The sequence below is a fragment of the Candoia aspera genome, chromosome 2, assembly GCF_035149785.1.
Source record: "Candoia aspera isolate rCanAsp1 chromosome 2, rCanAsp1.hap2, whole genome shotgun sequence".
NCBI lineage: Eukaryota > Metazoa > Chordata > Lepidosauria > Squamata > Boidae > Candoia > Candoia aspera.
The window spans coordinates 49,160,230-49,304,408 of NC_086154.1; the positions used below are offsets into that span (position 1 = coordinate 49,160,230).

At 37.9% G+C, this 144,179-nt stretch overlaps 1 protein-coding gene and 1 long non-coding RNA gene across 2 annotated transcripts; both read right to left on the reverse strand.

Moving 5' to 3' along the window:
- Positions 1-41,726: 41,726 nt before the first annotated feature.
- On the reverse strand, positions 41,727-60,696 carry LOC134489220 (uncharacterized). Its single transcript, XR_010067089.1, has 3 exons — positions 60,628-60,696; positions 44,593-44,682; positions 41,727-41,833 (listed from the first exon to the last, which is right to left on the reverse strand). It is a non-coding gene; the product is annotated as an uncharacterized LOC134489220 (long non-coding RNA).
- Positions 60,697-64,549: 3,853 nt separating this feature from the next.
- Positions 64,550-99,542, reverse strand: LOC134489974 (voltage-dependent calcium channel subunit alpha-2/delta-3-like). The gene is made up of 6 exons (XM_063292851.1): positions 99,510-99,542; positions 98,495-98,657; positions 71,299-71,430; positions 68,999-69,059; positions 68,391-68,541; positions 64,550-64,594 (listed from the first exon to the last, which is right to left on the reverse strand). The coding sequence occupies exons 1-6, from the start codon at positions 99,540-99,542 to the stop codon at positions 64,550-64,552; spliced, it is 585 nt and encodes a 194-aa protein (XP_063148921.1).
- Between the last annotated feature and the right edge of the window lie 44,637 nt (positions 99,543-144,179).

The window sequence follows — 144,179 nt, forward strand, 5'->3', positions numbered from 1 at the left end:
CCATACTCACCCCAACCCTAACAAATACATTTGTACTACACTGAACCATCTTCAATGTTCTGTGAAGTGAAACTCCTTTGGGCCATCTAGCTGCAAAAAAAAGAAGAAGAAGAAGTGTGCTCCAGTTAGTAATCCACCCCACCCCATCCTTGTTCTTTCCTTATATTTATTTTCAAAATGATGGAAAAGATTAACCGTGGGGGAGCAATGGGATGGAGGAGGGTGGCAAGACAGCGGAGCTTTCTGCAAGCCCCAGATCATTGTGGGGATACAGAGGTGCTCCACCAATCTCAGCTGAGCACAGCTCTTGCATGTGGAAGGAGTTCAAGGGATGAAGACACTCATAGATATTTCAAAGTTTGGAGGATATTAGAGGATGTTAGAGGGAGTCAGAAAATGTATCCAAGTGATTAAGCAACAATCTTGTCTTTGACTTTTGCCTGAAAATATGAAACAAAGCAAGAAATTTAAAACAAAATCTTGGCTTTACGAAAAATTGGAAAAAAGCATTCGCAGGCTTATGACTAATTCTGAGTTAATCATCTGGAATAAACTGTAGACATACTGTACATTATAAAGTGTACAGACATATACATAAAAACATGTTGAAAAATAAGCTCAGTTCCAGTTAGCAACCACAAAATGAGTCCTTGCTTATGAACATAAACAAGCTAATTCCCCAAATATTAACTGTTTGTCCTAAATCGGTCTTCCAAAGCTTGGCACCCACCAGATGTGTTGGACCTCATCTCTCATTATTCCCAGGCAACTTTTCTAGGAGTTATGGGAGTTGAAGTTCAACACATCTGGAGGGTATACTGTTTTCTCCAAGGAAGAATACCGTTTGTTTTGCTGTTGTTGTTGTTTAATCAACACCACCTTATTTATTACTTGATAATATCATGGTTATAATGTAATAGGTCCTAATAGATGACACTGTTTATTCAAAGATCTGGAGCATACCCACTCTGCCCAATGTTACTGGATAGGCAGAAACTATGGATGATAGGTAGTCCCTCAGATTCCACTGTTTGGTTCCTATACATGCCAGACTGTCATCACCTGTAACACACTGCTGCCCATTATAATAAGAAAAAATATGACTCAGAGTTTTATTAACTATAAAATTAGCTCTCTAACTCTAGCAATGAATTTCAGAAATGGAAATAAACATCACACATATATAATAAAGGTAGGATGACATGACATGTGAAAATAAAGTTTGTTCTAAAGAAGAAAACAATAGCCTAGAAATGTAGATGATTTTATCTTCAAAGTATCACATCACCAGCCCCCAGCTATTTCTCTTCATATTCTACCATCTCTCTCCCTCTCTTAGGGACAATTTGCTGTCAGTCAGAAATATAATAATGGTCTCAACTGTTACTTAGTAAATCACTGATTTTCTTGCTGCTACCAAATAACAGCTGCTAAATTCAACTGAATGGAAAGTCATTTTCTGATCCTTTTTGGAGTCTTAATTAAATCTGTTACCAGCTTCTCAGCCGTTTGGCTAAGATAAAGCAAAGTATCATTTACAAAGGAACAAAAAGTTTTGCTATCAAAAATTATACACCCACAACTGTTATTTCACTCAGCCACTCTCCCTTAGGTGTATAAACCAAAAATTAATCTTTCCTGCCAACTGGGGATGGAGAAGTTAAGTCTAGCACTTCTGGAGGGCACCAGGTCGGAGAACACTGTTTTAGAGAGCTTACTGAGAAAAAATACCCACAGATGAACACACGTGCACAAACACACAAAGAAATAATTTTCTGATCAGCAATTCTAACACCAAATCCCCAAGGCTGGTCTTTCAAAGTCTTCAGAGTAATTCAACATATACTTTAGTGGGTCAGAGCTGTTGATTGAGATACCCACTGACAGACATGTGTATATATTGTGGTATAGGCATGCCTCTTTTCATATAATGTTCAAGCTTGGTGAAAATATTCTATATTATTCCAGGAAATCTTACTGGCAGCAGATCCATCAACGTATTATAAAAAGTTGAGGCAGGGCAAGAGTTTCTAGAAACTTGAAGGTTCTATTTAAAACAACCACCACCTCCTGTCACAGTGTGTTCCTGAGTATATTTACTGAAAGGTAAACTCCTTTGTGATTAACAAAATTTACTACCATCCTTCTCTATGTGTAATTATTAACCAGATTCTGTAATCAAAGTATGTAGGTATGGTAAAAATTCCAGACGAATGGAAAATATGCCAATATTTCAAACAACAGACTCCAAATATACCACCAAGAACAAATCAAGGTTGAATTGTGGCCAGGTTGGTGATGTGCCAGGGAGAAGCATCCTGCCAATCACACCCCATCAAGGTGCCACTGGATTCAGATCCAGTGTTTTAATTCTCTCCCGTTGAATTAGCGGGAGAGAGAAAAATCAAAAACAAACTGCATCCATAATTATGGTTAAGACAGTGCCCATTTTGGCATGAAAGGATATAAGACTTGGCCACCATCACACAGAGACCTCACAGTTCAGTTAATGGGCCAAACAGCTTAGGGCTGTGTCTGTAACCTCAGAAAATGTCCATGTAGACCTCACAAAGATGCAATTTCAGCCCGTGCATGTCCTCTTGTCTTCCCCATCCAGCCCCTGTCCCCCCCAGGGCTTTCCACTTGCAATAGAACAGGGAGAGAAAAAGAAAACACAGCAAACAGGCAATAATGGAATGCTGTTATCAGGATGGAAAAGGCTCCATCCTTGGTTTATGGCAATTTCTTTCTTACTCATTTCTTGCTTTTTCGGTCTACTGTATCATGTCTGACAGGAAATCTCTAAATAAGAAATTGATCCTGGGATTCTCCAGGTTGGGAAAGCAGCTAGAAGAGATATCATTCTTCCTGTTGGATTGAAGGGGTCTGTACCAAAGCCACATGCTTGCTGTTGTGGGTGTTATGCGTTTATGCCCAAAGCAGTTATTAAGGAATTGGTGTCTCTGCCACATCAGTTGTAGGAAGGGATGGATGATGCCATGAAGTGAAGGGAGTAGATCCTTATGTTTCTTCTGCTAAAGAGCAGACTACTGCTGGTTCTCAGCATGCATACCCAGGGCATAATTTTTCACCTGGGAGGACAGGGGCCTTCTGAACCCTCAAGAATATGCAGTAATTTATATGCCAAGAATTTGAGAAAACTGAAGGGCAAATGGGTCACTGGAACACTGCTTTTAGGGTTGGAGCCTGAATTGCAGTCCCTTTCCTGGTGCCTAATAAAATATCACCTCTGAGGAAACTGCATTTCTTGCTCAAATTTCATTTCCAGAAAATGTGCAGTACTGTATTCCCTGGAAATTAATAACCGTTGTGGTAATGCTGAACCTCATAATGCTTATTTCTTCTCTGCCTACGAAAGCTAAAAAAGAGAAATTCTTCCAACCGTATCTTAGAAATCAGTGTAAATATCATCAAGGGATAAATAGATGAGTATATAGATTTTTAATTTCTCACTCACCCTCCATCTCAGATATAATTTATCCCAAAGGATAATTACCATGTAATGGTTTCTTTTTTTCTGTGTATATATTTAGTTCAAATACAACATAAACCATCACAAAAACAAAGTGATTATGTGCTAGTAAAAATAAGCTAAAAGAAACTCTTGTCTGATTTCACCATAGCAGGCTGGAGAAGGAAGATAAAATTCACTCGTTCCCAAGGAACTTATTCCCTAAGCATGGAACCTAGCTGGATAGTATTTGGAGAAGCAGCAGACAACTTGTGGATGAGGGCAGTGGGGAAAAAAAGTACATTTTTCCCAGACTTTTGGGGCAGCAAAGAGAATATATGATGATATGATGGCATCACCAGGGGGTGGGATTAAACATTTTCAGTCTTCTTTTGGGCGGTTGGGGGATTTAAAGGGTAGATATAATGACGGGGAGGGGGATCTCTTTTGCTTAACAAGTTATTTACTAGTTTATTCTTTCTAAAACGTATCAAGAAAAAACTGATTGGTTTGTCACCAATTTTTTATGATGCATTTTGGGGGCCATCATGGGCTGGAGGATGCCCACCTCTGATTTTGAGAGTCATGTTTCCTGAAGATGCAAAGTAACCGTAACAAATTCAAGTGGGGAGGACAAGTTGCAACACATTTTCTGTAGCTATTCCTTAAATCTAGCCCTCTAATCCCTGAGCAGTGAAACTAAGATCGGGCATGAACATCTTTCTGAGATGAAGCAATATGTTTTTGTTGGACAGACTTTTGAAGACCTGGTGTCATTTTTAGCTGACATCTTGAATTTAAGCTTAATTTGTTATTACTGCTATCATCTATTTTTCCTTTTTATTTTTAAATGCATTTTTCTACTAGGCTTTGATATCAGAGTACATCTCACAATCTGTCTCTCTTCATAATAGAATGTGAAAATATCAAAACATGTGCACAGCAGCAACAGAGTAAACAGTGAGGATGCGCCAAGTGAAGCATATGTTGGTCCTGAAAATAATAGCAACATTATGCACTAACAAAGAAGAAAAAAATGTATTGTGGCATTCTTTCATAAAAAGTTGAGTCCCAGCTATCTTATGAAAAGGGGAAGGCATTTCTTTCAAACCAATCTCCACACCAGTGGTTCACATTATGTTTGTAGCCTGCCCACCTTAAACATACTGTATCACAATTTCAAATTACTCTCATCATATACCCAGCCTGTTTCTTCAGAGAGATCAACACTAATTCATATGATGGACAAATTAATTATTGTTTAATATCAGTACCTACTAACAATATTCCACTATAAAGGTGCAAAAGTACTAAAAATTGGTATCACGTGTCAGAGAACTATAAAAACTCTAAAAGTGCCTGAGAAATGTATATACACACTGGCTAGAGTCATACATTTTGCTATGCCCTGTCTTGCTTAATAAATCACAATTGGATGAGTTATATGTACTAAAGTTATTTATTTATTAAATGTATACATCACCTATCTCACTAAAAAAGTATACTATAAATTGTAACCCTTGACTTTCAAATCAGTGATTGGGTTTACATATCATGCTACATGGTTTGCTTAATCTTGGTTTGTTTCATTAGCCACAACTGATTACATTCACATACTGTGATAAACCACAAAGCAAAGTTAACAAAATACAGTGACTGTGTTTCACAACACTGTAAACCAAAATAATTTAAAAAAACCTCATTAGGGCTGATTATGAGGTTTCAGAGAGCCAGTTTGGTCTAGTGGTTAAGGCACCAGGCTAGAAACTGGGTGACCGTGAGTTCTAGTCCCACCTTAGGCACAAAGCCAGCTGGATGACCTGGCTTTCACTCTCTCTCTCAACCCTAGGAAGCAGGCAAGGGCAAACCACTTCTGAAAATCTTCCCAAGAAAACAGCAGGGGTTAGTCCACGCAGTCCCCAGGAATCAAATCTGACTGATAGGCACAAAAAACAAGCACACAAATAAAAGATGTGTGAACCCTGTCACTGTCAGTCCTCCTCTCTATCTTTGTTTACAGCTAGATGTTTTATGCCCTCTTAAATAGACTCCTGGTAACAAAGTTTCAGGTAATTCTGAAGGATGTTCTATTGGCATTTCTGAATTTCTTATATAGCTATTGCTACTTTTCACATGGAAAGTGAAGGACACCAAAGAAGAAGAATAAAAACACACACCAGGGTTTGGTTAGTCCAGGGGAAGCAGCCTCCAGGCCATCTATGGTCTACTGCATTATCCTTCAGATCATTTATGGGAATGAGTATACCTGCAGAGGTCTCTCTAAGGTCCAGGTTGCATGATAACCGAACCATATCATCCTATACAAAGTTTTATAATGCTAACTCAGTTCATTAAACCAGTGTTTCTCAACCTCAGCAACTTTAGGGTGTGGGGACTTCAACTCCCAGAATTCCCCAGCCAACCATGCTGGTTGAGGAATTCTGGGAGTTGAAGTCCCCATACCCTAAAGTTGCTGAGGTTGAGAAACACTACATTAAACCATTCAGTTCAGTTTTGATAACAGCTAACCTCAAGGACACAGTCACAGGTTTTCTCAGTTCTGCTACCTGTGATTCTTTTAACTAGGAATCCTAGGGATTATTATTTATTCATATATAACAGTAGCCGTATACACTGTGCTTTAAAAAGCATGAAGTAAAAGATTGAGAAGTTCTCATTCTGGTCTTCTTGTTTTATAGCTCTGAGATTTGGTGTGCATAGTTTTGACCCCAGGTCCTATTCCAGACATTATAATTAGACTACTTTATTGCAGATGTTGGCTGCTTTATTTCTTTGGAATTCTAGGTAAAGTATTTTCAGAAAGCTCCTTCGAGACATTCGTAAAATGCAATGATGTTTTGTCCAAATACAATGTAACACTTCAAAAATGTTTCAGGCAAACAATTGTGGAAGGGCTTGGGGAGGGGGAACAATATAATTTAAGCTCCAACTTGATGATGCCTATGCGTTGGAAGGATGTGGTGGTGGTGGTGGGGTGGGGTGGGAAGGAGAGATTAAACTTTAATAGCATCCACTTCAAAACCTTATATGCATTTAACCAAATACCTTCGTTTCTCCTCTGCCCCCTGCAATACTTTTTTGTGTCACTCACTTGGGAGGTCTGCATTCACTGAAAGCAGTTTGAGAGAAAGAACTGGTCACATACCCCCCTCCATTCTTCGGAATGCATAGAAAATAAGTAAAATCTGTGTTGCTCATGCTGGTGATGAGCGAGGCAAAGGGAAAAAGGTTAGTTCTGAAAAGGAAAGCATGAAGGGTCCTCCTGAAAAATGAACAATTTATATTAGCAGTAGTGTTCAGGGCAATAACCCAAAAGCAATTCCTGTACTGACAAAATGAATCTTTAAGTTGCAATGTTGTATGATTGCTATAAATCTAACAAAATGGTCTTGGCAAAACTTCACAGTTACTTGTTACTCCCTTCTCTGTTTTGCTTTTCCTTAATCCATTTAAACTGCCACTTTTAGAAATGATTCGAAGTATTTATTTGTATCCTTTATTTTTGCATTTTTGCATTAACCGTTCTCTTTCCTCCTCTGCTTTCATTTTCTTTCACTCCTCTGTAGAGTACAGCATGTTCCTTGGCACCTGCCAAGCTTCTAACTTTACTTGTCCTGTGAATGCGGTGATATCTGATCAATCAATCACTAAATCAATCACTACAATTTTAAATTACAAGAATGAATGGGAAACCAATATGCCGCAAGCAAAGCACTACTCTGAAACATAATCAATCTGACTTGCATAAATCTCAGAAGTAGTCTTAGGAAATAAGGTGGCAAATGGCTACAGGTCACTGCTTTCCTTGGTTTCCATTATGTCGATGTTTCCCAACCTCAGCAACTTTAAGATGTGTAGACTTCAATTCCCAGAATTCCTCCCAGCCAGCATGCTAGCTGGGGAATTTCGGGAGTTGAAGTCCCCACACCGTAAAGTTGCTGAGGTTGAGAACCACTGCATTAGGTGGATGTTTGTAACTGTCAGTACCCACCTCAACATTCCAGATGGGCCAAAGGAAACCATATTCTTTGGTTTATGTCAAAGCATATCTCAAACCAAGCCAGTAAAGCAGCATAATTATCTATTATGCTCACACTGGCAAGAAAGGCAAACAAAAAAAATCAGGAATTTTATATAATTGCTTATAACAATTCTGTTAACCTTCCAGAATGGATAAAAACGTAAAGCTACTTCATTTTCCTTTGCTGAATGAACAGCTGACCCTAATTATATATCAACCTTGCCTCTTTCCTTTGACCTTTAGAGCCTTAATGTTTTCCCAGAGACTGAACTTAGTAGAGTTGGAGCCAAAGATGTTCCTTCAGGAATACAAATATTATCTGTTAAAGAAAATACATTAATTATTTGCTTTCTTCTCATTATTGAAATCTGAAGATTGCTTCCCTTCATTTTTTTTATCTGCATTTGTTTTTCTGAGAAGTGAAGAAAAGCAGTGGGATCCTCACACCACAGGCTTATCAATCATTTGGAATGGATGAGAAATATATTTATCATAATTTTAGAGCAACAGGCTGACCTTAAATCTGCCTATTATAGAAAACACAAAACAGATCTGAACACTTTGTAGAATTCTGTGGTATGATTTGCAAATCCAAAAATATAAAGATACCTCTCTCTCTCTCTCTCTCTCTCTCTCTCTCTATATATATATATATATATATATATATATATATATATTCATTCATTCATTCATTCATTCATTCTTTCTCAGCTTCGGTGTTAACAAACTGTCCACTGTCCACTTACCCACAATGAAGCAAAGCAAATCCATCAAAACACTTCTGAATATAAGCTGTATCAGCTAATCATTCCTCGGTAGGTCCAAATGCTCATAAAATAATGATAGCTAATTAGCAGTTGTCTAGCTCTTTTCCTGTTACTACTTCCCTTCAGACAAATGTAACATATGTGAATGTTATGTTGGGTTGTGCTATATATATTTTGTGAGGACAAGCCTTAAATGCTATGTTGATAAATAATATATTTGTCTGTCTACCAAATAACGGTGTAATAAAAGATTCTGTAAATAGCCAATATTGGGAGGAAAGGTATAATTAACACTTTTCATTCTGTACTTTTCATTTCATTTATAATGAACACTTTTCATTTCATACATCTTTCTGTATGAAAAGTCTGAAGCAAGGCAGTGAACGGCAGCCATATAAAATTTTCATAGTCAGCATTATGACCAATTAAAAGAATCACAATAATTTAGAGGAATGAAATAATTCCACAATGACTTTTATGCATTTTATTTATGGACTTTACTGCACTATTAAAAGGTATGATGTGATCACAGATAAACATCTTCCTCTGATATGAAGATTTGGCTCCAAATCCCAGATTATCAACATGAAAAACAAAAAAAAACTAAGTCTCTCTATGTTGAAGGCAGGCATTAATTGTGACATTGTTGCTTACCTTAAAACTGGCCAGAATTCTGATATTTGTTCTATTATTTTGTCAAATCACTGTTCTATTTTATTTGAATGTATTTTTCTCATTATTTTAAGTAGTAATAGTTACACGGTGTCTTTATACTTTATTTGAGGTGGCTTGTTTTGTAAAGTGAAAAGAATCATTTTAAAATCAGCAATAGTAAGCAAAGACCCAAGGAGAGGCTGATTAAACTTTCTGAAACTTAGCCAACCACCAAAGGAGATACTAGATGCTTAAGGAAAATGTACATACAATCTGTAGATTTATTAGCGTTTAAATGCTCCACAGCAGCATGTGATCATGGGAAAAGAATTTTAAACTTTTTTCCCTTGACTTTAGATTAGTTTTTATAATTACATTTCCTAGGGAAGCAAACTTCAGATTTCAATAATGAGAAGGAAGCAAATATAATTAATGTATTCTCTTTAACAGATAATATTTGTATTCCTGAAGGAACATCTTTGGCTCTAACTCTACTAAGGGTTCAATCTCTGGGGAAACATTAAGTCTCTAAAGGCCAAAGGAAAGAGGCAAGGTTAATGTATAATTCAACATATTAATTTGCTGTATATGTCAGCTGGGTTATATAGAGTGCTATTTGTTCTTATACCATGCAAAATTCAGCTATTAGGATCCAGATGTATTAAATACACACAGACACACACTACTTCATTTCTCACTCAGTGAAAATAAATATAAACGAACTATACAGTACTGAAAATATACAGAAATAAATATAAAACATCCAGATTGTTTTAATCGTCAAAGATTTAGCTTCTATTACATGAAAATCAGAGGACATACATTTCCAGACCCACAGCAAGTAATAAACAGGTTAAAAAGCAAAAAAAAAAGTACAATACCAGAGACGTCTCAATTTAAACTCTATTTGTCATATATGAAAAGCACACAATTGACTTGCATTGCTCTTGTAAGCACATTTTTAGAAATCAAAAGAGAAATAACTTTTCTGAGACTAATGAAAGCTAAATTGCTTCAGTAGCATGCAGTTTAAGTGCAATTCACATGGTATATTAATTCATAAGTAGTTCCCAAAGTAGAAAGCCTGTCCTTCTGTTCCAATGAAGTGAGCACAGCAATATCATGCTTAGGCACATGTTCACACCCTACGATTCTCTCTGATTCAAACTATTCTTTGACTTAGGCTGTTTTCACACAATGCATTTAATCAGGTTATTGAATTAAGTCATTCTCTGGGTTTGCACAACCCTATGAAAAAATAACAAGGAGTCTAGATTTGAATAATACACTAAACCATAAAAGCAAAAGAAGGTTAAAGTTAACCATACTTAAGGCTTTTTTTTTCAGAGACATATTAGCATGCCTGCCTCCAATCCTTGAGTGGGCAGGAAAATATGCCAGTTTAAATTGCACTGGTCTGACTCCCAAGCCCTATTCTACCTCAGAACTGAGACTGGTGTTTCATGCTATTCATAAGATTTAATGTGAGAAAGATTAAGGAAAGTAATGGGTGGATTCCCCTGGCTTTTCCCCCTCCCGTCAAACATCACCAAAAAACATCCACCAATCACTCTGATTAACATGGAGTTGGGCTGGAGCTGGGGAGAAGGTGAGCTCTGAAAAGCCTGTGGGCTTCTATTGGGAAGCTGGACTGCAAAGAGAAAGAGATATTAATGGATGAAAAAGCCTCTGATTAGTAAACTTACTGTAGAGAAACTAACGAAGCCTTTATGAAAATTCCACTAACTGCTATGTATCAAATACAAGCCATATTTATATTGAAATCAAGCTTCAAATTCTTGCACCCCTTTCTTTAATTTAATAGATTAGAAGCCACTCTCTTTTGAGCAGGATGAACAGTTTCCATCTTTCTCTTGTTTTGGTAACGAACTGGTCTGATAAAAAGTTTGCCTGTGACTCTGAGACTTGCTCTCCTGCCACTTCTCCCTTCAAGAACGGCCTTCCCCTGCCTCATTCCTAGAAAAGCCTGGTGCTTTTTCTTCACACTGCTAGGTAGCCGGGCCAGGAAAGATATACAGTTCTTTCACTGAATAATTCTTCTACTCCATCATCCTTTCTCATCCATTCCAAAGAGTTTGGAAAGGAGGAATCTCTATCACCTTCAGAGAGGAGGGTTCAAGGGGGCAAATGAGGAGTTCAAGGAGGGCAAGACAACACTGTAATCTCCTGGTCAGATACTTTCCCCAGATCAGAATTCATCCCCCAAATTATGGCAGGGGTGAGTGACAGGTGGAAGATATCCATGTTAACCTGAGGACCAATGAAGGGACCAATTCTGCACAGCAATCAGAGGGCCTTCCCAGTCATGATGGTCAACAGCAAATTTGCTAATGCAGCCACAGTCAGCAGGTCAGGCCAGCTGTCTTGCTGGTAATTCACATAAGATATTCCTCCAGGGTAGTATTTGTCTCCTCTGTCTCACTATCAGACTGCAGATTATGTGCCAAGAAAAAAAATAGAGATTAACATATCTCAGAGTTAGGGTTAGGGTTAGGGGCTGATATGTATATATCAGACAGGCTCAAATTATCCTACTTCAGACACATTATGCAGATTAGCTCTCCAGAAAAGGCTCTAATGCTGGGAAAGGTGAAAGGAAAGAGAAGAAGAGGATGATCAGCAGCAAGGGGGATGGACAAATGAAAAAATGAGCAGTCTCTGGTGTGGAGGGAATGACTCCATAAGGGATAAAATGAGACATCTTTGACAAAATGTTAATGCAAACTAGTACAGTATCCAGATCCTTTACAGGTAGTAGACCAGGAATAAAATAAAACCATGTCCTAAGGCCATTATGGGGAGGAAAGGACATCCAACTGTCTGGTTTGGTTGCTAAAGGCTTGGTGGCAGGGCTTAGGGGCAAAAGGCACTTAGGCCTTGACATCTGCTCAGAAATAAGACTACCAAAAGTCCTTAAGAAAAAGACAGGCAGTCTTAAATACACCAAAATGTCCAACTGACCATGGCAAATCTTCAGTAACTCTTCCCTCAGGGAATGAGGACTGTATAGCTTGCCATTGTAGCACAATTCTTCCCAGTCCCCAGCTTCTAAAGATGGAGTTGTTCTGTAGAGCCTTCTCCTGATTTTATCAAGCCATCATTTTCTATTTTTATCATTTGCAGTTTTCTGTTTGGATGGTATTGTTTTACTGTTTTTATAGTTGTTATACATAGATGTTTTCCTTGGCTTTTATACTCTGTGTAAGCCATCAGAGAGAGAGAGAGAGAGAGAGAAATTCTCAGGAAAGGGGAGACAATTAATGATCTTTTGTCAAAGCCCACATATAAGGGTGGGTCGATTTGTTCAGCGAAGTTAGGACTGTGCTTCCCAGCTCCTAGAATCTCACCAGTTGAGACTGAGGGTGGTGGCAATTGGAGGCAAAGTTTTCCAGTTACAAGATAGAAGTGTCATATTCAGACATGGATATTTAGACACACATGAAAGAGTACCATCATTGTTTTTACTGTCTTTTATTTTAAAATGTAAGCCATCCAGAGCCAGTCACTAAATTTAATTAATTAATTAATTAATTAAAATGTGTTTGTTCTGCAGACTCGGGATGCAGGTGATTTGTAAGTTAAAATGCGAGAAAAAAATGTGCTGAGCCTGATTTTGAATTGCATGAGTTTCTGAGAAGTAAATAGATGTTCCAAGTTTGTGTGGTTTGTTTGGACTTTAATGGAGTGTGATGCTTTTTGCAAGAGGCACTAACAACGTGGAAAATGAACATTGATTACCAAAAGTTCCTTTCTTAAAACACCCTTCAGCAGATAGAACTTAGCTAGACTAGTTAAGGTGCAAGGCAAAAATTCCTGTCCAAAATCCTCTTCTCTAAAAGCAAAATCAAGATGCTGGTGGTTACCTTTGAAGCCCTTCATGGCTTGGGACTGGGTTACTTGCAGGACCATCTTTTCCAAATTGTTTCTACCCATCCTATCCAATCCAGCAGGAGGGGCCTCGTCCAGATCCCATCGGCTAAGGAATGTCAGTTGGCGGGCCCTGAAGGAGAGCCTTTTCTGCCATGGTGCCTACCCTGTGGAAGATCATTCCACCTGAAATTAGACTGGCCCCAATCCTGTAAGGCCCTGAAAACTTGGTTTTATACTTGGTTCTAAGGCCCCAGGTGTGTCATGGAGACCACTTCTTGGCTTTATAGTGTGTATTTTATTTATTTTATTTTAAGCCACCTATAGTCACATATGTGAGATGGATGGCTATATAAATCAACTAAATAAACAAACAAACAAACAAACATCAACAATGAAAGGATAAATAGGATCTGGATGCTGGAGGGGGAGCTGGACTGGACTGGAATGGATGGAAAGAACAGGCAGGTGCAGCAATATTGTCTAGAACGTAGTAGCATTTGGAAAATCGAATTAATACAGTTTGTTTTGTTTTGTTTTGTTGGTATCCTTACTGGGATGAAGAACTGTTGATCTTCTTCATCCCAGCTGCAAGACTGACCTGGGGTAAGCCTACTGATTTAAGGATCAAAATATTAGCTTGCAATTTGTATGTTTGATTGAAGTCTTAGTAGTTCCCATAATAAAAAGTATACTAAAACAAACAAACAAACAATAAATAAAGTAACTAGATCAAGAGTCTGCTTTTTGTTCTTTTTTGCAAGAACAAAATAAAAATAAAAAAAAAACAAACTTGTTACTGTTTATGTTGATCCTTAAATATATTAGCAAGTGCAATGTTTCTTTTCCTCCAGCAATGCATCTTGTGGAATGTTGATGACTTGATGAGGACCAAGCTTCCTATATACTTTCCTTAACACAGTGATTATCTGATTAAATAAGAAAAAGGCTGCATAATTTGAGACCCACCAAGCCAAAAGCAGCAACAGCTATATTTTCAGGACATCAGGTATTTGATGCTTTAGGCAGGCAGCACAAACAGGAACTTCATCAACTCCCAGTAGGGCTGCCAAACATGAGCGAATTTTGTTTGACTTTCAGCTGGTTATCTCCAAACATATAATCCCAGAATAAAGCTAAAAAAAGAAAGGAGAAGAGTAATTTAACTATACTTCTGTTGAAATACGTTTTTTTTTAAATAATGAGAATAGAAATAACTCCATGCAGTGCTTAGGTTAGGCAACTTAAAACACCTCCAGATTTAGCATTGCACATTGAAATAAATCTTTTTCTACGTGTCAATGTGTGTTTGGAAAAGATAAATGTTGTAAAAAAGTAATGTATGCATAAGATAACAATACTGCTTGCATCTACAAGAAAAAGAGTGTCCTTTGCTATTTTCTTCAGACTGACTTTTCTAGCTGTGCTTCATTGCATTTTCCTCATTAGTGATTATTTTGAGAACTTGCTGCTATCACTGAAAGCCTGTAAGGAGCAAACAACACATTTCAGTTTCCATTTTAGAACTTGAAATGTGCAAGTTGAATAGTAGACTTAAAATTACTACACTATGCCTTTTTAGGGAAATATATTTACCATCATTCACCCAGTCATCTAAGAAAGACATAAAAACTGTTAATTTCTCTCCACAAGTCAAATAGTTCCAGGCAATTAATGGTGCTTGGAAAATGTGAAAAGACTTTTTACATTTTTACATTACTTTTTATGGGTTGACAAACAGCTGATTTTTTACTAAATATCAGCCTATATTGGATGCATTTTAGGCTAAGTCAGGATGTGGATTTTTGGGCTGGCAGATCTTTAAAAAAATCTGTAAGTATTAGGAGGGCTGCTAAAAGTGCTGAGTGAAAGGACTTAACTGCTTTATGTGAAGTCATATTTCTAAATGGATGCATGTTAGCATTAGCACCAGACAATGAGTAAATGTGGTCTGTGTTTCAGCACAAACTATTTAAACTTTAATTGCAGTTGATTTGTATCCCAGACATAAGCTGTCTTGCCACAAATTAGGCACCTGCAGGAGTGGAATCCTGCTTAACCACTTTTCATGAAATAAAAAACAGTGAGCACTGATTTCACAAATCCACTTATAATATTTCTGGTAAGGAAGGACAGAAGTTTGTTCATCTTATTTGACTCAATAATGCAATCAATTGTATAATGGCAATTTTTATTAAAAGGTTTAATTAACATGCAGTTGGAATATTCAAATTCAGCTACATTTTTGGAGGCCAAATTTTCTGGAGTGGAATATAATTATCTATGGTTATTCAAACCTATGTTAGAATAATTCATATTAGACTTTTTTATTGGTGGTGGTAGTACGGCTACCAGGCTCATCCTTTCATTTTTCAATAGAGCATTCTGAAGAAAAAGAAAAGACAGATCTTTGAAGAGTTCTATTGAATTTTTTGCCGCTCAAGAAATTCAATCACAGCATGGACCACATTTTGCATAATGCCTAATTTGAACTGCTTTAATTTGTGTAGCTAGATTCAGTCTTCTCTATCATGTAGTATTCTTTGTGAATGATTAGTGAGTTGGGAAGAATGATAGTGGGTGGTTTTCTCTCAGGTAAGCAGCTATTCATAATTAATTGAAGTTTTCACCTCATTTTGTTATGGGACCATTCAAGTGAATGGCAATTGTGACAGACTTCTCTCTTTTTCCTCTCTCAGAAAAGACTTGGAGGTACTGCTTTTGAAGCAAATTTAATTTTTAATGAAATCCTTCCCCCCAATATTATTGGTGGGGGGAGAGAAAGAATGGTCAACAGCTTCAAGTGAATAATGAAAAAATTATTTATTATTTATTTATTTTCTATCCCACCTTTATTATTTTTAAAGACACATATTTAACTATTTGCTTCAAGTGAATGAAATTAAATATTATTAGAGAGTTATCACTTGGGATGCTGAGGTTGGATGGCATTTATCACAAATTACATATTCACCCATTTTCACTTATATACCTCATAACACTGCCCTCTGTACGGTCAGTATTGTGCTTCCATTTGTGCGGAGTGCAGGTCAGCAATGGTGAATGTTTACAATGAGATGCAATGAGCGGCGCAAATGCAGAGAGGTGTATTCTCCTTGTCAAAGGCCAAGCTCTGACATAACAATTTTCTCTTAGACAGAATTAATTATGAATTCTCTCCTGATGTGTAATCCGTCTGCCCCCTTATCAAAAGGAAAGATGTTGGGTAGAGTTTTTATTAACAGGCTACCAAGGAATTGCATATTTGTTGATAAGTCGGTTATTTTTATGCAACCTGTACTCTGTCATATCCACTGCCACAACTACAGAGAAAATGTGCTTGGATGTGAACTTCCCATGTTTCACTAACAAACACACCCATCACTTAAGCTATATATGCTATTCTTAACCAATGAAAGAATCATATTCATGATGAAGATGGAAGAGTTCAGATTCTCCTCAGTACAGATTGTCATATTCTGACATGTGGCAAGCCCAGGCCAGCCTAAATTTGCCCATCACCACTACATAGTCCCTCTACCCTTAGCATGGGCACCCTTGGGAGGAGGGCAAGAGAGGCAAATGACATTACATAGGTCATTACATTACTGGTACGCTGAAGTGACAATGCACTTGACATCCCTATGGCTTCTACCAGATGCTTATTTTCTCTACTCCTTTTCCCAAATTGACTTGACAGCTGAATGGATGCAACAGAAACTCTTTTCTCTTCCTGTCTCTCCTCCCACTAGAGACTCACCTCCCCCATTCTGTATCATTGGGTGCAGAAACAGGGAGCTAGAGAAGGAAGTTGCCAGAGTAAGAGAGGAAGGGCAGGTGAGAGAGAAGAAGGAGCAGGAGGAGCTAGCCAGGGTGAGTACAAGGAACTGAAGATGGTTTAATTCATTTATTTTTCAAGGTCCCATATGAGTGCTCAGAATCACTCCTCGATTTTCAGATTCTGTGGCAGGCCAAAAGTAGAGGATTTAGTCACTATTTTAGGACCAGGACAGAAAGCCAGTATAAATAACACAAGGCGTTGTTTGTCAGGCAGTGGTGGAACAGAATGAGACAAATTGCACCACTTGAACTGGAAACTGTCCCAAACACTGTGGAGAAGCCATCAGAAGCTGAGAAAACACTTGATCTTGCCTGCTCTGAGTGAATTGCTCCCAGCCGAGGGCTTTTCGTTGGGAGCAGATGAGGACACAGGCCCGGTCCAGGAAACAGGCTATTACTACTGCTCTGCTGAGCCTATGGATCAAAGAGAATGTCCTTCCCCTCCCCACACACTTAGATGATGGAGTAGAACACGCAAGGCGGGCCAACTGTATCCTCATTTTGCCATAAGAAAACATTATGCACATTCAGTACATATTAGAAATACTTATTTACGAAACATACGTGTTGCTTTCCTACCCAGTAACAACATCCTCCTGGAGGTAATCACAATAAAACAACAAATGCATAGCAATGATTTCAGTGGGGTAGAGTATAACAAAATGAATGAGAAAAGCGTGTTCCTTTTTCAGGTGGCAAATTAAGCTGTTTTGCCACTGAGCCTCTGGGAGATTTTACTCTCACTTGTTTCTAAAGCCTGCACTGATTATATTATTTGTTCTTCTTAGCTTCTCTGAAATGTTTGCACTGTTGTGTGTTGTGTATTGTATTGTTCTACCTCGTGAACACAGAGATGAAGGAAATTATTTTCTTCTTTCAGGAAAATGTTTCAGAAGGTAGAAATTAGAACTCTGATGGTTCTTGCCATTGCAAAATCTGGGATGAAGGAATTATTCACAGCACATTGTTTGGTGTAGATCTTAAAGCATGAGGCTGAGCTAATGGAATGAGATGGAATTGCCTCTTCTCTCCTGATAGCTAAGGCAATGTTTGTCAAATTTCCGAGCCTTCTCCAAAATGAATATTTTACAGTTTCTTTTCAGTATGGTTATGATGGTGAGCTGCTCTTAGAACTGGAAAGAAAGCATTAATATGGATCTAAATGTTACCTGTACTTCATTAAAAATCAATAGACAAATTTAGGTTTTGTCTTAAAATATAAGACACTGTACTGAATGTCCAGACCACGGAACAACAGAGAGTGGAAGGCAAAAGGAAGAGGGGCCGACCAAGGGCAAGGTGGATGGATGATATTCTAGAGGTGATGGACTCGTCCCTGGGGGAGCTGGGGGTGTTGACGACCGACAGGAAGCTCTGGCGTGGGCTGGTCCATGAAGTCACGAAGAGTCAGAAGCAACTAAATGAATAAACAACAACTGAATGTCCACATCGACCTTAATTTCAGTGTTTTAATATTCAAGGGAGATACAGTAAGTTTTGAAATAAATGGAGTAAGATACTCATTGCTAACTTAAATCCTATTATCTTGGTGAGGATGGATATACATCTGTATTATATTTTATACGTTCCTCTTTTTTTTTACTTTACTTTTTACTCTTCTCTACTTTCCTCTCCTTTATTTCCTCTTCTACTTTTATATTTTCCTCTGGTACTTTTCTCTACTTTCCTGTACTGGGCTTGTTTTGTTTATTTGATTGTGAATCATAAAATTACATCTATCATTTGATAAGGTGCCTTTCAATGAACGAAGATACAATACTATGAATGATATCCAAATAAGTTAAAACAAAAACTTGCTGACAATAAAGTTATATTTAATTCTATGCTTTAGATAAAGCTAGCAGTTAATAGCAGTACGTAGCAGCATGGCTTTAATTAATTTTAATCTTTTGCATATATTTGTTAAAAGATAAGAATATTAGGTTAAGTTTGAGAACAGCAGCACCTTAAAGTAATTGGGAAGAAAGGAAGTGTTAATGCTGAAATTATCTTCTCTCTTTTTGCACCCACAATTGTTCTGCACCATCACACTTCCTTTTCCTTTCCCTAATAATAAGCATTATCTTTGACCATCATTTTTAAATTAAAAGCAAGAGAATGCTGCGATTTCAGAATTCACAAGTAGCGTCTTCATAAGTAGAAACAACAAATAGCTTGTCAAGGGTAAAAATGATATCCACCCAGACATCCACGTGGCTCCCACCCTGATGATGCTCTGGAAGTCTTTAAAAACTTGGCTGTTCTCCCAGGACCATGTGTAACCCCTGTTGGTTGCATTTGGAGTCTAGTTTGTCCAGACATGGGTGATCATTTTTCTTATTGTTTTCTGTCCTTAATTGTAAGCCACCCAGAGTCAATCTAGAGTCAGACAGCCTCTAAATATAATACAGAAATAAATAAATAGGTCACAATTTTGCTATATGTTCTGACTATATGGGCCCTTTAGAGCAAAGTGAAGGTGAATAACCAGCAGCATTAGAACCATGTGACCACCCTGCCTAAATTTTGAATGAATCCCCAAAGATTCTCCACAAGTGAAAAATTTAATGGGAAAAAGGGGGGGAAAATAAAGAGGCTGGGAGTTGTTATATTCATGGTTATATATTCGTTTTAATGCAATCAAATTTGTCTTTTGTTCTGCTTTTCATCCACTTTTTGAAGTGCAGGTCATGGCATGAAACTGGAAGGCCAAAAGCAGATCCAAAATGAAGAGCCCTAAGAACTTACTATTTATTCCCAGGCTGTGTGATCATTTATAAGTGCCATTTACAGAAGAATCACATGTGTGCAATTCATCTAAATTCCTCCCAAATGAGCCTCTATGGTAAGTAACCTCAAGAAAAAAGACAGCAATCCCAGGAGTAATCTGATAACAATCCCTGAACTCAGTGTTTCTCAACCTTGGCAACTTTAAACATGTGGACTTCAACTCCCAGAATTCCCCAGCCAGCATGGGCTGGCTGGGGAATTCTGGGAGTTGAAGTCCACATGTCTTAAAGTTGCCAAGGTTGAGAAACACTGCCCTAACTTTAGTATGTCACTTTGTCATTCATTTATATATTTATCTGTTGCACTGAGCCATTTAGGCACTGCCATCCCTTCCCAGCAATACGTTACAAGGTAGGTTTTTGTTTTGCATTTCAGCACTGGAGCTAGTTTTATCTGTTTCTAGGTGCTTACACCAGAAACCCCCGGACTCCATCCAGCTAAGCAAGCCGCTGACACCATTAGCACAAAGCCAATATGAGTGGGAGGCAGGAAACCAGGCAGCACAGCTAATAAATGTAATTATGATAAAAGCCCCCTAAATGGCTTCATTCTGCACTGTCACTCACAACACAGCCTCCAATTGCTCACCGCTTCTGCTCTGGAAAATGACCTTTGTCTTGCCGGAGAAAATAGCTCCCCGCTATTGGACTCTTACTGAGTGACCAGATGGGGCAGTTTTGCTTCATTATTTGTGTCTGTGAAGTGGAAACGCCAACAGAAAGATTCATTACTGTCAAGACCATCCACACAAAACTCCTCTGATTTATTAGGGCACAACTGCAGTACTGGATGTAATGAGACATAACTGTTCTGCAAGGCCTACGAACCCAAAAAGGAAACGCACTGCCCTCAAGAGGCTAGTTTGCCTAATTTATTAAAAACTTACATTATGTAGTACAAGAAGGCAGGAATAGCCTAGCTTCTTCAATATTTTTATTTTTAAGGGTAAATTTTATCCAAGATCAGGATCTTAATGGGACAGTGGTGCACTGTAGTATTTAAAACAAAATTGCTGTGGAGTACGGAGGCTTTGGTTCAGATTTTAGCAATTCAGGGTGAATTCAGAGGTCCAGTTTGATGTTTGAAAATGAAAGTGGGATGGATACATGCAGAAATCAGCACATATTAAACAATACAGTTATTGGTTATAGGATAGGGCCAGTGGCCAGCTCCCACTTTATCTCACATTTAATGCTCCACTGCAAAGACAATTGAATAGTGGTAAGAACTAGTTAACTCGATCCTGAATTGTACCTGTCAGATTTAATCACTTACAAAATAATCTGTCAGAGAAAGAGAAAGCAGGGCTGAAGACCAACAGTTTTTGACTTCTCTCCATGAACAAGACCAAGCTGCATTTCAGCCAGTCATTATCAGAATCTTAAGAGTTGTGTCTCATTTTTTTTAAACTTTCTCTTCCTCTTCCTTTCATGCTATGACTTAATACCTACAGATTTAAAATCTAATATAAATCTATAGATTAAAAACTATCTTGTTTACTGGAGCTTTGTTTATATGTGGTTCCAAACCCTCAGAAATTGTGTCATCAAATATAAGAAAGCATGATTTCATGCAACTTTTTCAGGATAAAATTGAAGTAAGTATGAAGTATGTCTGCTTTTATTTAGGCATAATATTGATTGTTTGTTTGTTTATTAAATTTCTAGATTAAATTCTGGGGGGGAGAAACAAAGCCTAACACAAAGAACCAGATATCCTTTGACTATTTCTATGACATTATTTTATCTTTGGGTATTTCTGTGACATTATTTTATCTTTACTACTACAACTGTCCACTATTAGCTGCCAATTCATGGAGAAAAACTATATATGTTTTTCACTAAAAGTTGGCATCAGTCACTAAGAACTGATGCCAACTTTTTGGCACATAATCAATCAATCAATTGCCACAAGTAGTTTGCCCGTCCTTACATCTCATGACAAGATTAATTCTTTCCCCAATAAACAAGTTATCTACAAAACTGTCCTACTCCAAAGCTAACAATATTCTAGAAATTAAGGAAGCCCTCCCAACTGAGCCTTAAAATTAAAATGTATTTGTTTATTTATTAATCATATTTATATGGCTTCCCATCTCACACAACTCTGGGTAGCATACAAGAATTAGATAAATCAGTGAATAATTTTATATATTTAAATATATAATATATTATATATTTTAAACATATAACTTAAACGATATTATTAAAATAAAATATTATTAAAAAATTAAAATATACAAACCCCACAGAGAGAACAAGAATCTCAATCACAGCAGAGCCATCTAAGAATGCCTCTAGTTTCCAAAGACCCCCAGGCCAGACAACATAACCGGGTCTTGAGGGACTTCCTAAACAATAGCAGGGAAGGAGCAAGCCTAATTTCAGAGAGGAGAATGTTCCACAGGGTGGGAGCCACGGCAGAGAAGGCCCATCTCCTGGGACCCACTAAATGCAAGTCCCTGGCTGAAGGAACTTGTAAGCATGCCTTCCCTGCCAGATCTAATGGGATGGGCTGGTGTAATCAGGGAAAGGCAATTAAAAGTTAAATTATATTAAATTATATTAAATTATATTAAATTATATTAAATTAAATTAAATTAAAACAACCCGTGGAAGGTCTATTCATACTTTCAAATGTCCCATTCAAGGCACTTCTCATTCTTCCTTTATCTTCAGAACAATGTGAAAGTTGTTAGCAGATTGCTAGGAAAGCCTTTGGCCCAGGAGAGATCAGAAAAGTCACACACCAGGCATTTCTATAAAAATAATTTTATTTACAGAAAGCAAATATATTTACAGGCTCTCAGTGAGAGCTGCTTAACTCTCTACATGCCTACACAGAAGGGAAACTGAAACTAAAACAAGTTCAGGCAAGTTCCTCCCTTGGGCAATGCAACCATTAACATGTGAAAAGGGGACAATTAAATTCAACCTCTTCACCCAGCCAAAATGATTAGTTACCATAGTAACCTTAATCTGTAGTATTAACAAAAGTCATGAATTAAACACAGATATCTGTTACCAATCAAGCTATCATTTAGGAAGCTTTACATTTATTTACAAAATTATAAGCTCTCTTTTCTATTATAATCGTATTAGATGGAATGAACTTTATAGGTCATCTACCACCCTTCATCAATACAAAACCATACTCACAGAATATATGAAATGGAAGGGACCTTACAAGTAATCTACTAAAATGCATTCTAATTGTACTAACCCTATTCTCATATTTAGTAATGTGAGCTGGGGGTTAAAAGTAAAATAAAAAGTGTCTCGATTTCATGAGGAACAAGGATGAAAAATTTGACCTTTAAAACATTTTGCATATGCATCAAAAGGGAACAGGGAAGTGACAGCTTATCTATTGTAAAATTGGTGATGGGGCAAGGTAAGATGCCTAAAACAGAGGGGCAAGGTAAAGAAAAACCCCTGAATGTGCCTAAAACAAAAGGGGAAGTATGCCATCGGACCCTGAACTCGTGGGGTGGAGGATATGGGTGTTAGATAAAGTTATTTAGGTTAGAAATTTGTAGTTAATTGCGTATAAACTGCTGGCTGGCACCAGCAAAGATATGCTTGAGTAGGATGAGACCCTGAAACAAGTAGGTGATAAGAGTTGCAGGAACATCCTGCTGACATGTAAAATCCAGCAATCAAGGATACTTGTGAAGTAAGATTGTGAGCTGAGCCCCCGGAGAGGGGGAGGATAGATAGGGTATAAAAGTTTTGTGTTAACTTCGTTCAGGGTTCCTTCTTGCACGGAGGGACCCACCTTTGCAAACACGTAAATAAATCCTTTTCTCTGAATCATCTAACCTTGTGAATTGGAATTCTTTTGGGAGGTTTTTCCCGCTGACAGTAACATGCTAGAAATATTCTATTTCTTACCCTTAAAGAAAATTCAGTGGCAGCAATTAATGGATATCACAATCATTAGACTGCAGCAAAGAGATAAAGAAAGCATGACACTGTTTTCTATCATCTGTCCCAATTTTGGAAGCCTTGATTTTATACTCCTACTTTGGTGCCTAAATGATAACAGTGTTGGCACCAGTTTTATATGCTTTTTAGTTTTATCCAAAACATTAAGATGAAGGAGCTAATAAATGATCCATGCAGGTGCAAAAAAGTGCCCGGTATATTCATTCCAAGAAAATATCCTTCAAAGCAAGTCGTCAGTTTCATACTTGAATTCTCCCTAATCTAGAAAGAACAAAGAGTATTTGGAAGCTTCAGCTGGTGCAAAATGCAGGAGGCAAGTTACTTGTGTCAGTTACTCAGCACATGTGACACCACTGCTCTGCAAGCTGCACTAGCTTCCGGTGTGCTTCTGGGCACAATTCAAGGTGCTGGTTGTCACCTTTAAAGCCCTTCATGGCTTAGGACCAGCTTACTTATGGGACCATCTCTTCCCAATTGTTTCTACCCACCCTATCTGATCTGGCAGGAAAGCCATGGTCCAGATCAGTTAGGGAGTGTCAGCTGGCGGGGCCCAGAAGGAGAGCCTTTTCTGCCATGGCACCCACCATTTGGAACTTCAAAAGGCTTATTCTGAGCAGCATGATGAAAGCTGTTGAATGGGAATGAAGACAGGAGAATATTAATGACTATGTTATTCCTGAGTTATTAATATAAATACTTACATGAAATACTAATCCTGTGAACATCTTCTGGTATACAATCAGACAATCGACATTTATTTATGGTCCAAGACCAAACATAAGAAAAAGGCCAGGAATACAATAGAACAACTGTAAAAAGGAATTTAAAAAATTGCAAGAAAATAACTATTGACATACTATGCAAAATGACATTTGATCTTTCCAAAGTGGGAAACCTTGGACTGGCGAAGAAAGATTGACTGAAAAGTCTAAAAGAAGCCTGTGAGGGCTGAAGAAAAAAAGGCAGTGCCCTTTACTGGATTTATTTTGTTAAATCAAGGCTACCCTTGAAGAGTATCCGGAAGCTTCAGCTGGTCCAGAATGCAGCTGCATGGGTCATTTTTGGTGCCCCTAGATCGGCACATATAACACCTTTACTGTGCGAGCTGCACTGGGTGCCAGTTTGCTTCTGGGTCCAATTCAAGGTGTTGGTTATCACCTTTAAAGCCCTACATGGCATGGGTCCAGGCTACCTGAGGGACCTTCTCATCCCCACAACATTGACCCGCCCCATCCAGTCAGGCAGAGGGGGCATGTTACGGACCCCGTCTGTAAGAGAACTTCATCTGGCGGGGTCCAGGAAGCGGGCCTTCGCTGCAGTTGCCCCCGCCCTTTGGAACATCTTGCCCCCAGAGGTGAGGCAGGCGCCTTTACTTCTGACCTTCAGGAGGGCCCTGAAAACTTGATTCTGCCGTCTCGCGTGGGGCGGGAAGGTGGGCAACCATTCATGGGGTTGGCTCGCGCCTTAAAGCCCCTCCCAACTGATTAGAATTATTATAGTTTTAATTTTATTGTGAACCGCCCAGAGTCCTTCTTTTGGGGGAGATGGGTGGTAGCAACATTTGAATAATAATTTATTTATTTATTTATTTATTTATTAAAAACTTATTTAAAACATTTGTAACCCCATGTTCAACCAAACTCTGGGCACTTACAACCAAGAATAAAACAATATATACACAAGAAAAGCAAGAAACAATAAAAAACAAAAGAAGACAAAACAGAAAATCCTGGCACCACATCCACACTTCCCTGATGCATCCCATACATTCTCCTCCTATTCTGATCTCTCCCTAACCCAATGCCTGGGGGCAGACCCAGATCTTAAGTGCTCTCCTGAAGGTTAAAAGGGTGGGGACCTGTTGGATCTTGGGGGAAGGGTGTTCCATAGGGCAGGGAACAGAAAAGTCTGCTTCTAAGGACCCACAAGATGGCAAGGTTTAAGGAAAGGGACCAGGAGCATGCCCACCTTATCTGCTCTTGTGGAATGGGCAGATACCTCAGGGAAAGGCAGTCTGACGGATAACCTGGTCCCGTGCCATGTAGGGCTTTAAAGGTGATAACCAGCACCTTGAATTGCACCTGGAAGGAAACTGGGAGCCAGTGCAGCTCGTGCAACAGGGATGTAATATGGGTGAACCTAAGGGGCCCAACACTGCACAGGCTAGTTGTAGCTTCCAGATGGTCTTCAAGGGCAGCCCCATGTAGAGCACACTGCAATAATCCAAACAAGGAGTGACCATGGTGTGAGTGACCATGGTGAGCAAGCCTTCTGGTGCAGGAAAAAATGGACACTGGATGGAAACTGTTGTTGGGATACTACTAATAGTAAACCCTAAGGTAAGTACCTGTTGATACCTCAGCTGTGCCAAATAGGATTTCATTCTGTGAGGTCAAGGGCAGCAACATAGGCTGAATAAAAAAATGCCCAGTGTTTTTCAGATGCAACTATAATTTCCAGGCAGGCTAGAAAAGGCACCAGGCTGGGGGAGGTTGAATCTCAGATACAGAGTTTCCTTTAGTGATCAGTCTTTCTGATGCTATATAGCTTTCAGCTGACATACTTTTTTGTCCTTTAAAAGTTTTGAAATCTCATTCAGTATTGCTCTAGAAAACATCCAAAAGAAATATGCTCCAAGGCCTTCTTTACAAATAGAAGAATGCAAATACTGAAGCGCTATGTCTGTGTACACAAGGCCTATTGAGCATAATATGGAACTTATACCTGAGTAAATATGCAAAGACCTGATCAGCATGACATTTAGCTTCAAGCAACTTTATGTTGCTGTGGCTGAAGTCCAACCTTCTAAAAAATAGGTAAGAATAATGAAGGAAAGAGTGAGGCCATATACTCTTACAGTTCAGCAATCCCAGTTATGACTTTAATTATCCACTGTTCCTCGGAGATCTGTAGTAGTTTATACCAGCATAACTTCTATTAGAACTTTTTGGTCTTGTTGAGACAAAAGTGCTGTTAGCACTTGATTAACTAGTAAGATGGGAATAAGGGACAGCTTCTTTTGTCACTCAACAATCCATTAATAAATCACTCTGGAGCACAAAACAAAGTAGTTCAAAAACATGTGTGTTTTGTTGTATCACTTTATTGGGGTAAATGTAGCCTGATATCTTGGTGGAAAAGGTTAGTTCATTCGCTCTATTTTATACAGTACTCACTTTAACTTAAGATTCCCTCATGGCTCATAAAGTACTTTCTCCTTTACAACGCTCTGAACCAAACTCTAGAAAAGCCAGGTGCTTTCTCATTAACTTATGGATAAAAAAGTCCATTTTATGTTTCACTGTAATTTTACATTACAGTTGAAAATACATTCATGGCAAAAAGTCATTTAATGTATGGAACATTAAATGAAGAGAGTAAAATACACCAGTCTAAGCTGGCACAGGTTTATGTTTTAGCCTCACAGACTAACACAAAGCTCTGAAGGTCCAGCAGAAGGGCCATGTATGTATACTTTGTAGAGGATCATGACATTTGGCTGGTCTTGGTGGCCAGCATTTCCTTCTACCAAGATTTACACTCAGAAAATGGCAAAGGGAATACTTGCCACTGAATGGAAAGTTCCATAATCACTTGGGAGACTGTGAGATTAGTAGCTCCTTCCAAATTCTCACTTTGTACTTTCTGTCAGATATCAGTGGGCCCTTCGCAAACCCTGAATTGTATGTCATTATTCCTTATTATTTCTTGTGAGCACTCTGTTCACTTTGAAAGCAAAGAATGTTACTTTTAAAACTTGAGATATTATGGTGATACAATGGTCTAGATATGCAGCTCTTATACACATATGCACAATCCAGGAAAGGTTATCTGTTCAAGATATAATTTGCAAATTCCAGTAACACATATGGCATTTTGGAGGTATACTTTACAACATGTGATTTTAGCAAGGTGCTCAAAGATGGGTTCTGTAGATTATAAATTCTGTTTGACAAGCCAGTTAATCAACTACTGAATGCCTTTTAGTGCTACATCCAACAGCAACCTGGAAAAATGCAAGACAGTTAATTTCATCTCATTTCACCACCCATCCTGGCTACTGACAGCCTCATTTGATTTGCTTCATTTGTTAAAGCTGTATTAATTTTGTTTCTTCCATTAGCTTTTGTTTTGTTCTGGAGCTTACTTTATCACCCATTTTAATGACAGCCTTAGTTGCAATCTGCTGCCTGTAATGTTTGTGTTTCCCACTCGAATTGGCACAAGTTTTTAGGCATTTCACTAACAGCCTCCTACAAAGGGATAAGGCATGCCAAATTTCAGACAGATAAAGAAAGAGTTTTCATATTCTTTGGAATTTAATAAGAGACATTTGACACACTGTTTTCAATTGGAAATTCAGGTGCTTTTCTGTTGCCTGAAATACCAGTATATTCTTTTCACTGGCATGAAAACTTCAGGAATTTTGCTAACTCATTGAAGGATTCATGAATGTCAAATTTCAGAGAAAAGAGAAAGCATCTCCATTTTACAGGCAATTAAAGAAGGTCTAGTGACCATCTTAACAATGTAAACTGAACTAAAAAGTACAAAATGATTAACACGCATGACAAAAAAGAGAATTGCAAAATTTTAGGGAAATGAAAAGTGATAAAAAACTGATTGGGAAATTGAAACTATTTGCAGGAACAGCAGAAACTAGCATTTCATCTCCAAAAAGAGAAGAACAAACCTCTGTAACTCTCATCTATATGTGAATATGCCATGGCAACTGGAAAACTTTATCTGCAAAGAAAAGTCACCAGAGCACTGGACTCCTCAAGTACAAAAAGCTGATGGCTGGACAGTTTAAACTGCCAATTTCCCTCTCTGTTTCTACCCCTTCCTTTAACTTCAGACTGACAGTTCTTGTGGCTCCTATAAGAAATGGAAACAAATGAAACTAATGCATAGCTGCCCATGCATAATGCATTAATTTATATCGCATTTGTTCTTGGTGTTTTGTTCATGATGAATCATAACTGATCCCCATTTGCAAGCCTGTTTCTAGAATGGAACAAAAGAAGACATTATTCCAAGCATGACTGCAAGGATGAGGATGTGGCACAGTATTTTTTGAGGCTGACAGGATGGAAAAAATATAGACAAGAACAAAAGGGGCCATGAAACTTGGCCGACAAAGGAAACTGTTCCATTAGCTAAGGAGTACTAGTCCCAATCCACCGTGGAAGGTTGAGCTAGAGGATAAAAAATAAAAGAAGGCTTATATTTACAATATTCAAATAGTTGAAGCAGTGTTTCTCAACTTCAGCAACTTTAAGATGTGTGGACTTCAACTCACAGAATTCCCCAGCCAGCATGGCTGGCTGGGGAATTCTGTGAGTTGAAGTCCACACATCTTAAAGTTGCTGAAGTTGAGAAACAGAGTTAAAGAATGTCTGAAAGAAAAGGTACACTTTTTCATCCTGAGTTTTTGGGGTATGCTAAAAACCAATAATTTTAAAGACTAGGTTGGTTAAAACAATGCAAACAATAAAGAAAGCAAGCAAAACAATACATTGTTCAGGAACTTGAAGAATTCATTTTCTTAGAGATTTTTAAAAGACTAGACAAAAGGGATCTTTTATGTGAGGTAAAGGCAGACTTCAGGCTTTTTAAATTATTTTACGTACCTTATTAGAACTCCAAGTTCTGCCAGCCCTACAAATAAGATACATTTCAGCTTAAAAATACAGTTTCCCTGGACATATTCATAGTATAGGAATTTATTTCCAGAACCAAAACCTTTGAGCTCATAGTCCCTTTTACAGAAAAAAAATCATTTATAGTTACCTCAAGCTGGTTCCAATTTACATGGGAAGAAAAAAAATCATACTGTTATTGTTACCCACCACCCCTGGAGGCAGAACCACCTAGCACCCCACTCCACCCATTTTAACTTTCCTTTATCTCTTTTATTTTTATCTCGGGTTGGGTTTGTGGGATCCAGGCATTATTTTATATGTTGACATTGTTAGCCACCTAGAACCTTTAGGAATAGGTGGCATACAAGCTAAGCAAGTAAGCAAACAATAAACTGGAAACAGCAATCACAAATCAATCAAAGAAACTGCTTGGGTTTTTAAAAAAGAAATGTCCAAATATAAGTAGAGTGGATATACCAAATCTTTTGTTGTTATAGTTCTCCTCCATTCAAAACCTCAGAGTAAACGACAACTATCACAAAGCTGTTTTGCAATGTTCCGTGTTGGCTGAAATGTGTGATACATCATGATGTTGTTTGTTTAAACATTTTACATGCAATATTTAATTAAATGAAATTTATACAATGGATTAAGGTTTTTAAAAAAATCATAAGAAGCCTATTAAACCAAGGTGGGCAACACTTTGCCTCCAAATCTCCTCTTTCTGTCCTGGAACATCTTCTGATCACACTTACAAAACTATTGCTCAGCTTGCTAAGGAGGAAAGAACCCAAGACTAAAAACAGATTTTTTAAAAAAGAAACCCTTCCAAACAAGGAAAACAACAATTTCATCCATTCAGTAGCAGTCTTCCCACTTTTCTAATATTTGGACCACTGGAAAAAACAAAATTAAGTTTGTTTTTTGCAACCACACTGCAGACTTTGTATATGAATAATTTTGGTATCCAACTAAATTCCGGCCCATAATCACATCCTTTTTCCTTCCATGGACACAGATACAAATATTCATTGGGGTATGAATTTGATGAAATCAAATGTATTCAAATCTTTGGAGAAAGTTTATAGCATTCCACTTGTTTCTGTCACAGATGTTTCAGCTGGTATAATTTAGCTAGCATGATCATTTACTTAAAGAAATGATTGACTGCTTTTTGCAGATATTCTCACAGCAGAATAAAAGCAAATAGATTTTAATTTATTCTTCTTGTTCCTTGGGACTCTTCTCTTCTGAAATAAAATTAACAGTGAAATCTCAGTTTATCAGACTTTGATGCAATGGATTTCACGTACAAAAGACCAAAGTTCTGCTATGATTTACAACACTGGTGTTATGCCATCATGTCACAAATGATGCAAATTATATTCTGCACAATAGTCAGTTTAATTAGCAATATCTTTTCTTTCTCTTTTGAAAAGAAGGCTAAAGTGGACATAAAAGATAGCATACAGCCCAATGCCCAGGCATGCACAATTAGCATGTGATCTATCATGTTTTACTGCATGAACTTGAGTTGTCTCAACCTAACATGACTTAAAATGATTTAGATGATTGCAGTTAGAAGATGTCATTAAATGCTCTTGACAATCCCCTGGATGCAGTTCTACCTACCCTGGGCAAATGACAGAGATTCCCTTCTTTAATTCTTTTGATGGCCCCAACAGTCCATGCTGCTAACCCACCATCCAACCTCTCAGATGAAGTAGCTTCCTAGTATGCAGAAGGATAAGTTTGCTTTCTCATTTTGCCAAGTTACTTCTCAAAACTGTAAAGAAGACTATGATGATTGAAATTATTTTGATAGAACATGAGGTTTCCATTGCTCAATACAGGGTTCATCTTTCAATCATCTTTTGGACTGGACATCTGCATGTCTTTACTATGATTCTCAAACTTTTTTTCTCCTCTTGAGCCACACTGAACTGTACATCTGGTTCAAGCAATAATTATCTTGTTTTCGTTAACAAAGAACTAGTTGTACCTCTGGAGATCTTCCCCACTACTGCTGTACCTGAATTGCACCAAGGAAGCCAAAAAACTCAGCCAGATTAAATTTGTACTATTCAAGATTCAAATCTTCAATTATAAAACAGACTTCCCTTCAGTTTATATTTTGTGGAGAGGAGCAGGTACTTCATCTCTCAAAGAAAAATAATGAATCAATCATGAGGATTCATCAGACCATCTAAGACATTTCAGCTTGCATTCCATATACAGAAGTCGGTTGGACAATTAAATCTTCAGATGATTATTTCTTTTCATGACAGTAATGGGATAACAATTTTTTTTTTTTGCTCTCCAGATCTTCTGGACTTTGGTGTTTGCTATGCCAAGAGCAAAGGATTATGTACTTGAAGTCAAAAACATTAGGGGAATACCAGGTTGTCTATTTCTGCCTTAAGAAGTCCAAGGATTATCCTTCAGCACCTTGCTATCTGCCTTCAACATACATTACCTGAGTTGGCTGTCTTACTGAATTCTATCCTTAGGCATAGTGTTTTAAAAGAAACAAGAAGTATAAAATCCCTGAAATCTAGGGAAGAAGCATAAAAGCATCTTCATGAGAAGGTGATGCATGTCTGCAGAGCTGAAACCAAAGGCCTATTTAAAATCCAGCATTTTGTTTTGATAATAACCAACCAGATGCTTTTGGAAATCCCACAAGAAGGATAAAATATTTCACTTTTTGCCATTTATAGAGCAGAATTAGGCCTTGTAGAACAAGGACTTCTGGAACAAGTTATCATGAAAGATGGGGATAGATAAAGATTGGGAATAGGAACCCCATATGATGACTGAATGCAATCTTCCAATGTTAAGCAAGAAAGGATAAGGACAAATATCTCAGGTGACAACATCAACAAGTAGAGGAATAAAACAAGAAATAGAAAATAAAGGTACATTGAAGAAGTTCAGAGAAATGAATTTATAGCTAAGGTAGGAATACTACAAGGAAGCATGGAAGTGATCTAATAGAGGCTAATCAAATTAAAGGAAGATAGAAGAACTACAGTAGACTATGCTGAAATATTTTATAAATGGGATAATAAAATAACTCTTGTGAGATGATGCTGTAAAGGTAATACATGCTATATGCCAGCAAATTTGGAAAACACAAGAATGGCCATCAGACTGGAAAAAATCAACTTATATCCCCATACCAAAAAAGGGAAACACTAAAGAATGTTTAAACGATCGAACAGTGGCACTCATTTCACATGCCAGTAAGGTAATGCTCAAGTTCCTGCAAGGTAGACTTCAGCAATTCATGGAGCGAGAATTGCCAGATGTGCAAGCTGGGTTTAGAAAAGGCAGAGGAACTAGGGACCAAATTGCCAGTATCCGCTGGATAATGGAAAACGCCAGGGAGTTTCAGAAAAACATCTATTTCTGTTTTATTGACTATTCTAAAGCCTTTGACTGTGTGGACCATAACAAATTGTGGCAAGTTCTTAGTGGTATGGGGATACCAAGTCATCTTGTCTGCCTCCTGAAGAATCTGTATAACAACCAAGTAGCAACAGTAAGAACAGACCACGGAACAATGGATTGGTTTAAGATTGGGAAAGGAGTGTGGCAGGGCTGTATACTCTCACCCTACCTATTCAACTTGTACGCAGAACACATCATGCGACATGCTGGGCTTGAGGAATCCAAGGCTGGAGTTAAAATCGCTGGAAGAAACATTAACAATCTCAGATATGCAGATGATACCACTTTGATGGCTGAAAGCGAAGAAGAACTGAGGAGCCTTATGATGAAGGTGAAAGAAGGAAGTGCAAAAGCTGGCTTGCAGCTAAACCTCAAAAAAAACATGATTATGGCAACCAGCTTGATTGATAACTGGCAAATAGAGGGAGAAAACATAGAGGCAGTGAAAGACTTTGTATTTCTAGGTGCAAAGATTACTGCAGATGCTGACTGCAGTCAGGAAATCAGAAGACATTTAATCCTTGGGAGAAGAGCAATGACAAATCTCGATAAAATAGTCAAAAGCAGAGACATCACGCTGACAACAAAGGTCCGCATAGTTAACGCAATGGTGTTCCCCGTAGTAACATATGGCTGCGAGAGCTGGACCATAAGGAAGGCTGAGCGAAGGAAGATCGATGCTTTTGAACTGTGGTGTTGGAGGAAAATTCTGAGAGTGCCTTGGACTGCAAGAAGATCAAACCAGTCCATACTCCAGGAAATAAAGCCAGGCTGCTCACTTGAGGGAATGATATTAAAGGCAAAACTGAAATACTTTGGCCACATAATGAGAAGACAGGACACCCTGGAGAAGATGCTGATGCTAGGGAGAGTGGAGGGCAAAAGGAAGAGGGGCCGACCAAGGGCAAGGTGGATGGATGATATTCTAGAGGTGGCGGACTCGTCCCTGGGGGAGCTGGGGATGTTGACCACCGACAGGAAGCTCTGGCATGGGCTGGTCCATGAAGTCACGAAGAGTTGGAAGCAAGTGAACGAATAAACAACAAAGAATAAAATAACAGAAATAGATGATTCCTCCAGAAAGTGACACAGTACAAATAATACATAAATAAATAAAGGAGAAGTAGACTCAGATGAAATACTCACTGAACTGTTTAAAACTGCAAAAGAGGCAGTCAGGTGCTTGCAACTCTGTCGATAAATAGAGAACTAGATTGTAAAAGTTATCCAAGGAAGGGAGTTGCACAGAATGCGCAATTACTGAAGCACCGTAGTTAATTCCTCACATAAGAGAGAGAATGATCAAATGGTCAAGCAGGTTTCAGAAAAAGTAGAAAGACATAAGATCGGATAGCTAAAATAAGATGGGTAACAGACACAGCAAGAGAATTTAAGAAAGAGAGTTATCTTTGCTTCATTGATTACACCAAGGCCTTTGACTGTATAAATCATGCCAGTATATAGAATATATTAAGAAATAATAGATGTGCCAGAACACCTGATTATTCTTCTGAGGAAACTTTACAATAAATAATAACTGAATTTGGACAAGCAGATTGGTTCAGAATAGGAAAAGAAGTGAATCAAGGATGCCTATTATCCCAATATCCACTTAACTAACACAGCTAGTACATTATCGGAATGGCAGGATTGAAAGGGATGACAATGATAATGAAAATTGGAAGACAAAATATGAATAATTTGAGACACACAGAGAATGACACTTTATTTTACAAAAGCAACTACAAAAGTAAAAAGGGAAATTGGAAAAAAAGACAAGTGAATATTTAATATTAAGAGCCTAATATCAACCAGCACACCTGGTGAACTTATAGTTGAAAGTGAACTTTAAAAGTGAAAGTGATACACAATTTTGTTTTCCTGGATTCAAGGAAAAAAAAGATGGACGATGTGGTAAAGCAAAGAGGAGATTAATCTTACAGAGGAAGACAATGACAAATTTAAACAAACTCATAAAGGATAAAAAATATTTCAATGATAACAAAAATTAAGCTAGTTAAAAAAAATATCTTTCCAATGATCATGTATGGCTGTGAAGGCTGGACACTGAAAAAGAAGAAAAAGAAAACAGATGCCTTGGACTTATGGATCTGGATACAGTTATTAAGAGTACCTTGGAAGAATCAAGTATCAAATAAAGACTGACTGCTCCCTTGCAGCCATAACAGAAATCTGCATATTTTGGGCATGTGATGCAAGCAGATGCTACATCTGGAAAAAATGTTTATGCTTGACAAGGTTCAGGGAGCTGAAAACAGGAAAGTTAAGATGGATAGATTTGTTTGTTTATTGTAAATGGCTTATAGGTCATTCCAATCAAAACCAGCTCTGAGTGGCATACAATTCCCCCTCTGTAAGTCAGGATAAAAACAAAACAAAAGACAATATGCAATCATACAGCATATTTAATAAAATCACATATGTAAGATCCATAAATGAAACACAATCAACTAAACATAATATAACAGATAAAGTGGTTGGTTTTAAGTTGGATACTGTTGGTTTTTAGTTGGTTTTTAGCTGCAAGCCACCCAGAGTTGTTTGGGAGTTGGGCAGCCTATAAATTAAAATATATATTTTAAAAAAGTTAAAAATGAATGGACAGTATCAAAGACATTACTGGAATATCCTCGGAAGAGATATATGTTGGCAAGCATTTGTCCATGTGATCACCAAGAGTTGAACCTGATAAGTAACTAACTAACTAGCTAACTAATAGGATTTTTAAAAAATTAACAGAAATGTTCTCTACAAAAAGAGTCTGTATATTTAAGAATTGTTTTTTGTTAGTTCTGTTGTAGACTTGGCCTATTTTATATAATCACATCTTTACTTTTTACCATTATATCTAGGCTGTCATAAGTGTGGCTGTTTTTCTAAGAAACATGTTGAACAGCAGATGGCGGTTCTTCAATTAAAAAAAAAATCACAGTGCAGTGTAATCTGCGATTCAGCACAGAGACCCTAGTGAGTCTTGATTCTCTGAGGTCTATTTTTCAAGAATTAAATCCCCAGACAACAAGGTGAAAAAACAAAAACTATACTGTAGAGTATCCTAGCAATGGATTCAATTAATATTACAGTATATGTTAAAATCAAGAAAGATATTGTAATAAACTTTTTAATAATTTAACAGAAATGGTACTTTACAGTTATTCCATAAAAACAAGATGTGTTTACCCTGAAGTATAAATTCTTTCATAACAGATTTTTAGGGCCAGTTAAGGAAAAGCAGCAGGGCAAGTTACAGTACATTATAAAAGGGGCAGTCAGGTATTCAGGGCTACTATTTTGATAGGATCAAAAAGCCAGTCTACTACTCGGTGAAACTCCAGCAAAGTGTAGAAGACACAAAGTCAAACATATAAATATTTGATCAATGTTGAAATGATGAATATTTAGGAAAGGTTCAGCCATTGTTCTAAGCCCAAACCACTGTCTCTATGCTATCAAACCACATTCAAGGCGTGTGTGATGACGCAGAATGCAGTATGACTTAGGACATGGATATTTAATTAATTAATTAATTTAAAAGACGTATATGGCTGTCCATCTTAAGAAACACAACTCTAGGCTGCTCACAGCAATGGTACAAAACGAAAACACCATATCTATTCTCTGTTGGATTGCTCTATTTCTTCTCTACCTGGCCAACAATTCAGGTTGAAAGGGGATGTCCTCTTAAAGTACTGGACTTCTGAGACACTCACTATGCAGAAAGCCAAGATAAGGCATTTTCTGTAAAGGCATTCCTCCCTGTTCAATTAGGATTGATACCCTGCCCAGTCCCCTCAGCACAAAAGAATACCACCTATCCTCGGCCATCAACCGGTCCAGTGAAGATCTGGGCACAGAAGGCTGAGGAGGAGAGGGTGCATTCTCTTTAAAGTGTCACTCCAAGTACAGTTTCATTCATATCTTTTCTTAAGACTAGACCATGCAGTTAATTAATCCCACAATATATTAGGTTTTGTTGTTGTTTATTCGTTTAGTCGCTTCCGACTCTTCGTGACTTCATGGACCAGCCCACGCCAGAGCTTCCTGTCGGTCGTCAACACCCCCAGCTCCCCCAGGGATGAGTCCGTCACCTCTAGAATATCATCCATCCATCTTGCCCTTGGTCGGCCCCTCTTCCTTTTGCCTTCCACTCTCCCTAGCATCAGCATCTTCTCCAGGGTGTCCTGTCTTCTCATTATGTGGCCAAAGTATTTCAGTTTTGCCTTTAATATCATTCCCTCAAGTGAGCAGTCTGGCTTTATTTCCTGGAGGATGGACTGGTTTGATCTTCTTGCAGTCCAAGGCACTCTCAGAATTTTCCTCCAACACCACAGTTCAAAAGCATCAATCTTCCTTCTCTCAGCCTTCCTTATGGTCCAGCTCTCGCAGCCATATGTTACTACGGGGAACACCATTGCGTTAACTATGCGGACCTTTGTTGTCAGCGTGATGTCTCTGCTTTTGACTATTTTATCGAGATTTGTCATTGCTCTTCTCCCAAGGATTAAGCGTCTTCTGATTTCCTGACTGCAGTCAGCATCTGCAGTAATCTTTGCACCTAGGAATACAAAGTCTTTCACTGCTTCTACATTTTCTCCCTCTATTTGCCAGTTATCAATCAAGCTGGTTGCCATAATCTTGGTTTTTTTGAGGTTTAGCTGCAAGCCAGCTTTTGCACTTTCTTCTTTCGCCTTCATCATAAGGCTCCTCAGTTCCTCTTCACTTTCAGCCATCAAAGTGTATCATCTGCATATCTGAGATTGTTAATGTTTCTTCCAGAGATTTTAACTCCAGCCTTGGATTCCTCAAGCCCAGCTTGTCGCATGATGTGTTCTGCATACAAGTTGAATAGGTAGGGTGAGAGTATACAGTCCTGCCGTACTCCTTTCCCAATCTTAAACCAATCCATTGTTCCGTGGTCTGTTCTTACTGTTGCTACTTGGTTGTTATACAGATTCTTCAGGAGGCAGACAAGATGACTTGGTATCCCCATACCACTAAGAACTTGCCACAATTTGTTATGGTCCACACAGTCAAAGGCTTTAGAATAGTCAATAAAACAGAAATAGATGTTTTTCTGAAACTCCCTGGCTTTTTCCATTATCTAGCGGATATTGGCAATTTGGTCTCTAGTTCCTCTGCCTTTTCTAAACCCAGCTTGTACATCTGGCAATTCTCGCTCCATGAATTGCTGAAGTCTACCTTGCAGGATCTTGAGCATTAGCTTACTGGCATGTGAAATGAGTGCCACTGTTCGATAGTTTGAACATTCTTTAGTGTTTCCCTTTTTTGGTATGGGGATATAAGTTGATTTTTTCCAATCTGATGGCCATTCTTGTGTTTTCCAAATTTGCTGGCATATAGCATGCATTACCTTGACAGCATCATCTTGCAAGATTTTGAACAGTTCAACTGGGATGCCGTCGTCTCCTGCTGCCTTGTTATTAGCAATGCTTCTTAAGGCCCACTCAACCTCACTCTTCAGGATGTCTGGCTCTAGCTCACTGACCACACCGTCAAAGCTATCCCCGATATTGTTATCCTTCCTATACAGGTCTTCTGTATATTCTTGCCACCTTTTCTTGATCTCTTCTTCTTCTGTTAGGTCCTTGCCATCTTTGTTTTTGTTTTTGATCATACCCATTTTTGCCTGGAATATTAGGTTTAGCTAGGGGAATAGCTACCTATTACAACCTCACCAATTGAAGGAATAATCCTGTGACAGAAGGGAGAAGATAAACACAGTGTGCCACTCAGTCACATGATCTTCCAGACATACAGACTGCATTTCTATGTCTGGAGTGCTGAGATTGCAAAAGAGCTGGGAGAAAACAGGTAAGATTTTTCCACACAGAGAGTGTCTCTCATGAGGGGAAGGAAAGAAGTTGAAATGGGCCAAGCAGATGGAGTTTTGGTTGGATTCAACAAAGGAAATGAGAAGATGGATAGATGCTGAACATATGCAAGTTCCTGGGTGATGGAAGATCAGCACAGGGGTTGCTATGCACAAAGGAGGAAACAATACTTCAAGGAAATAGCCTAGCTGGCACAGCATTTCTGAGGGAGAAGATCCAAAGACAAGATGGTTAATGTTCTGCTAATCACAAGAGACTGCCAAATGCATCTAACAAAATGCCCATAATTAATTTAGTAATGGCTATACAAATACCAATTGACACACAGGAGCAGAAATGTAACTTTTGCAGGAAGAGAGGTAATCTGGGAGATAGTAACTGAGCCATGAGTTTTCATGGTTGAGTGTAGGCTTGAACCTGGGTCTCTCTGGTCCTGGTACTCATTTTAAATCTTTTTTAAAATATGTTGTTAATCATACTGGTCAATTCAGATGGAATAGCAAAATATAATCTGAGTAAATATTAGTGCAATAGATCTTGTTTGCACGTGATGCATACATACACATGGACTGCTTGCAACAGACCAACCCATTCATGACATGTATGAAGCATCAATCATACATGGCATTCCACTTATGGTGAAGGAATTCATAAACCTGGGACTTTTTTCAATAGAATTTTAGACATAACTGTGTTAACCAAACCCTTACTTTTAAATAGTGCTGTATTACCAACAACAATGGCAAGTGTAAATATAAATTGTATAGTCTGAGTCATAAAAGGATTGTGACATATTCATGGAATACCCCAGCAGAAAATAGTCAGGAAGTCTCTCTTCACAGCTTTCATTGAACTTCTAATGACAAAACCAGTAACTGTCGAGAGCATCAGTGTCAGGTGAAGAAATGTGCCAGTATTAATTATCCAGATTGTGTGTGAAGTTCTACAGCTGCCATAGTATGTTTATGCCATTGGTGATGTGGAGAAATCCCTAACCTTTAAGGAAGATAAAATTTCTCCATGTCTTATTTTCTTATTCACACCTCCAAATTATATTATTATTGCATAGTCTGAGATCAAGGTTTAAAATATGGGGCAGGTGGGTGTTGCTCTTTTTATGTGCATAAGTCTGTTTCTATAAATATCCATGGTACTGTGGGAGAAACATTGTGTGCTAGACTTTTCCAGGGCAAGAATGCCAATTATGTCAATAACCAATTATGTCACACCTTGTACTAAGTGTAAAAGATACTAAGTGAAGTTATCTGTTAAACTTGGGAAAAGGCAGGGAGAAGTGACAATTTAAATTCTAAAGGGTATATTCATCCTCATGTTTACAGAGAGCAATCAAAGGATTTAAAGGTCTTTATCTAGTATGCATTAAATATATTAATCTAGTCATGCTATATTGAAGCACACAAGAAGCTTCTGGAAAGTTCAAGCCAGCTAAAGGAGGGATCCTGACAAGTACTATCTGCTTAGGTTGAGTAATGCTTCAGATCCAGTTTGGAACACATGGGGTCAGGAATGCACAGCCCTCCATTGCAGTGTGAAAACCAATGTAAAACAGATGCAACAGCTTTAATGAGATGCAGAGCCGTGTTGCATTTGCACTTCCATACATTCAGAGGTACCTTTTCGAATCAAATCTGAAGCACTGCATAGTAGAAATGAAGCCCAGAATATATGTACAGATTTAACTTTGCACTCAATCATATATAACAGAGGGGCAAACTAGATGATGCATTAAATATATAGCACATGGGCATCTTTCTGACTTCTTTTAGAGCAAGTGGTCAGTAGTCCAATTCAAATCATTCACATGTATGTGTAATCTTATTGTTTTGCTCTGGTTCTTTTAAACATTAATAATCTATATTATTCAATAGTAATATAATAATTATGAGACAGAAATGATATGTATGCATAGTAGCCAGACTACTGTCCTAATATATGTTGGTCCCACTTTTCTCAGGTCTAAATATGTTGCAGTTCCTCAATTATACTCATAGACACTAATAATTCAGCTTTGTCAAATTTCATCCTGCAATGCTCAAATCCCAGTATGTCATAAGAAGTTATCTTTCAACTACATAGTTTCTCTAAGGAAAGTTCTGTGAAACTTAAAATATTTGTTTCCACTGGCAGCATAAAGGGGAATATTTAAGATTTTGTTTTACTGACTCATCCATAAGCAGATTTGAACGATAGTCATTCTATCAAACCATTTAACTACATAAGTAGATTTCTTTTCTCAGAGTCTGAGCATATGACTGTTACAAAAATAAACAGATAGGTATTAACTGGCAAAGTCTATCCTGCCTAGTCACACAGCACACGTGCAGTGAAAGTGATACCTTTTTCATACTACCCCTGTTATATTTTCTATTCATGCATTGCAAAAATGCTTCAGTAGTAAACCATCCAAAGGAGTTGATACAGAAATCAATCCCAGAAAAGCAGTACATACACACTTATTCATTTCAGATTAACCAGACATAGCTGTCTTTTTCAGAGATCACAGAGCATACATGAAGGAAATTAAATTCCATTCCATAATTGATACAGCCCTAGACACTATATAGAGAAATGCTTCAACATTAGGATGCCTGTGTGTTTAATTTGACGTACAACTTCCATTTGAAGAGCTGCCTATTTCAGTTCAGAGATTAAGAAAGAAGAGCAGAGCCATAAAGTTCCCAGCAGTTATTTCTCTAAGCCTCATATTGATCAAACACACAGATTACTGGGTCATAATTTTCCACATTATCCTGATATTTACATGCATTTGTATATGCAAGTTGATATGTATGGTATCTCACTGCAAAGAGTTTTGAGACTGTCATAGCATATAAATGCAATAAATAAATAAATGCATTATTTGACCACTGAAATTATACCAACTATTTTTAAATGGACTCATATAAATTTTCATGGCCATATTTAAACAAATCTGTTTTATTTCTTACCCTATTTTGTGGTGCTCATTTCTCTACCTGTTTGGGAAGGATAATAATTGCTCTATTTTTCAGCTGAAAATCAGAAGGTGTCATGTCTAACCATTCAATAACCCCCTGTCAGAATGCTTCAAATGCGTCTTCTAGAACAAGAGATACATATCCTTTTATCAACATATATCCATTACAGAAATGAATGTTCCATTTTTAATCAGTTTGGCAAAGCATCATTTAACAGAAGCATCTTTAGAAGGCTTTTTTTTAAAGACTTCATCTACCTAGAGAGCATTTCTGACACTTTAGGTCCAACCATAAGAAAATATCTGTAAGGAATGCAAATCTTGATCAATATTTGACACAGTTGTTTCATTGATATGCACAGTAGGATTACCTTCCTATCCGGCCAATTATATTTTTCAAATATTGCATCATATGTATCCACAGCACCATCGGTAATCAGCATTATGGCTTGACTGCAAATACTTCCTTGTCCTGTATGATTGAACTAGGAAACAAACAAACAAACTGACATTACTTGAGTGTTGACAAACCTAGTCAGGCAAACAAGCTTTTGCTACAAGAAACTTGTGTTCCACTGAATATTTCCATCTCAAAATAGTATATGTTGAGATCTCATTTCTGATTTCGAATGAGCATAGTAGTCATACATACTCCACATTTAAAGAATGATATACTTTAATCAATACAATGCCATATGGAATATTTTTATAGAGAAGCATCCATACCATCAAAAAATCAAGTCTGGCCCCAAGGCAAGAAATATTTAAGTGCCTCAACTTTGCTTGAAATATGTCAGAATATTAGCAATCATCTTTAATGATCAAGTGAGTGGGAGAGAGAACCAAAAATGAAGAGGGAATATAAAACCAATTTTACTAATCATCTTGTTGTCATCAAGGTAAATTTGCTTACTTTATGGACTTATTCCCATTTCTTCCCAACAAATTATAGATATATATACAGTATATACACACACATACTATGTTCCTTTTTTCCCTTTACTAGATCTATCAGTTTTTCAAGGAGACATGGCTCTCTTTCCTACCTTTATATTTTCAGTCTGCTACTTCACTGTCCCTACTGTTAGGCTTCACAATTGTCCTAACAGCCAGGAACCATGCTGAGACGAGGAATAGGTCTCTAGTGTTTTATTACTGCTACATAAGACAGAAAATCCTAACAAACTGAAGAAGCGTGGGAAAACCCAGACAGATAAACCCCAAAAGTCAAGGCGGGTCTGTTCTGTGTCTCTTTGAATGGCTGCTCAACTCCTCACTACTACGCATGCGTTTTCCCCCCTGGATAGGGGCCCCCTCCTGCTCGCCATCAGTGCTCATGACATCAATACTTTAAATGCTCCTAGGCTTCCTGTGCTGTTTTTTCCTTATACACAGGAATCAGGTTTTCTGTGGTCTCCATCCAACAGTGCATGAATGGACTTCTACTTGAACTACAGAACATTCCCTTTCCCTGCAATCTTCTGGGATGGATAGCATGGAGCAGGGGACTGCAAGGGGAGATCTGTTAGATTTCCCACTAACAGCAACCATCTGGTGGTGGAGCAGTACTAACTGGATCTCATCCTCTAATCAGGTCTGATGCTAGGAACTGGTACACCTATCAACCAGGCAATTTGAATAAATATACACAGAAATTGAGCTGAGATCTGAAGTCCATCTTGAAATCTTTTCCTTTTTAACCAATGTTATTTCTTAAGGATGGTAGTCTTTCACTGTTGTTGGTAGCAACCAAATCCTATAGCCAATATAAACATATGGAGATTGGATAATGAACACTTGCTAGAAAGAAAATGATGTTTGTCTGTTCAAAAACCAAGTAGCAGTGCATGTGTTCTACCTGCCACAGGTAAGATGAGAAAATAATAAGAAATAAGGGGGGCAAACAGAATGATGAGAGAAATGGGTTAAGGGAAGCTGCATTCTCTTTCACTCTGGAGTGCAATCCTTTTGGAATGGGTGGCACATTTACAGTAGGATTTTGAGAACATGTCACTTACAGTTTCACAAAAAGGCTGCTGTATGGGCATGCCCAATCTGAAAATTTCCATTTACTAGAAGGCCATCTATAAAATTGCTCCCAACACCTTTATTCTTGTCACATGTGTACATATATGCATCTTTGGGCAGGTGAGCAGGCAAGCATACTTTCAGAGAACATACTGAGCAGCAGCCCTCTGCTGTTGATAATTTGTGGTTGGTAGCTTACGGAAGGAAGGATATGCAGACTGTACCAGACACAAAGAACAGTATCTGTGAATACATGGGGCACATATAAACTTTATTCTCACTTTGCCAAGATAAAACCAGCCAACTCAGGGATCATTATATGATGAATAAATCTAGAAAATCTATTTGCATCAATGGCCCTTCTTCATTTTAAAACTAAACTAAGAACTGTCATTTAAAAAAGAAACGGTATATTAAAATCCTTTGGAAGTGGGTTTCTTCATCTATTTATTTTACTGTAAATCATATTGACCATATTAACTTGGGCAAGTAATATCTTCTCATGTGTATCTAAAATTTTATTTTTATTGAATAACAGAAATGATGAACATCTTTTCCAGAATAATAGTAATAACAAGGGGCCTTATGATGAACTACAATTAACTCAGTAATTCATCAGTTAGCAGTGAAAATTTCAGCACATCTTGACATTTGGAGCACTTGTTTATGATAGTTTAACTCTCTTCAAAATACCACAAAATTTTAGCTATTGGTTAAGACATATATGTATATGTATATATATATAAAATCATAACAAAAATTACCTTTATTGGCAAAAGAGATAATTGCAATTGTCACATGATATAACTCACACAGTAATCTTGCAGGAACAACTCATGGTACTAGCATAAATAAAGGTTGGGAAGGATTTGGACTTAGCTATGAACACAATTCAGAGAATCGTATGCATAGAGAATAGCTAACTCTTTGGCAAATACTAGTAACTGTGGAATTCAATTATTCTAACCTACAAACCAGTCTAAAAGTAGGCCCAACAGATGTTAACATAACAAAGGATACTGACCTATAATTCATAAGAACAGATTTCTAAAATTTGCATGTTGTGTACTGCTATATACAGTAAAAATTGCTACATTGTCTGTACAAAGAGATAGCATAATCAATACTAATTCTAAAATGGGAAAGAAGTATCAGTTAAAATTTTTCAAGCAGATGAAATCAGAAACAAAAGATGAGACAAAACTGATGAACTTACATCACTGAGCATATTGAAAGCTTCAACTAAGGCAATGTCCAGCATTCCAATCCCTTTGGCAAAAAGTTTGTCAAGGTGTTCCCTGAAGTGCTGCAGAAGAAACAGAAAGAGGATTTCAAACACCTTATTTTGGGAGAGTTAAAATTAAAACAATCATCTTATTTAAAGTCAAGGAGTCTTTTACATTTGTAAAGAAGCAAACTCAATTTTTAAAATTGTTCTAAAACAGTCTTGCTTCTCAGGGTTGAACTGTGCACCAAGGACTCCGCAGTCTTGCTTCTCTAGTTTTTGGAAGAAAGTGTTACATTTTTGAAGTATATACTGTATGTTTGCTATAGATTCAGCTACTCTGATCTTCTTTTCAGACAATTACATAGGGTAAGAACTTGAGTGAACAAATCCAAGAAAATTAGCAGGTGACTTCTTGATCACCAGGTAAAAAAAAAAGTCCAAAATATGCTAAATTTTGTATGGAAACAGAAAGCTATTAAGTATTAAAAAGCTGGGTGATTTGATTTTATAGTCTTACTAAGGATAACTCTCCTCATACTGAACTAAAATCCCACAAATTCTGGAAAAAATAAATATTTAGGAAAGCTTATTTGTGTTCTGACAATTCCTTATCCATTCTGTACCATCCAGCATCACAAGACAAACTGATTTGAAGCAAACAAAATGATCATCTAGTCATCCTGTGCTACGATACTCCTCTCCATCATTGGAAAATATGGCAGCCACCACTCAAACACTGTTGAGTTTGCCCAGTTTCTGAAATTCTTTCCATTCCTTTATATTGCCCTCAAATGCAAAAAAAGAAAGCAGTTCTACAATTTCATCTATCCCAGAAAAATTTTTGAACTTTCAATTCCAGCCTAATATTGTCTATCTTTCCATAGCCAGCCACTATGACAATCTTTTTATTGGCCACAGTTTTATTTTTCATGTTATCACAGATTAATATGATCTCATTCTGGAATTTGCTATCAACAAAGAAACATCTCAGGATGAAATCCATCCCACACCCATTTTGCCCACCATGTCATTTTTTAAATGAAACCAAACAAATTGGTCTTTCCTCACCAAATACAAAAATCCATGTATGAGAAAGTGTATCATTTAGATTTAACAAGGGGAAAAGTGACACACTGTTAAATATAAAAGGGAATTATATGCTGCATTGCCTAATATTAATTATTTTCATAAATTTCCTATAAAGCACATTTTTCCTGTACTAAAATAATGGACTTATACAGTTCAGTGAATGATAAATTTTTCATAAGTTAGGAGGGGAGAAAAATCAGCTTAAGGCCATTTTGTAGCATATGTTGCTACCACAAACTAGGGCTAGTTTTCCAAAGCAATTAGTGTAACTTAATGTTCATGTTGACCCAGTAAATTTGGTTCATGCATCTCAGTTTTCAAATATTCAAAGTCTTGTTCAGCTAAATAAGCATTTAAGCTATAATGAATTCAGATGTTGTGGAATGTATTTCATGTTTGCTCAAATTAATAAAATAAAAATATTTATATTTCAGCATTTGAAAAATGTTAATGATATTCTCTCCTTCAGGCTGAGGCATATAGAATACGAAATCTAAGAAGGGACACATACTCAGTTTTATAGGAATGTCCTTAATAATAGACTTCTGGTACTCATCATGATATAGCATCTATTTCTGAGCTGCTCTTACAGAACTGAAAGAAAGCCAAGGGAATCCCACTATCTCATCCTAACTCTTAACTCATCAATTTCAAAGGTTGGTTTTTTGTTTTTTGTTCTGGTATCATTATATAGTTAAGTGAGCTGGAGTAGTAGAATTATAAGTGGTTAAACTAAAACCAAAGGAAACCCACATTCAAATCCACATTCAGCCACAGAAGCTCACTGTGTGACTTTGGGCTGATCACCATCTGTCATCCCAGCCTACCTCACAGTTTTGCTGCGGGGAAAATTTGGAGAAGGCTGCCTTGAACTTCAAAAAAATGGGGACACAAATCTAGGAAACAAACAAATGAACTAGATGTCTCTGATCATAGCTGTATCACAATGGAAACAAGATTCCTGTTCTTGTTGGGGACAAGTCTCTACCTATTCTCTTTAATTAATATGTTGTCTAAGCTTTTTAGCAACCCACCCCAGTATTCTTGCCATGAAAACTAAATGGATCAGTACAACCAGGAACAGAGGATGAGTTCAACTAGCCCCAGACATGATGACGCAGCTAGCTCAAAGCCGAAAGGACAGCTAGCGGCCGACGGTGCTGGTGGTGAACGGCGAATCCGATGTTCTAAGGATCAACAGACCACTGGAACCTGGAATGTAAGATCTATGAGCCAGGGCAAATTGGATGTGGTTATTGGTGAGGTGTCAAGATTAAAGATAGACATTCTGGGCATCAGTGAACTGAAATGGACTGGAATGGGCCACTTAACATCAGATGACCACCAGATCTACTACTGTGGACAAGAGGACCACAGAAGAAATGGAGTAGCCTTCATAATTAATAGTAAAGTGGCTAAAGCAGTGCTTGGATACAATCCAAAAAATGATAGAATGATCTCAATTCGAATTCAGGGCAAGCCATCTAACATCACAGTGATCCAAATATACGCCCCAACCACAGATGCTGAAGAAGCTGAAGTAGAGTAGTTCTATGAGGATCTGCAGCACCTACTGGACAACACGCCTAAAAGAGATGTTATTTTCATCATGGGAGACTGGAATGCTAAGGTGGGCAGTCAAATGACACCTGGAATTACAGGTAAGCATGGCCTGGGAGAACAAAACGAAGCAGGACATAGGCTGATAGAATTTTGCCAAGACAACTCAATGTGCATAACAAACACTCTCTTCCAGCAACCTAAGAGATGGCTTTATACATGGACTTCCCCAGATGGACAACACCGAAATCAGATTGACTACATCCTTTGCAGCCAAAGGTGGCGGACATCTATACAGTCGGTAAAAACAAGACCTGGAGCTGACTGTAGTTCAGATCACGAACTTCTTCTTGCACAATTTAGGATCAGACTAAAGAGATTAGGGAAGACCCACAGATCAGCTAGATATGAGCTCACTAATATCCCTAAGGAATATGCAGTGGAGGTGAAGAATAGATTTAAGGGACTGGACTTAGTAGATAGGGTCCCGGAAGAACTATGGACAGAAGTTCGCAACATTGTTCAGGAGGCGGCAACAAAATACATCCCAAAGAAAGAGAAAACCAAGAAGGCAAAATGTCTGTCTGCTGAGACACTAGAAGTAGCCCAAGAAAGAAGGAAAGCAAAAGGCAACAGTGATAGCGGGAGATATGCCTAATTAAATGCAAAATTCCAGAGGTTAGCCAGAAGAGATAAGGACTTATTTTTAAACAAGCAATGCGCGGAAGTGGAAGAAGACAATAGAATAGGAAGGACAAGAGACCTCTTCCAGAAAATTAGAAACACTGGAGGTAAATTCCAGGCAAAAATGGGTATGATCAAAAACAAAGATGGCAAGGACCTAACAGAAGAAGAAGAGATCAAGAAAAGGTGGCAAGAATTTACAGAAGACCTGTATAGGAAGGATAACAATATTGGGGATAGCTTTGATGGTGTGGTCAGTGAGCTAGAGCCAGACATCCTGAAGAGTGAGGTTGAATGGGCCTTAAGAAGCATTGCTAATAACAAGGCAGCAGGAGACGACGGCATCCCAGCTGAACTGTTCAAAATCTTGCAAGATGATGCTGTCAAGGTAATGCATCCTATATGCCAGCAAATTTGGAAAACACAAGAATGGCCATCAGATTGGAAAAAATCAACTTAATCCCCATACCAAAAAAGGGAAACACTAAAGAATGTTTAAACGATCGAACAGTGGCATTCATTTCACATGCCAGTAAGCTAATGCTCAAGATCCTGCAAGGGAGACTTCAGCAATTCATGGAGCGAGAATTGCCAGATGTACAAGCTGGGTTTAGAAAAGGCAGAGGAACTAGGGACCAAATTGCCAATATCCGTCGGATAATGGAAAAAGCTAGGGAGTTTCAGAAAAACATCTATTTCTGTTTTATTGACTATTCTAAAGCCTTTGACTGTGTGGACCATAACAAATTGTGGCAAGTTCTTAGTGGTATGGGGATACCAAGTCATCTTGTCTGCCTCCTGAAGAATCTGTATAACAACCAAGTAGCAACAGTAAGAACAGACCACGGAACAACGGACTGGTTTAAGATTGGTAAAGGAGTATCGCCGGGCTGTATACTCTCACCCTACCTATTCAACTTGTACGCAGAACACATCATGCGACATGCTGGGCTTGAGGAATCCAAGGCTGGAGTTAAAATTGCTGGAAGAAACATTAACAATCTCAGATATGCAGATGATACCACTTTGATGGCTGAAAGTGAAGAGGAACTGAGGAGCCTTATGATGAAGGTGAAATAAGGAAGTGCAAAAGCTGGCTTGCAGCTAAACCTCAAAAAAAACATGATTATGGCAACCAGCTTGATTGATAACTGGCAAATAGAGGGAGAAAATGTAGAAGCAGTGAAAGACTTTGTATTTCTAGGTGCAAAGATTACTGCAGATGCTGACTGCAGTCAGGAAATCAGAAGACGCTTAATCCTTGGGAGAAGAGCAATGACAAATCTCGATAAAATAGTTAAGAGCAGAGACATCACACTGACAACAAAGGCCTGCATAGTTAAAGCAATGGTGTTCCCCGTAGTAACATATGGCTGTGAAAGCTGGACCATAAGGAAGGCTGAGAGAAGGAAGATCGATGCTTTTGAACTGTGGTGTTGGAGGAAAATTCTGAGAGTGCCTTGGACTGCGAGAAGATCAAACCAGTCCATCCTCCAGGAAATAAAGCCAGACTGCTCACTTGAGGGAATGATATTAAAGGCAAAACTGAAATACTTTGGCCATATAATGAGAAGACAGGATACCCTGGAGAAGATGCTGATGCTAGGGAGAGTGGAGGGCAAAAGGAAGAGGGGCCAACCAAGGGCAAGGTAGATGGATGATATTCTAGAGGTGACGGACTCATCCTTAGGGGAGCTGGGGGTGTTGACTACCGACAGGAAGCTCTGGCGTGGGCTGGTCCATGAAGTCACGAAGAGTTGGAAGCGACTAAACGAATAAACAACAACAAAGCTTTTTATGACCATTTTTTTTTTCAGAATGAAAGCCCCCACATTAATGTACGATTGCAAGTCCATAAGGTTTTGATGAAAATTGAAAGGACCGGGAAAGCATTTCTAAATGGAGCATAAGGCCACACAAAAGACTTACGTTAGCATGGGAGCTATACAAAGCATGCAAAAACAGAGCTTCCCCACAACTCAAAGGACCTCTTTTCAAACAGTTCAAGCATCTGTGTCATTGGCAAGACTCAGGCAGCTGCTTGGGAAGCTGTTCCCAGCTGTCTCTGCATATGGCCACAGGCACAGCCATTTCACTTGGCCGGAAAGAAAGCAAACAACGCAACTGCTTTCCTACATTACTGACCCTTGGGGCTTATACAAACATGTTTGGGGAGGAAAAATGCCTCTGAAAAGTGTATAAATGCAACACTGATACTCATGACAAATGTTAATATACTGTAAATAGTTCATATGCAAAAAAATTGGGGTTATTGTCTTCAAGTCATCTATTAAGCAGATGCTACCAGGTGATTCTGTGTAAGAATTGTGTTGAGGAAAGCAACTGTCCTGACTTATACTCTTTACTATTTTTAACTGCATCCAGTTCTTTGTCTTTTTAAATTTATGTCTCGTGAGAAGTTTATAAGGGAAAGGTAGAAAGAAAGAGAAGAGGAGGATGGCCAGCAACAAGGTGGATGGACTTAATTATAGCAGCCATGGATGCACCATTGGAAGATCTGAAGAACCAGTTTGTGAACAGATCATCCTGAGAAAATCTATCTATGTGGTCTCTAAGAATTGATAGCTGCTTGATGGCACATACTCATAATCAAGTATGTCAATGACTTATTGGACTATCAAAAACATACTATGGAATGACCGTTATTGTCAACCATTTGGCCCACTCCAGGTCTCCGCTGTAAAGCATTGTCATCTTAGGAGACTAAACAGATACACCTTTTCTGTAGCTATAATAAAATAAAGCAGTAAGGACTGGGCACCGTAAATATGAAAAGATATCTTTCTTGTTCCACAAATGGAAGTAACTTCTAAATCATGGACTCTGTACTTCATTGCTCTCTCACATGTATTACATATTTGGACAACAGCCCACTTGTATTTGTGATTCTGTGAAAGATAATCCTGTGAGGCTTGAAACTTTCTCTTTTATCCCCACCTTGGACATAACTCAATACAAACTCCCCCTCTTTGGGGTGAAAAACAATTCCCACAAAGTGTTCGTTGTTTTGAAAGAATCCTAGATTTGTAAAAGAAAGTTAGATTTGTAAAAGAAAGTACCTGCAGAATGGTGCACTCCCCCACCCCCATGTTGTCTCTCGTAGCCCTTACCTTGAGTGGCAAGTAACATAACCAGGAACTGAAAAACTACTGCATCATCCAAACCAGAGCTTGCTGCAAACATGACAAGAAACATAAACCAGGACAAACCAACCAGCATACATACTTTGAATTTCTCAGTGTGCTTTCAATTCCTGGTTAGTTTAACTGCTTTTGTTAATAGGACGAGTAAAACAGGAGTGAAAAGGATGTATACAACAGTCTGCAGCAAATGAGCTGCAGGCATCAGCAAACAGCTCTTCACAGTAAATCAAGATAATCCAGAATAATTAGTTGAGTTTATTGTTATGGCCACAAGACCAGCATACAGATACAGATATAAGAATGATCTTTCTGACACTGCAGTACATGCAAGAAGTATGCCTGGGGAGAAGGATGTATCAACACATCAAAGCTCTATGGAATCTTAAAGATTTCTTTTCTTTTCCAGATGTCTTTGTTGAACATCTGACAGATAATGGCAATGACAATTTCAAAGTTGTCCTAATACATGCTGAAACACTGTCAGAGTGTTAAATGAAGGCTATCTGAAAATGTGATTGCCATTCCAGCAGCAACAACATGTTTTGTACTCAAATACAAGCAAATATAACAAAGAACAAAAGGAACCAGAACTTGACTGGATTCCATGAATCTGAATCCTAGGAAGACAATACAACTTCTGGAACTAATTTTGATATGCATGTTTCATTTTCATTTATAATCACAAAACCTTCAAATGTGTCTTATTTTTCTGCATATGCAAATACCTTGTTTACATATAGCATAATGGTAATTTTATGCAAATTAAATAGACAATTAAGGGAATTATATCCTGATAGGTCTGATAGTAAAATGACAGGTTCATAATAATATGATACAGGTGACAATTATTTTGTTGGACCCAGAGATTAAGAAACACAACACTGGAAAATCTTTCCTTGGGACCAGTTTTGATGGCATAGGTCTCTAAAGACTCTCAGGTTTCACAATTCACACTTTCCATTTTCACCAAATACTTCATCAAGCAATGAATGCTAGAAGAAAGGAAGGAATATGTTAGCCATCCATCATCCTGATTTCAGTGATTGGACAGGGGCTGGGGAAAGCTAGCTTCAAATCCTCAAATAACCATATTGATCAAGGAACGACTTGGAGCTAGATACTAACTCCAGCTCAGCTTATAACCCAGGATTGTTACTGTGAGAGTAAAATGAGTAAAAACAATCCTGAGTGCCTAGAGAAAATAATGCCATATATATTTATGTAGGCGTGTAGGTGTCAGCCCAGGAAACAAACTCCTATCTGCTTCAAGGCCATCTCCCTAGTCCTTTACACCAGGTATATGTGTATGTATGTAGGTATTAATGCAAAGGTCTATACATACCCAATAATAAGGATAAGGAGGAAACATTTTTCTTCATCACAGTGGCATAGACATTATTATTCTTATTCTCTATTTTTATTTATCATTCACTATATTTTGGGTGCAATTAGATGGATATAACTGCAGATGTGGATACCATACCATGTGGCCTGAGAGACCACAGGCTTCCCTGCCATGATGTTCTCAAGGCTAGATAACACAGGAATGGCATCCACATATAAAAAAATGTGAAAGAGGTTTTAGAAATGTGCCCCTAACTGTAGAAAGTAAAGCCTCCTTTGAGCCAAGCTCAAGTTCTACTGACTTCATGGACATGCCATGTAATTTTCTTAAGGTAATTTGTCATTGCTTTCTTCTAGGATGTTCTTTTGACTTCCCTTAGTTGCAGGGATATAAATGCCAACCAGGTCTGGCCCTGGTTAGCTCACCTAAATCAGCTAGGGTCACAAGCTTACCTAGCCTAGGCAACTGTGCCCAATTTGGATTTCATTTATTTTTGTCCTTTAAGTTATAACCAGTGTGGTTAATATACATACCAGTCAATTTTCTCTTCAACGTTCCACTAAAAAAGGATTTGTATATGAATCCAGAAAGACAGTTATGAATCTAGCTGCTAGAATTTATATTTCCAAAACGGTAGAATTTGCTTGTTCTTTCTTCACAGGAAGCTTTGAGAGAATAGTAGCAAAAGCTAACAGGCTTCTGTATCCGGTAAGTTTGATGCACGTTTCCTTTACTCCCCCAAACAATGTAACATAGCACTGACTCCAAAGGCAGTCACACCTTTTTCTCTCATTCATCCATTTTTCCTACCCTCCCCACCTTCACTGATAAAGAGATCTTGGACACTCAACCATTTGCAGTGTTGATCTAATGAAGATATTGCCTCTATGCATTTTTTTCCTGAAAAGTATGACTTTTGAAGGCTGAATGATATGTAACTATGAAACTACAGTAAAAAAACTAGGTCAGTTATTTTTGTTACTCGAAAGTATGGAGGCCCAAGCCAGTCCCTTTGTTGCTGTTTGGCTAGGAAATAGTCCTACTGAATCTATTCAATCAACAGGTGTAGAATTCCTGATCCAAGTTGAGGCAATAAAGGAAAACACTTGGAAATCCAAGATGGGTATGTTCCTGTCTAAGCATGATCTCTGGGAACTACTCTGGACAGAGGAGTAATCAATCCAGAACACTGTACAAAAGAGAACAGACAAGAAAGGCAGTTATTTTTTTAAAAAGCTCCACCATAAAAGATTGCTAGTGATGTCTTCCTAGTGATGTCACTGAAGTATGGGAAGCCAGGGAGGCTGCAGATCACTGGAGAAAGAGTGATGCAAAGAAAGGTAGGCTACTTTGTAACTAAGGTATGTATAAGGATCCTGAATCACATCCATGAGAATATCATTTACACTTAAATATGAAAGCAGTTTCTTTCCCATCCAATGGAGTGAGAATGTTTTAAAAGGGAGAAGTAATTTCTGGCATAGGCCTAGCATCATGATCTTGTTGAAACTGAGCAGCTCATCCATCTCAAAAAGAAGACACAATCCAGATGTGTGAACTGCATGGCAGGCTTCACTGAGAATTGTAACTGCATTTACCCAAACACAATCTATTAGAAGTTTCATTGTCACAAGGATTAAAAATATAGACACAGGTAAGCTTCTGATTCCATTATACACCCATCATTTAGACGCACTGTCCACTTAATTTCATCTGGAAATATTTAGAAGTATGTGTCTGTATGTGTTTTAATGTATAAAGAAAAAAATGTAAATTGTGGTACTGTTGCCTTAAATGTAGAGTTGCATTAAATCAGATAGTCATATAATTCCTAAGAGGTAGGAAACATGTAAATATGGAGTTTCTCAAACATGAAAACTTCTTGGCCCAAGTAAACTTGCATTAACCGAGGCAGTTGCACATGTTTGTAATTTTGCTGAAAAAGTACAGACAATGATAAAATACTGTCTGCTCTATTTCCCACTTTAAAAAGGAAAAAAATGAATGTTTTACAAATTGACATACTGAAAGGCAAGACCAGCTTAATAACAAAACCATAAACCAGACTAGTATTCTATAAGAATAATGAGAAGAGGACATTTGTTTCTAAAGCTAGTTTGAGAAATAATTTAATGCATTAGAAGTAGACTGAATGCAAATGTAGATTCTCATCTCTTACGCAAGATGCTTAGAAATGTCTCTACGAACTGAACTTCAGTTGGGAGTGAACATGGCTTTAGGGCAACCCACACAAAAAGAGGTTAACTGCAATAGCTCCCTTCTAAATTATTATATTGCGAAGTGGCCTTATGAATATGCCCCTGCATTGGCAGATTCACAAGTTATTAATAAGCATGCAAGGCAGGAGTCAAAAATAGGCTATTGAAGTTTCACTGCACTGCTTTCTGAGCTCTCCCATCCCAATTCTTCCCAGATTCATTCCTGAAACTTAGATGATTTTTGAAAGTTGCTTCCCGTACAAGACAGAGAGCTATAGTCTAGTTGTGGAATGGATGTGGAAGCCATTCCAAACAACTCAGAACCCCAGCACTGTTTCTCTGAAATACCCAGGGGTTGGAAATTTGTTACCATATCAAAGAGTGGGTTTTTACATCATGTTCATATTGACACATGAAATTTATGGAAGTACTCAATATGTACTTTTTTTTGCACTAGAAATATGAAGCAGGTGTCAATATTCAGGACAATTCATAGAACTGTCCAAAATATACCCTTAGTTTTATGTGAGCCTCTGCCTCATGCTTCATACAGAATGTCACTTTCAAGCATTCACACAAATGCCTTATTAGGGTCTTGAACTATGGGGAGAGCACTATTTGCAGGATGGATCAGGGGTAAGGTTGCTGCAGCCCATTCATATTCTTTGAACAGTCAGAAGCCCTTCAGTATATAGATGGATGCCTAAAAAGGCTATAGCGATACATAAAAGCAGCAAGGAACTGCTACAGCTGCTTATTACTGCTGGTGCTATCTGGGCTGGAGGTCACTCCTCCACCTCAGAAGGCACTGAGCTCAATGAATTGCCTTATAAGAAGAGTCATAGGTCTTCATCATGATGGTGTCGCATGGACCTCTGTCAGCAGCCCATTTCTTTTACATCTGGTAATTACAACAGTATGAATTGGTGACTGCATCCTCATGGTTTTTTCCCCGCTCTTTCCCTGCCCCTTTTTCTAGGTCTGAGGAGCTTTTCAGGATGAAGAACAGGTATAAATGAATTAAATAAATACACAAATAAAATGGCCCCAACTCATTGGTCAACTTTAAAAAAAATGCTTATTTTATTTTATTTTATTTTATTTTTCTTGTCTTGTAATTGCTCAGTTACAATTACATAGGCTGAAAGATGTGAGCATCCCACTCTACTTTCTCCATTAGTGCAGTGCACCTTGAATGGGACTGAGATGCTGGCCCAGTGAGTGAAAAGAAAAGTACTGCATATGAAATTATAGTGCTTAACCTCAGCTGGAAATTCCTTTGATATGACATAAGCTGCATATATATATATATATATATATTAAAAAGCAGTATTTTAAAACTAACAAACAGAACATATTAATAAAACATTATGAGGCTAGGTGGCCTGCTTATTTTCTAAATTTGTACAAGTATCAGCTGTTCATGTAAACATATCAAATACTTTAACTTTTCCCTGTCATATCTGACACTAAACTTGCCACTTAACTCATTTCATTACAAGAGTTCATTTGATTCAGATGTTACTCAAAGGCTTTCTTTGCAGAACTGCCTACTGCCAATAAACTGACAAGCAGACAGTACTCTCTGCTAAAATGAATATAATTTAAACTTGTATTACATGGGACTCAAAGTCACAACAAGGATGCACAAAAACTTTGCATCTCATGAGCAAAGTAATTTGATATGGAGATCTATGATCTGATATCCTACATATTCTTAATATACTTCTATACTGTTGGATCACTGCTGTGAAATTAAGGAAAGGGAGATACAGTACCTAACTTTTCTCTTCTGATTTAAATTTCAGTGATTTCCTGTATGTGACCAACCTCAGTAAAAAAACAATTTAAGATTAGGAAATTGGGCAGAATAAGAGAGTAAACCTTGGTTGCCTGGGCCATAGCCCCAATTCAAATCATGGTTGCCATTCATTTAAAAAAAGGTGGGCAGGGGGAAGGGACATTTTAGGGCTATTATATCTGGGCTGCAAAAATATGGGTGATTACTAGATGGCAACAAAAAGAAGCAGAACATTCTAGTTGCTTGCTGCCATCTAGTGATTATCTGGATTTTTACTGCCCATGTGTAGTAGCATTAAAAGGTATAATGATGGTGCTCCCAAGTCTTCTAATAAGTATAGCTTAGAAGTGGTAGGTGCATTTTGGCCCCACTGAATGTAGTCTTCAAATACATTTTATTCTGGCAGATGTACAGAAAGACGTGAATAGCAGGAATAAATGGATATCCAGTGAGACAATAATAAAAACAGAATCACTATTTTAATTTTGGATATTAAAGGTCAACTCAAATAAAACGGTCTTGGAGACTTAATTTGACACTGGGGCTGTCAAACAGCTTCAAAAGAAATGCTCTGCAATGTATACAGCCCACAGCACATACAACACACCTGCTTTAAAACAATGAAAGCAACTGCACTTTTCGTGCAGCTGTTTTAGAAACTGCTCCCAATTGTCTCCATATGTGAATGCATGCATGGCTGTCTTGCTTTCCTCCGTGTTTCAAAGCACTTATTTCAGTGGCTTTGCACTAGCCATTAGATGCCTTTCACATGGAATATAATGTGAAGCCAGCCACATAGGCCTCTATTTACCTTTAGATTGCAGTCTTTGTTACAGCAAAGAAAAACATCACAGATGCTTCTTCGCTGCCTGTTTCCACCCAACTCCAGAATGAGAGAACAAGTTTCCCCTTAACTGATATAAATATTTTCATGACAAATCTACTTCTTATTCATTCATTTATTTATTTAACAGCATTTGCAAACTGCCAAATTATAAAAACTCTAAGCAGGTTGTATCGATTCAATAATAAAAGCTTTGTTAAAAAACATAATGCCAGTAAGATGACATCAAATTAAAACAGAACAAAAAACAGAACAATTACAGTGGAATACACATAAGTGCAAGATGTTAATTTCCACAGACTTGTCAGAGGGCCCAAGTCCTAAAGTTGACCACAGTGGGGGCCAATAGGATTTCACTACAAGTGATGCAGATTGCATTAAAAAAAGTAAACTTACATTATCCATTAACAGAAATTAGTTTTGTTACTCCTGTATTCTATATGGCATGCTGAATGGTTATTGTCATGGCTATTTTTTAGCATGGCAACTAAGACATCTGTATGGTTCCACAAAACAATGCACGTTACATAACTCCTCTGAAAAGAGAGAAACCTGATCACAGCTTCTACTGTTATCACATATATTTTATACAAGAGGATGATTTTGCAATTAATTTTCAGTCCCTTCTATAGTATATTTTCTGTGTAACTAAGTGTTAATTAATGAGTACATAATGGAATAAAATAATATTAAGCAAACTGACAAGTGACTGTCTGGACAAGTCCATGCAGTTTTCTTGGCAATAGCTTTGGAAGTGGTTTGCCATTGCCTCCTTCCTAGGGCTGACAGGGAGCAACTGGCTGTTGATATTGCAAGCAATGACTGATTTCTCCATAAGGTGAAAGAGGGGGGGAAATGTAGCTCAGTGTTTACATGCAGAAGGCCACAGGTTCCAGCTGCTTCCCCAGTTAAAAGATCATGGAGAGATAAACAAGAAAAGCCTCTGCTTAAGAATTTGGAAAGCCACAGCCAGAATAGACAACACTAGACCAGATGGGCAATAATCTGTCTTTGGATAAAACTGTTTCCATGCTCCACAGAATTGGTAAGGGTTCCCCTGACTATTTAACAGTTAATTCACCTAAAGTGACTGGTTGATATTCTTAGCCCACACTAGAGATCAGTGTAAGATGACAAATATCTGTAGAAAGAGTTATCATTTCACCGGGGGATCAATCCATAGCCCAAGTCTGCCACATGGGTGGTCATTTCTAAAAGAAAGGTATGGTGGAAAGCCCTTTGCATAACATTGTTTGGAAGATTTCAACCACTGCACTTTAAATCTCCACAATGCCTCCAAAAGATCATCTAAGGAAAAGAAGTTAATGACTCTTCTGGACTACAGAAAAGTAATGGATTAAACAGAGATCATCGTTTCAGGAGCCAAGGAAAGAGTTGGCACCCCACTTCTGTTTAACCCTTTTGTAGCACAACAGTCTTGTCAAGAAACAGTCTTCAGGCAGGAATACCTACTTATACTAACAAGATCTTGCTCACCTTTAGGCAACCTTATATTTGGACATCCTAAATCTTTATGCTTTTTTATACCCCTCCATGTATAAAGAAAGGGATTTGTGTGCTTGAACATTTGTATAAATCACAACACGTTCCACCTCACTTTAATACACAGTTACTTAGTTCAGTAAAGGCCTTAAACCCATTCCTTACTCTTATTAGCTGCAGCTGCAAAGGCATTGGCTAAAATGTTCTGTTTCTGCCAAATATTCCAGACCACTTCATGTGTATCTGATTGCTTGCACCACCCTTTACTTTGCTTACATTCTGATACTGAAAGCAATTATCTTCTGGCAGACAGCAAGGAGCATAGTGCAAAGCTATTTCTGGAAATACACAGCAAATAGATGAACAAGAATGTTTGAAACTTGGTAAATTTTATAAAGAATATTCTTATAAAATAATTCATAGGTAGAAATGGTATGAATCAACCAACAACATATATAGACTATATTACAGCTTCCTCATACAGATTACATTTTAAGCAAGCAGCATTTTTCTATCACAGTTCCTTTTTACATGCTTCTTCTGTGGTTCCAAGAGACAGACATGTTATACTGTATTCAATTGCACTATCTATATATCTGTATCTGTATCTATCTATATCTGAACTCCAGAACCTTTTCATAAGAATGTTCAGGCTTATTGAAACAGGCAGGCAACCAACCCATCAAAACACAGAGCAAAACTTTGATCAGATACTAAGCTATTTTGTAATACTTCAAGGATAGCTGAAAACACTGGTTTATATCTCAGAATCAGCATTATCCCTACATCCAGAAAATGCTAGATCTTTAAAAGCTGTAACAATTCTAGCAGCTGCAGAAAAGGCAATCAAGGTAAGGACAGGCTGAAAATTCTCACCCGTGTAAACTATTACTGATGGCAGCAGGCATCAGACACTGATCTTTGGATGCATGGGGGATCAGAGATAATCCAATTCTTTTACTTTATGTTTAGCCAAAAAATCCACTATCTGTCCATGGAAGAATTCAAACAGCCATTGATGCTAGGCAAAGATAATGGCATTCTCTTGGTTTCCGTCAAGCTAGTCCATAAATAAACTGAGCTATTTATGCCCAAGTTGGTAAATGGTGTCATTAATTGCCAAAATAAAGGGAACGGCAATCAATTATTCAAGAGCAAAGTTAAGGAGATGCTCTTCTCTGGCTTTGCTAGGTAGATTATGGGAAGAGCTACTCCTGAAAAAATTATTATTATTTTACAGGCAGTTCATTACCAAGAAGAGATAGAATTCCAAAAGTCCCCCATGGAAGATCAGGATGGAGGCAAAGTCCTACCCCACAGCTTATCTTAGAATAAAGGCAAATAATTAGCAAAACAATTTTAGAATATTTATGTTGCTTTGTTAGGGATTGGAGCAAAAGACATATTTCCCAAAGAAAGTGGAAAGAAGTCAGAAGTTCAGTGTCAAAGAGAACCACTGGCAGATGAATGGTGGCAGCATTTTTCCTACTTTAACATTTCCTGGGGGTGGTTTTCAGTAAAGCTGGGAACTTTTGTATAGTTTGGATTTTAATCAGAACTGGAGAATTTTAGAGCTTCTCATACTTGCCTTTCCTTTGAGATGATAATTACCAGAATGAGCATTACAAAGCCTTTAAATCCCATTTCCAGACCTGAGTCAAGCAAACCGGTGACAACTCATCAGACAACCATTTTTTAAATGGGCAGATGGAACAATTGAGTTAAATTTGTATGCTTTCATTAATTCAAATAAAATTCAGCAATATGCCTCACGTGCAAAATATTTGCTCCTTTAAATAATTATTTTCTTTTACCTCTTTGTTGGCTCTATCTGCTTGTACTAAAGTTCCATTCAAGCATGGTTCTACATAGTGGAGTTCTTCATTATACTGAAGAGAAGAGAAGAGAAGAGAATATTTAATATAAACTTCTGAAAACTATAATTTAAGTTATTGATAGGAAACATGGGGAAAAAATCTAGTAAGAATCCATCACTGAATTCATTGCTTTTATTCAGATGCATTAAAATTACTATTGTCAGTACAGTTTTATACAAACATTTTGAAGAGAAAGCACACACTGAAAAAAGTTGTAACCATGAAGTGCAGAAGGGACAGTTGAAAATCAGTACTGTAGTGGGTAAAATCCTAGGATGAAATCTGCCAACATCAAGACTTACATGAATCCCCCTGCAGCTTCTCATATGCTCATAAAACCTACTCCATGATGAGGAGGTCATAAACATCCATGGCTTGGGGTCAAGGGGGATCAAATTATGAAGGCAATCATGCCCAATCATTATGACACCACAATCATGTACAAAATAGTGTCCTGGAGACAATATTTCCTTTTGTGCCAAAGGAAACAGATCTCTTTGTGGAAACACAGGACTGAATTTCACCTATATACCTTGAATATTGACTGGCAACAACTTTCCAGGCTGAAAGGCCAATGTTTTACAACCCAGCTTAACTTCTTTTTTAATTTGAGCTCTCTTATCAAGTATTTAGTTTAATGTATATTAAATTAGATAATAGTTTCATCCTAAATGGAACAAAATTTATAGGGACAGAACAGGGCTTTTTGAGCCTCCTTTCCTCTTTGTGCTTCCTGAAAATCTGCTCTTGAGAGGTGTGGTAATGAACTTGATGAGTAAATCCAGTGTTTCTCAACCTTGGCAACTTTAAGATGTGTGGACTTCAGCTCCCAGAATTCCCCAGCCAGCTATGGTGGCTGGGGAATTCTGGGAGCTGAAGTCCACACATCTTAAAGTTGCCAAGGTTGAGAAACACTGAGTTAATCAGTGGACACCATCTCTTCACTCTCACCTGATCCAACCCATTGCCTGAGCCTACTGGGGCTTTGTTAATAAAGAAGTAGCAGAACCAAACATTGGTACACATGGATCTCTCACCATATACATGCACAGCTTAATTTTCCTACAAAAACTTTTGGGCTCCCCCATCCTAGCCACTACTCATTTCAGCAAATGAAAATTAAGCTTAATGGTTTAAGGCAGGTTAAGTTGGTAGGGTGTAGATAGGGAAAGAAATGAATTTTGAAAAAACATGCTTTATTAATGTAAACACAACCAACTTCTGCTTTGGCCACACCTAGCTCCCCACAAAGGAGCCTAACCTTCTGTTTAAGACCCTCACCACCCATGTCTTAGAGTTAAATCTGAATATGGCATGCAATGGAAAACTTACACAATTTCTGTTAACGTTTTGTAACAAGAAAAGAATTTCCAATTAAACTTGGAACATCAATTTGGTTTCTTCTCCATTCAATATGTTTATTCATTTAAAGAGAAATTAACAGAGAAATCTTTCAGGCATCATTTTGTTTGCTTACATTCTTCTCAGACATGGAGTGAAAGCAATAGAATTAAAACTCATAATTAGTAAGTGAAAACACCAAACTATTTAGCCCAAATTCCACTTGCCATCTCCCATGGGAACAAAAGAAACCTTAAACAATTCATTAATCAGTAGCAGGGAGAGAGACTCCGCAAGGGCACAAGACTGCACTCTTACTACAAGCCATATAACCTGCAAGGATTCGTGACTCATATTTCCTTGTGCTCTGTCTTCTAATAAGCAGTGTTCCTGTCTGCTCCTGTTGTCTAATCTCCCAGCGTGGTTGATCTCTGAAAATCTTTAATTACATAGGCAAGAGTAATTAATTTGCTTTATGTTAAATATGTGTTTGTGTATGTACATGCACCTTCAAGTCAGTCTTAACTCCTGATGACTGTATGAAAAAGTCCATGCAGTTTTCTTGGCAATGTTTTTTTTTCAAAAGAGGTTTATTGATGCCTTCTTTCTAGGACTGAAAAAGAATGATTGACTCAAAGAAAGGATTAGAATTTACAATCTCCTGCTTTCTAGGCCAGTCCCTTTAACCACCACACCAAGCGAACTCTCTGAATTAATAATGCCATGCAAATTCAGATATTCATCTCTGATGTTGTTCCATTTGTGTGTGTGTGTTATTTCTTCATAGATCCATTTACTTCAACCAAATTTATTTAAAAAACAAAGACCTAGTTCCATAATGATCTCTTATAAAGGACTAGTGTATGGACATATTTTACTTCTGATAGGTCCTGCGCCCATTCAGCTCCCATATAATATAATTATTCTCTGTGCCTTCTCTATGAAGATGACATTTGTTCCCAGAAGGTTGACAAATGCTCCTCAGTCCTGAAATAACTCTAGAAAACAATGTTCTATATTTATACCATTTAAAATATTTCATAGCTGCAATTAAGAGATCACAGCCACAATCCCCAAAAGAGTATGCTCAAGTGAATGTTCAGAGGCACAAAATTCTCAAACTACTTTTCAGCCAAGGCTGATGGCATTTGAGAGGAAATGGAACATTTGTTCTTCTTGCACCAAATGCTCAAATTAATTTTTCTTTTAGGGTTTTTTGAAGAGCAGTCTGTGGGTTCTGCTGAGCCAATTGTGAATACGTATCATTAAAAATGAAAAATCTAGGTCTGAGTACAGTCTAAGTCAATTTCATATCTTATCCTTAATATAAATGAAAATTTCACTTTGAACACTATCATTTTTCTTGGTACTGTTTACCATTCATGCTTTATTTTTTAAAAACTGAAATTACTTAAGACTAAATCTGCCTCTTCCTGGTGCGGCATGAGCTATACCTATCTACCTACCTGTCTACCTTTTACTACAAGGATGTTTTTTCTAATGCACTTTATTTTTTAAAATCTGCATCTCATTATCCAGGATAAAAGTTTCTTAGGAAGCAGTAGAAAAAGCAGTCAAATTGACTGTGAAACGTCATTCCATCTCTTTGGCCTCCTGTGCCCTGCCTGTGGCAGAGTGGCAAGGCTCAAGTGAGGTTGGAGAAAGGTTTGCATCTCATTTTTACTTTCCATTGGTTTTCCTCACTTTCACTTCTTTCTTTCCTACTGCAAATAGTTGGAGAGAATGCATTTAGAGCAGCACAGGAGCTAGTTTAAATATTCCCTTGTTGCGGGGCTCCAATGAAGAGCTATGAAGCTTCTGGATGATGTAAGCAGCATTGCAACATTGCGATACAAGCCTTGCTCTTTTTTTACATGCACCATGATGTTGTACACATGTCCCCAATGCTGCTTTTGTCTTTCTGATACAAGCAATGAAAGCCTGTGGACACCAATGCTGGGTCCTTTGGATACAAAGACCTTGTAGCTGCTCCATGTTCAACTCATAACATGTCCTCTTCCCTGTGGTTTCTAATGTCAGAAACAATTTCAAAGGCTGGTGTAAGCTGAGAGGAGAGAGTTCCAATGTCAGTTTTCTTCTTCCAGTAAAGGCCTCTTTCTTTGTCTCAACTGCATTTCATGTCCCTCAAACCATCAGTTTCACTGATGGTTTGTTTTACCCTCCCTGCTGGCTGGTTTCTATGTTTCAGGGAGGACTTTTCTTTCTCAATACTACTTGAAGGTACCAGGGACTGAACCAGAGACCTTCTCTCTGACAAGAATGTACTATTAATAAATTACAACCCTTCTCCAGTAATTCATTTCCTATACAGTAAATCTTCTTGTGTCCTGAAATAAGATGACAATTCATAGCCACCTTCTTTAGCTTGGCACCCTTTACCTAGAAAGCTTAGATGAATCCTACACATCATCCTGAGCTAAGCAAAGACTGTGCCTCTCAAGAGCTCTTCCATATTGCTTATCATTTTCCAAACTATTTCACACAAACACTATAATAATCAATAGGCTTTTTCTTTTGCAGTCATTTTCTTCTCCAATCTTTTCTATGAAAAAAATTAAATTTAGAAGAATCCTCAGATTATTGTTCGTTTAATAGATAGCCTACTTTTCTATAAAAAAACATTTTCCCCAGGCAGAATTAGCACTCTGTTTTATGATAACATTGTTAATTTAATGCTTCACTTAGAATTTTACTTCAAAGCAAACATTTTTTTCCCCATCACTGCAGATATTTCAGTTCATGCACTGGCAATCTGACCTTATATTTAACTTAGACTACAGAAAAGCAAATGTATAGTTTAGTAGTTCCTTTGGTAATGCAATCATCTACACCAGTCCATCAATTTTATATTGCTTTTGCAATAAGTAATCCCTGAAAGACACACCTCTTTTTTGTTGCATTATCTTTTTATGTTTATTTTCTGCACTGGACTCTTTTGTGACTTTATTCATGGACCTACTTAGAAACAAAATTATTGGAGGATGCATTGAATCCAGTATACATCAACTAAATCGTCTAACTGTAAGACCAAAACATTGTTCAGTACCACCTCCGTACTTAATTGAATTTGTAAGTATGTTCATGTATGCTCATCTCCCCTTATTGTTGAGAATTATGGAAATTCTTATCTGTTTCAGTTATCAAAAATATAAGAAATGACAACCAACAGAGCTGTGAACAAATGTATTATATACAGGTAGTCTGTAATGGAGATCGCAGGAGAGGAAGGCAGGGGCCACTTCCTTCCTTGCCTGAGATCTCCATTACATAGTCGTTCAGCAACCATTCAAAGTTACAGTGGTGCTGAACAAGGGGTACCTATGATGGGTCCTCATAGTTGTGGCCACTGCAGTGTCCCCACGGTCACATGATCACAATTTGGGTGCTCGGCAACCAGCTTGCGATTATAATGTTGCAATGTCCCGAGGTCTCATGATTACCATTTGCGACCTTCTTTGCCAGCTTCCTACAAGCAAAATCAATGGGGAAGCCAGCAGGAGGTCTCAAAAGGTGATCACATGACAACAGGATGCTCTGACCATGTGAGATTTGCCTAACAATGGCAACTGGGACTGCTGCAACTGCTGTTGTAAGTCAGTGTGGTCACATGATGTCTCACTTTACAACAGCATTGTTTAGTGATGGTTAAGCAAGGACTACCTGTATTTGAAGAGAGAAAGAAAGTGCTCTGAAGAAATCAAATGCACTGCATACAGAAATGCCAGAATCAATTGAATAAAACTAGGATGTCTATCCAAACCCATCCCACACCCTTATCTAGAAGTCCCTATAAAGATGTACAAAAATCTTGCACTATTAAGTAATCAATCTTTCACTTCAGTTTGCTTCTCATATTAATTTGGCTATAATTATAACCACTTTAGACTATTTGCAATAAAAAAACCCAGAATATTTTGGCTGGAAGCACTCTATATTACTAAGGAATATGCAGCAAGAAGCAAATGTCGCTGGGTTTAGAGGTAAAACCAATCATGGATTTCTTAAGTGAAGATTACACTAGGACTGATGTCTATCTACAACATGTAATTTCAGTGATTGCCTATCATTTGCTCTTGCATCTGAATTCACAGACAATTCACAGAACCCAAATTGGATGCAATAGGTTGACAAATTTATTTCAAACATATTGTGATTTCCTAAGTTGTCAGGTTCCATTAACAACAATGTAATTATTAACTATAGATGAATAAGGTATTATAATAATATATATATATGGGAAACATAACAATGTTTCTATGTGAGAAAGTAAATATGTTCTACAGGTTTCTGAGAGCAACTTTCTGGTAATTACAGAGTAGTAAGAAATATATATTTAACTGCTTACTGTCTGTAAATGTTTGGATTCTTAAGATCCTCCATATGATAGTAAGGTGCATGATTGATTTAAGACTGTAGAAGCATATTATTAAGAAAATGTTTCATTGTGGGCCAAAAATTAAAACCTATTTTTGTGAGAGCTCTCCAATCACAACAAATAGTTCAAAAAAACATATTAGGCAAATACACACTGCTTTTTAATTTTTTATAACTTATTTCACAGCAATCCTAAATCCTGTGGCCTTGGGATTAACTGGATTTACCCCTCCTAAACTGAACTAAAGATTCCAGCTTTGGAGGGATAGCTGATGTTCAATTCTTCCTTCTGTCTTCCTTCTACCTTCACGGTCTCTGAGACCAAGTACTGATGGAAGTGGAACTGCATAACTGCAGGTGGGTTACCAGTTTGCTTCCGGGTCCAATTCAAGGTGTTGGTTATCACCTTTAAAGCCCTACATGGCATGGGGCCAGCTTACCTGAGGCACCACCTCGTCCCCATTACATCAGCCCATCCCACCCGATCGTGCAGAGAGGGCAAGCTGCGGACCCCATCGGTAAGAGAATTCCACCTGGCAGGGTGCAGGAAGTGGGCCTTCTCTGCAGTAGCTCCTGCGCTGTGGAACATGCTGCCCCCGGAGGTGAGATTGGCCCCATCGCTCCTGGCCTTTCGGAGAAACTTGAAGACCTGGCTCTGCCAGCTGACCTGGGGCGGGGAGGAGAGGAGTCATGCCTAGGGTTGGCTAGTGCCTTGAAGTACCCCTTCCACATGAAGACTGAATGAGATATAGCCATCTGGACTTTACTTTTATTTATATTATTAATAATATGTAATTTTATAATGTATTTTATATATTTATTGTTTTATTGAGGATTTTGTTGTAAACCGCCCAGAGTCCCTCCAGTGGCAGGAGATGGGCAGTGACAAATTTGATAGATAAATAAATAAACAAACAAACAAATAAGGCAAACTGTTATAGTTATGCTAATGAAAGCTCCACTGAAAGAAGAACTCAGGTTCAATCAATTTTGTTTCCATGCTTATGTCTGTCTTCATGAGAGTGTTATGTATGTGTTTCTTTAAGATCATAGATATCTTTTGCACCTCTCATGTACTATCCTCAAGACTAGAATTTTTATTATTGGGCCAGTCTGTGCCTCTGAATGACCAATAGGTGGTAGAATTCATGCAAGGTTTTATGTCACTCCTTATCTCTTCCTGCTTTAAGTGAAGGGCCATTCTGTTAGAACAACAATTAGGATCTTGGCTCAACTTGTGTAACAAAGCTACAGTACTCTGCTTCTTCCTAGGAATGCATCTATAGTGATTTTGTATTATGAAAGATCCCCAGTCTCCCTTTTTGTGATTATCAGTTGTAAAGCCATTCACTTTTCTGCAGTTAGGGTCTTCCGCTAGTGAATATGCATACTCAAACTGCCTTTGATCACTACCTTAAAGAAGAACCGGTTCTTGCTTTTGGCTCACTTGGGCACGGGAGACTCACTATAACCTGCCAGCTTTGGACTACTAAAACAATATTTTCTATCTCCAGTTTCCTTGGTGAGCTAAATTTGCTAAGACACCACTTTATTTTTCTGTTAAGCTCCAGGCAAAGACATTTTTATTCTTCCAACTTTGAAATATTTTTATATATAAACTGCATGCTATATATTAAATCTACATGCTTTTCTGTTGCATTTTAATTATTGTTTTGGTGGAAACTATAATTGTACAATGTTACAAGCTACCCTGAGGAAAAGGATATTTTCAAGAATGCCCACACACACACACACAGAATATATAAAATATAATATATAAAAAATAAAATAAAACAAAATAAGCAATAAAAATGAATGGCTTCTAGAAATTAGGTATTATTCCTGCATACTATCTTAATCTTTTAGTACCTAAACCTCAGGCAGGGGTTCATCAAGGTAAAGAACCCCAAAACAACAACAATAAAAAGACATTTCAACAAGAAAAGGAACATAGACATACTCACAGCAATTATATTAAAAAAATCATCATCTCCAAGGGTGTCCAAAATGGAAGACACTGTTTGTTTTGCAATTGTCAAGCGAAGTCCTTTCATACTGCCGCTGACATCAACTAAAATGACAACATCTTTAGGAGAAGTGGCTGCCTGAATATACCTGGATGACAGGAGAAGGGGAATAGAGATGGGCAGGGATAAATTTAATAAAATAAATAAATAAATAAAATAGGGAAGAATGTAAATTGATCTCATAGAAATCTACCTGCAGGGCCACTGCTAACCAATACGGGACATTTGTGCAAATGAGAAAAAGGTACCTCTGTAATGGAGGAAGCGGGGAATGTATGTGTGGTGCACGCTGCTGGATCCACTGCCCTGCTTGGTGAGCAACCCCTCTCCTCAGGTGCAAGTCACCTATGCCTGTTTGTCAAGTTGCCTCCTACCAGCAGACCACTCAAGTATTGTTCTTTTGCCTAGAACACAAGTGCCACTGACTCCCTGCACTTTGCTAGGTAAGGCACCCGGGTGCAGGGCACAACTTGAACAGCCATACACAGTGGCTCTGTTTATTGGTTTAACTTTTCTGAAAGTCAGAAAGAGGAATCATAACCTACCATTTTCGATTTCTGCAGTCAAATGCAATGACTCCATTTTCGTCTGGCTCCCATTTAATTCCTGGAGTGAAGGATAATATTACATTATTAGAATTCCAAATGTATGTTTTCTTCCTTGAAGGACTAATTGGTTTTTTTAAATTCATTGACCAGATAGGCAGGCCCAATCAAAAGTAAACCCTACTGTCTTCAAGGATATTTAATCTCAGTCACCAGGGCTGTCCTTTCATCCTTCTCCAAGAGCTCTGATATTGGAGCTTCTAAGATTGCTTAAATCTTGCCAGGGCAAGAGTCAGAGAGAAGAGGCATTTCTCTCCTTCAATCATCCCAACCATTTGTTAACAAATACATCTTAGTGTTAGTTCCAGGACTAACACTATATACAGGTTAATTGGGGGTATATTAGAAGCCAGAAAACCTTGTCAGTACCCTTCCCACGAAGTGCCATTTAGCTCCCAGCATGACTTTTTCCTAGAGAGAGAGTGAGTGGTCCAAGGTCACCCAGCTGGCTTCATGCCTAAGGCAGGACTAGAACTCTCAGTCTCCTGGTTTTTAGCCTGGTGCCTTAGCCACTATCCCAAACTGGATCTCTTGGCAATGTATGAAAAATTAAATATTAAAATATTTCACAGATGGCATTATACCCCCTTAAAATTATGTTACAGTAATCAAAGGCTTTCTAGAGCATGTTGAAAAGGTTATAATCAAATCAGTACATATTGTAATCTCTGCTGGCAATAACCACTTTTGAAATGTTACAAAGAAAAAGAACAAGTATACATCAGTCTTTAATAATTAATGCTAATATAGCTTTACTTTCCATTAAAGGAGATAGAAAATGATGCAACACAATAAATCAATTCATTTCTTATCAGCTGCCAGAGTTACTTTACCATTGCAAAACATACATCTTAAGCTAGATCAATATTGTTTAAAAGTGTGAGAAACACTATTTGTTGAAAAATTAATACAGTGGCAAGATCTAAAGTATTATTTAAAGACTATTTTATTTACATTTAAGCTTCAGTTTTTATTAATATAAACATACAATAATAATAAATATAACTTTATGGTGTTGTATCACACCATAAAGTTATATTCACAAACTATGTGGGAGTTGTTGTTTTTGTGTCCTATCTAAAGTTTTTAATTCTTAAATTGCTCTTTATTCTTGTTACATAGTTGATCACTGTATATTTAATCAAAATTTAAAATAGGATAAGGACCAGAATATTTTTTCTAGCTATGATGCAACTAGAAGTCAATGCTTTATTCTAAGAAAGTGATCCTGGCAGCAGCAATCATAATGAAATATGCTTATCTTTGACTGGATCATATCCACTGCTAATAATAATTATTTATTTAGTATTTCAGCATGCATAGTGTTTTATCTATTGACTTCATTTGTCCTCCTTAAATAATGAACAAACCTAATTTTACTAATGTATTAGTAATTGTGCTAAAATATTGTGATTGTCCATGTTTTTAAACTTAAAAGGCTATGTTCCCATTCCAAGAAAGTGGGGTGTTCACAGGACATACATAAAGCAAGAAATCTTTTAGTAATACGTCCTTAATTTATGAAGTTCCTCCTCTGAAATTACTACAAGCAGAAGGAGGCAAAGGCTACATTCAAGCTACTTATGGACAGAGTTCTACCCATGAGATACTAAGGCTGGCAGAGAGGAAGAGGCAGTTTCCACCCCAAATCAGCAGAAGGGGGAATCAGAGACCCATCTAACTAGTTAGCAAAATCCATATTTGGCAGCAGAGAAGAAGTGGCATGGTAACATTAAATTTATCTACGAAAACCAGGAAACAGTTAAACTACCCTTGAATATTTTTTTAGTTATGTGCTTTTATTGTCACAGCTGTGGAGTCAACACTACTGCAGCCTTAAGTCATGTTTTCTAAACTCCTAAGCAAAATTAAAACTTCCTTTCTATTAAACATTCAAATACTGTTGCAGCAGGAGATCTGTCCTAAGGGTTTCAGCTGTGTCCACCAAGAAAAATAAGGAAGTTTGCTGCTTCAGACAGACTTGGTAGTAAAAGAAACAACAAGTCAAGAAAGGGCCGCTGAAACACTGATATGAGAACTCCTTGACTTTCTGAGGTTGAATCTGTTCACCCTTTTCCAAACAGAATTGATTTACTGAAATGGTAAAATACTTCCACCAGTGCTGCCTATCTGGCCCATGCCATAAGGACTTGACTGCTGCTGCTCCATCAGGAACAACAGCAAATAAATGCAAGTAGAAAAGAAGGAGAGAAAGGGAGCAGGCACACTTTTTTTCTTACCTGGATACTGCCTAAAAAACCCCTTTGCGCTTCCAAAGTACTGCCATATAAGGGAAGGGTCATGGCCAAAGTTGTCAACAAACACTTTGTTTAATGATTCAGACCAGTAAACTCCATTCACAATAGCAGGATCTGAAAAAAAACAAAGAAAAAGAATCAGAAGGTCTAAGGTAAGTTAGTCCTTGACATTAGATGTTTTAAATCAGGATCTGAAAACACCTTGTAAGGCATTAGTGTGTGCCATGGACTTCAAATGATGCCAAAAAACTAAAAGGGAGAAGAATAGTCTTGTTCAGAATTAATGTAATGCATATGTCCTTTGAGGGACTTCTCTGAATCTGTCACTCCCTTCACCTTCTGAAGGAAAATGGGTTTAATGGAAAGATTTTTAATCTCATGGTTTTTAATACTGCTTCCTCCTAATTTTTGTCATTCTACTCAGGCCTTTACTGAGAGCATTTCTTTACTGGTGGTTTAGGGTTACTTATGACATTGTTGGGATGACATGAAGGCTTTTCATCACTGATATATCACCAAAGCAATGATTAGATGATGCCATTAAGTTGCTTGTGTGGAAAGGCTCTGAAATTGCCATCATGAATGTATATATATATTGATGGTTTTTGTAAACAGTCTAGGGATTTTTACTGCAATGAACAATAGAAGAAATGTAGCTTTACTGGGAGGAAAGAAAACTGATGACTGCTATTCTATTAGTTGCTAACTCCACCAGCAAGGAATTTTACCATGGATTCCACTGGGAGCAAATTTCAGTATTGCTCTCCACTGGAATTAATGAAGGGATGGATGCTAACAAAAATGCTTTTTCCTTAAAATAATCTACAAGGACTGAGGATTGCAATAGGGGCTGGAGTTACTTCATTAAATGAATGAACTGGCTGGAGCATTTCTATTTTCTTTTCTGCAAAACATCCTGCACATTGATTGAGGTAAGAGCATATTTATGACCACACAATGCCCAGAATTCCCTTGTGACAATACCATGTTGACCTAAATCTCCCAACATTGACATTTCAGGACCTTGTGTTTTCATTATGAGGCCATTAATTCTGGCCTTATCTGCTCAAACAAATACATGGAAGAGGCCTCAGATGCATAGAAGTCTGGTTGCCCATGGAGTAACAAAACTCTTGCAACCCTACATTGGCACAATGGATCAACTAGCAATTTATCTGCCTGTGTTATAACCACAGAAGAAAATCGATCCTCCTCTATATCAGAGGTAATTCTTAATATTAAACTGAAGCAGAGAAACGTGACCTGCCCCATCATTTGACACAGTAGCTTCACTGACTTGTAAAATAATGGCTGATTTCAAATTACTTAGTTTAATGGGATAATTTTAATGAAGTGGAAAAAGGTGAATTGTTTGCTATGAGAATATTCATCAGGGAAACACTGGGAGGAAAGGCAGCAGTGAAATGTCCCAGCTGCTTGCCTTTGAACTAAGCTTTCATCTAAATATTTATATTTACAAGCACATGCTGCACATAAAGACTATAAGGAAACATTTCTCTTGGGGAGAAATACCTTTGTAAATGAGAGAGGACATGAAAAATTGAAGCTGCCAATTCTTGAGACATCAAGGCAGAATCCTACATGTCTCCCAACCACAGTTCTGACTCAAAACAAACTGATGTCCCCATACATTTCCAACATGGTTAACAGGATGTGTATCATTAATTTGGAAGGAAAAGAAAAACTACTGATGCTTACTGGCTGAGTCATAACTGCCAAATTTCTAATCTTATGCACAAACGACACTTCCATATACACAGTTCATGGATCTATCTTGCCACATATGTTCTACTAGCACTGGAAGCAGGTCTTTGATATGTGAACAACAATTCCAGATGTTCTCCAGTTAGGAGCTAATCTTTCTGCTCTTCATTTCAGAATAGCTAAAATCCAGTGCCAAGAACTGAACAGTGTGGCACTGTTCTGGTTGATGCAAAGGCCAGGAAGCGCTACTGTGACTGCTGGTGTACTGCCAAATAAAACATGGAGAAAGATGAGTTCCAAACTTCTACATGCTGAGAATTGTTGTATATTTTCCTTCATCCTTCTGTTAGAAAATATGTGCAAACTCACAAAATGAATCCCCAACACACATTTTAACCTCCCCAACTTCACCTAAGTCATAAAATACAAATAGGCAAGAGCTTTTTAAAAATATTGTAGCTGACACAGGGAGGGGATATTAAACTATGTACAGTTTCAGCTCACTGCCAAAGCTCCATTCTTCTATAGCTGTAACATTATTGAGAGCTTCAGTCAGACATGATCTTGACTGTTATGGCTTCATCTTAACAGACTGGACTTGACTTACTCTATCCTTGCCTGATTCAGCTTGCGCATATGAGACTCCACCTTAACACTGGATATGGCCAATGCCAATACTTATGTCCCTTGCAAGCATTAAGCCTCATAGCATGCCTTCCCTTTCCATGGATCCTGAATGCCTCAAATGTCTAACAATGCTTAAAATTAATATTTTCTGATTTAAAATGTGGAGTGAAGTTTAACTGTGTTGTGAATTTAATAGAGACTGACTAACAAATCATCTTTACTTGTACTGCTTTGTGCTTGTGTAGCAAAATTTCCTAGCTGTAAAATCCCTCAAAGAAATACTGAACAATATGTTTAAGGATTTCATTGTCTGTGCTATAATCTTCTTCTATGAACTGCATTTGAAAAAGTATCTTTATTTTGTAAAATACATATGTAGATTATTAGAAAAAGGGGAAGCAATAAAAAAAATTATCCCCATCCGTCCATGTCTTATAATCCAAACTCATTAAAAGTAACTTTGGCTCCTCTAGTTTCTCTGAAAAGTGTTCATGATTTACATTTTGCAGAGAGGTTTCCTAACAACAACCTTTCAAATAAAATTAGAAGCTTTCTTCTATCATTTTGACACAACACATGTGGCAATCTACAACTTGTTCCACTGCTATTTCTGTTGGTGCATTATTGATATTGAATAAAACAGGAGTTGTGGACAAACAGGTACACTGACAGGAATCTGAAATATAATTGCCAAAGAACAGTCCGAATGCATGTAGCAATTAAATAGCTGTCATAAATATTATGGGGTCTCGCAAGCAGAGATGAAAGAAGTGTTCCAAATGTTGAATTTAGTCTGAAATAAAGCAATTGAATAGAATGTTCAAAATGAAAAGTACTTTTCAGCTTTTGCTCAGTGCAGAGCAGAAACCAGATATTTGCAACTTTAATGAATTACAAAAGGCAGTTCATAAAAATAAAATAATTTAAATAATGCAGTTTCAATTCGGGTTAGTCTGATGTTCACTTACAATATTTTGTTTATCTAAATATAGTCCTTTCTAATTATGAGAAATAATATTTTCACTTTCTTCTACATTTTTCAAGCCCCACATGGAGGATTCTGGAATCTACATTTCAAGAAAAAATTTGACCAATGGCAGTTTTGCCAAAATTCTTCAGAAAAAAGCAATGAAGATGATGAGAGAACTAGAAGCCCTATAATAAGAAACTGAAGGAAACAGGAATGTTTCTTAGCAATGAGAAGACTGAGGTGGTATATGATATGATTTCTCAAATATTTAAAAGGATTCACATAAAAAAGACCAAGATCCATTATCCATTGTTCCAAAGTGCAGGCAGTACTGAAATGGATTTCAGTAGAGAGATTCTGACTGAATATTAGAAAAGATTTCTTAACAGTAGGAGAAGTGTGATGACGGCACCGACTACTCAGAGAATTTATGGCTTCTCTTCCAATGGATATTTTCAAAGGTTATTTTAATTTGAATGCCTGCACCAAGGAGGGGGTTGCAATTTATGGCCTAAACATTTTTCACCCTCTTATCTCTTCTCATAGCTGCTCAGTATCTTTCTTGTATATGTGAGCATATGGAATCTGTTCCTTACACAATTGTTATATTTTGACTGAATCTTCTTCAGGTCACATCTTGCTAGCATACTTTTTTTCCTTAAATTTTCTAAGTTTAAGCCTAATATTTCACACCAATAATGTAAGATCTTTTCTACCATCTGGATTGCACTTCTCCAGCTTCTGTTCACTATTATGGGATCTATATGGTTCTGTTGTTTCCCATCGGGTGATTTCCACATGTAGTCCACATTTATGTCAGAACGGGCGTGGAAGGAAAAATGATGTAGCAAGGGTGAGCAACAGAAACATTCCCGCAAATCACACAAAGAATGAAAAATTTCTCCTATTTTCATTTAGGTGGCATTGGGACATAATCATCATATCCTGTGGTCCCTGGCTGCCAAAACAAACATATTAAAACAACAACAACATGAAAACATAGTATAGCCACCAAAAAATGGCTTGGTCCTAACATATACTAATGTTGATATGCAGTAATAACACATTGAGAGTCTGTCTGGTGTGGTGGTTAAAGGCACAGGGCTACAAAATCAGGAGAATGGAAGTTCTAGTCCCTCCTTAGGCACAAAGCCAGCTGGGTGACTTTGGACCAGTCACTCTCTCTCAACTCCCTCTCTTCCTAAAGAAACAGTTTGGAAGTAGATGAAAACCACTGATCCAGGAGTGTCCGGTGGGGTGAATGACATTTTTAATGTGTACCTGAAGACTGCATCTGTGCTTTATCGTTGGAAGAATGGTGTTATCGTTCATGTACACCAAGAGAAAGGAAGAATTGCAAAAATGAATGCAAAAACTACAGGGGGTGGATGGGATTGGTGTTTGAAGGACAACTATAGGTGACCATGAGCAAGATTTGGGAAGTGCATTGGGCCTTTATGCCAGGCAGGATATGTGAAAAACAGATGTTTGCTCTTCAGCAAGTCACTGAAAAATGTATGAATGGGGAGGGGAAAAGCTTATTCTATTTTTTTTTTTTATTTAGAGAAAGTATATACCTAAGTCAGTACTTTTGAATTATGGAACATTTTGCACATCTATGGAGTTAAGTTTGATAGCTGAATGCAATGCAGGAGTATATGATGACATAAAGAATAAATGGAATGTGTGAGAAAAAAAGAATACTTATTGAATGGTTCAGCACAGGAGTGAGGCAAGGATGTGTGAAGTTCTCCATTGTTTAATATATTTGTCAATACATGTATAAGGAATGCTTAAGGTGATGTTAGAAATGTGTTAATTGGGGACATGAAAGTACATGTATTTTTGTATGCGGCTGATGCTGTATTGATGGTTGAGAATATGCCATAGCTTGTATAATACAGTGAGGAATATGGATGTGAAAATTAATGTATCAGAAACTAAAGTACTTGTGTTTCACACAGAAAATGAAGTGAATGAACACAAGTTATATATAAATGGTTAAAAACAAGAGCATAGCAGATGAATTTGTGTATCTTGCTATTAAGTTTACTAAAGATGGGAAAAGAGAGAAGTTTTAAGATGTGCAGATGCTAATCAAAATATAGCTTGTAGTCTATTGCAAGTGAACGATTTTTTGTCCAATGAACCTAATCTGCCATTTTTTTATATGGAAGAGAGAATTGTGTATATTAGGACAAAAGTGAGTTACTAGTACCAAAGAAGTATTTTGAGGTGGTTTTGTCATGTAAAGAGAATGAAATAGGATTGAATTGTACAATGAGTATGTGAAGGGAGAGGGAATGGGTGAAGAGAAAGGAAAAAACTGACTTCCAGTGGGAACATGGGTGACTGAGCAGCTGTGTCCGTGGGCACTGCGGGCAGAGCTGACAACGCACGCTTTTTTTGGGGCTCGGCAGGCTTTTTCCTGGAGCCCAGAACTTTTTCATGAATGAAGAAAAAGCTCGGAATCACCCTATCTGCTCTCCTAATGCCATCTTGCAGCCAGAGAGTTGCTAATGGTTTGCAATGATCCGGTAAGAGACAACGGGAGACGTGGGACATCACCATTTCCCAGCTGCATTTGTAGCCTTCAAGGGAGATTAGGTCGAGCCACCTCATTTCTAAATCACCCAATTTATATATTTTTTAAAGTTTATGTACCCTAAGAGAGGCTTTCTACATCAAGAAGAAGTGGACTCTCTTGGTGCTTATCATTATTTCTGGATTAAATTTTTAATTTTTTAAAGTTTTGCTTGTTTTCCCATTTAAAGATTAAGGAGGACTGAGAATAAATAATTGCTTTCCTGCTATCATTTTTGTACTGAATTTGAAGGACTGAATATTTTCCTACATGTTGGATTTGTTGTTTTTAATCTTTAGCCTTCCGTTTATTTTCCCTAGGACGTGCTTGTTAGCATACTTTCTCTTGTGCCAATTTCAGTTGGAAGCTTCTTATTAAATTATTAACTCCTATCTGCACGAGTCAAGTATCTAGGGGACACCATAATCTACTGCCTGAAACATGGAAGATTTCAAAGAGGATTTTTCAGAGTTCCATTGTGAGTTTAAGCAGACCATCAAAGAGATCTTTTCAGAGTGCTATCAAGGTGTTCTGCAGAATATTCGGGACACTGGGGAAGATATTATTTTTAAACTGTGTCACCTGGCTGAAGATGTTATGGAGGAAGATGAAGATTTTGGTAAGATGGAGATGTTTCTGCTGTCAGTGAGATTGAAGTAATGCTGGGTGAAGACTACACTTTGGTTTTGAAGGGGTTAAAGTGACAGTCTGAGCTGCAGATTACAAAGAAAGTTGTTTTTCTGGGGGACTGTTATGGCTTTCTGAGGGAATGTTATGGGAGAGAAGATAATTTGTTTTGTGGGAGTTTTTTTGTGAGAAGTCTGATTTTTAAGGGGGGCAGTTGGGCTGATTGATTTCTGTATGAAAAATGCCTTGTGTGTAAAATGGAGATATGTAAATGTCTTGATAGTTGGATAGAAGGAAAATTGATTCGTTTTAACTATGGTGTTGGAGGAGGCTTTTGCTCATCCCTTGGACTGCAAAGATAACAAATAAAGAAGTGTTGAAGTGCATAAACCTGGTCATGTCACTAGAAGGAAAAATAACAAAACTTAGACTTAGTTACTTCAGTCATGTCATGAGATCAACATCGTTGGAGAAAGATGTTATGCCTGGAACGGTCAGTGGCAAAAGACGACAAGGACGCCAAAGAATGCGCTGGTTGGATGTAATCAAAGCAGACACAGGCCAAAATATAAAGCAACTGAAAGAAGCTGTACAAGATTGGAAATCATGGAGAGAGCTGGCTTATGGAATTGCCAAGGGTCGGATACGACTGACTGGATAATTCGATTCAAAATGTCTTGATATATTTCAAAGTGGGGTAAAATTTAAGAATACTTAATCAGATTGACAATGAGGATTTTTATGATTTTATATCTTTTTAATGATTTGGATTAAGATTTACTGGTCTCTTTTTAAGGTTTGTTTGATTTTTAAGATTTATAAGGTGTCTATAAGGTATAATAATAATTACTTGGTTTTAGGTTTAATAGTGTTAAGATTGTTGCAGTATTATTAATTATAAGAACAGACAATTCATATGTTTTTATAATTTGATTTTTTTATTATATTGGACAGAAATATATAGAATAGCGTTAGGAAGGAAATAACTGAATAAATGTTGTGTTTAGGGGAGGGAAGCTGGTTTAGAGATCTATACATTTTTTTTTCTTTAATATAAGGGGAAGGAGCAATTATTTAGTGATTTCTATGTGTGCTGATGGATTGATTTATAGAAATAATGTGATCTTGGTTTGATATAGAGTAAGGGATTGATTACGGAAATTGCTGTATATTCTTGTTGAAAGTCGGAAGTCACTTCTTTATGTAATCTTTACCATTCTTTTTCTTGTGCTTCTCAATTGTATAGTTTTTTTGTAGTTTTTGTCTTTGCTTTAAACTTAACAAAATTCTTATTAAAAAAAGAGAAAGGGAAAAATCAAGACCCTTGTGGTTGTATAGAATTGATTAAATCCTCAAAAGGGAAGAAGTGAGAAGTCTCAGGAACAAAAGACAGTTTATGAAGCAGTATATAGATATAGTGGGAACAAGGATAGTTTGCAAAGAGAGAAAGGATTAGAGAAGTGTAGTGGATGATGGCAGGGGTGAAAGCTATGCTTGCTTTCTTGTCACTTATCTCATGTCTTTAATTTCTTTGGCTCACTGCTCCTTGTTTGTGCTCCATGTGAAATTGCTTATCATGGAAGAAAACAGTGTGATGGGTATGTTTGTTTGTTATGTACACATTCATAATGCAACAGCACTTGGTATTCCAGACTACTCACTAGATTGACATACTTCTCATTTTGCCTGAAATTGTCATAGAATCCTACCCAGCCATGTTCCCCTTTCTGGCTTTATTTTTCCAAGCTTCTTCTGCAGACCAAATCCCAAACATACCTTGTTTGACTTGTGTAATTCTACCTGTGAGACTTGGTTTTATCAGACCAGCCTTAATGTATATTGTGAAACTTGTAAACATTTGAACACAAAACAAAGTATGTACTCCACTGAATTCAGACTATAGTATGCAGTTTTAAGAAAGAAGACAAAATTGGACAGAAGATAATTCTTTATCGCAATTATACTCAAGGCAATCCTTTCTCATGCAAACACCCTCCCACAAACCACTCTTACATTAGCTCATTGGCAAAGAAGATAGACAGGAGCACACTTAATAGATTCTTGGTATATCCATGCTTGTCTCAAGAGTAAATGCATAAAACATGTCTCTGATGAAGCTTTACTCACACATGGCAAATGATACTTGGAAAATCAATATTCAGGAGCAAATCTCTGTAGGGTCATTTTCATAAATAAGTGGATAAATTAAGAGGCCAAAATGATTGTTATATTTCATATATGCTTAGCCTTAGTAGGTCTTTAGAAAATAAAAGCATTCTCATTCCTTTGTAATTAAAGTAGCCCACAATGGTGCCAATAGGTGTAAGCATATTAAGACTCAGCCTTCTTCACCCTGATAATCTCCAAATATGCTTGTCCTAATTTCCCATAATTCCAATACAGAACTGACACTGAGAAACATTGACAATAATGAAAGTAGTTATAAGAAAAGGTGCAGTTAGGAAAAGTTTCCCCTGAATTTGATTGCTCTTTATAAATATACATGCTAGAGTTTTAAATTTTTATTTCAAAATGGGATTTATAGGATCCTGCTAAATAAGTTCTGAATGCAAAAATATAACTTAGTAGTATATTCATATAAGCTTGGTGATAAATACTACTGCCTGCTAGTGAAATAAAAAGAGATGGGTAAAGATGTTATCCATCAGATCTTGATTAACTATTTTCCTGGGACAACCAGGACCTCTTGATACAAAATTCCAGATGTTTACATAATCCAGAGTGAATTGGAGACATTTCTAAAACTCGTGCTACTAATTCCTGTTAATGCATGTGCAGATGCATACAGTTTCAGTAAATTTTAATACATCAAAATCCAGCCATATGCAGTATTGTCACAGTTTGCTGCATACATCAAACTCATTTTGATGAAGCATGTCTGGATAATAGGGTGCCAATTTATCCAGATTCATGAACTTTACAAATTTGGATCTGGGTAGTAACTGATTTTGTTCTGTATCATGCCCAATTAGAAAAAAACAGCATATGAACTTTTAAAATTTTCTTATTTCTATAGCTTAACTACAACCCTACCTTCCAGAGTCCTAAACCTATTTTTAATACACATGCAGTCATAATGCAGATAGGTTGATATATTAAAAGTGGGTCACCCTCCCATTCCCTATTTCTGGGGGGGAAAAAAATCTGTGAGTGATGGTTTGCTATGAATGTTAGACTCAAACCACGAGACCATGGAATGGCTAATTGCAATAACTAGGTAACAGTATCCTTCACAAAACCCCACAATAAATTTTGAGTCCAATATCAGACCAACTTGTTCTGTCTTGGATCTTTTGGGTATCATAGAACCCAATCATGGATTCTGCTTCTATTTGCTGGTCTTTGTGTTTGGTGATTTTCTCCAGTTCTTTCTCTTCTATTCTGCTGTCTCCAGGTGTTGCAGTGTCCACCATCCAGACTTGTTTGTCTTTCTTATCAACAATTGTTAAGTCAGCGGTATTGTGTGGCAGGTGCTTGTCTGTTTGAATTCAAAAGTCCCAGAGCACTTTCCCTTCTTCATTTTCTATTACTTTTGTCTATTTTGTGGTCCCACCAGTTCTTGCTTGCAGGCAAGTGATATTCCTTGCAGATATCTCAATGAACCATTGTTGCTACTCTGTTATGCCAGTGTTTGTAATCAGTCTGTGCAATCGTCTTGCAGCAGCTAACTAGGTGGTCCCCTGTTTCTTCAGCTTCTTTGCAGAGGCGGCCTTTGCTGTCTGTTGCTGTCTTCTCAATTCTGGCTTTATATGCATTTGTTCTTAAGGTTTGGTCTTGGGCAGCCAGAATTAGCCCCCCTCTCTCTTTCTTTAACTTTCCTGCTCTGAGCCGTTGCCAGGTCTTGTTGTTATCTGCTTTGCCTGCTAGTTTTTTGTTTTTTTTTAATGTACTGGCCGTGTAAGACTTTGCCTTGTCGTGTCTCTTTTCTGTTCTTCATTTGGTCTTTCTTACAGGCCAGTTTGGTCTCTTTGGCGTTCAGGGGGCCTTCATGGTGTACTAGCTTCAGTGCATCTTCTTCACTGTCCTTCAGATATTCTTCCAATGCCCTTTTTTGTTCTTCAACTGTCTGGTGTACTTGCAACATTCCATGCCCACCTGTGCTTCTTGGTAAACAGTCTGTCAATGGTGCTTCATGGATGAAGGGCATGATTCACTGTCAATATTTTTCTCATCTTCCTATCCAGGGCTTCTAGATATTGATTGTTGTTGTTGCTGTTGCTGTTGTTGTTGTTGTTATGTTATGCTATAGGAAATCTCCCTTTAGAAGTACCTAGAATTACAACACACCACACAGAAACATTTAAATAAACTCAGGTTGATGCACTTTCCAAGAAGGTGTTTTGCACTAGAATGTACCTCTTGCTGAATTATGCTAAAGGAAAAAAAAATTAGAACAACAACAAAAAAACTGGAATAAAACATAAAATCTGATATGTTCTGAAACAAGAATAAGTAAAATAAGTGTTAATGCTTAATAGAGCACCTTCTTTTGCCAACAAATTTTCCAAGAGAAATCAAAGTAAACTCTGTTCTCCATGAGAACTGAATGACACCCATATTTCAAAATAGCAGATGAAGTAAAAGTAAAGAAGCCATGGCCTAAAAGAACAATGAAGGAGGAAGGTGTATATCTTTATGCAATTATAAACCTTTCTCCTGCACTATAAACAAAAGCTACAACAATTATACTTTTTTCATCACCAGTTGGATGCAGGCCTGGCATAAATAGTCCCAAAAGGCTCCCAAAAGCATTTAATGATGACATCATCTGCCATAAAATGTAAAGATTTGGATTAGTATCCCAGCAGATGTTTTTGTGGCAACTATTGTATACTGTGACTTTTCTTCCAGTTGTTGAGTCTTTCAAATGTCATCGCCATAAATCTCAGAAAGTTGTAAAATTATTTTTATGAAACACAATATACCAAGTCATCCTGCTTTAAATTTAAAGGGCAACTTGACATTTCTGTATTTATAGTGAAAGCTATGTTTCTGATGCAGAAACTTTTCACATCCTCAGTCAGTATGATAGAGATAGCATTCAGAAATGGGCATTTTTTTCTACAGCAGGAATACAGTGCACTCTTTTACTGAAGTGTACTATGAAAATGTAAAGGATTCCATGTGTGTTCTGGACTTCTCCATACTTGAAACTGTATGTATATATGTCTGTGTGTGTATCTGTGCATATAACAAAGACTAAAATAAAACACAAAGACCAAGACCAAAGCAAAACAAAACACAGGAAAGAAGTTATTTATTTATCTCAAACTTCATACACAAGTGAAAAAGTTGCACAAACAACTGGATTTTACAAAGCAGGGGCTTAATTATTTATCTGAACACTATGCAAAATTATAGTTTGTATATAGGTTGGATGCAATTGAAAAGACTGGCCACTTGGTAGGGGTAGAAAATCTATTATTTATTTATTTATCTATCTATCTATCTATCTATCTATCAATCAATCAATCAATCAAATTTGTCACCGCCCATCTCCTCCGACCGGAGGGACTCTGGGTGGTTTACAACACAGAATAAATATACAATAAAAACTCAAATAAATACACGGTAAAATTCCAATAAAATCCCATTAAAACCAAAACAATTTCTTAACATTATGTAGGATTGTTGAAAGACATTCTTTTCTATAATATTATTAAACAAAATATATTTGGTAACTGTTTTTCAAAAGATTTTTTTCCCTAAAAAATATTAGTTTTAAGTCATCCCAATTAGTGTTCTACTGTTCTATTCCAGGTTTTAGCTGTGATTCCCTCAGATTAATACAGGATATTTTAACTGCTGGTGTGTGATTTTTGTGTGTGGATTTTTTATGTTATTGTATTGTTCATGTGATTCTGTTGTTGTAAGTTGTCTTGGAAGTGTCAGTTTGTATGAGTATGAGTACGCTTACATATAAACATGTTATATTTATACTGCAGTTGTAAAGGGGCTTGTGCATCCCAATGACACTATGAGAGTACACATGGGTCACCCACACCATGCAAGTCAAATATGAAAGGACTAACTAAATATTGTCCACTGGAGAATGAAACAGCAATTCTTTCCAGTATTCTGCCAGGAAAACCAAATGGACATTCACAACCAGGACAATGTCAACATGATACTAGAAGATTAACTTCCAGGTTGAAGGTGTCCAGAGAGCTACTGGCAAAGAGCAGTGAGCAAATTTATGTAACACTGTTGTTCATGAAGTGTTTGGAATAAAGACAAAAGGACATCTGGTTGTTGATGAATGAAAGTCAGAATCAAGTACCAAGGTGAACATCAGACCTTCCCCCAGACAGCCAGGACTGGAAAGAATTAGTCCAAAGAAGAAGAATTTGAAAGTTCTAATTAATAGTCTTTATTACATGGAATATAAAGTTATAAAACAAGAATAACAATGGTTACTTTCAAAGGAGACACCTGTATATAGGTGTCTGGCAAAACTCTTCTCTGTTTTCTCCCATTCTTTTTATATAAAAGAAGATAACATAAACTTTTATTGTCATTTCACTATACACCAAAGTGTACATTAAAATGAAATTTCATTGCAATTGGCTCAAGCAATAAAATAAGAATACCATAATTACTACAATATGTAATATACATTCTTTACCCATTTCACTCTTCTAATCTTTATCCCTAATAAATATTGGTCCTACACCCAGCATGTGTAACCATGGAGTGAGAAGGGGTTATTAAGAATTCAGGAGTCTAAAAGCCCAGGGAACAAAACCATTGCTTAATCTAGCTTTCTACATTGGATGCAGCAGAACCTTTTCCCAGAGGGCAACAAGGAGAACAAGCCATAATGGGGGTAGAAGGGGTCACTAACAATATTTCAGGCTCTGGACAGACAGCGTGTATGTGCTATGTCCTGAATTGTCCTGCACTACAACCTCCAAACCAGATAGAAATACAGTTGGTCAATACACTCTCTATAGTGCCTCTATAGAAAGTAACAAAGATGGGAGGTGGGAGATGTGCTTTTCTCATCAGGCGCAAAAAATAAAGACGCTGCTGTGCTCGTTTTACCAAAGATTTAGTATTAAGAGACCAAGTCAGACTATTCATTATCTGCACCCCAGATACCTGATGCTACTGACTGACTCCACAGCTATGTCATTAATAAAGAGTGGTGTATGGCTGGGCCGGTTCTTTCTAAAATCAATGATAATCTCCTTGGTTTGTTCAACATTTAGAACCAGGCTGTTTATATTACACCGCTCCACCAAACCCTTCACCTCCTCCCTATAAGCCCAGTCATTGTCATCCCTGAGAAGACCCACCACCGCCGTATCATCCGCATACTTCACAACAGAACTGGTGGTAAACCTGGCACAACAGTCGTGGGTCATCAGGGTGAACAGCAACGGGCTCAGGACACAGCCCTGAGGAGAACCAATGCTCAAGGAAACAGGGCTGGGGATATTATTTCCAAGTCACACTGACTGGGGTCTATCAGTGAGGAAGTCAAGTAGCCAATTACACAAAGGAGTACTAAAACCCAAAGAACCCAGTTTGTCTACCAGATGCTGAGGTACGATTGTATTAAATGCTCAGCTGAAATCAACAAACAGCAATCACACATAGCTGTTCTTCTCCTCTAAATGTGCCATGCTCAAATAGAGAACAGAGGAGATTGCATCTTCTATAGAGCGGTTCTGCCAGTAAGCAAACTGAAGTGGATCAAACGATGGAGGGAATCTGGAGACAATATGGTCCTTTATCAGCCTCTCAAAACATTTCATCATAATAGGGGTAAGTGCTATCGACCGATAATCATTAAGACATGAGATCGTAGATTTTTTAGGCACAGGTATAATGGTTGCAGTCTTAAAGAAGAGGCAATTTCCACCTGTTCACTGTTTTGGTAACTTGTGAAAAATAACCAGCAACTTGATTTTATCAGAGAAAAATGGTCAAAACTGGACACTGACATTCTGAGAATCATCCAGCTGAAACAGACTGGAATGGGTCACTTCACATCAGAGGAGCATCAGATTCTTCTATTGCAGAAAAGAAATAGCATAGACATCATTAAGAACAAAACTGCTTGGATATAACCCTCCTTCAAATGGTATTTTTATTAACAAAAATTCAGTGCTTGGATACAACCTCCATAAACATCAGAATGGCCTTAATTTGAATCCAAGTCAATCCAATAAATATTATAGTGGTCTGTATGTTCTAACAAGTCTATGCTCCAAATAGCAATTCACAACACCTTATCCAAATAACAATAGAAGGATATTATACTAATTATAGGTGATTGGAATCCTAAAGTTGGAAGTAAAATAGCATCTAGAATAATGGAAAAATTTGGCCTTAGTGAAGGAAACAAAGGAGGTGACAGACCAAAAGAGTCCTGCCAAGACAATTTAATGCTTATAGTTAAATGAGTCTTCCAACAAACTAAAATATGGACAGCACTGCAATTGAATTGACTATCTGTTCTGACAGAAGAGATGGAGAAGCTCTATTCAGTCAGTAAAACAAGGTCTGGTGCTGTCTGAGGCTCAGATTATGAATTCCTTTTTGCAAAATTACAAAGTAAACTAAAGAAAACAAATAAAATAATTAGATCAACAACATACAGTCTCAACAATAACCACATAATTATGCAGTGAAGGTAAAGAATAGATTTAAAGGATTAGGTCTGATAAATGGAGTGCCTGAAGAACTCTGGACTGAAATTCCAGTTGTCAATAATGATGAAGCAAGTAAAATATCCTGAAATGCAAAAAGCAAAAGGCAAACAGAAAAGCAACACGAGCAGAATAGCTTTCCGTTGACATGTTGAAAATAGTTGAAGAAAGATGGAAAGCAAAAGGCAATATAGGCAGAAGAAAATGTGCCCAACTAAATGCTGAGAGAAGCAAGAACAGACGGTAATATATCTAAATAAGCAATGCAAAGAAATTGAGGATAACAATCTCATGAGAATGACAAAAATATTTAAGAAAATGTACTGAAATTAAAGGAAATCTTTATTCAAATAAGGGCATGATTAAACTTAAAGTGGCAAAGATCTACTGGAGAAAGAGAAACATACAGAAGAGATGATGAGAATATACAGAACTGTAATTGATATGTATGAATGTTTGATCAATGAACGGGAAAATTAAGCTAAATGGCTCTAGAAAATACTGCTAACAACAAACATGGAGGAGCGGATGAAACACCAGCAGAACTGTTTAAAGAGTCGTACAAGAAGATGCAGTTAAATTGCTTCTTGTGGTTTGGAAAATGCAACAGTGGTTGAGGGACTGGAGGAAAAAATCCATTTATATTCCAATACCAAAAATGGACAGTACTAAAAAATGTTCAAACTACCAAAAATTGAACTTATTTCATGCACTAGTAAGATAGTACTCAAGATTTTATTTATTTATTTATTTATTATTCAAATTTAATTACCGCCCATCTCCCCCAAAAGAGGGACTCTTTTTTTTTTTTGCAATCCAGACTTCAACAATACATGACAACTGCCAGATGTATCTGCTGGATTTAGAACAACAAGACACTCAAGATCACATTGATAACATCCAATGGGTAATAAAAAAGGCAAGGGAGTTCCAAGCAAATGTCTATTTTTGCTTTGTTGATTACTCAAATGCCTTCCACTGTACAAACCAGCTAGATAATTGGAAAGGGCTAAACAACAACAACAGACTAAAAGAAGACAAGGTGGCTAGATACCATCACTGATGACATAAGCAAGAGCTAATAAGAACTCAAAGAAGCTGTTATTGACAGTCTATCCCGGTGAAATTATGCCCACTCAGTCACAGAAAATCAGAAGCAACTACATAAATTTATATATTTATATAATAAATATATTTAAGAAGTTCTGCTGAATTTCTATAGATGGAATTTTATGTGTTTTGTCCACTAACAGAAATGTTGGGTAACATTACACAGAAATAATAATAGCAATAACAATAGAAATGAAAATCTAGAAACTAGCAACATGAATGAGAAATGAGAAACATAAACTAGCAGTATGATTCTCTTTTCTCAAAGCATCTTTTAATGTAATTTTTTTCCAGGGTGGTTCATAATAATAATATATTTTAAATGGGTTATTTTTTCGCATCAGGAATTCTCCATACTTGAAACCTGAAAATATATGATGTAAGCATCCTGACTTCACTAAACAAATCTCCAAAGCTCAGCCACTTTATCACTGGAAAAGGGACTGCAGCTGAAAAATCCACAGCAGTGAACTGTGAACAAGCAGGCTATTAATTTAAACAATGGAGCAGTTTTGTAGGAAAGCAGATTTGGAAGGAAGCTATTATAAGTAATGGTGCCCCAAAGAAAATAACTCTGCAGAATACAAATAAAAATCTATTTCTACTTGTGATAAGATTAGATCACTCGTTGAAAGAAAGCTGCTGCTGGAAACATCAATATATGGAACACTCAATTTACATTATAGGTCATTTCTGCAAACTGCTCCTGGTCATTTGAAACTGATGCCTGGGATTAAGGCTACTGCACACGCCACCCACTCCAATACACCAAGCAAAGCAAGCTGGGATGTGCCAGCAGCACTGAGAGCTATAGGGTCATTTTGTTGCTTTATTGCATTTTCTACTCTGTCCAGTCCCCTATCTGTAAGGCATCTCTGAATAAAGAGACGTGCAAGATTGATGTAATCCCTTCGAGACAGACCAGGCTAGGAAACCAAAGTTATGAATGCCAACACTACTTTTATTTTAAGGTTCCAGTAACAGAATCTTGCAAGTCTGAATGTGCCTCTCCCCTCCCTCCCTCTATCTTCAAGAGAACTAGGGAGGGTGAAGCCTGAGCCGCTTTCTCAAATTACACTTCTGCCTCGGACTCAAATTCCTTTTATCTGACTGTTGACTTGGTTGTGGTTCTTTCTCCTGTTCATCAAGGTTACTCTTACAGCCCATTACACGCACATGGCCAGATCATTCTACAAAGAGATGCCTGTTTTTCATATATGGCCTATAGATCTCCTAAATAAATAAACAAATAAACAATACCTGCATGTATGGGGAAAGCTCTGCCTCTGCTGTTCTTATCTCCAACAGAAGGGTGAGTCCTCCAATGAGTCCTCCATGGCACTTTAGATCTTCCCTGAGAGGCTCAACTGACCCATTTCTAACCATTTCCTGCCTTTTCATTTAAAAAAAACACAAAGGTACCATTCCATACATGAGCATGTGATTAAAACAGTGTTTTGGATCTCTTCATTATGTTTCTATAGTTCTTGATACTGCTGGTTTGGCAGCCATCCATAATATGGAAAGTCCCCATATCTATGATTCTTAGAATTCCCAGCCAATCTAGCCAGCCATGGGCATATAGACACACAAACACAAACATGCTGGATAGGAATTACAGAGGTTGCTATCCTAATATATCTAGAAGACTCCTGGTAGTGAAAAGTGCATAAAGAGGTGAATGAGTGTACATCAGCATAAGTGTGTGACATGTGTACTGATGTTTGTGAACAGGGGTGTCTGCAGATTTGGTGCTATCCTTTGATGCCATGCAACCTCCATAGAGCTTTGGGGATGAAGCAATGTAACACCTGAGGTAGGTTCAACTCTGCCTCAGACTTAGACACAGATGCAGATTTTTCAGAGTTTTAGGGCACTTTGTGAAATCTTAGAACATTCAGTTAATCTGGTAACACAGTTACACAGTGCACGGTTGATTGTTCTAACAGTGCAGGTAGTCTAAACTAGCCGATATTTGCCTGTCTGCACAATGCCACCCAAAATGTATCAAGATGTATTCTGTTCCATCTTCTCCCACCAATTGTCACTTTCCATCCTCCAGCCCATCATGGTTGCTGAAAAGGTGGCTTGAGGGCTCCCCACTACTGAGGCAATATTGATTGTGTCCCATACTCCTATTATCTTGCATGTCACATGATAGCAGATTTTATCACCTTGCATTACAAAGATGTTGTTCCTTCATAAGAATAAACTACTGTTACTGTATATGTACTGGCAAGAATGAAATACTTCAGTACAGGTAATACTTTTATAGAAAGTGCTAATGCAAGGACCAAATAATTTAAACAGCAAGCAATACCAAATAGCAAACAATCAACATGCCACTTAATGAAATTTTAGTGTTTTGCAGATTAAGACAAGTATACAAGTGGTGCATTGCTTTCCCCTCCTCTTCCCAAATCGTGCATCCAGCATATGTGAATTTTCAGTGTTGTGATGCATGAAGGATTATCAAGCATGAAAGCCAACAAATTATACTCTGCAACTGGCTGCTGAGATTTTATTTCATATTTTTAGTACCTTGAAGGAAGTGATTTCTGTGTAACTGCCAATTGTATTTTATAATCAGAGTGTATCATTCGAAAGATGAAAAAGGCTCTGGTTATAATATTCAAGAAAAAATAGATAATCTTAGCTTGACAGTCGCCTGGAAAAAGCTCCTGGAACGATGACTGAATGATATTCATTGCTCTTTTTAAATGGGAAAAAAAAACTACTTTATCTGAAGTGGCTGTGGTTCATCACATTTCAATATATTTTCGACAAGGCTCATACACTCCAAAGAATTCTTCTCCAAAGCAATCAGAGCTTTGATTACAGTCTGCATTTATCAACTTTTAGCAACTCAGCTCAAGAGAGAAAGAAAGCCAGTAGAAACCTCATGATGGAATGACTTCCTCCCACACATGGTCTTCTCCTACTTTCACTGGGCTGAAGAGATCAAGAGACATTTTAAGTCCATTTTCAAAAATGAAAGTCTGGAGCCCACCAGCATGACCCTTACATTTGGAGAAGCAAACAGCTTGTTCAGACTAGAAATACAAATCCTGCAGAGATCTGAACTGGAAAAAAAACCCTGGGTTTTACAAAGTATCCTTTTTCAAAAGCCAATTATTGACGTGTGTATAACTTATAAGAATAATATGACCTGATGGATTCCGTATCTTTCCGTTTCACATTTAGAGGTGTTCCTTATTTACTCTGAGATGGTTTCTATTCTGCTGCTGAATAAAACCTAAAGCCATAATTGTAAAGGGGGAGTGTGAGAAATATTCTTGTTCTGTATAACAACTCTGTCGCTAACTTATTTATTTATTTATTTATTTTTAATCCTGCCTTTCTTATTTTTATAAATAACTCAAGGCGGCGACCATACCTAATAATATAATAATAAATATAAAAATAACTTGGATTGATCAAATAAAATTTAAATGAAATAAAAATTGATTAAATAAAAATTGATCAAATGAAACTTGGATTCATCAAATAAATAAACAGATAGCCATCTTGAACATGAAATGATTATTGGGTAAAAGGGTTATGCTCCCATACTCCCAAAAGGTTTGGTATCAGAGACCTTCCTTCCTATCCTTATTGCTCCATATTCCTTTGAACTCTACCAAGATATGAACTTAAAACTCCTGCAGTCCTGCCAAAGTTGATTAGAAAGATTTCGGTCACTTTCCTCACTGCCAATCACCTTCAGTGTTTAATCTGTAACTAATCAATTGCTACATATCCAAAAAAGTGAGATTGTTGATTATTGCATCTGGCCTATCTAGTCCATCAAGATAAAATAAATCATCACTTAATGATGCTTAATTAAATCAGTACAAAATGATTACTTAATTAGCATTCAGTAATAATGTGCAGTCAGCTCACTTGTCTGTTCTTGCACTGTTAAAGTGGTTATCTGGTCAGCTGCTAGCAATAGAAAGCAACCTAGGCTTTTAATAAGACTGGTTCTGAGAGGCTTCTCCCTGCTCACTAAACATGGTTAGTTTCTTGATTTGTTGAAGAGCTCTGGGAAAAGAAATGACAAAAGAGATGCCTAGAACACCAGTGGAGGAAAGGAAAAAAAAGGAACTTGACCAAACTCAGATATAACCAAAGCGCTGAACCTATACCATAGCAGTATGGTATATACTGTACCAAACCATAGTATGCCTATGCCTATACCATAGCATACTATGGCATAGCAAAGCACTTATACTTCTCTTCTACTTCCTGCCTGGCTTTTATACTATTTTACCTGTAAGACAAATTTTTCTTTTTATAATTGTATTATTTGGTCTATGACCTTGAATTGAATAAACTAAACGAAAGCTGGCAGGTATTAACTGCCAGTAGTATATTACCTCTGTGCTCAGGGCCCTGCACTGCTTGCCAGTAGACTTCCGTGCAACCTGAAGTCCTTTGTCCTAGATGGCTTGGCACCTGGGTATTTTCAGAATTGCCTCCTCCAGGCAGAATTAAGACTCCATTTCAATATGCTCATCTCGGAGGAGTTTCTTGGTTAAACTCATTTTGGGGAGATTAGGGAGGGGTGCTAAAACGAAGACACAGTAATTCTTCATGATGGCACCAACATTACGGAATTGGACTGGCCCTCACAGTCCAGGCCTTCTGGAAAGCACTCAAGACTGAGCAATTCCAGAGTATCTTTGGTCATTGATGGTCACATTGTATGTATATTGGTTATTATGAATTGGAATATTAGTCGAGGTCACATATGATTATAGGACTATTAACTAGTGACTGATTTTATTGTAATCTCATTACAGTTGTTTATTTTTTGTGAACGTTTTATTGTTTATATTGTTACTATGAACATTTTATTATTTTATATTGGTTACTGTGGATGCTTTATTTTATTTATTCATTTATCACATTTGTATAGCCACCCATCTCGCATAGTGACATAGTTATATTAGTTACTATGGATATTTTAATTATTCATCTTGTAAATAAAGTGATTTACTCCCATATTCACCACTAAACCCAGGTCATGCTGTCTGTACTTATGCTTGAAACTGATAATTGTAGTTTACCATACTTGACCTGAATCCTACCAAATGAAACCTAGAGATGTGAGCAAGATGGAATCTACAATCACTTACTAAGCTTTTTTCTTTACTGTTTGTATCCAGGATATTTGTAACCTTATGTGCTGGAACATAACAGACAAGATTGGGTGGTGACAACAAAACTGTAACATCTTCTTCACTTTCTTTGTTTGCTTGTAGCTTATCAGTGGCAAGTAAGTAAATCATTCAGAGCATTCTCTAAATGGAAATGAGAAATTATATCAGGAAATGCTTATTTGCCAATAGGGCAAATGGAAGATTGAATACATTTTTTTCCCTAGAGAATTCCACAGTATTTTATTTAATTGTATAATGTGAATCTTTATCAAGAGGAATGGTGTTGCTTGATGAGGCTGGGAGAAAAAAAATCTGGGGGGTGGTGGTTCTTTGGATTATTTGACATATATGTAGCTATTTAAGAACATCTGATGCATGGAACTATAGGATTCTGTTTGTAGTTTTTATTTTTATTATGTTAATATCATAATTTTAAAACTGAATTTGCTCATATTTTATCTTTAAGAAATACTTTTCACTGAACATATATTTGCATTGTTCTTTGCTTAAATCTCAATGTATAGAATTAACATTACCTAACTTTGAATCAATTCCTATTTAATCCTGTTGTTGTGTGAAGAAGCATATGGCTGAAATAGCTTATGGCTGAAAATCAAAATGATACAAACTGTTGAGAAGGGCAAATGAGAGCAAAAGTGTTTGAATGCCAACTATGTGAGGACATGATTCTTCATTCATTCAAGAGACATTAGCTTTTCAGGCACTCATAATCTGTTTTTATTCACTGACTTAAGTGGGGAGGGAGTTTACTCATTAGAATTATGTCTGGTAGTATACATATCATTTCCTCCTTCAGTATTGCCTCACAACAACTTTTTGTCTTGCGAGATAGCAACTGGTCCAAAATCATCTAATGGGTTTCCATGGCAATCCATCAACTTAACCATGGACCTCTCCCATTCTAAAGCCAACTACTTAAGCATTTCACATCCTAGCTACCATTCCTATTCTCTACTCAACCAAATCACAATATAGATGAGTTGATTCATTCTGTGTGTATAGACCAGATTAGTACATGGAGATAATGACCCTGCTCTCCCCTCCATGTGTTGACATTAGCAATTTTCAAATAGCCAGACATCAACTCTCTCTTATGGTTAAGACCTTTGTTTTGTGACCTTTAATAGCTCCCTCATCCCATAACACTAGAATAACAATTGTTGATTTAACTCAATATGAAAAAATAGGCATATACTGTACATCATATTTTTACTGTATAAAATTATGAGTTTTTATGGCTGTAAAACAGAAATAACAGAGATTAAGAAAATGAAACCAAGAACAGAAATTCTACATTTTTCAGATTTTTTAGTAGGTTTCCACTCTTATACACCATCAGAAGCAAGTTAAAATCCTTATCCCACCTATACTGTACAGCTATACAGAGCCAGCAGCTAGTCTTCCAACACAGAGAAGTAAGGACTGTGGCCAGAAATAAGGAATAAACAATTCCCTTTCCCATCCATCATCTGTGTTCCAGAAACGTTGACTGTATCAACATAGAGAAGTATTTTGCAGAGCTCCTGAGAAATACATGTCTCAAGGAGGTATAGTAACATGGTTCTGGGATTCCGGGTCTATGTATTTATAAGTGAACTTTTAATTTACCATATCTAAAAGGTACCTGTAAAAGAAGAGAGGTTCAATCCAGGGACAAAAAAAGTCTCAACCTTACACACCCTTTGTACTGAAAAGGGGAGCGAAGTATGGTACTATAAATGCAACTGCATGTTGTGAAATCACCAGAGGGCCAAAGACATAATTATGGGCTGGTTGGTTATTATTCTGTTCTCCTAACCTCCTTAGCAAGAGCAAGCAACAACAAATATGAATGAAGAGCACAGGCCTCCGTATCTCACTAGGACTTGATGTGTCCTCAAAATGTAGGGAGAGAAGGAAGACAGGCAGTTAAACAGATGTCTCTGGAGATATCACAGGCTATTCAATGCAGTGCAGATGTGGGTTGTTTTTGTTGTTGTTGCTGTTGTTTGGTTACTTCTGCTCAGCTGAGCAATAGATACAACTGAGGCTCATACTGGGTGAAATGTTCTCCCCAGAATTTAATGATCAGATAGAGTCTTTAGATTAATTTCAGAATTACGTTGATAATAAATTAAGTAAGACCTGTAAATAGGAGACACACACACACACACAGACACACACAGTATGTCTCTCTGTGTGTGTGTGTCTGTGTGTGTGCATTCATTCATTCTTCCTAGCATTTTTTCCCACAGGTGCATATATTATCATTATTATTTCTTACAAACTTTAGTCCCAAGGTGGGTTTTATATCCAGGTTAAGGAATAGATGACATGAGGAAAAAGGACAGGGAAAAAAGTGGCTATATATGCAGATGTACATTGCTGGCAAAAAGAACCATGTTTGTGCTTGCAAAAAGAGCATCAATAAAAAGGCCCATTTAAGATGTTATTGATACATAACTTGCCATTTGATACTGTGTCAATGAGTATCACCATAATATAGGTACCGGACATTAGTCAAGATTTCTCCATTTTTTTCTTCACGTGATTGAATTTCCCATTCTGCATTTTGCACAATCGGCATATTTTGATATAAAAGCTGGTAGTACAGTCTTGAATTTTCAGCAACATATTGTTTGTTTTACATTTATCAGTTGAGTTGAAATAAAACATATCTCCCACTGAAAATAATGCCAAAAATATTCCTAAAAATATTTGCCATTTGTCAAGGAAAAATATGCTGCAATTCTGGCAACACAGCTAAAATCTTTTTCCTGAATTCTCTAAAAGCTGAATACAATATAAAGAGATTTATGGGGGTGGGAGGGTGATTTTTTTTTTTTAATTGCAGCAAGTGTAGCATTCCACTGGGAGTTTTTTCTGAGCTAATGGGGCAACCCCCCAAATTGCCTGCTTAAAACATAATATGGATTTTTTTTTTCCATTTATAGCAGGATTGGAAGAAATATTTTTTACATGGGTTACTTTAAAAATGTATTACTTTGTTACTTTGTTTTGAATGTTTTACAGAGATGTTTCATTTTAATGCATTACTTCCCCAGATGCTTTTTTTGGCTTTGGTTAAACTCTCACAATGACATCAGGCTACTTTCTTGGATGAAGAAGCAGTTATACAATTGCAAATGTATACAAGTTGGCCCAAATACAGCCAAAATGGAACAATGACAAGCTCAACGATTTAGATGAGAGAGGTTGCAGGGCAGAGGGAAGATTATTCACACACACACACACAAACACATACAACTGAATTTCAATGATCTGTTACAGTTGAGAAACAGGACTGTTTCACTGCAGTGGCAGAATAAACAAAGTTTCCAGGCTGGGAGGGGCAGAGTTAATGGAAAAGACTTTCCTTGTCTCTTCTACTAGCTCTATGTTCCTCATATTTTAATAATAAGTTGGTTTTAACTTAAAAACAAGTAAATAAACAAATAGTCCCCTTAGACAATTGTGCCAAAAGACAGGATAATCAGAAATCCTTCCACCGGGGATGGGCAATCTGTGGCCCTCACAGTAATTGCAAGGGGCCCTAGGAGCAGTTCCTATCAGCAATCAAATCAGACTACTATCAAAAGCAGTGTGTTGTAATCTGCTGAGTAGGAGGAAAAAAGAAGGTGGGAAGGATGTCAGAATGGATGACCCCACTTTTTGAAGGGGTCAGATCCTGAACCCCATCGTGGATAAGATCCACCCACTTTTGATACTCTATTTCTTCTAATGAAAGGCAGCCTTCAACAAGATAAAATGTACACTCACCCTTCTCTGCTGTCATAGGGAAAATGGGTATGAGTTTGGGGCAATAATGAAACAACGCTAATCAAAAAGTTAATTACAAGCTACATTTTGTTTTAAAAAACTGAAAATTATTGAAAGGAACAGCAGGTTTGATACCTAGGCCCCAGTGACCACTATGTATGTAATGAATCCATACCCTACCTTAAATTTAAAAAATTTCTGTTGTTTATAATTAAAGCAAAAACCTAATAATGTGTACATAATGAAACAATAATAATTAGGTTTAAAATAGCAGATCAGCATAAAGCCAGTAGGTAAAATATCTCAGAGAATAAAAGAAGTTGGTGTCTGGTGCTGAAAAGGTATAAAAGTAGGCAGATAAGCATTTTCTTAGAGCATCTTTCCATAATTGGAGATCAGTGGCAATAAAAAAACTTTTTCTATCTGTCATATTTGTGACAGTAGATATGCTTAAATGAGGTCTTGAACATTGCCTTAGCTCAGACTCCATGAGATGAAATATAGAATTAAGTATGACATGATATGAAGAGCCAGTCTGGTGTAGTGGTTAAGGCACCAGACTAAAAACTGGGAGACAGAGAGTTCTATTCCCACCTTAGGCACAAAGCCAGCTGGGTGACTTTGGGCCAGTCACTTTCTCTCAGCCCTAGGAAGGAAGCAATGGCAAACCACTTCCAAAATCTTGCCAAGAAAACTGCAGGGAATAATCCAGGCAGTTGCCAGGAATCAACAATGAGTCAAAGGCGTGCATACATACACACACACACACACACACAATGATATTACATTAAGAGTCACTGATTTAATTCAGACATACAGTAGGTATACCAGATCTATTCTGGACATAACTAACATATGTTCTTCATACACAAGCTTTATCTGATAGTGTTTATACATATAGAACCATGTGGAACTCTAAATATGATGAGTGATAACATCTATTCTTCTTCTTCCTCCCCCCACCCCTTCATCACTTCAGCAGAAAAGTGGCTGCGGCATATAATCCATACAGAATTTGCTGATACTTACAAGCCACTGAACACCTATAGAAAGGTACAGATTTTGGTTCTAGCCTTGGCAGCTTCTCTTCTGCAGAAGCCAAGGCCAATGTCAATCTTGTTACCCTTATGATGGTCTTAATGTTGTAATATCAGTCTAAGCCGTTCTGGCATGTAACAAAAAAAATATGTGAAATGTATTTTTCCCTTCAGAGAATGAAAATAGGTTTTTAAAGCAGGCTGGCTACAGCTACACTAATATAATAAAGGACTGTGCTCTGTTATGCAAAGAAGATGGACTGCACAAGATAGAGAGATAATTGTAAGAAATATTTGGGCTCTACTCTATCTACTTTTAGTGGTGCATGTCAGTGCTGGTACTGTCTATTAAATAGTAATTTCCCTCATTTTACAACTTTCACTTCACTGGACTAGTAGGAAGTTTCTCCAGATACACTGAATGGCAGTGAGAAAGGAGATACAATATTGCCAAAAGGCTATTGCTTATATGCAGTAAAAGCTGGACAATTTCTGAATTATTCTCTAGAATATAGGCCATGGAGATGTTTATTCTGGAATATATTTGGCCTCACCATAGTTGTTCCAACTTTATCACAGAGCTAGTCACCCTGGAGTAAGAAACTTATATTAAAGATCGCAGATGATTATGCCTGGCATAATGAATGAAGATGTAACAATGAAATGGGAAATCATGCATAGATTATTTTTCCTTATGACTGAAACTGTTAGATAAAGATTTTATCAAGCTTTATTTTAAAGATATAGATGCATTATAAATTTCAATTTTCAGAATGTATTCATCTCAGTTAGCTAGTCCATTCTTAATGGACATTATACCAACAAAAGTTATGTTGCACAGTGCTAAATGTTACAGTAGAAAACATTTTACTTACCTTTGTTGTACATATTTGTTGGCACTTGGACATCACTCAGAGTGACATTCACAGGCAAATTATTGAAATGGTCATTTGGTTCAAGGATGAATTCCTTTCCCAGTTCTAAGAAGTTTCCATCTTCATCTTGTTCATTAATGAGAACAGCATTGAAATATTCATACTGAAACAGAAAACCAGTGATTATAATCTGTAAACTTCTCTCTTAAAACTCTTGGATAAAACCAAAAGGCCATCTAATCCAGCATGCACCCCAATTGGATGCACAGCAACAATTACATAAATTATTACTTACAAACAAACCATCACTGAACCTGGAAGTGGCAGTATGTACGACATGTTATTTATTTGTTTATGCAGTTTTGTACCACTCTGATCATAGACGACTCCAAAAAACTCACAGTTTGGAATACACATCATAAATATCAGCAATCTCAAACAATACAGTAGTAACCCTAACATAGTTGTAATAACACAATATAATAATCTATCTGCATATATTCAGAGCGTCACACTTAACCAATACGGTCTCCAAAGGCCTCCTAAAATAACCAGATCGTCATGAGTCTCTGCAACACCACATGGGAAGTGGCTGTTCTGAACTCTGGGAGAGGCTATTCAATATGAGGAGGCGCATCCACCGGGAATGCCCGCCCCTTGAACCCTCTCCTGTCACATTTCCCAATAAATGGGGACTCTTGGGAGTCACTATCTGTTTGTAGGCACTGGGGAGGTAGATTCTACATCAAACAGATGATCCCAAAGATTCTAGGCCCAAAGCCATACATGGCTTTATAGCCAATTTAAATTACACATAGAAATAAACTAGCAACCAGACAGCTCTTGGGGCATGATGTCACATGACAGTAGCATACAAGCAGCTGCATTCTGCATTTTGGGGTAGTTTTTAAGGGCAGCCCTAGTAGGGCAAATTACACTAATCCAGTTGGGAGGTAATAAAGAGGTAATCATACCGCCAGTGCCTCCCCCTCCAGGAAGGCCGTGATTGGCATACCAGCCAAACCTGGGCAAAGACCCCTGGGGCCATGACCTCCAGCTGCTCCTCAAACAAGGGTCACAACAAACATGGCTACCTATTTATTTCATGTTCTGTAAATTAAATGTGGTTGGAAAGACTTTTTTGAGTTATTAAGTTAATATCTCTACCATTGTTAACATCTCAATTAATGGTATTTGTGGTAAAAGTACAGGTCCCTTTAACAAAATATATCCACCAGATTTACTGTTGCAAAAAAGGATGGAACAAATACAGAGACATCCTAAATTATTAATGGCTGGACCAACTTCTCTGACAAAAGGTCTAGATTTTTTTGTTTAAAAACAAGACAAGTAATGAAAATCATGAGAGATGTATATAATTACATGTAGAGTAGAGAAAGTGTACAAAGAACATACTCAGGATCACCCAGTGAAGTTGAATGATCAAGATGGACAAAAGGAAGGGCTTCTTCACCAACGGCCTAGGTACACTATGAAATTTGCTACCACAAAATACAGTAGTCCCCACTTAACAACCCTAATTGGGACCGGAGTTTCTGTCACTAAGTGATGTGATCATTAGGTGAAATATTACGTGACTGCACTGCTTAGCAACAGCAGTTTTGATAGTCCCAGTTGCAGTTGTTAGGCCAGGACCTCATGCTTCTCCTGCCCTGCAGTGCACGTATCTGTTTCAACTCCCTCCAGCCACCTCTGCCTTTTTTGGCTGCCTTGCACTGTGCTGCCCTGCCGCCCTGCGCTTCATTGCCCCTGCCACCCACTGCTCCCACCGTCCTGCACTCTGCCACCCCTACCACCCTGTGCTTCACTACCCCTACTGCCCCTGCCTCCCCTGCCACCTACCACCCCCGCCGCCCTGCACTCTGCTGCCCCGCCACCCCTAGCTGACCTTCACTATATTCTTCCTCTCACTGCTGACTAGGCATGCCTGACCTGGCTGGCAAGGCCTTCAGAAGGCCTGAATTGATTCTTAGAGAATAGCCAGGAATATCAATAGCTACCAATCATCTAGATTAACAGGAAACACGTGTTTGAAACCAGCTGCTGGAGAACAATTGTGGGAGAAAGTTTTGCACACATATTTTCCTTTTGAGCTCCCCATGGTATTGAGTTGCTCTCAGAATGACTTAGCAAGGTTCTTTTTACATTCTTATGACATTTGAAGGAGAAAGATTTACAGATTATAGGATAGATTTAATTTTTCTTCAAACATTAAATAACAGATAAGCAAAAAGCAATTTAGATAATAATACTGATTATTTTTTAGCATGACCTAGGTCAAACAGAGAGTATATCAAGCTCCTGGAACAAGTGAAATCTTTGGTAACTAAGGATTTTAAACAGTAAAATAAAAACAGAAGAGAGAATATAGTCTTGAATATGTCATGTGTTTTGTTGTTACGGTACTGTTTTACCTTTACCTCAAACATTATGTTAAGTCATTTTTAATCATAGGTACCAAACTTCACCAAGATCTTCATATCATCTTTTATGTTTTTCTGATTTAGTCGCAAAACAAAGATCTAAACAAATTCTTCAGCAAACCAGTTGAATATTTTCCCTACCAGAATAACAACTGGCCCAATCATCTTTGCAAGACTCCACACAATAATTCATTATAGGTAGCAGTTAAATAATGATTATTTAACTGTTTGATGATAATTACACTGTCTTTAAATTTAGGAAGCCACTTATACTGCCAAACTAAATATTTCTCTACCCAATGGCATAAATCCTGAGTTTCAGGCAGAATATATCCTCCACCACACTCCTTTAAAAAAATCTTTAAAACCCTTAAAAAATATTGAATGCTACCTATAATGTATTAGACTTTTGGGCCATCTAATCCAATACTGATCCATAATGCTCCTCCAAGGGTCAGGCAAATGTTTTTCAGATCTTTTTGAAAATTCCTGGGACTGCACTGGAAGCTCCCAGCATAACCCCAACAGAGGGAGTTCATCTATTTCAGCATTCTATGCCAACCAGATGCCATCTGGGGAGCCCTAAGTTTCTCCTTACCAATATGTATTCAAAGCATTCTGCCCTTGATTCACGAAGGAGTATACTGTAATCAAGGCCACAGGCACTGACAGCTTGATCCTCTGTGAATTGTTTTGTTCCCTTCTACAATCAATTCTCAACCTATGAGGACACACTGAGCTCTCTTCTCAATTTCCCCTAGTACGTGTGACTGGAGATAAATTGTTCAAGAACTATTTCTAATGGAAATCACTTTCCTTTATCCTATCACAAATTTCTCTGAAGTTGGCATTGTAAATGCATATTTTTAAAGTTATCCCTTTAAAAACCTAACTATTACTGTTTGCATATCTTATTTCAGATACTATTCTGTGAAATTTAAATATGGGGCACATTCCTCTAATATACTTTGTTTTGTTCAAATTCGCGCTGTGAAATCTAGTGGCAGTGGAATGTCAAAATTCATTTCCAATAGAAGTCATGGTACAACTTTGTTACATCCCACTGAACCAAAGAACTTATTCTGTTAATAAATCTGGGTACAATATTTTGGATATAGTACATTGGTATAATCAGCTTCCATCTACATATCCCAATTCCTTCATTTTATTCACAGATGAGTGTTGCTTGATTTGCCCTTATTATATAGCAGCCCTTTGAAATCTAAACTGCATTTTGCTGTAAAGAGAACAAATTCCAGGAGTGGTCTGCATAATATTACTTGCACTCAAGTTAGTATTGATCCATTAGGATTTTTTCCTAGATAAAGCTTTCCTGTATTCTTCTACTATCATCGTATCTTTATTCCAACAGTCACACTGTAAATATTCAGATGCTGGGATGATAAGTCCTTCCAGCTTTCTAGGTAAGCCTTCTTTGTCAGACGGCAGATGCTGATGCAATCAGTGTAACTTTCAATACAGGCACTTTTGTATAAGCAGAACTCTATATAAGGAACTAGTACTGTAACACAGACATATATTATCATTTTCTTGATCTTCCTCTTCCCATTTTTCTTTAATACATACTGGTATATGTGCATATTGTACAGTCCCATACATGCTCTCTTTTTTGTCTACTGATATGCTGTGTGACATAGTTGCCTTTTAATCTTTCACACTCAAGGATACTCAGATGCAGGATATTTTTTTATTTGTTTCCCATTCTCCAATCCTTCACAAACCAGTTTGAAGTCAATCTTCAATCATCTTCAGTTCATCTGTCCTTAAAATGCTAAGAAGAGGCAGGGAAAACCATGACCAAACATTTATCCTTCCAACCAACCCATAGGAGACTGTCACAAAATGGAATTCAAACAGTATGCCTTCCCTGAGCTGCCACAGCTCCTGGAATAAACAAGTATGCATACCCTTTTGTCTCCACTCCTCAAAAAGAGAAAGAAAATAAATTGTTTGAACTACCATTTATGCTTTCAATACATATTGTCAAAGGATTTGCACAATTCATCAGTCTGGGAATAGACTCTTCTGAATTCCAGAGTGTTCCATTTCCCTCCAGACTATGACAAAACTTCTCAAGATCATACAGTTCAGGAAAAGTGATTTGGCAGTTTCAGAAAGTAAAGCCCCTCCAAACCAGAAATTATTCAAGGTGGCCTAGATATAACATCCCAGACAAGGCAGGTGTCTTTCAATAGTGGACCATCTCCAGAACTCTTAAAACACTTCTGGTTCAAACTATTTCTTCTGGAAACCCCCACCCCAGGAATGACATGATCCAGAGAGAAATAGAATATTCTGTAGTTCTCCAAAATGGTCCATTCTTGGTTCTGTTAATTTTGCATGTCTCTAATGGTGCATGCATTTGAATGCTATATATAAATGTGTGTGTGTGTGTGTGTGTGAGAGAGAGACAGACAGACAGACAGATGGGGGCAGGGAGAAAGACAGCGTGATCGTGTATACTGTAGTAATAAAATTTGTAAGGTCTTATCTTCTCTATTGGTTTTATAAACTTTGGTTTGCGTTTTTATCTTTGTCCACTGCCCAAAATTCCTCTGGTAAATGGGTAGCTATATAACTTAATTTAATAACTTAAATGCAGGCATGTGGGTCTCTGTGTAGCAGGTCTTGGGGAGGGGGGAATGTGACTCTGCTATGAAGGTGTCATTCCTTCTGTTTCTGTTTAAAATGCTCTGCTAGTTGTGATCCTATAAAGATGGCACAGTGTCATTTTTGCAACTATATGCTTTTCACAATAACTCAAAATATAATTGTAGGTTATAATGTACAGCCTTTATATATGCATGTTTGGGGAAGGGAGTAATGGGTCACATCAGCCCAAAGGCAAGCATTAAGTATCCAGAGCTTATATAAAAGGGGATAATAAAGCCAGGCAGGGTTTTTTTTCAGAGATCCTGAAATCATTAAGGAGGATTAAGATTGCAAAATTGACTAGAATGATTGAGAGGATTCACTAATTAACACTGCCTACTGTATCTAACCAGGGAAAACCAAACCTTTCTTGTCTCCTAGCGGTTTGTGAAACTGACCAAGGTCTTACACACACATTCTGCTTCCTCTGATGCCCACTAACCCATTTCAAGAAGGCGGGAACATACATCACCATCAACCTGCCCCCAGTTCACAGCAAAGGCAATTTCCACCAGACTTTTAATACACCGCACCAAAAGTAGCGTTTTTCAACTTTTGCCAATACAACAGGGTGTGTGGTTTGCCTGCTACTCCTCATTTCAAGGCAGCAGCATCATTTCAAGGCATCTCATCACTTGTTGAGATGGGCAGCTTTCCCTCTCATCACTAGTCATTGCCTCCATGGCTATTTTCTCCTAGGACCTGGAGGGATGGACCTCCACTTTGCTTTGTTTTTTTCCCCCTTTGTGAAACAGTAAACCTCTGATTTTTTTTTCCCACCAGAGAACTACTGAAAGGTTGGACTTCTTTAAAAAAACAACTTCACTGGTGGACCAATGAAATAGTGGGCTATTACCTAATGTTCTGCCAATTTTTTTTCTACCCCAAGTGACAAGAATAATGGTGAAACTGGAGTGAGAGAAAATGTGTTTGGGAAAGGGTCAGAGAAAATGAGAATCAAGACACAAAGTTTACTGAAAAGAGGTTCATGGAAAACATAAATGAAAAGGTGTTGATATAAAGTGAAATGGCTGCCTGATTTCAGACATTCAGCAGGAAAAAAAGTGTTTTTAAGAGGCTTGTGCTGTATAACTAAAGGCAGCAGCTGAATCTGCAATTTTTTTTCTGCATCAGAAGCACCTACCAAGGCTGTATTGAAAGGATTTGCCGGTGACGTCACTGTTGCCTGGGGGACGCCCGAGGGGGCTTCTTTCATGTCCCTGTTATTTTCTCACCAAAGTGGTGCCTATTCATCCACTTGCATTTGCGTGCTTTCGAACTGCTAGGTTAGCAGGATCTGGGACAAGTTGATGGGAGTTCACTCCATCATGCGGCTCGCACTCTTGGGTTTCGAACTACCGAGCTGCTGACCTTAATGATCCTCTGACTCAGCATCTTAACCACTGAGCCACAGCGGCCCCATATCTGCAATTATTATCATCATCATGCACTGCAGTTTATGACAATGGGGTTGGTCTTTCAGCAGATACGTCATCCCAGTGGCAAACACCTAAAATTCTGAACTTTGATGCAACTCTAGAGATACTGGGGTAGAGTGATGTTGTAACAAGGAAGAATTGATTATTCAGCTTCATAGAAACAAAAGTAGCAATATTCCTAGATGCAGCTTATACAGGTGGTCCCATGACCTTTCATGACCACTTGTTCAGCAACCATTTGAACTTCTGATAGCGCTGAATGAGGGGGCTTACAACTGGTCCTCGTACTTACATTGGATGCTCGTTCCCACAGTCACATAATCACAAGCCAGGCACTCAGCGCCCAGCTCACAATTACAATGTTACAGCATCCTGCGGTCATGTGATCACCATTTGTGACCTTCTTTACCAGCTTCCTACAAGTGAAGTCAATGGAGAAGCCAGCAGGAGGTTGCAAATGGCAACCACATGTTCTCGCTTAATATCCCATGGTGATTCACTTAACAACAGCAACCAGAAGTGCCAGAATTTCTGTTGCTAAGCAGTGCAGTCACATGACGTTGCTCTTTATGACTGCATTGCTTAGCGATGGAAATTCCAGTCCCAATTACCATAATTAAGTGAGGACTACCTGCATATGGTAAAAAGAAAGACAGGAAGGGAAGCTTTGTAGGATTGTCACTTGTTGAGATGGGCAGCTACAGAAGGGATGCCCACTGGAAGTTGTAACAGTTGAACAAAGCAGAAGCTTCTAGGGTTCAGATAGTTCACTGACTTAATGGGCAATCATTGGTTCAACTTCAGGATTATATGGAAAGCATAGCAGCCCAGCAGCCCAAGATAAAATTGCTCTATACGGAAGCAACCAGCAGCTGGAAGAGACGGGGCATGTCAGGTACAACATCCAATTGAAGATGAGCTGCTACCAAGATGGGGAACATCCACTCTGAAGGATTATGAGATCTCAGGATGGAAAATACCAGTTTTGAATCAAAGCTGGAAAACACAGGCATGGGTTGTATATGCAGTGGGCGGGGGGAGGAGGAGGAGGAGGAGGAGATTATCTCTTCCTGGACTCAGAAATCATTGAGTGGCCCATTCTAGTGACATAGTGACAGGCCAGGCAGACATGCAGATCTGCCCACAGTGTTTAAGCAAACCAATGTAATGGGGAACATACTGTAGGTCCTGAGCTAATGCAGGGATGGCATAAAGATCACACATGGAGGAGTCCATACACTTCATTTCCATCTCTCTCTCTTTCTTACTCTCTTTCTTGCTCATACACACACATACACCATCAATTACTATGAGAAAGGAGGACAGTAAATAAGCAGGAAAGGACAAGGTAGACTAAGGGAAGTTAATATACCAGAGCCTGTATTATATGTTTTTTTGAGAGGGTTTCAGGTGAAAAATCTGTCTGTTCCATTTTGGAAATAGCTTAATCAGTCTCGTCAGCCTGACCACAACCTGGGCTCACTAATACTTCTAGAATAATGCTGAAAAGGATGTCTCAGGGGATAGGGTATGGAAAGCTTTCTCTTTAAGCAGAAGGAAGTTTTCTGTAGAACATGTTGTGAACATCTGCAATTGATTTCCAGGGAAAAAATTGTGTGTGACAGTTGAAAGGTGGTAGAAGGAAAATTAAAAATAAAAATGGTTGAAAAACATGGAAAGCAAATCCATCCGGCACGCTGAAACCACATTTGAGATAATGCCCTGGGGGAAAGTGCTAAAGCTTTATTTGCTGACAACAGATACTCAAACCACTAAGCTCTGAGAGAAAATGACTTCAATTTAATCTTGTCAATAGAGGTCAACTTTTAATACAACCTTAACAAGGTGATTCCAAAGACAGCAGGATATGTCATGTCCAAAATGTATTAGGTTAATAAACATGTAAACCTAATATTTACATTAAGCAATCCTATTAGGATAACTTTTGGGGCTCACTATGACATGACCATGAGGTGAGATCAATTTATATACCTAGAAAGAATAACAATAAGAAAATCTGAGCATAAGATATAGTAACTGAAAAATAACAAAATAGCATTTATACAATGCATTCATATAGAATCCATTCAAAGAAATCCAGAAAGCAGTGTATCACAGAACCCTTGTTCATAATGCAGTATGTTATGCTACTAAACTGGGAAAAAATATTCCCATGTCATACAGCATACGGCTATGCAGTGCTGCAGAAATAACTTGGAAAGGGTGTTTCAAAGCATGTGAGAACCCAAATAGAGCAGCCGTCTGCAATTCTTTAAAGCAATTGTACCTTTTCTCAGAATCTCATGACTGCCCTTGGCACATGACCCCAGAAAAAGAGGTGGCTCCTTTAAAGAGTCATAGACCAGTTGCATGTTGGAATCTCTACATGCTCTGAAGGGACATTTTTTAATAAGATCGAGGAATTGCAAACCCCCAATAGAGAAGAGGTAGAGTAGTGGAAGTTGCTTGTAAAAGGCTCCTGCTTATAGAGATCATGGCATTAGGACTAGCTATATTTGGAAACTTGCTCAGGCTAAACTTCAGTGCTGACCACCTGAGTATTATGAGGTTGCTGTTACTCCATGTGTCATTTCCATCTACAGGCCTACTACTTGGGCCTTTAAAGTGCCCCTTCTCTTTGGAAAGCAAAGAAAATTGGGATAAATTATTATTATTATTATTATTATTATTATTCACAACATGAAATCACAGTTCTTTAGCTGGTGTTGGCCTTCATTCTTGAGAACCTAGGATGTCATAATGTATCAGGGTAGTATATGTGTGGATCCAAGCAGTGTGGCCTTTTGTAATTGACAGATGGAAATCAAATAAAGAAATTGCAATCCAATCTATAAAACTTAAAGGATCAAAATAAAATATGGGAAGTATGATGAGGCAAGGGGTCTCCCTCGCCAAAGGCCTGGGTGAAGAGCCAAGTCTTCATGGCTCTTTCAAATAACAGGAGAATGGGGGCCATTTGGATCTCAGGGGGAACCTCATTCCAGAGGGCAGGGGCTGCCCAGAGTCAGAGAAGCCACACTTCCAGGGTCCCAAGAGATAGAATTGTTTAATTGAAGAAACCTGGAGCACCCCAACCCTGCCAGATTGAATCAGCTGGTCAGATGCTATGGGAAACAGGCAGTACCTCAAGTAACCAGGTCCTATGTTATGTACTGCTTTATAGGTAACATCCAGCACTTTAAATCACACCAAGAAGCAAACCAGCAACCAGTGCAGCTCACGAAGCAGAGGTGTTACACGGGCCTACCAAGGCATGCCCATCACTGCTTGCACCACTGCTTTCTGAAGCATATGACGCTTCCTTCAGTCTTCAAGGGCAGCCCTATGCAGAGTGTGTTGCAATAGTCAAGCTGCAAGTTGACTAGGACCTGACTGATTGTCTGAAGGACCCTCCAATCTGGGAAAGGGTGCAACTGGTGCACCAGATGAAGTTGGGCAAAGGCCTTCCTGGCCACAGTTGACACCTGCCCTTCAAGCAGGAGCTGTGAGTCCAGGAAGATCCCCAGATTGCATACTGATCTTAAGCTACCCGAGCCAAGGTCAAAGGTGGAATATCCCCAGATCTGGGTGGCCCAAACACCCACAGCCACTTGGTCTTGGTAGGATTGAGTCAGGTAGGAATGAGTAGAGTAGAGTTTCCAGTTGGTGAGATAAAGTATATTTTAGTCCTGATCTTCATTTAATTGCTTTAGTTTGCTTGATGGTGTGTGATATTTTTCTTTTGTATTTTTGTTTAATGATTTTGGACACTGCCCAGAGTCACTTTTTTTGAGTTGGGCAGCAACATAAATGTTCTAAATAAATAAACAAACTACATTACTTGGGGAAGCTATCCAAATTCAGCAGTCTCTTGCTCTAGACGTTCAGAGTCAAGTGTATGAAAGATAATGCATCTGACTTTCAACAATAGAAATGCAATAAAGATGATAGAACTGATCAGCAAATTCTACCACCCTGGTCTTCAACATAGGGAGAGCTCAAAGTTTGCAATTGGGTTTGCATTTGTTTATTTTTAACATGTTTCTAAATATTGAAGACTCTTTAAACATAGTAGGGTTTCTATGACATCACACATAGTGCAGTGCTCTTTGTACCAGCTCATCTAGTATCATTCAAATCCATGTCTTCAAGCAAAAGAAAAGGTATTTTAACTACAGAAAAGGACTTCTCCTAGAGCAGAGTTTTTCAAACATGGTAACAAAGATATGTGGACTTCAGCTCCCAGAATTTCCCAGCTAGCATGCTGGCTGAGGAATTCTGGGAGTTCAAGTCCATATAATTTAAAGTTGCCAAGTTTGAAAAACACTGTCCTAGAGCAACCAGTGAAAAATCCCCATGGAACAGAATCCTTCCTTCCTTAAAAACAAACCAACAAACCTACACTGTTAGTTTGTTTTGAAAGGTGGGAATTGAATTTCATTTGTTGCCAAAATAAAAGAGCAAGACATAAGAGATGTAAAGGCACTCGTATCAATTCACAGCCAGAAGTCAATTAACTTTTACAATATTTGTTTACAATAAAAAGTTGACAGAGTAATATTTTTGTTGCAAAGAATGTGCATATTCTCAGCTTGATAAAATAATCTGAAACATCTATGAAACGATATACTAGTATGACTACTGACCTATGGAGATACCATTCTAATCTATTCAGAATGATTAGACAGCCAGCATTTAAGAATGTATCCGAATGTATTCTTAAACTAAGTTTTTTTTTCAAGACAGATTAATAGCATTTATTATCTAATACAGATTTGTATGACATTTTCATCTATTTGAAATCAAAGCTGTATCATAGCTCAAAACATGAAAGTTTAAAAATAGCACAGGTGATGAAATACAGCTGTTTTTAATGTCTGCAAATAAGCAATTCACATGACAGCAATACACGTGCCAAGAAAACCGGTTTAAAAGCACAGACATTTCTAAGTATTACTTTGGTGGAATACCCACCAGCAAAATCATATTCATCCATCAGTTGGTGACTTATGTATCACCCTCACACACACACACAAAAGATACAGATCTGCAAAATTTTGGACCTTGTAATGTAAATGTATAGATGAAAATGTTAGGGAAAAATTCACTATGCTTTAAATTCTGTCCATGCCACAAGATTTGGAAAGTTTGTGGCCTGGAGATCAGTGCATGCTACTCAGCGTCTAACTGTTGATAGGCAATTTCAAGATCTCTGATCTCTCTTTTCATAGTCCTTTATACGGAACCAGATGCCCTTTCAATATAGGATGCCATCAAATGAAATAGTGCCCTCAGTAAACTAGAACACAAGACTGCTCTTATCACCAGCAAAATAAAACAAAGCAACCCAGAAAATATCTACCCACAAATGAAGCCATGGTTTCAAAGTTTTTTATTCAAGTTTGTTGATAATTGGATAGTTATTGCAGGATAGCTCCCAACAGCATGACTGAAAGAATTACACAAGAATCAACATAAAAGCATTACATATTTCTAATAAAATAAAACTAGGTATATTTAATTATGAAGATTAAAATCTCTGCCAAATACCATACTAATAATGGCATAGTTCCAGCCACTAGAAAAACAAGGCACACCTTCCATAGACTTGGGATACGGATTATCAGAAAGAATTTCACGTACTGTTTTTGCTGTGAAGCAAACTATGCCACAATTAGAGAACCAGCACAAACTGAATATTTAGCACATCTCACCCGAACACTCAGTTTCTGAAAACATTAAACTTACAGGCTTTTTCAAGAAACATGAGAAAGACATAAGGATCTTAGTCCTCTAATGTATTTGGCAATGGATTTGGGGAAATATGCTTTTAGCAATCTAATAGCTTCAAATTTGGGAGAAAATGTACTCAAAATATGTCATCAATGGTATTTAGAACTATATAAATTGAAAATGAGTTGTAATCTGAGTAACAATTGCTGCTGGAGTTGTGGGAAAGGCCATCCAGAATTTTTCAGGGGAGGGGGGAGGGGGGAGGACTGTGAAAAGATAAAATGGTAATGGAAGTTTGTATAATGTACAGATTAAAGGAATTCCTCGAGCTTTATTGTATTAAAATATCTCAGGATAGTTATAGAAGTAATTAGCACAGTTCCAAAAATAGTGGTTGCCTTTCATTGGAAGTAACCTTTTTTCTGTCCTTTATCAAGAAGTTTTATAAATTCTGAGATATTGGAACTATAGAAAAGAATTCCATTTGAGTCACATAAGCAATGTGTTATTTTAGCTAGTTAGAGGTGATATTAGTCCAATGCATATCTCTCTTCAATAGGACAGGAAAAAAAAATACAATCCTGCCAGGTGCAGTTTCTCCTATCCCACAATATTTCTCTCAATGAGGTCTTCCAGATGGATGTCTTACCATACCACTATAATGTCCTGCCCTGATGATAACGTAAGATGCCTGCAGTTATTCCAATTTCTTTGCATCCTTCTTCTATGACTTTCCATGCTGCAAAAAGTCCAGCTTTTTTTCAGAACTTAGCTTCGTGATACCATTCAAATGCCCAGATTTCATATTTCTGCATGGGTAGAATACAATTTTTGTCTCTGTGATTATCCTACTCTTCCACCTTCAAGCAAATCTACTAATGTCATTTCTGCCCTCCACAGAGTTCATTCACTTATATGCTCAATCAATCATATTCCTCCCTCTTCTTCAATATACAGTATATGCATGTAGCATACTTACATGGAGTACACAGACCAACTATTTTGTTTACAATTCATGCACTCAGACATGTATTCAGTTACTTGGCAAGCATCCACAATATACTGTAGCAGTTTCCAGAAAACAGATGTAGAGCGGGCAAACCACTAGTGACCTATTTTTTGGAGGTTGGGGAACATTGTTCCAGGAGCTGAGACTATCAGATGCAATGGGAGAAGGACCAGTGAATGGGTGTCAAGGAAAATCACTGCTTCATTTGCTTGGAGAACCACAAGAACAATGACTGATTGGTCGGGTGGGTCAGCAAGCACAATGGCATCCCCTACTTAATGATATGAGCAGAAGATAGCAGTATATAGGGAATAATAATAATAATAATAATAATAGATGATACCTTTAATATTATTAAACAACATCTGCCTATCCCAGGTCCTTGGGAAGGACTCAATAAGTGGACAAAAATGCCAAATCCAGTCTAAACATCTGGCTGTGTGCGATCAACCATAATATGTTCAACATTATTATGTACAAGATTATTATATAATTATATAATTATGCAATTAAAATAATATACTATGCTCAAGATGATGATGATGATGGTGGTGATGATTTACTAAACTTGTCTGCCGCCCAGCTCTCAATGACTTTGGGTGGCTCACAACAATCAGGAAAACAAATTGCAATAAAATATAAAAAACTCAGAAAAAAGGATGGCAAGTGCAATGAAGCGGGGTCTCACTCTCCCTCGCCGAAAGCCTGGGTGAAGAGCCCAGTCTTCACAGCATTTCACTGAAGATATACACATCCAAAAGCAACTTTAAATGTGTGTCACATAGTGACAAACCTGGATCACCTGGGAAAGATGAATTAAGCTGTCCCTTGGAACTTTTAAAGGGCCATCTGAGATAAATTATTTAATATCAGTAAGAGATTTTCTCTGTCGCAAATTAACACCTAGCCCAGAATTAACCTGTAAAGGGAATCAAATACTTAATGTAAGTGTTTGTTGTTTATTCGTTCAGTCGCTTCTGACTCTTCGTGACTTCATGGACCAGCCCATGCCAAAGCTTCCTGTCGGTTGTCAATACCCCCAGCTCCCCCAGGGATGAGTCCATCACCTCTAGAATATCATCCATCCATCTTGCCCTTGGTTGGTCCCTCTTCCTTTTGCCTTCCACTCTCCCTAGCATCAGCATCTTCTCCAGGGTGTCCTGTCTTCTCATCATGTGGCCAAAGTATTTCAGTTTTGCCTTTAATATCATTCCCTCAAGTGAGCAGTCTGGCTTTATTTCCTGGAGGATGGACTGGTTTGATCTTCTTGCAGTCCAAGGCACTCTCAGAATTTTCCTCCAACACCACAGTTCAAAAGCATCTATCTTCCTTCTCAAAGCCTTCCTTATGGTCCAGCTCTCGCAGCCATATGTTGCTACTGGGAATACCATTGCTTTAACGATGCGGACCTTTGTTGTCAGTGTGATGTCTCTGCTCTTAAATATTTTATTTAGATTTGCCGTTGCTCTTCTCCCAAGGATTAAGCGTCTTCTGATTTCCTGACTGCAGTCAGCATCTGCAGTAATCTTCGCACCTAGAAATACAAAGTCTTTCACTGCCTCTATGTTTTCTCCCTCTATTTGCCAGTTATCAATCAAGCTGGTTGCCATAATCTTGGTTTTTTTGAGGTTTAGCTGCAAGCCAACTTTTGCACTTTCTTCTTTCACCTTCATCATAAGGCTCCTCAGTTCCTCTTCGCTTTCAGCCATTAAAGTGGTATCATCTGCATATCTGAGATTGTTAATGTTTCTTCCAGCGATTTTAACTCCAACAGCCTTGGATTCCTCAAGCCCAGCCTGTCGCATGATGTGTTCTGCATACAAGTTGAATAGGTAGGGTGAGAGTATACAGCCCTGCTGTACTCCTTTCCCAATCTTAAACCAGTCCGTTGTTCTGTGGTCTGTTCTTACCGTTGCTACTTGGTTGTTATACAGATTCTTCAGGAGGCCAACAAGATGACTTGGTATCCCTATACCACTAAGAACTTGCCACAATTTGTTATGGTCCACACAGTCAAAGGCTTTAGAATAGTCAATAAAACAGAAATAGATGTTTTTCTGAAATTCCCTGGCTTTTTCCATTATCCAGCGGATATTGGCAATTTGGTCCCTAGTTCCTCTGCCTTTTCTAAACCCAGCTTGTACATCTGGCAATTCTCGCTCCATGAATTGCTGAAGTCTACCTTGCAGGATCTTGAGCATCACCTTACTGGCATGTGAAATGAGTGCCACTGTTCAATAGTTTGAACATTCTTTAGTGTTTCCATTTTTTGGTATGGGGATATAAGTTGATTTTTTCCAGTCTGATGGCCACTCTTGTGTTTTCCAAATTTCCTGGCATGTTGCGGACTTCTGTCTATAGTTCTTCCGGGACCCTATCTACTAAGTCCAGGCCCTTAAATCTATTCTTCACCTCCACTGCATATTCCTTAGGAATATTAGTGAGCTCATATCTAGCTGATCTCTGGGTCTTCCCTAATCTCTTTAGTCTGAAACTAAATTGTGCAAGAAGAGTTTGTGATCTGAACTACAGTCAGCTCCAGGTCTTGTTTTTACCGACTGTATAGATGTCCGCCACCTTTGGCTGGAAAGGATGTAGTCAATCTGATTTCTGTGTTGTCCATCTGGGGAAGTCCATGTATAAAGCCGTCTCTTAGGTTGCTGGAAGAGAGTATTTGTTATGCAGAGTGAGTTGTCTTGGCAAAATTCTATCAGCCTATGTCCTGCTTCGTTTTGTTCTCCCAGGCCATGCTTAACTGTAATTCCAGGTGTCATTTGACTGCCCACCTTAGCATTCCAGTCTCCTGTGATGAAAATAACATCTCTTTTAGGTGTGTTGTCCAGTAGGTGCTGCAGATCCTCATAGAACTGCTCTACTTCAGCTTCTTCAGCATCTGTGGTTGGGGCGTATATTTGGATCACTGTGATGTTAGATGGCTTGCCCTGAATTCGAATTGAGATCATTCTATCGTTTTTTGGATTGTATCCAAGCACTGCTTTAGCCACTTTACTATTAATTATGAAGGCTACTCCAATTCTTCTGTGGTCCTCTTGTCCACAGTAGTAGATCTGGTGGTCATCTGATGTGAAGTGGCCCATTCCAGTCCATTTCAGTTCACTGATGCCCAGAATGTCTATCTTTAATCTTGACACCTCACCAATAACCACATCCAATTTGCCCTGGCTCATAGATCTTACATTCCAGGTTCCAATGGTCTGTTGATCCTTAGAACATCGGATTTGCCATTCACCACCAGCACCGTCGGCCGCTAGCCGTCCTTTCGGCTTTGAGCTAGCTGCGTCATCACGTCTGGGGCTAGTTGAACTCATCCTCTGTTCCTCCCCAGTAGCATCTTCCGACCTGGGAGTCTCATCTTCCGATGGTATACCGACACATCTTTGGTTGTACTGATCCATATAGTTTTCACGGCAAGAATACTGGGGTGGGTTGCTGTTACCTTCCCCAGGGATCGCATTTAGTCTGACCTCTCTGTCATGACCTTCCCGTCTTGGGTGGCCCTTCACGGTTTAGCTCATGGCATCATTGAGGTGCTCAAGCTCCAGCACCACGGCAAGGTAACGATCCTTTGCTGAAGTAATGTAAGTAGGACATCTTAAATAAAGCTGAAGATGAAAATTAGGGGTGGGGAATGTATACCATTCAGCTCACCCTATAACCAGAAAGTTCCAAGACACACAAACAAAATTGTGAGTTAGACTTAATTGTTTAATTGTTTTTAATGTTTGTATGGCTGTTCTATTTTTTTATTTTTATTTTTTTTTGTGCTGTTTATGTTTTAATTGTAAGCCACCCAGAGTCATGAATGTGAGATGGGTGGCTATATAAATTGAATAAATAAAGAAGATGCACTCATCCTTCTTGTCATGGATAAAATCCAGTGAAATAAGATCAATGAAGACAGGTGTGAATTAATGGTGGTTCAGAGTCTATATAAGCTGTTTAGAAACCCCCATGAAATGCCTACTACCATATGATAAAATGTTTTCTTTTTCTGTATCACAACATTTCCAGCATATTTATTATATGTTTTATTTATTTTTGCAATTATGGATTGATTTATCTGTACTGTATTTGAAAGCATTCTGTACCAGTTTTCCCTTAAATTATAACTTGGGGTAAATTCTGTTGAATCATTCTGCTATTTTCTTATAGCATCTTAGAAGAAAGCCTTAAGGACTCATACTGGTGTGGACATTGTTCCCAACTCCAAAACAACTGGTGACACAACCCTGCTGGGCTGGGGATAGAATACATCTAGCTATTCCTAGAATTTACATCCTGCCTTTCTGCCAAAGAACAGAGCTGGGAAAGATGAACTTCCTCTCTTCTCTGAGCCAGGTTTCCATGATATGGAAGTCATCACTTTCATTTAAGATTAAACATTTACTGGACAGTGAATGTTTAATTTGCAACTGAAGAACAAGATATGGTACTGAAGAACCTTTCGTTCAATACCTGCAATGGCCAGGTTGCATATTTCCATACTTTTTCCCTTTGAGGTTGTCTGAAGGTTCTTGTAGATAAGCAAGTACATGTCTTCTGTCTGAGATGGCTACCCTCTTCCACTGAGTTTGGAGCTTCAGAGGAGATACACATGGAACAACAAGGAAGGAAGGGGACACCACCTAAGCTAGGTGGATCAGTTAAATCAAGCATGGCAATTACTGGGGCAACAGATGTTATAGCCAGACTGCCCTCATACCCCATTCTCCCCTGTTTTTCTGACACTTTGGTTAATCCCTACTCACAATCAAATCCATTCTCCAAGTTCCTCCTTCATGCAAGGGGATGTGGATGGGGTACCCTCATCTCCAAGAACTCCACAGATGGTTGCAATTAAGATTCACACCTAGTGGCATAGATCCTTCTTTGGACAAAGAAGGACTTAGATTTAGATTACTTTGTGTTGAATCCTCTATTTGCTAAATTATTTATAAAGAACATTTTATAGTTTAACACTGCAAGTTTCAATCCAGTCTAGACCACATGATCTATACAGAAAATCCCAGATGTTGCATCAAGTTAGTAAGACATATTCTCAGCTCCCACATACATATATAATTTATTTCTTAAACTAGGAATATGCATGCGTAGGTATTCTTCCATCCAAACCTTTCCCCCCAGTGGGTTAGAGCACTGAAGTATTAGAATTATCCAAGAGGAAGAGAGTATTCAAAATAAAGAATAGCCTATAAAGATGCCATTAATTCAGGTTTTCCAGATTGAAACTGCTGCTCTTATGACTTAATGTTTGCAGCTTCCAAGGATAGCATTTGATCCAATACCTTTATATGCCAAAATAAAGACCAAAGGGTCCTCCTGCCTAAATATAATGGCATTAGAAAATATTATTTTGCAACTATACTTTCTTTGTTATTCCATTTATAATGATGTATAGAGTGACTCGACCACACAGAGATCATAATATGAATGCACGTGATAAGTTGTAAAAAACCCTAATACATAGTGAATATCTTTACTACTTACTGATATGTACTTTAAATCCATACAGGGATTTAAACCAGATTTTATTGGTTTATTGCATGCTCAGATGTATTCTAGCAATGTAGAAATAATACAATATCCAAGCAAATGTTCAAGAATATCTTGTTAGAAAAACTGGACTTAAGCCAAGGCATCACTTACATTGAGCATTCAGGTCACTTTGTGCTCCAGTCCTCAAAATAAAACTTCTGCTAAAATTTGTAGCAGCCTTCACTGTGCCAACATGCTGACTGATAATGGATGACCAAGGCATGCAAGTTAGAGAACTAATGCTGGAAGCCATCCTGGACTCCTTGTGAAATGTTTCCCGAGCACAAGATCAAAATTCATCTCAGATGTTATTTTAGGTACATTTTGGTAGCAAATCTAGAAGTGGAATTCTTTCACCTTTCTAAACAACTTCTGCCAGATACTAGTAATTTTGAAAACAGAAGCAGGATGCAGGATGTATATGGATTAACAACTCAAATAATTAAAATTTGGCATAGATGTTACAAAAATCTGATATTAGGTGACTAAGTTGGTGTAACAACAACAATGTAAACAAAAGTTTCATAGTCTAAAACAGAAGCTGAGAGGGCAAAGCATGATCAGAAGTTTGTTTTTTTAAAATACTAAAGAAGCTAGACTCTTCTAAAAGCAAGTGAGGCCAAAGTTGGGTTGAGAGATCCCATCTACAGAAGCAGAGGTACTAGTTCCTTTTCAGCTCCTACTTCTGAAAATATGTCATAGCAACATCTTTTGAGAAGCATCCATACATATTGGGACTAGGGAGGATGGCATGGAGCGGGGGGAGATCTGCTTAAGAAGGGCACTGCCTTTCTTCCTCCCCCAATTTTTTTAATGAGGAAATACATATAGGAGTGTCCACAGAGTATCAAAAAAGTCCAAATAATGGCCATGATGGTGCAACCGAAGCTCTAACCATTTTTATATGCAGTGCACATAAAACATAGGCAGAGCTTCAATTAAACCATCACAGCACCATCTTGACTTTTTTTGCCATACCCCACTGACACCCCTGGATACATACTAACAGTAAAAAAAAAAAAAAGATAATAAGGCAGAAAAGAAAAGCAGAGAAAGAACAAGAAGTAAATTTGGGAATACTGATGTACCGTATAAATACAAACATTCACATTCCCAAAATAGGAATCTGCGTAGACAAAAGTAACCATAAGGAAATACTTTATTCATAGCCAAGAAATGGTGGTCAGACTGAATACGCCAAATGTTAATTGAACGATTCATCAAAATTCTTTGCTGTTGTGTTAATTTTTCTGCTGTTACTGCTGAGGAGAGAGTTGCCTTTCCTGATTCTGTTCAGACTAATTGAACAAATTAGGCTCATGAGCCAAACAATGCTGTTCTAATTCTCTTTCCAGGCCACTTGAGAGAACTGTATATTCCACATCTGTATACTTCATATTTCCAGTTTCCATGGGACTTTATCTAACTGAATGTGTCTGGAGGAATGTGTATACACATGGATGCATGTATATGGATACTGACATGGGGGGAATTTGGCACCAGTGCAGCTGAGGAAATGAGGAGCAATCATGTTAAAGTCTCCAAACTGGGTTTGGGGAAAATATGGCTGTTTAGTTGGCAATAATATGAAATGCAAAAGATTTGGAACTGTTCCTAAGTGTAAGATAAAGTAAAATGGGGTCCACATTTATCTATATCTGCATCTTATTGGGGATTTAGATTGGTGATGGCAAAGAGTGTCTAAAAGGAAACTGCTTTATATCTAATGTACAATCTCTCTGAGCCAAGCTGGAGGCAGAGAAGGGAAGAAAGGAAAGTCATGTAGAAAATGGGAAAAAGCTTCTACATCCAAACGTGCAGTGCAAAAGCTGTGTGTGTGTCCGTGTCCGTGGGTGGGTGGGGGGTGGGGGGTGGGGGGGTGGCAAGGTGCCTTGGCAAATGATTTCCAGATATACCTTGCACTTGTGCTTTATAATTGTTCCCAGGATATTCTAAAAAAGAAAGAAGAAAATATTCTATATATTTTAATAAGAGATAGAAACACATGTGCTAAACTTAACATACTCTGCCAAAAGCACTTTTATCAGTCTTTTCTGAGAGCCATTGGGCCTTTCAAAAAAATATCTAGTACATGCAATATCTAGTACATGCACTGTTTTTTAACCAGGCTCATCAACTATTAGACAAGCTTAGGTTTCTTCATAGGAAGATGAATCAATCAATATGTGAAAACCAAAATGTCCTCTTAGTCGTTCCTGCCAATTTAGTACCATTTGCATAAACCGTATCTCTCATTTTCCAGATCATGTGAAATACATTTTGGACCAAACTTCCTTGCTTCACTTCAGGTAGAATAACGTTGTTTTCCATCATTAGCTTTAAGAGCTTAGGTTGGCTTCCTCTTTATAGCTCTTTATACAAACTCCACCTGGAGGACCTTGTTTTCTATCCCATATATCAAGTGTTTCACTTTTTTCCCTTCTTTCTGTTTTTTTCCCCCAACTACTTTTTTTACACACAGAATAAAATGTCCAAGATGTATATAAACAAAGGAATTATGTCTATCTGACCCAGTGTTTTTCAAACTTGGCAATTTTAAGGTGTGTGGACTTCAACTCCCAGAATTCTGTGAGTTGAGGTCTACACATCTTAAAATTGCCAAGATTGAAAATCACTGATCTAGCCCAATATTATATATAGCAAGGGAACATAACATGGTGTCAATGTGCCACAAAACCCAGAGACCCTGGCATGCTATCCAAAGGCATATCCCTGGTCTACAGTTAGCAAAGCCTGTCCCATGTGTCAGACAGGCTGTTTCTCAATTCTGTCTGATATTTTTCACACAAAGCATGAATTATAGTTCTTATCCAGAGCTTTTATATCTGAAAGCACAATCCTATACATTTAAATTTGGCATGCTTTACTTTCCAGTAACAATTGCAGCCTTAGGGCACTAAAAAAGGCTAAGTGTAACTCCAAGACATTCTGTAGCTTTCAGATGCTGGATTCAAGCCCCTGTCATCTCTGACCACTTCTGTATAAAAATATTGATATGTTCCATTTTCGCGTTTGGCAGACTGCATCCTAGATATTTCCCCTATACTTTTAGATCAGCCACTGAACTAGCAGATGAGATGGTGTTGATCTGTCCTATTCCTTCCCTCATACAAACAGATACATATAAACATCTAAATGGCACTGATCTGTAAAATGTATCTTCCTGTCTTTCTTCATTGTCTTGATGCAATCGTCCCAATAAAATGTGCTGTTGTTTGACACTACCACCCAGCTCCTAATCAGTAGTGGCATTCCTTCTGCTTTCAATTCTGTTTCTTCTTGATTATGTCTTCATTTTCTTGTATGCCTTGATAAAAAAAAGACACTTTCAACAATTCCTCATAATGGAAACATTCTGAATTTTGATATTTATGTCTCATAATGGAAGCCACAAGGGTTTATTTTTATTTTTTCCTGCCTTAAAGACACAAAGAAAACTTGCTTAGGGATTTTGAGAGGCAGTAGCTTATCTGAAGCTTGCAAAACTTGTAGTTTAATAGCAATGCCTTGAGCATCACGTCTATAGGGACATGAAAGTAAAATTAATTCTCATTTTATCTGGCTCTTTCAGTATATGCTGCTGGCCAATAAGTGCCAGAGTGAGTAGTGTGTTTGCCACTGAGGAATCTTTCATATCAGTTTGTTACATGGGGATTAGTAAATCTCTTAGAGGCAGAGATGCTTACCACATTAAATTTGGTCTTCACACCTTTATTTTATTTTCCATCAATAGGTCTATAGGTCTTATAGAAACTAAATGCTTCTCTTCTCTCTGAGCCGGAAGGTATGTTTCTGGGTTTGTTCTAAGCATTAGAAAGAAGCATCTTTATTACATGTCTGGCAATTATAGCAGAGTTAATAATAAGGCCATAACTAGAAAGAAAGGTCACCCATCGCTTACTGCTACATAGCAGAAAATGCTGTTTTCAGAACTCACACAGTTGCTTTCAGAATGATCTACTCGAAAGATGGAAATCATGTAGGCTGGGCCCCACTTCCAACACTTGCATGTAATATCTAAAAGCACTATAGCTCTTTAGTTATGGAAATCTTTTGATACAAACATAACCAAAATATCTCTACCTGTGCCACTTTCCTCCTTGTGACAAAAAGAACACAAAACTCTTGAGCAGAATCAATAATCATTTGTTTTTCCAAAAGCTGGAATAAGTACAAAAATATACTTGCCATTTAATGCCTCTGCTTCACTCCTTCCAAAAGCTATTCTGACTAAACTGCCTGCAAGTGAGCAACGCACCAATGTCCTCCACTTCAGTTCTTCCACCGTCTTAGGACAGTGACATACTTGGCTGAGACCACAAATGTATTGTGTGAAAACTAAAATGGCCGATGGAGGGTGCAAGGCCTTTTCATTTTCTGCTGCTATCACTAGTGTGCATGGAAGTGTCTGCTTACTGGAATGGGTAATACTGAATTCTTAAGGCATCCCTTAAATCCCTCATGCAATTTGCACAAAGCCTCTTGCTCTGCACCCTGACAGTGTTTGGCTTGCTGCTTAGTACATGAAAAACCCTGGGCTGCCACCTGGGCTCCCCACTGTTCTTGCTACGCCTTCCCTAGTTTGCATTCTTGGATGCCTACAGAAGAGGGCATCGGCAAGGCTGCTCCAGGGGCAGACACAGAGTTGCAATCATATCCAAGCCTTTCAGCAGAATGTCAAAGAATGATAAAACAACAATTATCTGGACAGTAAAGAGATACTGACCCTCATCAGCTTGGTGGGTTAGTTTTCTTATGCTTTCTACCCATTCGGGACCTTAGGCCATTGCATGAGTCAGAGGTCATTTGATCAGTATCAAAAGCCTGCTGCAATCACAGATGTCAGATTTGTTTGTACCAGTGGTCTGAATTTAATTTTGCGGAGTCAAGCACCCCCTCTTCATGTCACAGTATTGCACAACAGTTTTCCTGGAAGTGTAAATTACCAGCAAAGCACATGAGCAAAGCTACAAAGAATAATTAGATCCAACTATGACATACGACAAGCAATTACAGACTCACATACACAGACTCATTGTCAAACTAGCTCCAGGCCTGAAAATGTCTTCATATTTTTCCACAGTTTATAGAGGAATTTGGTATGCACAAAGTATATAATTAGTATTATTAAATGTGATTAATTCATACTGTGAGAAAATGTAGAAAGAACTGAAAGACAACTTGGTGGATTCCCTCCCCTTCTCCCCACTGAAAATGCAATCAAGCATGTGTGCATTTGTCTCCCTGAAAATTCAAACAAAGCCAGATCACAATCATGGAATCTGGCTTTTTTCTCCCCTAGCTCGAGTAATGTAAGCCCCATTTTTCACTGTCAGAATCAGTTCTAAGAGTCCTTTATTTGAGTCATATCATTTCGCAACACAGTTATTGGGGTCAGCTGGCTTACCCTGATATCACTCCCTGTGCTCCTGCATGTCATTCTTCCCATTCCATTCTCAGGTTTTTATTCATCTGCTGATGCCAGTTCAGTGCAGAACAGTGCAGTCACCTGCCTGCCTGCCTGCCTGCCTGCCTGCCTTCTCACATAACTTCTTCAAACTCTCTTTAGAAAATAAAAGCTGTGGGAAATCGCAATCTGCAATCTGAGTTCCCATAAAATCAAGAACATTGAGCTATCTTTTGGATGCCTACTTCCTTTGATTAAAACAAAAAAACAAAACAAAAAACCCCAAAATTTCTGGGTTGGAGATAATGTCACCCTTGAGATGTGGTAATTTGAAGGAAGTGGGTAAATTAGGTTTCACTGACTTGAAATACTTGATGGATCTGTCTGTCCTTTGGTTCAATCCTGGCAGCCCAGAGCTGTTGCAAAATCCTCAGGTGCCCTCTGTAGTTTCTGGGGGCCTAATCTGTTGAGCTATTTATAATATACAGACATTAAATCATTATGACTTACTTACTCCATACTAGCAAAACTAGCAGAGATCTTTATTTAACTTGTATAAAACTAGCTCTGTAAAACAACAACAACCCTGTAATCCAGTATCCAAATAAGCAACGCTTCTGAAAAGAATGCTGGAAAATCTTTCTCCACATACAGCCAGGCATTTACTTTTGAAGGAAGGAAACTTCAACTTGTTAGAACATGATTATGTTGTTGACCGCTTCGGCGGGAAGGTAACGGCGTTCCGTGAGTCATGCTGGCCACATGACCCGGAAGTGTCCTATGGACAACGCCGGCTCCAAGGCTTTGAAACGGAGATGAGCACCGCCCCCTAGAGTCGGACACGACTGGACTTTACGTCAAGGGAAACCTTTACCTTTACTTATGTTGTTGACTGGAGTACAACCACCCCTGCTGAGATAAGTAAACTGGGCTCCCTCTTTGTTACTGTGTTGAGCTCTAAATGTTGAATGTTTAGCATTAAGATCACTGAAGGTTCCAGTCAGGTGCCTCTTCCTGCACCTGATTGGAACAAGAACTCCTCCTTCCCACTCCCCCAAATGGTCAAAATCTGAAACTTCTCAGTTAAAAATTAGACATTTCATGTCTTCCCTGTGGGTGTGCTTTCTTCAGAGAGCTAGATCTTCCTTATTGGAAAGGACTGCATTGCATTACTAAGCCTTGCTCTTGCCATATCATCCTTCTGTATAATCCAACTAAATCTGTGATATTTTCAATCCTGTGATTTTTAAATGGTTTTATTCATTAGTTTGCCAGTCTGGTGAAATGTTTTGTTATTTGGAAGATTTGCCATTATTTGTGTGATTGTTTCTGTTATTAGCTACATCAAACTGCACAAGGAGAAGTGAAATACACAGAGATATGTTTAAACACGCAGTAAAGGAAAGCAATGTATGCATATTTATGCTACTAGCATCTTGATTTCATTCTGTTTCCCCAGGGTACTGCCCTTCAGATACTTTGGCTGGTTGGCAATGATGGGAACCCTAAGTCAGCACATCTAGATGGCCTGCACCCAGTCGGGGAAGACCATTTTATATCTTTGCCGGTGATGATACAGAAGTTGTTTTCATGGCTGTTGCATTCAACATGGGACAGGAGATTTCTTTCTCAAAATATTGTCTGGCAACTTTTTCGACAAATTCATTTGATTTGGTTACACGGCTTTCCTTCAAGACATCATTTTCCATTTAAACTTGAGAAACACATTGTGAATTAATACCATGTTGAGAAACAGGGTCTAGTTAATTAAGAGTGGAAATATGTAATACATGCCAGATATTTGTTTCACTGTCATGGTGCAGCAGAGAGGATATATACAAAATTAAAAGGTCCCATTTGCTGATGACCACAGAAACCTCTCACTGACTGAGCAGAAGACTATTAACAAACAGATTACTAACTCACATACTTTAGTTGCAGTAATAAGGATTTACCGTATTACACATGTGGGAAAATGTAAACAAACTGTTAGGTTGGGGGGAAATGGCCTATATACTTTCCAATTGTCCAATTATAGTTCAGCTTGAAGAGGCATTTCATTGGCTTCTCTGTCATCATTTCCTTCCTGGACCACTTCTCTGAATAACATTTTTTTCTTACACATTTCATGTTCTAGCATACAGCTGCAGATCCAGACTGCAATCCTATGCATAATTACCTGGGCCACTAAAGTCAGGCAGCTCTCCTCCATGAACCCTTCCTGTACCCAATCCTAAACTGTCACTCTCCAGCCCTAGAGTTGCTGTCTTCCTTTCCGCTTGGCCCTCGCACATTCACCTGGTGGCAACAATGAGAGCCTTTGAAAGAATTCAGGAGCCAAGATAGCACTGGAGATCCCTGTTCACTTTCTAACAGAATTACCCAGTGAGTATGATCACAAGGGAAGGAGTACACCGAGAAAGGCTGGAGCACCACCAACGGAGGGTTCATAGCACAAAGGACACCGGGGATGGGGGTGGGCGGGCAGCAAGTCAGCAACTTGAGTGGACCCCAATATGTGCTAGATGCTGAGGCGGGGCTATATGGAATGGAATATGGGTATGAGTGTGCGTGTATCAGTGCTTCTCAACCTTGACAACTTGAAGATGTGTGGACTTCAACTTCCAGAATTCCCCATGTTGGCTAGAGAATTCTGGGAGTTGAAATCCACACATCTTCAAGTTGCCAAGGAACACTGGTATATACAGTCAAAGAACATTTCTGTAAGGCTGACATTGGGTTCATACTCAAATCCAATTTTATATAGATTGTACACATTCTTACTTTTTTGTTTAATCCATGTCAGCTATTTTTCCCTCTTCACTGCTGTACACAGAGGCATCTATCCTGTGTACATTATAATACATTGATATTGTATGTAGAAGCACGTTACTATGGTAACAGGATTTGCAAATGAACCTCTTTGCATGATAGGAAGCTTTGCAGAAAATAAAAATCAAACCAAAGTTCACTGTTGAATTTTTTCCTGAATGCTGTTGTTTATAGTATAAATGTATTGAGTCTACAGTCTATATAAAATAACCAAAGTGCCTTACAGATAAAGATACTATCAAGTATAAAGTCAACCCACGATTAAAACAACACTAAAGCATAAACAGCACTAAAGTACTAAAGACCAGACTAGAAATTTTAAATATTACGAATACAGTAATGAGAAAAATAAAACCAAAATAATGTTTGAAATAATGTCTCTAAAAGGGGGTTGGCAATTCTCAAAAAGCATAAAGAGAGAAACCGGCAATAAATATATCACCACAATAAGCAAGAATGATGATGTTTCAATAACATCCCTTTCTGCCCCATTACAAATATAACCACCCAACTCCAGGAAATAGACATAAGACTAAACTATGTCATTTTTAAAAAATTGTAATTCTCTGAGGAGAGATTATCTTATTATTAATCTCGGTAAATAGATCTGGGGTCCTTTTCAGATGAAAAGTAAAATAAAGTTATTTTTCATTAAAAAAACAAACTATGCCTATATGTATGAGCCTTAAACTACCTCCTTTCTTTGAGAGCTAGGAGTAAGCATTTGCAAGAGTTTCCTTTTTATTGACTATGATTAATTATTGTGTCCAACCCAAAGCTGATTATCTTAACTATGATTTAGAAAAATAAGTAAGGATTGTCAACTGTGGCCTAAGTTTTTCTTTTGAAAAAAATTAAATATTCAATATTCAATAATAAATTGTAGGAGGAGAGCCATATTACTCCATGGTAGCTAAAAATCAGGAGGAGCCTCGTACAGTACCATCTTTTCCAGCTAACAAATTTTATCAAAAGGCATTATTTATTAAAAGGCAAATGTTTCTGCTTGGTCAGAAAAGGTGCTACCAAACGCATCCTGATTTTCAAGAAATAAGTGTTATTCCTGATAAATAAATCCAAGCAACCTATAGAAATGAGTTATTTCACTACGCTTTGATAGTGGGATAGTAAAGGTAAAGGTTTCCCTTGACGTAAAGTCCAGTCGTGTCCGACTCTAGGGGGCGGTGCTCATCTCCGTTTCAAAGCCTTGGAGCCGGCGTTGTCCATAGGACACTTCCGGGTCATGTGGCCAGCATGACTCACGGAACGCCGTTACCTTCCCGCCGAAGCGGTACCAATTAATCTACTCACATTTGCATGTTTTCGAACTGCTTGGTGTGCAGGAGCTGGGACGAGCAACGGGAGCTCACCCCGCCGCGCGGTTTCGAACCGCCGACCTTCCGATCGACAGCTCAGCGGTTTAACCCGCAGCGCCACCGCGTCCCCTAGTGGGATACTTAAAACTAAATGATATTATTATCATTAGTGGGATACTTAAAACTAAATGATATTATTCGTTGGAAGACATCAGGAGCATACTCTTAAGTGGTTGAGCAGATGACCATCCTCAGACAAGCATTCTGAGTAATTGTTAGGAGTTTTTATTCTATGACACAGATGGAAAACAAAATTATTTAATGAAAAAAAAAAAACTTAAAAGTCGAGCAACCGTAATTTAGCATCAAAGAATTTCAGTCTTCATGACAACCTCCTCTCCAGCTTAATGTCTATAAGACACTACAATTGCTGGAACTCCTAGTAACATGGCTGTTATCTGGAAGGCACCAGTTGGGGAAACCTAATTTGATTGCTCATTTTCCTTTCCACTACAGCAGTGTTTCTCAACCTCAGGAACCTTAAGATGGGTGGACTTCAACTCCCAGAATTCCCCCAGCCAGCATGCTGGCTGGGGGAATTCTGGGAGTTGAAGTCCACCCATCTTAAAATTCCTGAGGTTGGGAAGCACTGCTCTACAGTACCTGACAGCATGACTGCATTATGTGCCTTTAATTCTAAAGTCTATATAGGAAATGTTGTGTCATTAAATGGTAAATTCTTGAAAAATAGTTGTGTTTCATAAACAAAGGTTTACAAAAGCATTTTCCAAGTATTTGCTGAACCATGTATTAACATGGAATTTTACATATGTGTATATTTAAGAAAACACATGCCTACTGGCTTAACTAAAAAATCAGGGCGCAGATTACAGTAACTTCTTCTACTTGAGAGTGCAAGAGAATGTGATGGGCTCTTACAATACCTCTATACTCTGTTGCTTTTCTGTACAATTCCCTAGTTCACCTCTGATGCCAGAAATGGATCAGTAGTCAGAAAATGTATTTTGTATGGAGATAAGACAAGAGAAAGCAGGTATACCACACCTATTTTGTGAATTATTTTTTAGTACTAAAAATTAACCTTCGGCCCTTATAAACATAAACAAACTGGTGTGCATACGCCTTATAAAAACATTAAAAAGCCCCAAAGCAGGTATGTCTGTGATCCTAAATAAATCTCAACTTTTGATAAAGTATCCAAAATACATATACCATTAAATTTGTAGGAACTTTAACAGCAACTCTGCTCTAAGAGTAATGTTTTTCTTTTATAGCAGGTTGTTCTCCCAGTCTGAGGAAATATTTACTAACAAAAGAAGCTAACAGATCCAGATAAGGATAAGAAAACAAATACAACAATACATTACTTAGAGATCATGACAATATACTTGTTAAGACATACCAGCATTCTGTAATTTCTAAACAAGAAGGAATACAAAACTCAATTCAAAACAGATATAATACAGCATAAATAACATGTATAAAATGTATAAAAAGTCAGGGGGAATGGTTCTGAGAGGATAAAAAGCCAAAGCAACAATAACGAAATGTAAGAGCAAAAATGTTCCAGATGCTCATACTTTCTTACATGATTTCTTTAAAGACTTATTTTTAAAACAATCATAGAAATCCACCCTGCTGTATTGGTATAAAACAACAGTGGCATCTAGTGGCTAGTAATATTACAGGATACATAAATAACGTTTTAACTATCTTCTAGAAATATTTACTCCATTTTGTAAATTATATTTAATATTTTGTCCTTGCTGTGCTCATGAAAATATGGAAGAAAAAATGTTATGTTTTGCTTTAGTGTAAAATTAGTACAACACAATAGTTTCAGCAGAATATAAGAGTGTTACCCCTATTATATGCACTGATTTAAAAGACTGTGAGAGCAGCATTACCATATTACTTGTACTGAGATACTAAACAGAATAGCCAGGTTCCAAAACAAGTTAATATCCTGCACATTCAGTTATTTTTTTTTTCCCTTGAGTATACCCTTCAGAAATCTGTAACACCTCCAAATACCCTTGAATCCCAAAAGTTGTTCAGGAATTGGATAGAAAACATTTTAAGAACTATATTTTAAAGCAGTTTCCCTGGCTGTTCCCCCCAAGCATTTGGGTCAGGAGGTTAAGCCTTTTTGTTTGGGATGTTATTGTTTTAACCAAGGCGTCATAGGTTATATGCTGTTACGGTAATTTTAATTTTTTGTATGCTACCCAGAATCACTGTTGTGAGTTGAGCAGCTCAATCAATCAAACTCAGAACTGTGAAAAACACACAAGTATAGAACCCTATCACTGTATGTTAACAGCTACACAATAACTAAAACTGATTTTCTTTTTTTTTTTTAACTAAAGGAAACCACACACTTTTTACAAGCTTTCCTGCAAAATCCCAAGCTTCATGAAAAGAGAGCCCCACCACTTCTCATTCATTAGGCTACCACCAGCTTTTCTCTAGAAACAGAATTTGGGGGGGCACAATCTAGCAAATGTGAGGTGTTGATCGTTCACAACAGGACAACAGGGGTGCCTGGATCAGCTTGAATAATCAGTTTGAATGGTCGATTTGATCTGATTCAAATCAATTTGAATAACTAATGTAATTCAATTTTTTTGAATCAATGATAATTATGTACACCTGAAACAATTAAATTTGAAGAGGTCATCTAGAGATTCTAAATGAAATACTATCGGTATGCCAATGACCTTCAGCTTTATTTCTTTTCCTCACCTCTACAAGGAAATGATCAAAATCTTGGAACACTGCCTGGGTTCAGTAATGGCTGGATGAAGGAGAACAAGCTGAAATTAAATCCAAACAGGGTAGAGTCAAATCAGAAGTCCAACTTGGGGACCAGGATTCAAGCTATTCTGCAAAGCAATGACTTTCCCATGAAAAGGTTGGCACTTTCCTTAGATGTGCTCCTTAATTTCCCATTAAGGTTGTTCACTGGCACCATTACATTTAACGTGCCTCATACATAAGTCTACTGGCTCAGCCAGTCTGAGAGTTAACATGGTGTAGAGGATAAAGTGCTGGACTCGGCCACGGAAGTTCTGTATTCAGGTCCTTGTTCAGTAATGGAAGTCATGGGAGAACTCTGGGCCAGTCATTATTCTCAGCCTCAATCTACCTCACAGGATTGTTCATGTGAGGGTAAAAGAAGATGCTATTAAGTTAGTTTCCAATGTTCATTCACTTACCCAGTAAGTCGGTCCTAAATGGGTGCCTAATAAAATATAAGTGTTTACTTATTGTAATGCGCTTGTCAACTATGAGGATGGACAGCCCAAAGAATCAAACCACTTCCCCAGAAAACTCTGCCCTCACAAGTCTGGGTGGTCAAACCAAGACAGATATTTTGTGCTCAATGACCATGCTTTTCCACAGGCATTTGGTTTATAGTCAGCCTAGTTTATGATGTACTAGACAAGGTGCTAGTCCTCAGTGCCTATGCTAGGTCATTTGTGATAAAGTTCTCAGACCTCAGTTGGAGGAACTTGGAGCACTGGATATGCAACCATATCAAGTTCTAGCTGGTTGCAAAGTGTGTTGCTAAGGTGACAGTTAAGAAAGGTAATTTCAGTTCCCAATAAACTTGTTTCATTTGCCTATAGCAATCCCATTCAAATACTGAAAATTCCCCAAGTTCCCCTTTTGTGGCTCAGTGGTGATAGCTCTGACAAAAACAAACCAGACAGAAACAAAATTCAGATAAATTTGGGTACATGTAACTCAGTGGTAAATGAAAAGCAACCGAAAGAGAACAAATAAAAGGAACATCTCACACACACATACACAGAGAGAGAGAGAGAGGTCAGATCGGCCCTACCCTGCTGGTTTTCCATAAAGCCTTAAAGATGTGGTTCTGCCACTGGGCTTGGGGATCTGGATGTATGGTAGAGCTTGCACAGTGGTTATATTGATTGGAGGTTTTTGTACCTCAGCTGCTGATTGTGTTTATATGGTTTTGTGTTCTTTTATATTGCTTTTTAATTGTTTTTAGCAGCCCAAAATCATAGATTTGAAATGGGTGGCCATATACACGGAAGCAATAGCTCTTAGATTTGTTCTGTCCTATGTGGTAAGATGCAGGTCTCAACTGAGTGGCCGGCTCCAATGACGACATGTCAAAAGCCGAAGACAAAGAATGGAGACAGGGAAGCAGGAGACTTGAGATGACCACAACTGTGCTAGTGAACTAGATGAAGCAGGAGATCATACTCATCTTCATACCCAGAAGCCCAGACCTCTTACACTTCCGGATTCCTCCAGTGGAGGTCTTGGCGATCAGCTAATCAGTTCCTTCAGGCCAGTTCCTCTCACTGTGCTGCGCCTGATCATACGTTGTTTACATCCAGTCATCAGCCACTTGTCAAGATGTTCCTTACTCAATGCTACATGAGTTCAGTGGTAATCTTGCCTTTTGACTGCTTTACAGCTTCACTGATGAATAACCACCACCACCCTGTTTTTTCTGAGTTACAAGCTTGCAAGAGATAACGCACTCATTGAAGAAAAAAGAAAAGGCAAAGGAAGTTCCTCGACCCGCAAAAGAAGAGATTCACAGGATCCTATTTCAGTTTGTAGTCCTTACATTTGGCCCCAGTCTTTCCAAATGGGGTGAATGAAAGAAAATTTAATAATTTGCTACAACGATTCAAATCAAATCTTTATTACAGTCAAAGACCAGCATAAGGAAGGTGCGGTATAGCCAGTTAAAAGCATAGAAAATACATTAAAGTCTAAAGAATAATATAAAAAGCTAGAAAGTATATAAAAAACACAAAAGTCTAAAAGAAAAAAAATCTAAAAGGAGGGTAGGAGCATTAGATGGGTGTAGGGGAGCATAAAGGTTAGCGTGTCTATCAGTACAGAACACTCCAATGTGATGAATTAGATGCTCCTCAAACTAGTTTATGGCACCGGTCACCATCTGACAAATTTTAAGCAGAACCTGGCACACTGTATGTTGTAGCAGGGTTGGTATCTGACAGCAGGGAGGTGTAAAATTGTCCAGGCAAGAAACCAGGAGACGGTGAGTTCTAGCCCCGCCCTGAAAGCTGGCTGGGTGACTTTGGGCCAGTCACTCTCTCTTAGCCCAACTCACCTCACAGGGTTGTTGTTGTGGGGGAAATAAGAGGAGGAAAGAGTATTTGGTATGTTTGCCACCTTGAGTGGTTTATGAAAATAAGAAAGGCAGGATAAAAAAAATCTAAATAAATAAATAAATAAAGGTAAGATGAGGCTAGTATGAATGTCTCTACAATATGCTACAACAATCCTTCAACTGCTTGAACTTTTAAGAGGCTAAGGTCCTATCACCCCAATATGGAAAGTTCTGTGCTGGTTGCCAGTTGAATTCTGAATACAATTCAAAGTGTTGATCTCTTAAAGTTTTAAACAGTTCTTTCTCCTCACTGCTCCCCAGTTGTAGAATGCTCTCTCATCACAATTAGTGGCAGCCTAGTTAAGAAGGATATGGGTAAATGGGGATGAGTGTGTGTGTGTGTGAGAGAGAGAGAGAGCGTGCGCACACAAATGTACATTGTAACCAGTAAAGTTTTGCTGCCACTTTGAATTCATTGGATCTCTGTGTATTCCATCAGAACTTAATGTACCTCAATGTTTGACTGAAAGTTGTTTGCATGTGTTCCTAATTATTTCTCAGCTGTTAATCAGGGCTGTGTGTCTTGTATGCTATAGCTGCACCTGTTTTATTCCTGTTTTACGTAAGCCGCCCAGAGTCGCTCTCTGAGTGAGATGGGCAGGGAATAAATCTGATGTGCAAATAAAACAAATAAATAAATCTGGAAAACCCAGGTAGAAAGCAAAAGGGACTACAAGACCCACGTGCCTCAACAGGCTGTGTGTGCATGAGTGAGCAACCATAAGCTGAACCTGAGCACAAGTAACACAACCACGGAAAACAACCACTAAGAACACCACCATCACCACCACTCCAAACCCTAATTCTAACAGCCATGTAGAAATGGGCTTCATCCAATTGTACTCTGTATGAAATGACCTTCAAAAAGTCATTCATAATGAGAATCACTTTGGGGGGAAAATGGTGTCATATATCTATACCAGACATAATATAAAGATGCCACTTAATCGATATTAAATGACAGCAGGGATAAGTAACTCAAGGCTATTAAATAACATGGTTGGATTTTTTTGTTTACAATTCACATTTTTATTATGATGATACTCTTCCATAATGATGGCAATGATATTTCAACTATATTCATTCCATTAAAGATCTATCATCACAGGCAACATGTTAATTGGCATTAGTATTTATGACTATATAATCACATCAATTGTCAGTGAACAGTGAAAGAACTTTATTAATATTAGCAGTTAAGATGAGTATGAAAAGAAAATGTGAATTATAGTGGTTATTTGTGATTTTAATTACTGTTAAGGAATGCTGATTTCTACTGAAATACAGAAAACTATGATTGCAACATTAATTTGTACTAAGAAAAAGGCACTGCTTAATATTTAAGAAAAACATGAAACAGAAAGTCAACACATCGATCTACATTTGATATTATGTTTCAAAGCTTAGTTCAGGAGCTTCAAAAAAGAAGCCATAGGAACAATTCTTTCCCTACAACAAACAAACAAAGGAACACACATAACTTAAGCATTCAGGAATAAATTAAAATTCCATAAAGTGCACACATTAATAAAGTTGGGACAAGCTGAGGAAAAGGCACATGCATGCACGCTCAGATTCTTGTAATGTAACATGTTGATATATTTGCTATTGTCCAAGTCCCAAACATTTTTTGTACTACATCTAATTATCACCAATGAAGATTTTAGAATAGCAACATCATTTAATATGGCAGCTTTGCCAATGAAACACTTTGATCCTACAGAAGAGAAAGTTGGCATACATCTAGTGCAGCAGAGTAGCAGCTGGTAGTCAAGGCAAACTTTCTCTTGAGTCAGATTTGATTTCTGGTGACTAGACAGATACATCCATATTGTTTTCTTAGCAACGACATGAAATGAATTGGTGTTGCCTTCTTCCAGGATGTTTTTTTAGCTTACAGACTTGGTATCTCTTATTCAAGTGTTTAGCTTTTTTCAAGATCAGCGATCACCACCATGGTTTCATGTCACCATCTGCTGTGGCAGCAGCTAGTTCTCTGGCATATGAAATTCCATTTGAAAATTATTCTCCCATGTATATACAAAGACCACATGTTGCAAGCCGTATTCCAACATCCACATCAGGGTTAAGTTCATACTGAAAAAAGGGGATTTTGTGCATTTGGCAGGACGTACTTAGGATCCTCCCTGCAAATAAGAATCTTCCTCTTCAGAACTTCCAGACATGGATTTTAAAGGAGCACAGGAAAACCCATACAGTTCACAGTTCAAATCAAGAATCAAAATTAGGGGTTGAAAAGTTCCTATCAACAGGGAGCAGGTAGATCCCAAGATATGGTTCAAACTGACCAATACTTTCTGTCTATAAAAAAAAGTGCACTCTATTTGAATTGTATGAATTATTTTGAAGTTAAATTTCCAACTATATATATAAATTATCTGAAGAACTCTGCATTTTCTCTAATCCCTTCTGCCTTCTTTCAGAATTTACATTAAAGGTATTTCTTCCCTCTGTCTCTAAGATGGGACACTATATTTTAAAAGAACATACACAGAGAGATAATTAATGTATGCCTTATGTAAATGCAAAAATTCTAAACTGCGTATTTAATCAATTTATTTACTTTCAAAAATATTAATTGAATTAAGAAGGGCATGCTTGAATAGCTCTGGAATGAAGCATAGAAATGAACAGTAATTTCATTTTTCTGACAAAAGCGGCATTGTTAATTTACATATTGTAATTAAAAGGAAGTCAATGTTTTTAAAAAGCTTTTTTACAATTCTAATGATGTAAAAGTGCAAGGCTCAATGTGCCATGTACTGATACAATGTAACTTCAATTTATTTCAGAAGAGCCATGACAATCAAACATCATATCTGGGGTATGGTTTTACCAGAAATAATTGCAAAATTTCAGTGATTAATTGACTGTGTGAATAGTATGTGACCCAATGCCAACAATGGATATCATAAAATCTGCATTGTTCTTGTTAAAATTGCAAAGCTAACCATAAACTATGATTATGGTTACTACTATTGTTACCAAAAAAAAAAAGCTTTATTTGATTAATATTAAAGACATTATCTATCTGACATGTAGCAATAAAAAGTTATATCAGCATTATGTACCAAAGGCTAATCAGAGAAATATCTATTAATGCTTTCTCTTCAAAAGCATTCTTGATTATTATGAAAGAAAATGTTTTAAAAGCTTAGTTGAGATTGCTGTTTTCTAATCATCTTATTAATTATTATTATGCCATTTCATTAAAGTGAACAGCAAATAATGCTTCTTTTTTGGAAGTGATGTGCATTCCTTCTAAAAGATCAGGGGTAGAACTGAGAATACTTCTTGACCCAATATTATCCTTAATAATCAAATGTTTGTAATGGCAAGGACTGTGCATGCCCTACCATGTTTTGTACACTACTAAACACCATTCCTAAACATATTTTCTGGGTCTGACTGATTTGGCATATAGCTACTGTGAAGACTATCTAAAAGACTCAAACTGTGCCAGTAAGACTAGTAAATTTGTTCACAAGAGCAAAACGATGCAACACCAATATATGAGAGCCGGCAATGAAATGCTTTCTGGCTCAACTGAAGTTTGAATTTTTAAAACCATGATTTCATTAAGACTTTGGTCCTATGACAAAATTATTAAAATGTGTGGAAGGCACACTGGATATTGCAAATAGTAGGAATTCCCCCCCCCCCCAAGTCCTGCTGTGCTGCCTCATTGTGGCAGGGGTGTTCCTGGGAAGGATGAGCAAAGAACATCGGAAGTGCATGCCAAGAGTATATATCCCCAGCAAGGTCACCAAGGCGTGAAGGTCATCCCGGCTGTCCAGCAAAAGAAAGCAGGCACCCATATTGGGCAGCAGTGATATACTGCAGGAAGATGCCAGAGGCAGATGATCACTTTAGTGACAATGGCAAAGGCATCAATTCATACTGCACGGGAGAAGGCAATGATAAACCACTCCTGTATTTTTACCAAGAAAACCACATGGATAGAAATATCAAATGATTGACGAATCAACAGTGAAGGAACAAGCAGTCAAGAAATATACTGCAGACTAGCACTTGATAGAGCAGCCATGAATGCCTTAGAAAAGATATTCAAATGCCGTGATGTGTCTATACCTACAAAGATCAAAATCATGCAAGCCATGGTATTCCCTGTGACACTGTATGGAAGCAAAAGCTGGACTTTAAAGAGGCAGGATAGGAAGAATATTGATGGTTTTGAACTTTGGTGTTGGAGAAGACTCCTGAGAATATTATTGAAAGCCAAGAAAACAAAATGAACAAATCAACCTAGGGTTATCACTTGAGGAACAAATGACTAGGCTCAAATTATCCTATTTTGGATACATTATGTGGAGACTTAGCTCTCTGGAAAAGGCTCCAATGCTGAGAAAGCTGGAAGGAAAGAGAAGAAGAAGACAAGCAGTAGCAAGTTGGATGGACTCAGTTACAGTGGTGATGGGGCACCACTGGAAAATCTGAAAGACCAGGTTAGGGAATAGAGAAAATGGAGGAAATCTATCTATCTGGCTGCTAAGAGTTGACACCAACTTGATGGCGCATAATCAGTCAGTCAAGGAGGTTTTAGAAAAAAGATTTCAAGACCTATCTCTTAAATATAGCCATCAGTTATTTTTAATGTTATATTGTTTTAAGGTTATTGTTTTTAAATGTTTTTTCTAGTTAGACTGATCAGTATTATTATTATACTTTATTGATTAGTCTATTTGACCATATCAAAGCATCAGCCACAGTAAAATACAATAAGACTCAATAAGGTAAGATACAATATAATGTATCACGGGAGACTGGAATGCTACGGTGGGCAGTCAAATGACACCTGGAATTACAGGTAAGCATGGCCTGGGAGAACAAAACGAAGCAGGACACAGGCTGATAGAATTTTGCCAAGACAATTCACTCTGCATAACAAACACTCTCTTCCAGCAACCTAAGAGACGGCTTTATACATGGACTTCCCCAGATGGACAACACCGAAATCAGATTGACTACATCCTTTGCAGCCAAAGGTGGTGGACATCTGTACAGTCGGTAAAAACAAGGCCTGGAGCTGACTGTAGTTCAGATCACGAACTTCTTCTTGCACAATTTAGGATCAGACTAAAGAGATTAGGGAAGACCCACAGATCAGCTAGATATGAGCTCACTAATATTCCTAAGGAATATGCAGTGGAGGTGAAGAATAGATTTAAGGGACTGGACTTAGTAGATAGGGTCCCAGAAGAACTCTGGACAGAAGTTGGCAGCATTGTTCAGGAGGCGGCAACAAAATACATCCCAAAGAAAGAGAAAACCAAGAAGGCAAAATGTCTGTCTGCTGAGACACTAGAAGTAGCCCAAGAAAGAAGGAAAGCAAAAGGCAGCAGTGATAGGGGGAGATATGCCCAATTAAATGCAAAATTCCAGAGGTTAGCAAGAAGAGATAAGGAATTATTTTTAAACAAGCAATGTGCGGAAGTGGAAGAAGACAATAGAATAGGAAGGACAAGACACCTCTTCCAGAAAATTAGAAACATCGGAGGTAAATTCCAGGCAAAAATGGGTATGATCAAAAAGAAAGATGGCAAGAACCTAACAGAAGAAGAAGAGCTCAAGAAAAGGTGGCAAGAATATACAGAAGACCTGTATAGGAAGGATAACAATATCGGGGATAGCTTTGACGGTGTGGTCAGTGAGCTAGAGCCAGACATCCTGAAGAGTGAGGTTGAATGGGCCTTAAGAAGCATTGCTAATAACAAGGCAGCAGGAGAGGACGGCATCCCAGCTGAACTGTTCAAAATCTTGCAAGATGATGCTGTCAAGCTAATGCATGCTATATGCCAGCAAATTTGGAAAACACAAGAATGGCCATCAGACTGGAAAAAATCAACTTATATCCCCATACCAAAAAAGGGAAACACTAAAGAATGTTCAAACTATCAAACAGTGGCACTCATTTCACATGCCAGTAAGGTAATGCTCAAGATCCTGCAAGGTAGACTTCAGCAATTCATGGAGCGAGAATTGTCAGATGTACAAGCTGGGTTTAGAAAAGGCAGAGGAACTAGGGACCAAATTGCCAATATCCGCTGGATAATGAAAAAAGCCAAGGAGTTTCAGAAAAACATCTATTTCTTTTTTATTGACTATTCTAAAGCCTTTGACTGTGTGGACCATAATAAATTGTGGCAAGTTCTTAGTGGTATGGGGATACCAAGTCATCTTGTCTGCCTCCTGAAGAATCTGTATAACAACCAAGTAGCAACGGTAAGAACAGACCAGAGAACAACGGACTGGTTTAAGATTGGGAAAGGAGTACAGCAGGGCTGTATACTCTCACCCTACCTATTCAACTTGTATGCAGAACACATCATGCGACAGGCTGGGCTTGAGGAATCCAAGGCTGGAGTTAAAATCGCTGGAAGAAACATTAACAATCTCAGATATGCAGATGATACCACTTTGATGGCTGAAAGCGAAGAGGAACTGAGGAGCCTTATGATGAAGGTGAAAGAAGAAAGTGCAAAAGCTGGCTTGCAGCTAAACCTCAAAAAAACCAAGATTATGGCAACCAGCTTGATTGATAACTGGCAAATAGAGGGAGAAAATGTAGAAGCAATGAAAGACTTCGTATTTCTAGGTGCGAAGATTACTGCAGATGCTGACTGCAGTCAGGAAATCAGAAGACACTTAATCCTGGGGAGAAGAGCAATGACAAATCTCGATAAAATAGTTAAGAGCAGAGACATCACACTGACAACAAAGGTCCACATCGTTAAAGCAATGGTGTTCCCCGTAGTAACATATGGCTGCGAGAGCTGGACCATAGGGAAGGCTGAGAGAAGGAAGATAGCTGCTTTGGAACTGTGGTGTTGGAGGAAAATTCTGAGAGTGCCTTGGACTGCAAGAAGATCAAACCAGTCCATCCTCCAGGAAATAAAGCCAGACTGCTCTCTTGAGGGAATGATATTAAAGGCAAAACTGAAATACTTTGGCCACATGATGAGAAGACAGGACATCCTGGAGAAGGTGCTGATGCTAGGGAGAGTGGAGGGCAAAAGGAAGAGGGGCCGACCAAGGGCAAGGTGGATGGATTATGTTCTAGAGGTGACGGACCCGTCCCTGGGGGAGCCAGGGGTGTTGACGACCGACAGGAAGCTCTGGCGTGGGCTGGTCCATGAAGTCACAAAGAGTCGGAAGCAACTAAACGAATAAACAACAAACAATATGAGATAAAATGGGCTACAGTGAGATAAAATAGATAGAATATAGTAAGGTAGGGTAAAATAAGAATAAAAAGTAAGATAAAATAGTGTACGATGAAATGGAGTACAGAGATGTATAATAAGGTGAATATTAAGCTCAAAGACAATACTGTATATGTTTAGGTGAATTGCATGAAACCCCAATGAGTTCTATAAAATGTATTCTCTGTGTATAATGTTAAAGAATAGCAACGTTGACCTAATATCTGCAAAGAAGTAATATCACAGATTCCAAGTTCAGGGCAGATGCTAACAATCCACTTTGCAGTCAGAATACGGTTGTTTCTCTGTATACCTGGGTGACAGAACGACATTCCATAAAGATGTGATGCCCAGGATGCAATGATCTCATCTCTTCCTTATAGTGATGGAAAATAGACATTGATAATTAGCATAGTGGCAGAACCCAAGTCAAGCAAAATAGCCAAGGCCATTTGCCTCAATGAGGGTATAGATTTAGGTACTACTCTTGGAGAGGTGGCGATGAGGAGGCCCAGTCCACACGAACCTGTGCAACTACAAGAATTTTTGATTTTGAAGCTTCTAGTAATTTCAGAGGGCTATTAGGACATGAATTAAAAGCAGAGAAGTCCACCAAATCAGACACTGCCTTAGAATTTTGTAGCTCTTGATTTTTTATAGCGGCTAAGGGAGTGCCAAAAGATTGCTCTTTTTCAGGATTACCTTCACATTGTTGCTTAAAATTGGGATTATCATCCTGAATATTTCATAGGGCAAAATTTATTAATGGCTTGGCTGCTTGACAAGTTGTCATTAGGGCTTCTCTCAGAACATCTAATCTCTGAAGTATATCGGCCTGCCTTGAGTCTGACAGAGCACCGAAGGAGTTGATCAGGCTTTCTTCAAATGAATCATTTGCCAGCTGTGTAGTTGTAGGGTGGGCTAATTGTCTGCTTGAAGGTTTCTTTGGCAGAGGCTCTGCTGATGAGAAGTCCTTGAGATTGTCTGAGGGAGTTTTACTATCGTATTTTAAAGTGCCAGTGCCCTCTTGGCTGCACTGAGCCACAAGTGATCTAACTTCTTCAGAGTGAAAAACACGAACTGTAAAGATTGAGAATGTGCTCAAAAATGGTTTCATTTTGAAGAACATGCTGGGTACCACAGACTGTCCAAATGTTAACAGGACTTGACTATAATTGCCTCTGGATGGAAGCCAGTCTACCTTTTATAAGTCCATAGATTTTCTTTTGCAGTGTAAAAGCTGACTTAAGGACTGAATAATGGCTTTTTTTGATCCCCATCTGCCTCTGTTTGTTCTGTTGTTTAAGATTTGCAGAGTTATCTTATTAGTTTGTAGAAGACATTTTCTTAATGAATACTTTACATCCTTCACTCCTTTCTCTGTGGAGCTGCTTATCTTTTTCTTCCCCCCACTGGCACTTCCTCTCAAGGGTTTAGATTCAGAGGTAAATTCTTCCTTCCCTCTGTCAACTTCATGTAAAGCACAGTCATTTAATTCAGTAGGGTAAATAATATGATTAGGCTGGCTCTCAGTAAATTTCATGAAGGATTCTTTTAGGGAGTCAACTTTATCCTTAATCGTAGTCAGCAAGTCAAAAATTGAAAGAACAGTCTGTGCAGTCAGTAGGCTATGCCTAGTTATAAAGTCCAGTGCATTTTGTTCTTTCAGGGATTTAGAGTTAGAATCCATGTCTCCCTCCTGTATAAATTGTTCAGTGGCTTTTATCTATTTTATCTCACTGTAGCCCATTTTATCTCATTATATTGTATGTTACCTTATTTTGTCTTATTGTATTTTACTGCGGCTGATGCTTTGATATGGTCAAATAGACTAATCAATAAAGTATAATAATAAATAGTTATACTATACATTATAGCTTTTATTGAAAAGGATGCAAATAACAATGCAACTATGAATCAAAGCTTTTCCCGAGTTCAGTTATAGCTTAGTATACTATAGTTCGAATCTGTGAATCCCAGATATCATAGCAAGTTTCTCAAGACCAAATGGAGTAGTTAAAGCTTTAGTTGCAAATATTTCTGAAGTTATAGTTCCATATCCAACAAACATATCATTTCAGATTCCAGTGACATAGAAATACTTTGATTTATGTTTTCTAATGAACAGACAATATCATTTTAGATTTCTATGGTTATCTTGAGTATCGTCTGTATCATGGGCCATACTTGCTTTGTTAGAATACCTGTTTGAATAAAAATTATTTGTGGAAAAGTCAATATGAATGTCCTCATATTTTTATACACCCACACACTTATAGATAGAAAGTGACTGACTGAAAAGATCAGAACACTGGAAAAGAAAGATAAAGCTATAGAGTGACTGCACATAAATAATTTTTCATTATTCTATTTCTTATTCTGTGGAGTTTTACAACAATAAATAGATAAATTCCCTCTGAACACATCTGAAGACCAATTCTATTTGTATTAATCTGCTCTGAAGTAAGTCCATGGAACTTACTATCAAATATGTTTCTGAGTCAAGCTTAACCTTTCACCCTACAGTGCTAATCAGGTGAACGATACATACAACATCAGCAGAGGGAGCTCTCCCTATAGCAGTGTTTCTCAACCTTGGCAGCTGGAAGATGTGTGGACTGCAACTCCCAGAATTCCCCAGCCAGCCTTGCAAGTGAAGGAAATTCTGAGAATTAAAGTTCCAGTCTATATGGAGGGAGCTAGATTTAAGAATGACATTATACAGATTCAAAGGAACATTTTTATATAAAGAAAATGCATCAAATCATAGCGGGTCATATGAATTTGAGCACATCTGGAATAGGAACATTCCACATGAACATTACCATATGTAGGTTTCCACAACATACATGTACCACCTTGGTTTATTGTGTCCAGAAGTGGATCAACTCCCTGCAGTGTAGTAACAGGGAACAACCACTCTCCTCCAATATACTACTCCTTATAGTAGACTATTCCCGTGAGAATTATTTAGTCAAGGAAAATAGCAAAAGCATATATTCTGAACAAGATTCTAGGCAGGTTTATTGATATACTGATGGTAGAAAATAGATATATGCCTTATTACTACATATGCAGGTTATGCAAGGTGTGCATAACCCTGTCTTTCTTGGCACAGTCATCTTTATCTGCACCCTTCCTATTTTCTATTCCTATCTGGAACTTTATCTGCACCCTTCCTATTTTCCTCCTCCAATTAATTTCAAGAGAAGGAAAATTCACCCACAGGCCTTTTCCAATCAGCAAGCTCAGAGGGAAGTAGATGTGTATAACAGAAAACAAAGAAAATAGCCTTCTAGGCCACCTTACAATAATAAGGGAAATTCAAAAATACTACAAATGAAATCTAAAAGCACTGAGGTAGGGAAACAAATCCCTTTTACAGAGAACAAAAATGTCTAAGAAATTGGGAACCAGATTTTACAAAGCTCTTTGTAAAAGGAAGGCTGGAGTTTTGTCTTTCCTTGAATGCACTACCAATTTTATAAATTCACTTCCAAAGTAAAGGAGCCTAATCATTACTTTCCATTGAGCAGATGGTATTATAAGGGTCTGCTGTTGTTGCCTTTTAATAAAGAACCACCTCAATCTCCCTTGAAGGGTTGCAGTGGGGTTGCTGAAACCAAGATTAACAATTGATTAGTTTTAATGGCCCATGACAACAATAAACAATAAGGCCCCTGTCAGAAATTAGATGAGGCTGTTAATGCTGCCAACACAAATGGCTTTTAATCTAAAAGTGCTCATACGATCAAGATTTTCACAAACACAAGAATTTAAGATATGGGCAAATTCTGGAAAGAGGCATCTTAAATCATGCGTTTGATAACGGTGCCCTTGCTTGATTTGGGCAATCAATTCTTCTGGCCATTAGGAAAAGAAAACAGAGTAGAATGTTAAAATCACAGATGCTATCCCTTTGATTTTAAGCATTAATAATACTTGAAATAATACTAAAATGAAAATGGATATTCGAGCTATGTTCATATTCTGTCTTCATCATAGTTCTTTTAAATGTATTTAAAAACATTATCTATTTGTATTTAATTTCAAAGTTTTGCACTATATTGGTCATAGTAAACACTGCAAAACACTCAAACAAATACACTATGCTCCGATCTGGAAATAAAACCAATTTGAAATGGCAATATCACAATATATTTGTGCAAACCTATGATGCAACTAGACCTGAGATGCTATGTATAGGTCTAGTCAATATGCCTCAGAAAGCATATTATGGAGTCTGAAAAAAATGCAGAAAACAGCATCTAAAAACGGCTGAAGCAAACTACATAAACACATAGGGCCTTTTAATGCAATAAAAAATAATAAAGGCAGAGAAATTCTGCTGCATCATTTTGCTACCAGTACTTAATTCATTTTGATGAAACAGAACTTAACTTCAGAAATTAATTCAATGGAGAAGAGAATTTTGGAGGAATTCTCATGGTAAGTGTTTGGTAGTCTTGCTTTTAGCTTTTTGTGAGTTGGCCAAGGGTTGAGTGTGAAAATTATCTTATTTGTTATAAAATCATCTCACCAGCAGTCTGCAATTTCCCTGGTTTCCCAGGCTTCATTAAGTCCTATGAAGGACTTCTTCCCGTTGAGTATATTCATCAGAGATGTCACTCTCAACACTAAGGGGGAGTCCTGCTCTTTATAGAAGAATTTCTCCTTCCCCTGTTGAATTTGGACAAATTGTCAGCCCTATTTTTTATCTTCAGAAGTGTAGTGGCTATCCCCACAGGGCCATTGATGCCCAGCTCTAGAAAAAAAGGCATATATACATGGTAGATAGAGATATC

Coding starts and splice junctions, on each gene's coding strand:
- LOC134489974 (XM_063292851.1), bottom strand. CDS start 99,542: ATGGCCCCAGGGGTCTTTGCCCAGGTTTGGCTG. Junction 98,658..99,509: donor TCTTTGCCCAGGTTTGGCTG/GTATGCCAATCA, acceptor TTTCTGTTTCAG/TATGAATATTTCAATGCTGT. Junction 64,595..68,390: donor ATTTTTTTAATATAATTGCT/GTGAGTATGTCT, acceptor TTTTTTTCATAG/AAAAGATTGGAGAAGAAAAT.